At 36.6% G+C, this 144,179-nt stretch overlaps 5 protein-coding genes and 7 pseudogenes across 5 annotated transcripts; 2 read left to right on the top strand and 10 right to left on the bottom strand.

Moving 5' to 3' along the window:
- Positions 1-4,186: 4,186 nt before the first annotated feature.
- Positions 4,187-7,133, bottom strand: LOC110151787 (olfactory receptor 4A47-like; annotated as a pseudogene).
- A 14,059-nt stretch (positions 7,134-21,192) lies between these two features.
- Positions 21,193-22,130, bottom strand: LOC139033682 (olfactory receptor 4C12-like; annotated as a pseudogene).
- Positions 22,131-36,509: 14,379 nt separating this feature from the next.
- Positions 36,510-37,451, bottom strand: LOC110151785 (olfactory receptor 4A47-like). Its single transcript, XM_020915194.2, has one exon. It carries the CDS (start codon positions 37,449-37,451, stop codon positions 36,510-36,512), a length of 942 nt encoding a protein of 313 aa, XP_020770853.2.
- Positions 37,452-44,736, bottom strand: LOC110151784 (olfactory receptor 4A47-like; annotated as a pseudogene).
- A 15,633-nt stretch (positions 44,737-60,369) lies between these two features.
- Positions 60,370-61,282, bottom strand: LOC139033680 (olfactory receptor 4A47-like; annotated as a pseudogene).
- Positions 61,283-80,781: 19,499 nt separating this feature from the next.
- LOC110151782 (olfactory receptor 4A47-like) lies at positions 80,782-81,699 on the bottom strand. The gene has a single exon (XM_020915192.2). It carries the CDS (start codon positions 81,697-81,699, stop codon positions 80,782-80,784), a length of 918 nt encoding a protein of 305 aa, XP_020770851.2.
- Positions 81,700-84,020: 2,321 nt separating this feature from the next.
- Positions 84,021-84,492, top strand: LOC110151780 (histone deacetylase complex subunit SAP18 pseudogene; annotated as a pseudogene).
- A 3,724-nt stretch (positions 84,493-88,216) lies between these two features.
- LOC110151781 (olfactory receptor 4A47-like) lies at positions 88,217-89,133 on the bottom strand (annotated as a pseudogene).
- Positions 89,134-93,978: 4,845 nt separating this feature from the next.
- On the top strand, positions 93,979-96,221 carry LOC139033679 (UDP-GalNAc:beta-1,3-N-acetylgalactosaminyltransferase 1). The gene has a single exon (XM_070463130.1). It carries the CDS (start codon positions 94,563-94,565, stop codon positions 95,556-95,558), a length of 996 nt encoding a protein of 331 aa, XP_070319231.1. The 5' UTR covers positions 93,979-94,562; the 3' UTR covers positions 95,559-96,221.
- A 1,195-nt stretch (positions 96,222-97,416) lies between these two features.
- LOC139033683 (olfactory receptor 4A47-like) lies at positions 97,417-99,079 on the bottom strand (annotated as a pseudogene).
- A 15,170-nt stretch (positions 99,080-114,249) lies between these two features.
- Positions 114,250-115,164, bottom strand: LOC110122462 (olfactory receptor 4C11-like). Its single transcript, XM_070463136.1, has one exon. The coding sequence runs from the start codon at positions 115,162-115,164 to the stop codon at positions 114,250-114,252; it is 915 nt and encodes a 304-aa protein (XP_070319237.1).
- An 11,259-nt stretch (positions 115,165-126,423) lies between these two features.
- LOC110122464 (olfactory receptor 4C15-like) lies at positions 126,424-127,357 on the bottom strand. Its single transcript, XM_070463132.1, is given in 2 exon segments — positions 126,424-127,251; positions 127,253-127,357. Coding segments are annotated over 2 exon segments (933 nt in total).
- Between the last annotated feature and the right edge of the window lie 16,822 nt (positions 127,358-144,179).

Here is a 144,179-nt window from a genome sequence, read left to right on the forward strand (position 1 = left end):
AGAGTAGAGTGTCTCATGAAAAGAGACATATAGACCAACGAGCAGCATAGAAAGCTCAGAAATAGCCCCACTCATATACAATCAACTTATCCTTCAAAACAGGACCAAGAATACACTATGGAGAAAGGATGCATTGCATTGGGAAAACTGGATATCCATATGCAAAAGAATGAAATTGCATCTAAGCTGTAGTTTGAATATTTGTGTTCCCAAATTCACAACTTGAACTCCAATTGTTCAATATGGTAATTTTAGGAAGTGGAGCATTCGCGGAATGATTAGATCATTAGGGCTCTGCCTTAAATAATAAAATTAATGTTCTTATAAAAGAGGAATGTCAGTAAGCATGTGCAACATTTGGACCCTTTGTACACTGAAGGTGGGAATATAAATTGATGCAACCACTATGACAACAAAGCAGTCAATCATAAAGGAAATCAGTTCTGAATATTCATTGAAAGGACTGGTGCTGAAGCTGAAGCTCCAATACTTTGGCCACCTGCTGTGAAGAACTGACTCATTAGAAAAGACTCTGATGCTGGGAAAGATTGAAAGCAGGAGGAGAAGGGGATGATAGAGGGTGAGATGGATGAATGGCATTGCCTACTTGATAGACATGAGTTTGAGCAAGCTCCAAGAGTTGGTGATGGACAGGGAAGTCTGGTGTGCTGCAGTCTGGGATCACAAAGAGTCGGGAATGACTGAGTGACTGATGCAGCTGAACTGACTATGAAAACATATGCAAGTTCCTATAATAAAATAGAACTGCTGTATGATCCAGCAATTTCCCTTCTGTGTATACATCCATAGGAAATTAGTAAATATCTTGAATAGATATTGGTACTCCCATGTTAATTGAAATGCTATTCACAATAGCCAAAATATGAAAAATTCTAAATGCCTGTCGACAAATAAATAAAGAAGATGTACATAAATAGTGAATGATTATTAAGCCATAGAAAAGAAGAAAATGATGTCTTTGAGAATATGGATGAACCTGGAGGATATTATGAGAAATAAACAAAATACAAAAAAGACCCATACTTTATTATCTCACCTGTGTGTGGAATTTAAAAGTCAAATTCATGGAAGCAGAAAATAGAGTGTAGATTTTCAGGGGCTGAAGAGTGGGATAAATGGTAAAATGCTGTCCAAATGCTACAAACATCCAATTATGAGATGACTAAGTTCTGGAGATATAACTTACATGGTGAAATTGTTAGTCACTCAGCCATGTCTGACTCTTTGTGACCTCATGGACTGTAGCCTACCAGATTCCTCTGTCCATGGAATTCTCCAGGCAAGAATATTGGAGTGGGTTGCCATTCTCTTCTCCAGGGGGGGACTTCCAGACTCAGGGATTAAGCCCACATCTCCTGCATTGCAGGCAAGTTCTTTACCATCTGAGCCTCCAGGGAAGCCCAATATATATGGCAGCAATAGTTAATAATATAGTACTGTGTTCTTGAAATATACTGAATTTAGATTTTAGGATTCTTTTTTTAATACATTCATTTATTTTAATTGGAGGCTAATTACTTTGCAGTACTGTAGTGGATTTTGCCATACATTGACATGAATCTACCATGGGTATATTTGTATTCCCTCTTTTATTTTTCTTTCTTTCTTTCTTTTTTTGTTAAGAATTCTAAAATCAGGATGGGAAACAAAACATTTTAGGATTCTTAACAAAAAAAGAAAGAAAGAAAACAACAAAAACAAGAAAACTAATTTTTTGAGATGATGAATGTATTAATTAGGTTATCTGTGGTAATCATTTCACAATATATACATATATTAATTCATCCTATTGTACATCTTAAACATTTATCATTTTGTCAACTATATATATTTCAAAATACATTATGGTTGGAAATTTGGTTGGAAAAAAGAAACCAAAGAACATTCTAGAAAAATACAAAACTATAGGAATAGGAATGGATCAGTGTTTGCCAGGACCTGGGTGTGAAGTGAGGAGATGAATATAAAGGTATATGGAGAATTATTTTTGGTGATGAAACATTTTTCGTTTTGACTGTGATGGTGGTTACACAACTGTATGTATTTTGTCAATACTTGCAGAAATTGGATCAATAAAGATAAATAATATATTGTGAAGATTCTACATTATGTAAAAATGGAAAGCAAAAAAATTCCCTACACTGAAACAACAGACACTTGGAAAATAGAGGGTAGAACATTATTTTTAATCTTAGCATAAAAAGCAAACTAAAAAGGATAAAATTTGCAAGAAATACATGAAATCTATAAGAATGCAAAAGTAGAAATGTTAAGTGGACAGACTTACCCAGTTAGTGGATAAAAACCTTCAATTTTCTAAAGATATAAACTCTTTCTGAAGCAAATCTTATAGGAAACACTACCTAAACTTAGTTTTTACTAACTTGACTGAAATTTAATTTTAAAATATAAATATACAAGAATAGATACAGTTCCAACAGGAAATACCAATGAAAGAAACCTAGGCATATTAGATATCAATGAGTATTTTAAATCAAATCCAATTATATCATGTATTAAATGGTACATGGATAAAGAGATCAGTGGAACATCATAGAAGCCTGAATAAGATACAACCATATGTCATAATTCAGAGTACAATGTCCAGATAGCAAACAAAATCCTGAGGAAGCTATATACAGCTATAAAAATGGTCATCAAAAAATAATTAAAGTGTATTACCAACTTAAATCCTTACAACACAATATAGGTGGTTCAAAAGTTTAAATATAGAATATAAAACAATAGAAAATTTAAAAAAATAAATGTTGAAAGAATATGAAGATATTACGGTGATACTGAAATAGGGAAATTCTTTCTATTCGAGAAGTTAACTCCAAAGAAAATGTTGTTAGACTTGATTAGGTAGATGTTAAGTATTTCTACATAGCCAAAAATTTTTGCACAGTATAAAAAATTAAAAACAAATCACAAGTTGTAAAAATAATTCCACACAAATGGTCAATATGATAATATCTCTACTACCATCAAAATCAGAATGGAAAATAGAAACGTTTTAAATAAAGGGAATAGATACTCAAAGTTTCAATTAAAGTGTACAAATGAAACAATGCCTTTCTTCAGATTCTTAAGCATTATAAATATTTATGAAGCACTGGTTGTGTAAAATCTAATTAGACTGTTATTTTCCAGAATGAGGGGAGTGATGAATTTGGTACAAGCTCATGGATGGCATTTAGGCAATAACTGTGCAGATCACCATTTTAAATATATACACCAGTTGACTCATGATTCCACTGCTAGGGAATCATACTTTAAATATCACAAAAAGAGTTCACTGCAGAATTATTTATTATAGAAAAATTTGGGGAAATATAAAGAGGACTGGATATTTCATTGTTAGTGTATTGTCATAAAGTTAAGAGCATGAGACACCTGAGAATGAGCTAGATCTATATAGATTTATATGTAAAGATCTTGAGGAGACTGAGAAGTAAAATGCAAAATTTATATACAAAGGCATAAACACAAGACATATTTGAAATATACTTGTATTGGTAAAGATGATTGCTTAAACAATCTCAGATAGAGTATAGAGACTGCATTGGGAAGGACTGGGAGACACTGGTTTAAGATGGGGTGGAGGTTTATTTTGTACCACTCCATTTTATAACTTCTGCTTTTACTATTTTTTATTATTATTCAACACACCTTGAATATTTATCTAAGAAATTAAAATTTTACACAAAAATGTCATATGTAAGGTAAACAAATTGAATACAGAAGGATAATCAGAATATCACTAAATATTTTAAATAATACAATAAATGAATGAAGTTAAAGACAATATGATCTGAAATAAAATTATGAAAAAGTAGTAAAAGTAAATTCAGAAATTAGTTAATAATTACTGTAATAGTAAGAAAATGCTGATTGCTTCATTATGTATTACTTATTGACTCTCTACTGAAAAATATTCCATCTTTCCAGGTGCAATGATAAACCAAATATTATACAGTTTACATTCTTCCAGGGAAACTATTATAAGTCACATGAACATATAGTTTATTCTTCAATAATAATTACTGTAAATCCTTTTAAGACAGGAACAGTTTGCATCAGATTTATGAAGATATTGAACTTCGGGAATTTGGCCAAATGCTAATTTATTTTCTTCGTGATGGATAATGAACATATTCAATAGTTAATTTCCCTTTTTTTTTTTTCTCCAGAGCATCCTTTTCTTCATAGCATCCATCATCTCTGAGTTTCTCAGAGTGTAGTTTAATGGATTCAGCATGGGGGTTATGACTGTATAAAACACGCTCAATGATTTGTCAGTGGGAAAGATCTTAGCAGGTCTTGCATACATGAAAATACAGGGGACAAAGAAGCAGACAACCACAGTGATGTGGGAACCACAGGTCTGGAAGGGCTTTCCGCCTCCCTTCCTGACTCAGGTTCTTCAGAGAGTGCAGGATGACTCCATAGGAGATGAGTAAGAGCAGAAACACAATAGTGCAGATCAGTCCTCCATTGGCCACAACTAAGATGCCAATGACATAAGTGTCAGTACAGACAAGTTTCAATAAGGGGTACATGTCACACATAAAGTGATCAATGACATTGGGGCCACAGAATGGGAGCCCATAAACAGTGCTAAGTTGAATTACTGAGTGCAGAAATCCTCCAACACAGGACACCAGCAGAAGTACAACACACACGCTCTGTCTCATGATGACCAAGTAATGCTAGGGCTTACAGATGGCCACATGGTGGTCATAGGCCATGACCAACAAAATGGCAGTCTCTGATCCACCACAAAGAAATGCTATGTAAATAGCTGAGTCATGCAACAGTTAAAGGATATGATATTTCCCCCAAGGAATAGGTCTAAAATTAATCTGGGAGAAATGGAAGAGGAATAAGTGGCATCCATAAACGATAAGCTAGCAAGAAAAAAGTACATTGGTGACTTCAGGGTCTTACTGACAGTTATAGTCACAGTTTCCCACAACAGTCAAAATGTAGAAGAGCAAGAGTACAGCAGAAAGGACTTTCTGTTCCTTTGGATCCTGTGTCAGGCCCAGAAGGACAAAATATGTTACATTGTTCCTCGGTCCCACCTAGTCTGTACAGGAGCTGAGTTTACCTGTTTGAAGCAGTTCACCTACAAAACAAGGTGGAAAAAAAATAAATATATTGAAAGTTTCATCTTTTTTATTCATGCCATTTTAACCATGTGTATGGAGTACCTATTTGTGTCCAATGTGTCATGGACATTTTAATTACCAAGTCAAATAAGGTACAGTTTCCTTCTCTCGGTGCTATGATGCATAATGAAAGATCAGACAACGCCAGACCCATGTAATAAGTGCCATCATAAGAATATTCACAAAATGCAAATGTCATAGTATAAAAATATACCAATCAATCTGAAGTCAGGGAAGACTTCTTTGAGAAATCAGTGCTTTAGCTGAGTTTTAAAGAAAAAGAGAAAGAACAGGAAAATAGAAAAGGAATTACATGAAAAGATGTGCTATTATGTCACAAAGATGTAATATTGAGACCCATACAAGCTAATTTACACATTCAGTGAGTAGATCAAACTATGAATAGATGGTCACTGCACTGAATTGTCTCAGAACACACTGAGACTTCTTTCTGAGGACTTTTAGTTGGACATTCCTCCTTTTCCTGACCAGCAAATGTTGCATTAGTCAAATTTTTATCTTCAGCTATATCTCTACCTTAATTTTCAAACTTATATGAGCAACATCTCCAGTTTTTGACATCTGTAATTTGGTATCAATTTACTATTTATGTGAAGAGTTGACTCATTGGAAAAGACCCTGATGCTGGGAGGCATTGAGGGCAGGAGGAGAAGGGGATGATACAGGATGAGATGGCTGGATGGAATCACCTACTCGATGGACATGAGTTTGAGTAAACTCTGGGAGCTGGTGATGGACAGGGAGGCCTGGCGTGCTGTGATTCATGGAGTTGCAAAGAGTCGGACATGACTGAGCGACTGAACAATGAACTATTACTATTTATAAACCTACATTTAAACTTTCCATAATGAAAAAGTTATTTTCCCTTTTATACTGCTGATGAGAATGCAAATTATTTCAACCACTATGGAAAACAGTATGGTAGTTACTAAAAACATAAAAATAATGTAACCATATCATCTCACAATCCCATACCTGCACATTTATCTAGAAAAGATGAAAATTCTAATTTGAAAAGATACACACACTCCAATGTTCATAGCAGTGTTATCTACAGTAACTAAGATATGGATGCAACCTATGTGTCCACTGTCCTTCAACAGATCAGTGAATAAAGATATGGAGTGTGTGTGTGTGTGTGTGTGTGTGTGTGTGTGTGTATAAAGGCAGATAAAATAGGAGTATGGAATTAACAAATACACACCACAGTACATAAAACATATAAACAGAAAAGATTTACTGTATAGGGCCAAGAAGTAAAACATCTTATAATAACCTAAAGCAGAAAGTAATTAGGAAAAAAATATATATATGTATAACTAAATCACTTTGTTGTACACCTGAAACTAACACAATATTGTAAATCAGCTATATATTAAAAAAAAATCATTTTCTCATTTCATTTAGTGCTGTACTTAGTTGCTCAGTCATTTCCAACTCTTTGTGATCTCATGGACGGAAGCCCGCCAGGCTCCTCTGTCCATGGGGATTCTCCAGGCCAGAATTCTCGGGTGGGTTACCATGCCCTTCTCCAGGGCATTGAGTGTTACCATCTTCATTATAATTGCTCAGACAAAGAAATCTCACATTATTTTTCCATCACTTATTTCCCTCAAACTATTTATTGGTAATATTAACAATTTCTGCTTTCTCTACTTTCAAAATATATTACATATTTGATAATGCCCTGCCATACCCATCCTATTTCCTCCCTGGCCCACTGCTATAGACTCCTAAGAAGTCTCTCCACTTTTATTCTCCCCTTCAACAATTTATTCTCTTGAAACAGCGTGAATTATACTCTTTAAATCTTCTTACGATTATATATCTCAACTGTTGAAAACTCCCACAGTGGATTTCAGTCACATCCTCACAATCACCTTTAACATTTACTGTTGCAAGAACAGTGATCTCCATTTTTTATTTGAAATAATTGCAGCTGAGATCATCTCATTAATTTGCCCCAAAACACAGATTGTAATTAACAAAGGTAAAACGGTGATATAAATTTGATTTATTTCAAAATGATTTAATATCTTCAAGTCACACAATTGTGACCCTGATTATCACAATTTATTAACAACCTTACCTTGAGGAGGCTAGTTCACAATCTGTAGTAAGATTTCAAGTTACTCAAAATGACCTGTAATTCTCTCATCCAATATGAAAAAGGAGGGCAAAGACCACATATTGCTTCAGGAAATATTTTATTACCTTCAGCTGTCTGTCCATCTTCTCAGTGGAATATTCTGTTACTCAGAAAATAGTTTTTATTTGTATGAGAGATTGTTTAAAGAAATTCCATGGCAACCACGGAAAAAGCAAAAGCTTGCCATGTTAGGATAATTTGTCAAAAGGAACAGCAAATCCTATATTTACATAAGATGGTAAAGACCAATTTCCCAAGAAAATATATCTCAAATAACTTATCTTCCTACTAATTTCAAGATATTACAGTACCATTCACTTGTTTGGTTGTATTCTGTATGTTGGTGTGGCCAAACTAGCTAAGATTTTGAAAGACATTCTGTGTGAGTGTGTTTTATGCAGTTCTGTAGACTAACAAAAGGCTTCCAATAAAGTTTATACTAGTTTTTAAAAGAATATCATTTTCCTCCTGTGGGGGTAAAGAACACTGGACATTTTATCCCTTCTAACCTCATTATAACTGGATGTGTCCAAGACTAATTCTTGCTTAATTAAATTCACTGGGATTTTCCACTAAAATCTGAGTGCATATTTATGTAAAAATCTAATTAAACCACACCACAGAATTAGAATCAGAAAGATGTAGAAGGAGATAAAATATCTTTAGAACCATTTTGAGATTATTGACAGTCAAGAACAATATTCATTCTCAATCATTCTGTACCAATGCTGACCATTTTATCAAGTATTTCCTTACTTGCTGTAGCAAGTTTTTCTTTCCTTTGATTTAATAATCAATTAATTTTACCTTCATGTTTTGCTAAATATACAAAGATTATATCACTTATTTACATATGATAACTGATATCCACTATTTTTTTTTTAAATTTAAGGTACCTGTTTCATGCCATGTTTCATGCTATGAGTATGTGTCTGTGTGCTAAGTCGCTTCAGTTTGTGCCTGACTCTTTGTGACCCTGCAACCTATAGCCTGTCTGGCTCTTCAGTCCATAGGATTCTCCAGGCAAGAATACTGGAATGGGTTGCCATGCCCTTTCTTAGGGCATCTTCTGGACCCAGGGGTCAAATGCCTCTCATATGTTTCCTGCACTGCCAGGTGGGCTATTGAATGCTAACTCCACCTAGGAAGGCCATGCTGTGAGTAAGGACACAGCATTTAATAAAACAGAGGAATAATCTTTAAATGTTCCTCCTTGCATTTACTAATACTTATATTTCTAGAACAGAGTCAGATAACAAAGAATGAGATAATTAAAAAAAAAAAAAACTGGTTGTAGTCTTAAATGCTTCAAAGGCAACAAATAGGGTACTGTGACAGGAATATGAGGGATGATTCTACAATGGAGAATGTAACCAAGGACTTCCCCAAAATGTGGTGCTTTAGCTAAGGGAGAAAGAATAAAAAGTAGCTGACACTGGAAACACAGAGAGTAAAATTAGTTAAAAATTAGATCAGTACAATTAATTCAGTAAAATTTAAAAAATTGTATAGTTTATATACCATAGTATATATGTGTCAATTCCAATTGTCCACTTTATCCTTCCCTCAACTCTCCCCCCAATAACTATAAGTTTATTGTCTACATCTGTAACTCTATGTCTGTTCGTAGACAAGTTCATTTGTAGTCTTTTTTAAGATTCTGCATTTAAGCGATACACTGTATTTTTTTTTCTATTTTCCTTACTTCACACAGTTTGACAATCTCTAGGTCCATACATGTTGCCGTAATTGGTATTATTTTGTTCTTTTTGATGGATTAGTAATAGTTCATTGTATATATGTACCACTTCTTTATCCAATCCTCTGTTGAAGGATATTTAGGTAGCTTTCATATCCTGGATCTCGTAAATACTGCTGCAATGCCCATTGGGTTGCATGTATTTTTTCAAATTAATATTTTCTCTGGATATATGCCCAGGAGTGAGATTGCTGAATTGTATGATAATTCTATTTTTAATTTTTTAAGGAATCTCCATAATGATATACATATTGATTGACCAATTGGCATTGCCACCAGCAGAGCAGGATGGTTCCCTTTCCGGCACACCCTATCCTGCATTTATTGTTTGTAGAGTTTTTGATGACAGGCATTCTGATTGGTGTTAGGTGATACCCACTGCAGTGCTTCTCTAATAACTAGTGATGTTAAGCATATTTTCATGTGCTTTTTGGCCATTGGTCTGTCTTCTTTGGGTCAGTTTCTATTTAGACTTTTCACTCATTTGTTGAGACTCCCCGCTCAGCTCAAATCTGATGGTTTTGACTGTGTGGATCACACACACCAAAAAAAAAAATTTTGGAGAATTCTTCAAGAGATGGAAATACCAGACCACCTTAACTGCATCCAGAGAAATCTGTATGCAGGTCAAGAAACAATGGTTAGAACTGGACATGGAGCAACAGACTGGTTCCAAATAGGAAAAGGAGTACGTCAAGGCTGTGTATTGTCATCCTACTTATTTAACTCATATGCAGAGTACATCATGAGAAACACTGGGATGGATGAAGCACAAACTGAAGTCAAGATTGCCAGGAGAAATATCAATAACCACAGATACACAGGTGAGACCACACTTATGGCAGAAAGACAAGAAGAATTAAAGAGCCTCTTGATGAAAGTGAAAGAGGAGACTGAAAAAGATGGCTTAAAACCCATTCAAGAAACAAAGATCACGGCATTCAGTCCCATCTATTCATGGCGAATAGATGGGGAAACAATGGAAACAGTGACAGACTTTATATTGGGGGCTCCAAAATGACTGCAGATGGTGATTGTAGCCATCAAATTAAAAGATGCTTGCTCCTTGGAAGAAAAGCTATGCCCAACCTAGACAGCATATTAAAAATCAGAGACGTGACTTTGCTGACAAAGGTCTGTCTAGTCAAAGCTATTGTTTTCCCAGCAGTCATGTATGGATCTGAGAGCTGGACTATAAAGAAGGCTGGGCATCAAAGAATTGATGCTTTTGAACTATGGTGTTGGAGAAGACTCTTGAGAGTCCCTTGAACTGCAAGGAGATCCAACCAGTCCATTCTAAAGGAAATCTGTCCTGAATATTCATTGGAAGGACTAATGTTGAAGCTGAAACTCCAATACTTTGGCCACCTGATGCTAAGAGCTGACTCCTTGGAAAAGACCTTGATGCTGGGAAAGGTTGAAGGCAGGAGGAAAGAAGGGGACGACAGAGGATGAGATGGTTGGATGGTATCACTGACTTGATGGACATGAGTTTAAGCAAGGTCCAGCAGTTGGTGATGGACAGGGAGGCCTGGTGTGCTGCTGTCCATGGGGTTGGAGAGTCAGACAGGACTGAGTGACTGAATTGAACCCATTTGTTGACTGGGTTGTTTATTTATTTTGATATTGAACTATATGAGCTATTTGCTTATTTTGGAGATAGATTCCTTATTGATTCGTTAGTTTGCAAATATTTTCTCCCATTCTGAGAGCTGTCTTTGTTTTGTTTACAGTTTTCTTTTATGTGAAAAGGCTTTTTTGTTAACTAGATCCCGTTTTTAAATTCATGTTTTTATGTTCATTACTATACCTGGTGGCTCAAAAAGGTTTTCTTGCAAGAGTGTTCTGCCTATGTTTTCCAATTAGAGTTTTATCGTAACAAGGCCTGTGGAACTAGTTTATATAGACAGAGTTAAAGAAAGTTTAAAGTCAAAGGACTTCTCCCAGTCATAAACACTCAGACACTTTATTAACAAGTTAGTGCACAGTCTTCAGATGTGCTTTTGTGTGTAGATCTATGTACTATCACTTACAGGTTTTCCTCTGTATGGAAGCACATAAAACATTACAATATTCTTGAAATTTTGATTAAAGGTTGTGTGGTCACTTTTTGTCATAATTTATTAAGTTTTCTTCATTTTAATTGCTACCTATTATTCCCTTTTATGTTTACAACACAATTCCTTTAATCAGGGCATTTTTGCTCGAAATTTATTTTATTTCTAGTATTCTGCCTTACACATAATGCAACAATGGCCATTACTTACAGATATATTTTATTTATTTCTTTTGGAGAAATCTATGTCATCATCAAGAGAAATAAACAAAAAATATGCACATGTTTAAATTTGATAGATTCTGTAGCTTTGTTGTCAAAATTCTGAAGCATCTTTTATTCCCAAAAGTAATGTACTAAAGAGTAATTTTCCCACAGCCTAACCAATGTCATTATTATATACATAGTAACCAAATTGTAACGTAAAAAATCATCTTATTTTAATTTGCATCCATTCAATCCTTCATTCATAGAATTTTATTGATGGCATAAATCATAAAACTATGTTATTTGTCTCTAGATAGATGAGATGAATGTAATGTCTATATAGAGATACAAATCTATACATAAATCCAACATAAGCTATTAATAAATTGTTTAGTACACACTATGTATCCAACATTTTACTAATATTCTATACATGTTTTCTCATTTATTTTTAATTTAAATTTTACTTGAAGGATAATTGCTTTATAGACTCTTGCTATATGTCTCAGGGAACTCAAATGGAGCTCTGTATCAACCTAGAGGGGTGGGATGGGGAAGGAGATGGGAGGGAGTTTCAAGAGGAAGGGGACATTTGTACACCTATGGCTGATTCATGTTGATGTTTGACAGAAAACAATAATCTATTTTTTAATTGGAGGAAAAATGATTTGCAATGCTGTTTGTTTCCACCATACAGTAATATGAACCAGCCATAATTATGCATATATCCCTTCTCTCTGGAGCCTCCCTCCCCTCCCCGAATCTCACCCTGCTTTACACCATCATGGAGTGCCAGGCTGGTCTCCCTCTGTTATACAGCAGCTTCTCACCAGCCATCTATTTGTTTTCCCATTTAAACCTCACAATTAACTATGATGATACACGTTTTCTGGCCTAGTTATAGCAAAAAATTAATTTGCTTGTCACTCTAGAGTTGGCAATTGAAAAAGACTTGATTTGAATGCAAGACACCAATTTGTAGTTGATACACATTTCTTGTGACTGAATTTATCATGGAGCTAAATGATTTATTCAATAAAATCCTGAGTAACAGGAAGGTGACAGCAATGATTTGGATTATCATTTTTAAGGAGAAACAGCACTCTTTGTTCCTCAGAAAACCTGTGCCCCAAGCACAGGCATCATCAGTAGACACTGTCTCCATTGAAGGACTTTAAAAGGGTTATTGCTGATGGTAAGTCTTCCCAGTTCACTGTGTTTTCCTTGAAAGATGAGTGGAGATGGAATGATCTGCAGTATCACTCTGAAATGAAATTGCTACCTTTGTAGATACAAAAACTAATGCTTGTTTGGAATGCTTCCAGAAGGAAGGGCCTTAATCCTTGAATAGTCTTTCTTGATTTTACCACCCTCTCCCTGAGTAGACTATCAGCACCACTCCTGTGGGCAGAGCTGCTCACAAATAAATGTGTGATTACATACATGTGCATACTCCAACTTAACAGTTTCATTAAATAACTAGAATCATTAACTGGCCAAAATAGAAAAAAAAAAATAAAATAAAATAAAGTCTTCATCAAAGACTAGAAAAAGTAAATGTGTACAAGAGGAAAGTAGAAATACACATGTAACACATATACACAGACTCACAAGGAAATTTCATAAGTACAGGAAACTTAAAAGTTAACTAAAACTATCTTGTACATGGGGCTTCCCTCATGTGAGGCTGTCACGGCTAACGCCATGACAGGCAGCCTAGATTAGGAGTAGGCCTGGTTTCCCGGGGTAACATAATTATCAGGCCTCCTGGAGCTAGCCAATCAACATATGCCTAGCAAGAAAAAGGGAACCTATCAGGGGAAAGCTGAAAGCCCCACGTTGGGCCAACAAAAATTGCCTTGCAACTGTGTAACCAATCCGCTTGCGCCAACTACCCGCTGTGTAACCAATCCACTTGCGCCAACTACCTGCTGCTTTTTTGACCTAATAAATACCCGAGAGAACTGGGGCTCGGGGCCTTTTCGTCCTCACACCCTTGGTGAGGGTGGGAGGCCCTGGCTTGTGTCAGTAATAAATTCCCCTATTGCAAGTTGCATTGTTTCGAGGAGTCTTCTTTCCCGACCGGAAACTCGGACTACGGCAGAACACCTCATAGCTCAGTTGGTAAATCATCTGCTTGCAATGCAGGAGACCTGGGTTTGATTCCTGGGTTGGGAAGATCCCCTGGAGAAGGAAATGGCAACCCATTCCAGTATTCTTGCCTGGAGAATCCCATGGACAGAGGAGCCTGACAGACTACAGTCCATGGGATCTTAAGAGTTGGACACTACTCGACTAAATCACCACTAAACCACCATCCTATACATACCAACTACTCCTGTTTCATCTTTATCTAAGTCACATCTCAGAAATATAAACACACTCATTTGTTTGTTAATCTCTTGATCTGGATAGAGGCAGAAAGGTAGACACTTTTGATAGTTTTGATAACCTGCTGAAAGAGATTAAAGTAAATCAGCTTAAAAATTGATAGCTCGAGTCTCTTAATCCAGAAGCTGCAATCTGTTTATAGAAAAAACGGAGTGAACTATTCAAACATTTTAAAAGTAACTTAATCATGGCTGTGTATAACTGATTCAAGAATTTCCATGATTTCAAAATAGTAGCTCAAATTAACAAGACCATGTTTAATACTCAAATAAGTTGTTAAAATCACCTCAAAAACTCAAGCTCATGGCATTGTTGTGACCCCTAAGCCCAGCTCACTGTGGTCCCAGTCGGCAAAGGCTGAGACTGTGTAGGTAAACTCTCTAGGATCATATTGGGGTAACCAAAGGTTTGATCCCATCTAGGATGTACTTAGGATTCCCTGGTGGCTCAGACGGTAAAGCATCTGCCTGCAATGCAGAAGACCTGGTTCAGTCCCTGGGTTGGGAAGATCCCCTGGAGAAGGAAATGGCAACACACTCCAGTACTCTTGCCTGGAAAATTCCATGGGTGGAGGAGCCTGGTAGGCTACAGTCCATAGGATCGCGGAGTCTGACATGACTGAGTGACTTCCCTTTGTACTTTGTACTTTAGGATGTACTTGGGCTTCCCAGATGGTGCTAGTGGCAAAAAAATAAATAAATAAAGTTTGCCAATGCAGGAGACAAAAGAGGTGTAGGTTCAATCCCCAGGTTGGGAAGATGCCCTGGAGGAGGGCATGGCGACCCACTCCAGTATTCTCACCTGGAGACTCCCATGGACGGAGGAGCCTGATGGGCTGCAGTCCACAGGGTCGCAAAGAGTCGGACACAACTGAAGGGACTTAACAAGCAAGCACGCAGGATGTAATTACCAGAAGTTTTCTCTACAAAAAACTTTGCTGTGCTGTGGTAGGTCGCTTCAGTCGTGTCTGACTCTGTGTGACCCTATGGACCATAGCCTGCCAGGCTCCTCTGTCCATGGGATTCTCCAGGCAAGAATACTGGAGTGGATTGCCATGCCCTTCTCCAGAGGATCTTCCAGACCCAGGGATTGAAACTGCATCTCTTAAGTCTCCTGCAATGGCAGAAGGGTTCTTTAACACTAGTGCCATCTGGGAAGCCCACAAAAGACCTAGAAATCATGAAACGCTAGAATCTCAACTTAGCAAATCCCATCATTAATCAATGATGGAGAAGGAAATGGCAACCCACTCCAGTACTCTTGCCTGGAGAAACCCATGGACAGAAGAGCCTGGTAGGCTACATCCATGGGGTCACAAGGAGTCTGATACAACTGAGCGACTTCACTCACTCACTCATCATTAAACACGTAAATCAGGGCCACACTTGGAGCAAGTTATCCAGTCACTTAATGGGAGTTAATCTATAGGACCACAGTTTCTAATGATTTTAAAGAAAAATTTAAAACAGACGATCTATGTATGTACAAATTTATATGGAAAACACACTTGTGGATGGCAGAGGAATTCAAAGTTCATCTAATAGTAAAAACAGCCAGCTAAACTGTTTATAAAATGATGGAACCATGCCAATCACATAGCTATAACATTTGTAAACAGTTTCCAGGTCACACCTTAGAAGAAAATCATTCTTGATTCTTCTCTTTGGGTAACAGACTTGGGTTTAGAAGTCGAGTGTCGTTTTAAATGGCACAGGATTTCAAAATGTGTAGACATGGATCATTTCAACTGCATCCCTTTGAGGCTGTGTCTTTGCTGACTGGGGCACTAATTGGATGTATTCCCATCAAACCCTGCAATGATCCCCTTTTCTGAAAGGCAGAGCTCATTGGAGCCAGGCCAAGCTGATTCTCCACAAAGCCAGCTTATGATATTAACCATCCAATTAGCTTCTCCACAGCTAAGATCTCTTCCTCAGTAGAAGAATGGCCATGCAATGATTCATCTGCTTGACACTATAGATGAAGACAAGTCATATAGAACTTGTTACTGGCCACCTAGCTAGCAACTGGACTAAATTCTTATATCATCTAATCTGTTATTTTCTACATCTTTCAAGATTATTGTTAACACTGTGTCACATCTAAGTTCAGGACTTAGATTATAATGGATTTGAAAATTTGTCTCAGCCAGAGAAAATAAGAATTAAATTCTTTATCACTGCATAACAGTTAGTACTCTCAAATGGCATGCTTTCAATTTAGAAATGTTTGGGAATATAGTCAGCCTTCTTTTACTAGCTTCAGTGGTAGAAAGCCTTTCACAGATTATAACTGTTTCATTAATGCAGTTGTGTACAAAATCTAGGAAGTCTCCTGAGAAGAGGAGCCTCTTGATTTTACTAAATATGGTTGTCACAGGTGATGAGCCAGCTTCTGTGCTTGGATGACTGTTACTAACATTCTAGTTACTCCATGGTCTTACCTGACTATTTAGACATGATCTAGGCCAGTATTCATGAATCTTTTTTCACTGTTGCCCCTTAAAAGTGTTCCTTAGATATTGTGTTCCCTTAATTATCTGCCCCTCAAAAATAGTAATATCACATGGGGGTTTCCCAGGTGGCATTAGTGGTAAAGAACCTGACAGCCAATGTAGTAATACCACAAATATATTGCCTCTTTATTTGGGTTATGTGTATATCTCATATATAATACATCTCATATATAATAATATATAAAACTAGTAAGAAATATTTATTTCCCCTAGAGATAACCCAACCCCAATTTCAAACACACATTTTAAAATAATGTACTTATTTTTAAAAACAAAGGACATGATGTTATTTAAACTAGAACCAAAGTGAAATTCTACTTGTGCTACAAACAACTACACAGATTTCTATCCAATTCTTCTCTCTTGCATCAACTTCTAATAAAATGCTTTTCATCTTACCCATTATTAACAAAATTATATTTTTGCTTAGTTTTTTACTTGGTTATTATCCATCTATTCCCCACTGGAATTTAAGTTCCAGATAAAAACAACCTTTGTGTGTATTGTTCAGTGTTGAACACCAATACTTTAGCTGAGTTTCAAAGGAACATGTGAAAGAACAGGAAAGATGGGAAGGTAATTCCATGGAAAAATATAGCTTCCATAACTCTGTCCACCGTAGGCACTGAAACAGTGTATTTAAAAAAAAAATGTCAAAATTACTTAAACTGAATTCACCATGCACCCATTTTTTTTTAAATATGTGTTAACACTATGAAATACCAGCAAATAAAATCCTAAGTAAATAGCACCAATTTATCTCTTCAAGGTACTACCCTCATAGCCAAATAGAATATCAGTCTCTTCAATGATTGAGTTCCTCAGTTTTTCTCTAAACTTCTCTTTCACCCAGTGTCACCTCTTTTGAAATTTGACCATTTGACTTTTACTTTTGAGCCTATGGCATCCCACTTCTTATGATGCCCATGAAGGGAAACATACCTGCAGAAAAGACATCATCAGATCATGTTGCCTTGACACAAGAGGGATCAAGAGAGTGCAAGTAACCTGGGAAATGAAGATAAACAGAGAGATGAAGGGAAGAAAGTGACCTTCCCATCAAATAAGAGGAGAATGCCTCACTGATAATCTTCACGAAGTGGCCAATGATCTGATCTGTGTTTTGGTATTTTCACATCAGGAATCATGAAATGAGTCGAGTAGAGGAAGCAGAGTCTAAGAGACCTGATATGGTTGCTTAACTCACTAAGTCTCACTTTCTGCTTGTATAAATGGTATAAAAACCTCTCCAATAATACTTGTTGCTTCATGAATAGAGTTAAAGTATGTAAAGAACCTATCAAAATATACACCTCATCAGTCAGTTCAGTTCAGTCGCTCAGTCAGCTGTGACCCCATGAATCACAACACACCAGGCCTCCCTGTCTATCACAAACTCTGAGTTTACTCAAACTCATGTCCATTGAGTCATTGATGCCATCCAGCTTTGTCATCCTCTGTTGTCCCCTTCTCCTCTTGCTCCCAATCCCTCCCAGCATCAGGGTCTTTCCAATGAGTAAACTCTTCACATCAAAGTATTGGAGTTTCAGCTTGAGCATCAGTCCTTCCAATGAACACCCAGGACTGATCTCATTTAGGATGGACTGGTTGCATCTCCTTGCAGTCCAAGGGACTCTCAAGAGTCTCTCCAACAGCACAGTTCAAAAGTATCCATTTTTCAGCACTCAGTTTTCTTCACAGTCCAACTCTCACATCCATACATGACCACTGGACAAACCATAGCCTTGACTAGATGGACCTTTGTTGGCAAAGTAATGTCTCTGCTTTTTAATATGCTGTCTAACTTGGTCATAACTTTCCTTCCAGGAGTAAGCGTCTTTTAATTTCATGGCTGCAGTCACCATCTGCAGTGATTTTGGAGCCCCAAAAAATAAAGTCTGACACTGCTTCCACTGTTTCCCCATCTATTTCCTATGAAGTGATGGGACCAGATGCCATGATCTTAGTTTTCTGAATGCTGAGCTTTAAGCCAACTTTTTCACTCTCCTTTTAATTGCCTCTAATAATAGAGCTATTTTATTAATAAAATAAGAGCTTGTTTCCCTTAGTTAAAACCTAATATTTTTATAGCATTAAAATCCAAATTAAACCAAAATATTCCTACACAATAGAATGAAACATTATTTATGTTATTAATTCTTAGGAGAAACATATTTACTTCCCCATATATGTATATTTTTTAAGAATCTGAGATAATCAGGTGGTGGTTGGCCATTGGGAGAGATTCTTGATGATGAGTGCAAAGGAACATCTAAATGAGTTGTAAAATCCCTCCCAAACCAGAAAGACTCTGTCCACTGAAAATGCCAGGCTGCCTTGCCTTTCTTCTGTTCTTACATCTTTCAAGTTTGCAATTGAAAATTTATCAGATCTGCCTCATTAATGTCACTCCTCTACTGAGCCTATGGTATAGCCCCTAAGACATAAGCATTGGCCCATTTCTCTTTTCAGATCCTCTGTTCAGTCTTAGAGTAGAAATTACAGTTACTCAATAATTTCCCTATCCTTATCTCTGGATTACCCTCCCCTCTTCTCTAATAAGGTAAAATGAATCATGTATCATTTGGTCTAGATTCTGTTGAAATGTTTCATTCTCACTAGCAATTGCTAACTTGATCATTTTAATAGAATAAGGGCTAATTATACAATCTTTCAGACCTAGACTTTATGAGAAAATGTTCTGTGCATGAATATGAGACAGTCATGCACAACTTAGTAAGCACTGTCACCCCAATAGCATGCTCAGGCATTACTGTATGTTCAAATTATGGTAGAAATAGCTACAGCTGATGGCTTCCCAGGCAGCTCAGTGGTGAAGAATCCACCTCCAAGCAGGAGATGTGGGTTTAATCCTGAGATCGGGAAGATCCCCTGGAGAAGGAAATGACAACCCACTCCAGCATTCTTGCCTGGGAAAACCCATGGACAGAGGAGCCTGGTGGGCTATAGTCCATGCCATCACAAAAGAGTCAGACATGACTTGGCAACTAAACAGCAGCAGCAGGAGCAGTTCCAGTTGATCACTGAGTTTAAAAAAGTGTTATTTGAGTTGGAGTGTCATAGTCAGAGGAGTTTGGGTTTATGAGTTATGTAGTAATGTAGTATTGGTATTCTCCACATGGGTAGAGGAAAACTGCAGGTATCCACTACTTTATAAAAGTTCACTTTAATCATTCTTATTTTATGAGAAGCTACATTAGTACTTGTTTTCACTAATGAGAAAAAACCTTAGAGGGATTTTTACTTTTACCGCAAAAAAAGAAAAAAATCTAACTCCATACTATCAATTTATGTGAAATAAGGCTACAACAAATTTAACACCATCTTCCTGAAGGACAAAGTGAATTATTAAAATTGTAGATAATTTTCTTCTCTATACACCTAAACTTACTACAGACAATTGTGTTTCATCTGAAAGAAAGGCTGATTTTTTTTTTTTTTTTAAGGCCTGGATTTTTGCAGCTGCAACATTTGAATGGAAGGTACTTTCAATGTAATGATTCCTGACACCCTTTATGGAAGAAGTATGGATGTGAGAGTTGGACTATAAAGAAAGCTGAGCACTGAAGAACTGATGTTTTTGAACTGTGGTGTTGGAGAAGACTTGAGAGTCTGTTGGACTGCAAAGAAATTCATCCAGTCCATCCTAAAGGAAATCAGTCCTGAATATTCACTGGAAGGACTGATGTTGAATCTGAAACTCCAGTACTTTGGCCATCTGATGTGAAGAACTGACTCATTAGAAAAGACCCTGATGCTGGGAAAGATTGAAGGCAGGAGGAAAAGAGTATAACAGAGGACGAGATAGTTGGATGGCATCAAAGATGAGATGGACATGAGTTTGAGTAAACTCTGGGAGCTGGTGATGGACAGGGAAGCCTGGTGTGCTGCAGTCCATGAGGTCACAAAGAGTCGGACATGACTGAGCAACTGAACTGAACTGAAGTTGATGTAAGTTCAGTAAGTTAATAAAACACTTGCGGCTTCAATTTGCTTCTCTATAAAATGGGAATAATGATAATGAAAACACCGGTTTAGTACATGGATAAATCAACTAAAATGAATGTGTCTGATAGATAATAAATGATTCATGTAATGCAAATATATGTATCAGACCTATAGAACAATAGCTTTGGGCTCTAACCATATGACTTTCTTTTGAAATTTGATAAGATATTTATGAAAATTAGTATAAATAAGGAGTAATTTCAAAGATTCTGGCTTAATTTTTGTGTCACAAAAAGAATTAGACATTGATCATAAGTTATTCCCTTCTCTGTGAGTTTCTCACTTTATGCATTGCATAAAATTGTAGGGCGAAAAAAGAAAAAGAAAATTTTGGATACTTCTGCTCTATTGTTCTTTCTCAACATTTCTAACTAAGAATTTCTATCCCTGATTTGTTTAAGCACAGGCTAAGCAAAAATAAAATAAGTTCTAAAATTAGGGTACTATGGAAAAGCCTATTTCATACAAGTAACAATATGAAGAATTGAATAGAGAAACAGTAACACTCTAGAGAAAAAATTTACTCTGCAATCATTAAGTAGAGTATAATTGTTATCCTTTCCATTGTCTATTCTGAACCCATAGATATGAACATTGAAACCTTGGTAAAGTAGACTGAAGTTATCAAAATGCGTGATAAATGCCCTGATGTTGTTCAGTCACCTCGTCGTATCCGACTCTTAGTAACCCAATTGACTGCAGTTCGCCAGTCTTCCCTGTCCCTCACCTAAATGTGTAGTCATTATTAAATATTCAAAAAATGTTAATTCTTAGGACATTGTTTTCTTCTGTCAGTGATCTGCAAAATTTTTAAACTTTCTTTCACAATTTACAAGAGGAACAATTTTCCCTATGTGTGTAAGCGATTACTTACTTGACATCTTGTAAAAATGAAGTTACTCTTCTCTTCAACAAAAGCCTAACAGCATTTTTCACTTCCGTGTTTCTCACTATGTAAGTGATAGGATCTAACATAGGAATGAAGATTGTAAAGAACACAGCTACCAACTCGTTCCGAGGGTAACTGGTCACAAGAATTGTGTAGCAGAATATACAAGGGACAAAATAGAGCATCATTACTGGAGAGAGGGAGCCACATGTAGAGAGGGCTTTGCATCTTCCTTTAGAATTTCAGGGAGCTCAGAATGACTATGTAGGAGATGAGGAGCAGGAAAAAAATGAGCAAGCACATGGTCTCACTGTTGGTTGCCACCACCATTCCAATCTTGTAAGTGTCACTGCAGGCAATTTCCAAGAGTGAGAAGAAATCACAGGTAAAGTAATCAATGACATCGAAACCACAGAAAGTCAAGTCAACCGTGAAGAGAATTTACACAGTGGCAGGTAGGATTCTTGGAGTCCAAGCCACCACCACCAAGAGTTGGCAGAGCCCCTTTTGCATGATGGTCATGTAGTGCAGAGGCTTATAGATGCCCACATAATGGTCATAGGCCATGACAGTGAGGACTATGATGTCTGAGCCTCCTAGGAAGTGGGCCAAAAAGATCTGCTTCAAGGAGTCACTCCAGGGGGCGATTCTTCTTTGATACAACAGATGAATGATCACTTTGGGTGTAATGACGGATGTGTAAAAAGCATCTGTTAAGGCCAAGTAAGTGAGAAAGAAGTATATGTGAGCAGAGAGTTCAGGGCTGAGGGAGATGGTGATGACAATGAGCAGACTTGCCAGTACAGTGAATAGGAAAATGAACAGAAAGACAAGGAAGAGATTTCTGCAGGTGTGGATTCTGTGTGAGTCCCAAGAGAGCAAATTTAGACCCATTGTTGGGATGCCTGAGGAGATCCATTTAGGAAGTAACATCTTCCAGGGGCCTGAATTGCCTACAAAGGATTAAAGACTAATACTTGTTAATCATGAAAGGATTGTAGTCTGAATTTCTTAGCACAAAACTGGAGCAGTCACTGTAACTGTGGACCATGTCCTTGACATTAGTGCCCCAAGACTTGTTTCCAGAATTTCTTACTTCTTCCGTGATGACTTTTATCTCTTCAGACACCTACTAGCTGTCATCTGTAAAGCAACTCTGGGAGATCATTTGATATGCAGTTTATTGAGAAAATACAGTGTTATGTATATGAGATCTGGATTCTCTTTCTTGTCCCATCTTCATCTGATTTTACTACATTATCTCATTGTCCCAAGTTTCCAAACCCTCCTCTGTGTCTGTGAGGATACAAATTGTAGCTATGAGATGTACCTTGTAGACTGAGAGGTCCTGTAAGCAGGTAACAGTTATTCTTTTTTCCATGAGAATTTAAATTTGAACCTTCACTTCTAACTGTGGAAAGAAAAACATTTTCAATAACTTACTTTCTAAGCAGGCAGTTAGTTAAGGGAAATATATAAATCCTTGGCAACACACCCTACCTGGTAACTCTTGGTACTTATGTACAAGAACACATACGCTATTCAGGTGTGTTTCCTCACAGTGCCTGGCATGGTGTCTACAGGGCCTGAAACCCATCAGGTGATGAGGCATTCTTGGTGAATTGCCATGTTCCATGTGAACTTTCTTTTCAAAGTGAAAAGATTTGTCCTGCTTCCCCAGATCATAAACTTACCAGGAATTCAAGTGCTGATGCCCTCTAGCTCTGTTTATCATAAATCTCTATGAGAAATATAAATTGTATATAAATTATATATCAACTAACAAACAACAAGCACATAAAATCTATTACTTGCACTAGGTACCTATTACTAGTTCATTCAGTCAACAAATATCTTTTGGACAGTTACTAGGCTTATTAGTAGGTGTATTGTGTGCTTGTTTTCACAAAATCATAGCGTGTCCCTGTTAAATGCCTTTAAATTCCTGAGATTTTATTACTAAACAGCATAAATTCATCCATCCATGATATGAATGAATCTTCCCAATCCTTTATGTTTCTGCTACATGCATTCTCACACCTTCTTCTCTCATCTTTCCATAACATCTATCATCCATCATTCCTGGTTACAGGGTGTTTCTGTCATTCAGTCACTAAGTCATTCCTGACTTTTTGTAACCCCGGGGACTATAGCCTTCCAGGCTCCTCTGTCCATAGTTTTTCCCAGGAAAGAATACTGGGGTGAGTTACCATTTCCTCCTCCAGGGGATCTTCCTGACTCAGGGATCAAACTCTTTACTTTGACATTGGTCAGTGGGCTTTTAAACTAATGAGCCACCAGGGGAGCCCAGTTATAGGATACTGCATTACTAATAGAATGAGACATTTGGCGACATAATGCCCTTCCCCCCAAATAAAAGAGGACACATAAATATAGTAAAATACATTCTGTGGAAATTATCTTTTCTTTAAAAGATAAAAATATTTACTTTTTAAATTGTTTTTAATTAATTTATTTTTATTGAAGCATAATTGCTTTTCAGAATTTTGTTGTTTTCTGTCAAATCTCAACATGAATCAGCCATAGGTATACATTATTCAAAGTGAAAACTGCAGGCTTGTGTGGAAACAAAGTACAGTAGCTTCATTGCACTCCTTATGCTGAGTTGAGAACCAACCAACAGGTAAGATAAAGGTATAGCGTATATAAGTTAAGAATGAGATATGATTAATAAGTTATTTAGAAACAATTATAAAGATATAAAAATCAGTTTTTCTACCTCTTAGATAGACAGTATTTTTTTCTAGGAAAAAACAGTAAAGGAAAATATATTTTAAAGAGAAAAATTATTATTTATATCTCTGTTCAACACCATTATTCAGAGCTGTGGAAAATTTAGAAGCTACATGCAATGTTCAATATTAGAAATAGATAAGTAAAATATAATGCATGTATTTTATTAATGTGTAGCAGTTTTTAATTTTCTTAAAATTAATGCAGAATCATAGGAAAATTCTTATGCTGTATTATTAACTTGGGGAAATTTTGGACATGAACTTGAATTATAAAAGTATTCTAATTTAATTATAATTGTTTTATTGTTATAATTTATATATATATCATTTAAAAGACAAAATATTTTTGCTTATACATTGGTAGTATTGCACTTGAGTCTACCTAGAAGTTTTGCATGCTGAAAGAAGCAGTTTAAATCTAACATTGGTGTGAATGAGCACTGGTTATATAATTTTCAAGATCAATTTAAACCTGAGAATCTATGATTATGATTTCCTGGAAAAAAAATATCTCACCTATGCTCATTTCTGACAAAGATTTACAGTCAGGGCCCCAGGAAGCTATTAGTTCACCAAGAGAGAAGTAAAGTTGTAAGCTTAGAAATGTCAACCAGCTCATCTACAATAACTGTCATTGTTGATTTATAGATGGCACCTTTGCATAGGAACTTTCTCTGGAACATTAAATGTTCTACCACATCTCCTGTTTGTAGGCAAATTCTGTGAAGTTTTTCAACTATGATTAATTGGATCCCAGGGGTATTCGCCATTATTAGCAAATTTTCTCAACAAATCAGTTATTTCAGGTAACTTAACTGAAGGCTTCCCTGGAGGTTCAGAAGGTAAAGCATCCTCCTACATTGTGGGAAACCTGGATTCGATCACTGGGTTGGGAAGATCCGCTGGAGGAGGGCATGGCAACCCACTCCAGTAGTCTTTCCTGGAGAATCCCATAGACAGAGGAGCCTGGTGGCCCCAGTCCATGAAATCATAAAGAGTCAAAGATGGCTGAGTGACTAAGCACACAGTCCACAGCTGAACTTCAGAGGACAACTTTTATAGCACTCATCTTTAATTTTGATCTACCCCTTAGGTGTACATGAAGACAAAACACTATGATGAGAACAAAATCCACTAATCATTTATGAATGTTGGTATTTGATAACAAACAAGCTTAATATGGAGCCTAGATATTATCTATTGTAAAAGTTAATCATTTAGGTGGGTAACTATTAGATTTAAATTCTCATTATTATATTTTGTTTTTTAATTGATCTATCATTCACTCAAATTATAACTTGTAGATATCATTTTCACATGTACATTAAGTGATTATATAACCCCTATCATAATATTTGCACTTCACACAAGGTAAAGGGTGCAGTACTTTTTCAAATTGGTTATATTTGCATCATTTCTGGAATTAGATTAACATGGTTGAAAATAATTCTATTCTTCAAGCATATTCAGAAATACTAGAGTGCTTTTATTTCAGTCATTTAAATTTAATATTATAATATCTTTATGAAATAGAAAACATAAGCATTGGCGGACACAATTATTAACAAGGAAACATAAGACAAGGAATCATAATGTCATTTGCAAACTCAAAATAAAAAGCCAGGATACTTATCTTTAAATTACTCTTTTACAACTAAAGCATCATGACAAGTTTAGGTTGCCATCTAATATGAGGTCTATTATAATTATCTACTAAAGTCAATATATACCTATATTTGAAATTATATTGAAAATAAATTTAACTGAATTTCAATTCAGATGTATTCTTACATAAAACCACACTTGCTCACCATGTTCAAGTATGCTTGCATTAATAAGAAGAAAAATGAGTTACACATATCTCTGGATTGGCTCCAGAGAATGTGGTCACCATGAGCAGCATGTCAGTGAAGGAAATAGTTTAAGAAAACTGGTGTGTGTGTGTGTGTGTGTGTGTGTGTGTGTCTGTCTGTGTGTTACTTTGTTGTGTATGACTCTGTAACACCATGGACCAGAACTCTCCAGGCTCCTCTGTCCATGTAATTCTCTAGGCAAGAATACTGGAGCGGGTAGCCATTCCTTTCTCCAGTGGATCATCTTGACCCAGGGATCAAATCTGGGTCCCCTGAATTGCAGGCTTATCTTTACCATATGAGCCACCAGGGAAGCCCATATGTATATAATGTAGAATGAGTTAATCATATTCAGTAAAAATTTTCACTTCAATAAATTAAGAATTAAAGTAATTGACAAAGTCTATAGAGTAAAATTGGTATTCTCTACATTGTGCAATAAACTGAGTGCACAAAGACAGTTATGTAACTTTTCTCTGACTTCAGGGAGATTACAGACCAAGAAGCATAGATCATTAGCCAAAAGTTTATCTCATTGCTTTGAAAAACTACATAAATTTGAAACCTATCTAAGTTACCCAGTCATTTCCAAAGGGCCCACCTCCAAATATTACCACATTAAAAAAGAATTAAGTTATGAACTTTCAGTCTATAGAAACATCTACAACAGAGGAATAAATGCTCAAATACTTGGTATTATTTGATAAGTAGTATCATGTTTGAGAAGCCTTTGAGATAATATAAGAAATCCCCACATAATAGGAATTAAAATCAAGATATGAGTTTTTTCATACAGTGTGATTTGCTAGCAAAAAGCACCCACCACCTCACAACTTGAACTGCTCATGAATCCAGACTGAATAAAGCAGGCAACATAACGTTTTATTTTAAGCCTCATTCAAAGAGAGAGAGGTTTGTATGAATGATGTCTCTGTGAAATAAAGCAATATGTTCTGGCCTCTTTGTTTCCTAGTACTTATTAACAAGAGAGATAAGAATGATATATATTGTCAGCATCTTTCTTAAAAATTCCATCACCCAAAATATCTGCTATTAAACTCTGCAGTTCATGGCTGAAGCTCATGGATTATGGTTTATGCTTAATTTACACATGAAAGGCAGAGCCTAGGTCTCTATGGAAGGCTGTGAAACACTATACACAAACACAGAGATGGGAATATTGAAAAATATCAGTTATTACCAGATATTCTCAACTATCTGGGAAGATTACTGGATGATCTTTATGAAAATGTAACTCCAAACAAACCTGATCCATTTGAGGAGATAATTCAATTGGGAAAATAAGTAAGAGTTGGTTAATTTACATCATTTACAACATATTCATTAAGTTACTTTGATAACTTTTGCCTCCTTAAGATTATCATTTACAATTCTGAAACACCATTCTTTTTTGACATTTAAATGCTAAGCAAAATAATCAAAATAATATTTGCAAAGCATCTTGCAGGTACAAAAATAAGACACATACATAGTTCAATTCAGTTGCTCAGTCGTGTCTGACATTTTGTGACCCATGAACCGCAGCACACCAGTCCTCCCTGTCCATCACCAACTCCTGGAGTCTACCGAAACCTATGTCCATTGATTCAGCGATGCCATCCAACCATCTTACCCCTGTCATCCCCTTCTCCTCCTGCCCTCAATCTTTCCCAGCATCAGAGTCTTTTCAAATGAGTCAGCTCTTCGCATCAGGTGGCCAAAGTATTGGAGTTTCAGCTTCAACATCAATCCTTCCAGTGAACACCCAGGACTGATCTCCTTTAGGATGGACTGGTTGGATCTGCTCGCAATCCAAGAGACTCTCAAGAGTCTTCTCCAACACCACAGTTCAAAAGCATCAATCTTTGGTGCTCAGCTTTCTTTATAGTCCAACTCTCACATCCATACATGACTACTGGAAAAACCATAGCCTTGACTAGACGGACCTTTGTTGCTAGTAAAGTAATGCTCAAAATTCTCCAAGCCAAGCTTCAGCAATACGTGAACTGTGAACTTCCAGACGTTCAAGTTGGTCTTAGAAAAGGCAGAGGAACAAGAGATCAAATAGTCAACATCCACTGGATCATCAAAAAAGCAAGAGAGTTCCAGAAAAACATGTATTCTTCTTAATTGACTATGCCAAAGCCTTTGACTGTGTGGATCACAATAAACTGTGGAAAATTCTGAAGGAGACACACACATAAGACAGCCAAATATTAATATGGCCTATCTGTGTGTGGAGAACAGTTAACACTTTGATGACATATTAATAAGATGATTCTTTAAAATTCATAATCAGTTCTATTAATTCTTAAAATATTACATTATGAGAGAGAAAATGTCCCACTACCTAAAATAAATCCATAGTATTAAATATAGTTTAACTCATTATATAGAACACGAATTTATAGCATTAATATTGACATTTTATATCGAAAACTATGTGTTTTCATAAGAAAATGCAGCGGTCTTAAAAATGTATTTCAAACAGAATATATACTTTGCACTAGAAAAATCATGAAAATCTTGTAGGTATGGATGCATTTTTTTCATGTGAGAGGGTAACAGGCAGGAAGGCCAGGGATCTCCAAACGGAGGAAAAAACAAACCAGCTATACATTTTTTTCTTCTCTATACAAATTTAAAAGGAGGTTTCTCTTAAAATGCTGTGTTGCCATGACACCTGGTTTCACCTGAAGCTAACTACTCTCAAACCTTGAGTTAACCAATACATTTCTTTTTCTTATGGAAATGTTGTCTTAAGCTATGTTAATGTACCCCAGACTCTATCTTCAAGTTGGTTCTGCCAAATGGCCTAACCTACTTACTCAGATATTGTTCCCTAATCTATGTAAATGAAACTATTTGTTGGTAATCTGCCCTTCTACAAGATTCAAGTCAATCGTTTTATGGCCAGGGATGAATTATCTGGTGCCATTCTAAATTCTAAGACATTCCTTTCTTTTCATTAACAGACTGTGAGTGACTATATAACTTACAGCTAAAGACTAGGAGGGGGGTACTCTTTCTGCCCCCTTCTGATGCCTATGTCAGAAGCTTTCTCTATCTCCTTTATACTTTAATAAAACTTTATTACACAAAAGCTCTGAGCGATGTAGCCTCGTCTCTGGCCCCAGATTAAATTCATCTCCTCCAGGCAAAAGCAAAATGTCAGTCCAATCATTTTGTTTCATGAAAGATTAGCTTATTATGTGTTTTACATTCTTTTTATTTACAACTTCATTCTGCCTTGTCACATGGTCAAATATATAAACATATCATTAATTCAGATATAAAAAGCTAATTATTAAAAATAATGAAAGGGGAAAACCTACAATCCAAAACAAACTACTAGACAAGGCTTTATTCAGATTTGAATGAGAAATCAAGTTTAACAGGCAAAGTAAGGTTCAGAAAGCTCAGCACCATGGAACTAGATTTATAAGAAATAGTAAAGGGACTTCTATAAACAAAACAATTTTTTTAAAAAAGGCCACAACTAGCCATGTAAAAATCATAAACAGAAAAATCTCATTGGAAAATTCAAGTGTAGATTAAAGGCAGAGAAGTAGTAGACCAACCACTTATGAAGATAGTAAGAAGTTTACTAGGAAAATTAGAAAATTCATCTATATGTTCATAAGTAGTTAAGGGATATGCAAAACAAAAAGATATAAAAATTCATGATAGTTAAAATACAGTTGAACTTAACAAGTTAAACTATACACAAAATTATTTAATAAATAATTAAATTATTTAATAGATTGTTCTTTGTGACCCCATAAAACATACAGCTCATGGAATTCTCCAGGCCAGAATACTGGAATGGGTTGCCTTTCCCTTCTCCAGGGGATTTTCCCAACCCAGGGATCAAAACCAGGTTTCCTGCATTGCAGGTGGATTCTTTACCAACTGAACTATCAGGGAAGTCCATTTAATAAATACACATAGACAAATGAAGCAACAATCCAAACATAGAAATAAAGGTAGTCATCAAATCACAAAGGCAGATAAGCTAAAAATGAGCTACAAAGACAAGTCAAATACAATTAACAAAATGAAAGAGCTTACATACTTATCAATCATTACTCTAAATATATCTGGTCTAAATGCTCCAAAGACACAGAATAACTGAATGAACACAAAAAGACCTATATATAAGTGGTTTATAAAAGACTCATTAGACATGAAAACACAATATAGAATGAAAGAGTGAGGAAGGAAAAAGATATCCCAAGAAAAGAGAAACAAAAAGAAGGCCAAGGTAGCAATATTTGTAGCAAACAAAATAGACTTTAAGACAAAAGGTAGAGGAAGAGATTACAAAGGATAACCCATAATGAGAAGGAGATCAATATACTGGCCCTGTGAACTAATGTTTCTCATCTGATGAGAATGTGCACTATTCCTGGCCCAGTGTGAGCACCAACCACTCTTATCTCTAATTCATCTGGGTAATTCTTTCCCCAGCTTTAGATAGTTCCCTCATATTCTACCACTGAAGCTGAGGGGAATCCTCTGCAGGTTTCCAGAATTCCTTCCCTCACTCTTTCTCTTTCTCTCTCTCTCTCTCCCACCCCCAGGTCTATAGGTCTATCCTCTGCAGTATTCTACTCTCAGTATTCTAGCTGCCTTTGTATTCTCAGACCCTCAACTTCACTTCTGAACTCAAGCAGTCTACCAGGATCCTCTGACATAACACTTCTTATACCACAACTTGAAAACTGTTAAAGGTGGTAAACTGGAAAAAGCCTACAGATAAACTTGCTTTTTCTACATCTCTGAGTGATCATTGTAAATTGTTCCTGATAGCTAGTATCTTGAAAGTAGTTATTTCACATTTTCTTCTGATTTTTTTAATAACTATACATGACTACTTTTTGAAGATTTATGCATGATTTCAAATTGCTAAAAATAACCAAAATATGTCTTACTTAAGAAAAGGATAAATGAACTGGGATACATCCATAAAATGGAATAATATATACCAGTCAAATAAATGGACTATTGATAGTCCCATTCATACACATAAACCTCAAATACATGATACTAAGAGCAAGAAGTCATATTTAAAGACTGCATGGTAGACATGATATTACATATAGAAAATGCCAAAAAAAAAACTGCACCTAATAAAAGAAATTCAAGAAAATTGTAGGATAAAAATCAACTGACATCAATTAGTTTTGATTGCATGTAGAAACAATGAACTATACAAAAGAAAGAAAAAATAATCTCATTTACAATGGCATCAGAAAGAATAAATTATTAGGAATAAATTTAACAAAGAAGGTAAGCAATTTGTACACTGAAAAAATATGGCATAAGTGAAAGAAATTAAAAAGGTGCAAATAACTGGAAAGATACCACATGTTCATAAATTGGAAGAAAAAATATTGTTAAAATGGACACAGCAGACAAATCATAGACTCAATACAATCCTTATCAAAAGTCCAATGGGTTTTTGTTTGAAATTATTTAATTGAAGTATAATTGATACCAATGCAATTTTTACTAGAAATATAAAAATAATCATAAAATTCATAAGAGCCTGGGCTTCCCTGGTGGCTCAGTGGTAAAGAATCCACCTACCAATGCAGAAGACACAGTTCCATCCCTGAGCCTGGAAGATCCCACATGCCATGGAGCAACCAAGCCCATGTGCCACAGTACTGAGCCTGTGCTTTTGAGACTGGGAGCTGCAAATACTGAGCCCGTGTGCCACAGCTACTGAAGCCTGTACGCCCTAGAGCCCATGTCCTGCAACAAGAGATGTGACAGCAAAGAGAAGCCAGCACTTCATCTAGAGAGTAGCCCCAACTCACCACAAAAGAAAAGCCCATGCAGCAATGAAGACCAAGTACAGCAAAATTAAATAAGTAAATAAAATTATACTAAAGAAAGAGATAGAGATGTTAGACTTGTTCAGTTTCATCAAATGATTGCTACCCAGAGGGATCGGGTGGAGAGGGAGGTGGGAGGGGGGACTCGGATGGGGAATACATGTAAATCCATGGCTAATTCATTTCAATGTATGACAAAAACTACTGTAATGATGTAAAGTAATTAGCCTCCAACTAATAAAAATAAATGGAGAAAAAATATATTAATAAATAAATAAATAAATAAATAAATAAAAATTCTTAAGATCCTACTCAGGAGAAAGCAGAATGAAGCTAGAGACATCACAATTCCTTATTCCAAGATACATTCCAAAACTTTACTAGTCAAAATAGTAAGGGGCTGACACAAAAACACACACAAATTAGTGAACAGAATAAAAAGATCAGAAATAAACCCATCCATATATAGCTAACTTACTTTAAAATATGGGTCCAAGAATAGAGTATGGGGAAAGGAAATTCTCTTCAATGTTTTGGGAAAACTGAATATATGCAGAAGAACAAACTCAGGAACTGTGATTTATCTAAACACCCATATTATTTGAAGCATTATTCACAAACCAAGATAGAAAAAACCTAAGAACATGGACAAAGAAATAGAGTATATATAAACAATGCAGAGACATTACTTTGCCAACCAAAGTCCATCTAGTCAAGGTTATGGTTTTCCAGTAGTCACGTATGGATGTGAGAGTTGGACCATAAAGAAAGCTGAGCACCAAAGAATCAATGCTTTTGAACTGTGGTGTTGGAGAAGACTCTTGAGAATCCCTTGGACTGCAAGGAGATCCAACCAGTCAATCCTAAAGGAAATCAGTCCTGAATATTCATTGGAAGGACTGATGCTGAAACTGAAACTCCAATACTTTGGCCACCTTTTCTGAAGAATAGAATCATTTGAAAAAACCCTGATGCTGATGAAGATTGAAGGTGGGAAGAAAAGAAAACAACAGAGGATGAGATGGTTGGATGGCATCACAAACTCAATGGACATGAGTTTGAGTAAACTCTGGGAGTTGGTGATAAACAGGGAAGCCTGGTGTGCTGCAGTCCATGGGGTCACAAAGAGTGAGACATTGACTGAGTGACTGATCTGACTGACTGAAACAATGGAATATTACTGACTCATTAAAGAGGAAGAAATTCAGTCTTTGGAGGTATGAGTGAACCTGGAGGACATAAAAATAAATAAATAAATAAACCAGATACAGAAAGGAAACTACTGTATTATCACACATGTGTAATCTAAAAAAGTCAAATGATGGAAGCAGAAAGTATGCCAGGGCTGAAGGGTGGTATAAATGTGAAGATGTTTCTGAAAGGTTATAAAATTGCAGTTACAAGATGAATAAGACCTAGGATTAATATATAGCACATTGGCTATACTTAATAATATAATAATGTATACTTGGTGCTTCCCAAGTGGCACAGAAGTAAAGGAATCTATTTGCTAGTGCAGGAGACCTGAGATGTCAATCAGATCCTTAGGTCAGGAAGATCTCCTGGAGTAGGAAATGTCAACCCACTCCAGTATTCTTGCCTGGAAGGAAAATCCTATGGATAGAGAATCCTGATGGGCTACAGACCATAGGATAGCAAAGAGTTGGACATGACTGAACAAGTGAAGACAGTATATACTTGAAATTCACTGACAGTAGATTTTATGGGGTCTCACCAAAAGAAAAACAAAAATGATGATTATTTGAGATGATAGCTCTGTTAAGTAAGGTTTATTGTAGTAATTTCACAATGTATATCAAATCATCAATTGTATATATTCTATATAATATTTTAATTTACCAATTATACTTCACTGAGGCAAGAAGGAAAATTTTAAAATATATAATATGTGACTCTATTTATAAAACATTCTGAATGAGATAAAAATATAACTATAGAGATGGATCATTGTCTGCCAGAAACTAGAAGTGAAGGGAGGAAGTGACTCCAAAAGTGAATGAGGAAATATTTACTGTGATGAAATGTTTTGTTTATTAATTATGGTGATTACACAGCTGTACATATTTTTTCACTTGCACAACATAGACTGAAAAGAATGAATGATGCATTGGGAAGATTATGTATATTATGTAAAATGGAAAACAAAACATTTCCTGAACTGAAGCAACAAACACTTGGAAAACACAGTTAATCAAAGAAAATTACTAGATTGCAGTCAGTTCAGTTCAATCGATCAGCCATGTCTGACTCTTTGTGACCCCATGAACTGCAGCATGCCAGGACTGCCTGTCCAACACCAACTCTCGGAGCCTACCCAAACTCATGTCCACTGAGTCAGTGATGCTATCCAACCATCTCATCCTCTGTCATCCCCTTCTCCTTCTGCCCTCAATCTTTCCCAGCATCAGGGGCTTTTCAAATGAGTCAGCTCTTTGCATTAGGTGACCAAAGTATTGGAGTGTCAGCTTCAGCATCAGTCCTTTCAATGAATATTCAGGACTGATTTCCTTTAGGATTGACTGGTTGGATCTCCTTGCAGTCCAAGGGACTCTCAAGAGTCTTCTCCAACACCACAGTTCAAAAGCATCAATTCTTTGGTGCTCAACTTTCTTTATAGTCCAATTCTCACATCCATACATGACTACTGGAAAAACCATAGCTTTGACTAGACGGACCTTTGTTGGCAAAGTAATGTCTCTGCTTTTTAATTTCTGTCTAAGTTGGTCATAGCTTTTCTTCCAAAGAGCAAGTGTCTTTTAATTTCATGGCTGCAGTCACCATCTGCAGTGATTTTGGAGCCCTAGAAAATAAAGTCTCTCACTGTTTCCACTGTTTGCCCATTTATTTGCCATGAAGTGATGCATCCAGGTTCCATGATCTTAGATTTTTGAATGCTGAGTTTTAAGCCAACATTTTCACTCCTCTTTCACTTTCTTCAAGAGGCTCTTTAGTTTTTCTTCACTTTCTGCCATAAGGGTAGTGTCATCTGCATATCTGAGGTTATTGATATTTCTCCGGGCAATCTTGATTCCAGCTTGTGCTTCATCCAGCCTGACATTTTGGATGATTTACTTTTCATAAAATTTAAATAAGCAGTGACAATATACACCCTTGATATACTCCTGTCTTGATTTGGAACCAGTCCGTTGTTGTTAATTTCCTTAGTATATAATTAAATCATTAAGATCAATTTGGAAAATATCAGCAATGGAAATAAAGTGTGATATTCATTAATAAGCTGTACATGAAAATGAATACAAACCACTTTAAACATGTGAATAGATGTCCAAATTCAATTACATATATTTTTATAACTAAAATATGTAAATGAAACACAATTTATTTAATCCGATTTTCAAATACCACAAATGTTTTCTAAGCAGTGTTTTTTAAAATGTGGTCAAAAATTTTTTCAGAATTAGAGCAATGAGTGTGATAAAAGTTCATGGATAGCATTTTAGCAGTAACTACCAACATAAATGATGGTGCTAGTGGTAAAGAACCTGCCTGCCAATGCTGGAGACATAAGAGACACAGGTTCCACCCCTTGGTCAGGAAGATACCCTGGAGAAGTGAGTGGCCACCCACTCTGTATTCTTGCTTGTCTTGCTCCTCCAGGCCCATGTATAGAGGAGCCTGGAGGACTACAGTCCTTAGAGTCTCAAAGATTCAGACATGACTGAACCAACTTATCCTGCATGCAGGAACATAAATTTTGCAGACATATATACCAGGTAAATAAACAATTCCACTTGTAGGATTCACATTTACAAAATATCGAAAAGACTGTATTGCAAAACCTGAAAACGACTTAATACCTAAATTTTAGTGTTTCTTTAAAAAGAAGTTGGACTTCCCTGGTGGCTTAGGTGGTAAAGAATTTGCCTGCAATGTGGGAGACCTGGGTTCAGTCCCTGGGTTAGGAAGATCCCCTGGAGAAGGGAATGGCTACCCAGCCCAGTATTCTGGCTCAGAGAATTTCATGAACCATATAGTCCAGAGGATCACAAAGAGTCAGACACGATCCAGTAAAAAGAAGTTAAGCAGGATTGTGAAACTAGAATGACTTAGATCTATATAGACTGGCATGTCTATATAGAATATATTCCAGAGGCTAAGAAGATAAATACAAAATTTATAGAGCTAAGTGAACACATTCATATATGAAAATATACATTTATTTGCAAAATTATTATTTGAAGAATCTCAGAAACAGTGTACAGTGACTGAAACTGGGGGGACTGAGAGACATTGGGTGTGGAATTGGTAAGAGGTATATTCTACACTATTACAGTGTGCTTGGCTTCTATTTTTAATACTTCTTAAAATACTCATCATATTTAAGTTATTTAAAACTTAAATTATCATATTTAGTTATATGTGTAAACTAAATCAAATTGAATAGATGATGATCTATACAGAATTAAATATTTTAACAAGTACAATAAAGATAATATACAAAATTCTGATGTGAAATAAAATGAACAATGAGAAAGCAATAAAAGCAAAATTTGAAATCAATTTAAAGTTAGAATAACCCTGTAAAAATTTAATTAACTCATTTGCTACATAATTTTAACTGCTCTCTATTGTAAATGGAAACAACTTTCTATTGTAAATGACCCACCTATTTAAACACAGTGGTACACAAAGTGTTACACAGTTTACATATGAGCAAAGAAATTGTCAATGAAAGCATGAATGTATAGTTCATTCCTTATTTATAATTAACTTAATTCCTTGTGAGAGGAGGAAAAATTTAATCAGATTTATGAAGACTTTGATTTTCTGGAAGATTGGTCCTCTTGCTAAGTTACTGAAATCATTATGGTTTATGAACTAATTTGATTTGATCTGCTTTTTTTCTCCAGAGTTTCTTCATAGCATTAGTCATCTCATAATTTCTTAGACTGTAGATTAATGGGTTCAGCATGGGGGTTATGACTGTATAAAACACACTCAATGATTTGTCAATTGGGAAGGTTGTAGCTGGTCTTAAATATGTGAAAATACAGGGAACAAAGAAGCAGACAACCACAGTGATGTGGGAACCACAGGTCTGGAGGGCTTTCTGCCTCCCTTCCTGACTCAGGTTCTTCAGAGAGTGTAGGATGACTCCATAGGAGATGAGTAAGAGCAGAAAGATGATAAAGCAGATCAGTCCTCCATTGGCCAGCACTAAGATGCCAATGACATAAGTGTCAGTACAGACGAGTTTCAGTAAGGGGTACATGTCACATGTAAAGTGATCAATGACATTGGGGCCACAGAATGGGAGCCCATAAACAGTGCTAAGTTGAATTACTGAGTGCAGAAAACCTCCAACCCAGGACACCACCAGCAGCACAACACACACCCTCTGCCTCATGATCACCAAATAATGCAAGGGCTTACAGATGGCCACATAGCGGTCATAGGCCATCACCAGCAGAAGGAAGACCTCTGATCCACCAAAAAAGTGCTCTGTAAACAGCTGAGTCATACAAGATTCAAAAGTTATGATATTTACCCCAAAGAGCAAGTCTGAAATCAGTCTGGGGGTTATAGAAGAAGAATAAGCAGCATCCATAAATGATAAGCTGGCAAGAAAAAAATACAGTGGTGAGTTCAGGGTCTTACTGACAGTTATTGTCACAATAATGAGCAGGTTGCCCACCACTGTCAAAATGTAGAAAAGCAAGAACATAACAAAAAGAATTTTTTGCTCCTTTGGATTCTGTGTGAGGCCCAGGAGGACAAAGTAAGTTACATTACTTCTTGGTCCCATCTATTCTGGACAGGAGCTGACTTCAAGTATTAGAAGCAGCTTACCTACAAAACAAAGGGGGAAGGTTTTAAATGTACTAAAATCCTGTCTTCTATTTATCCTTTCAATTAAAAATGTGTTTACAGAATCTGCTTGTGTCCAGTGGATCATAGACATTGTGATGCCCAGGTTGAATCACTCATAATTTCTTAGACTCAGTGATGTGACACAGAATGAGGAATCAGAAAATTGCAGACACACATAATAGGTGCCATGATGAAGATACTCTCATAATGCTAAATATCACAGAGTAGAAATACATCAATCAGACTAAAATCAGCGATGTCTTCCCAGAAGAAGCAGTGACTTAGCTGGGGTTTAAAGGGAAAGTAAAATAACGAAAAAAGATGGGAAAGGAATTCCAGGAAAAGTATATCATTTATAAAGACACAAAAGTATAACACTAGAAACACACTTAAGCTAACATATTCCTTGTGAGTTGATCAACTATGAATATAAAGTCACTATCTAGAATTGTCTCAAAACTACCTGAGACTTCTTTCTTAGAGTTTCTAGCTAGATATTCCTCCTAAACAAGGAATACTGAGGCAGTCCAATTTTGTGTCTCCAGCTCCTATCTCTATCCTCATTTTAACATAAGCAGCACTTTCAATTTTGAATATTTATGGTTAGACATCAATTTAGTACATATAACGCAAAATTTTCTACAATATAAAAGATGTCCCCCATCTTGCTAAAAGTGATCACCCTTCAGTGTGATTGTTCAGGCAAAGCTTTGCACAGTGTTATCATTCTCTTTTGCTCTCATATTATTTACTGATAACTATATCAAATATAGTTGATTATACTTTCAAAATATATCACATATGTGATCATTCCCTTCCCCTCATTTTTCCTGGTCCAGAACAGTAACCTCCTGCCACTTTTTTCCATTTTTTTTGTAGGGGAGGGGTGATAGGGAGGGTTGTCCACCAATCTGTTCTCTTGAGGCAACTCAAATTATATTCTTTAAATCTTGCTCCAGTTATATCACTCAACTGCTCAAAATTCTTATTCTATTAAATTTATGTATAACAATTAATACTTACAGTAACAAATCCATAATCACATTTTCCCAGTTGATGAAGCTAAGGCTAAGAATACTCCTTTAATTTTCCTAAGGGGACACATTTCTACGTGATAAAACAAGAATTGGAAACTGAGTTTGATATGTTTCAAAACAGCTTAAATTCTTGCATAATAAAGTCCATAATTGTGAATCACGTTTCCCAACACTTACTGTTATTCTTACCTTGCTGGAGAGTATTGAAAACCAGAAGAAAAAGTTTTTAAATCATTCCTAAAGACCTTGATCTTTTTCTTTAATCCAATATGACAAAAGAGGACAAAAGGTTGCAATATTACCTGAGGATATGTTTGATTGCATTCAGCTGTCTGTTCATTTCTTCCATGGATTCTTCTATTTATTCAGAAGAATGTTTTTATTTGCACTTTAGATTGTTTAAAAGAAATTCCACAGTACCCAAAAAATAAAAGTTTACCATGTTAAGATAATTTGTCAGAAAGCTATGCAAATTCTAGGTTTATATAGAAAGAACAGCAAGGTATTTCCAGGAAAATTTATTTCTAATAAATTTTTTCTTAACTTCAAGATAGAAAAATTTCAGTGAACTGCTTAACACTTCTCACTCTGTCACACTGGTACAGCCAAACTATTTGACTTAAGATTTTGAGAAAAAATTCTTCTGCTGTCCTCCATATATTTTAGTGCAATGTTTTAAGCCTAAAAAAGGACCTCCTGAAACTTTTACATCAATTCCTGAAAGAACATCATCTATTTTCCCAAAAGAGACAAAGATCACTTTTATCCCTTCTAACCACATTTAACATAATGTCTTAGAACTGGAATGTATCCAATATTGTTTATTTTTTAATTAAATTCACTGGGACTTTCCATTAAATTTTAAAAGTACATCTGTATGTAAAGATGCATGCTGTGCAGTTGTGTCTGGCTTCTTTGTGACCCAATGGACTCCTCCTTCCATGGGGATTCTCTGGCAAGAATACTGGAGTGGGTTGGCATGCCCTCCTCCAGGGGATCTTCCCACCAAGGATCGAACCCAGATCTCCCGCATTGCAAGCAGATTCTTTACCATCTGAGCCACCAGGGGAGCCCCTATACAAAGATACTACTAAACAAAAGACAGATATTTAGGGTGGAGTAGCAAAGGTGGTACAATAGAAAGACCCTGGATTCATGTCCTCCCATGGGAACATTGAAATTCCGACTATTTACAGAGTGACCATTTTTGAGAATGACCTGATGAGTGGCAGAAAATTTCCACTATTAATAAAGATGTAAAAGGGTCATTGCAGGTTAGGTAGGAGTGGCAAATATAGTGTATAGGCAACTCCCATATCTTGGGTAGACAATACAAAAATGAGAGTATAATCCAGTTGAAGAGGCTCCCCAAAGGAGCAAAGAGGTCTGAGCCCCATATTAAGCTACTCATACCAGAGGTCCTGCACTAAGAAGATGAGCCCAAAACATTTGACATTGAAAGCCAGTGGGGTTAACTTTGGTGAGAACCAGAGGCCTTGGGAAATAGAGACTCCAGATTTAAAGGTCACACAGAGACGAGACCTCTTTCAGAAATAGCTATTTTGAATGGAGACTGAGTCAGGTGTACTTGAAGACCTTCCCAGAGGGCTAAGAGGAATTTGGGATTCATATTGGGGGTATAGATGTTGGCAGCACCAATTTGGGAGAGGTAGCCCATCAAAAGAACACTGCTAATGGTAAACACCATATGGAGAGCCTCCCTCTGTCTTTTTAGTGGTGGACGCCAGGCCCAGCCAGCAGTCAGGCAAAACAAACCTTAGGAAGCTCCAGGCCAAGCAGCCGGCTGGGCAAGAACATAGCTATGAGCCAACAGGCTGGCTATCAGAGGACTCCTTGAACCCCTAGCTGAGATGAGACCCAAGAACAGACACCAGTTAGCGAGCACCAGGACCATCCTCATCCACCAGGGTACCAACCTGGGACAATGTGGGCTCCTCTCTGTCCATCTGTGAGTCAAAACCAGATGAGGACCCCTAGGCCCAGATAGATTGTCTAGGACACTGCTCCACTCACCAATGATTTGGTGACAGCCACAGAAGGCAATGTGTCATGTCCATGAATGTAGGGTATATTCATGATGATGAAAAATTCTGCATATTGATAAATGATGGTGATTACACAACTGTCTGTATTTTGTTAAAACCTTCAGGATGTAGACTAAAATTATGGATGATGTACTGTGAAAAATATGTACTATGTAAAGATGAAAAACAAAAATATGCCTTATATTGAAATAACAGACACTTAGCATAATTAAAGTCGATACTATTTATAATATCATCTAAAAATAAAAATGACTACATTTACAATGAAACAAACTAGATCTATATGAACATAAAAGAAGGCTTAAGTGAAAAGACAGATCCAGTACGTCAGTAAGAATTCTCAATTCTTCAAAGACAAAAAAATTTGTAAAGCAATTCTCATAGAAAACACTAACTAAATTTAGTTTTCCTTAGATTGGCTTATTGAAATTCAATTTTAAAATATAAACATGCAAGAGTAGACATAGTTTTGTTAAAGAATAGCAATGAGAAGTCTTAAGCTAATTTGGTATCAAAGTATATTTTAAATCAAATCAATTACATCATGTTAAATAGCACATGAATAAAGAGATTAATGGATAATAATAGTAAGTTGAATTGGATCCAAACACATATTCAATTTTAGACTGTAAAGTTGGGATATCAAAGACATGGGGAAAATACTTATGCATTAATAAATATAGCCATCCTCAAAAATAATTAAAATTTGGTCACTATTTAACTCCTTATATAAAATTAATGTGTAGATGATTCAAAAATTGAAATGAAAAACATAGAACAACAAAAAGACTTCACAAATTGTGTTGAAAACTGTGGAACAATATTTTGGTAACATTGAAACAGGAACACTATTTCTAAGCAATGCATAAAATCCAAAGAAAATATTGATAGATTTGACTATGCAAATGTGAAAATATTTCTAGAGGACCAAAATATCCTGCACAGTATAAATGCATTAAGAATAATCACAAGATAGAAATGCAATAATTACAAATACATGGTAAAATATATAATTTCTTTAATATATAATTAAATTGTAAAAATCAGTATGGAAAATATCAGCAGTCAAATAAAATATATAATATTCATTAATAAGCAATTGATGAAAAAAAGAAATAACTTTAAACAGTTAAAGAGATGCCAAAATTCAATTATATTTACATATTTATGATTAAAATATACAAGTGAAACATACTCCTTTAATCAGATGTGAGTATTTGCATGTATGCTCAGTCATGTCCTACTCTTTGCAACCCCATGGATTGCAGCCCTCCAGGCTCCTCTGTTCCTGGTATTTTTCCAGGCTAGAGTACTGGAGTGGGTTGCCATTTCCTCCTCCAGGGGATCTCCCCAGCCCAAGAAGCAAACCTATGTCTCCTGTATCTTCTGCTTTGAAAGGCAGATCCTTTATCACTGAGCCACTTGGGAACCCAATCAGATGTCAGATACACACAAGTTTATGAAGCCCTGGTTGTTCAGAGTGTGGTAAAATGTATTTTGTAGAATTAGAGGAGTGGTGGGTTTGGTATAACCATGTGGGTGACATTTTGGCAATAACTATGAGCATCAGTGTTTTGAATACATATGCCAAATGAACTAGCAATTCCACTTCTAGGATGCATACTTACAAAATCTCAAAAAGATTACATTGTAGAGTTATACATCACAGAAAAAGATGGAAAAAACCTGAAGATTACTAGATACCTAGATTTCAGTGTTTTTTTTATGAAGAAGTTAAGCAGTACAATGAAAGTAGAGTGAGCTAGCTCTGCATCATCTGCTATGTAAAGATCTTCAGGAGGGTCAGAAGTAAAATAGGCAATTTATACACAGAGACATGAACACACACACATATGAAATCATGTTTGCATTTGTACTATTATTTGTTGAAGAATCTCAGGAGTGACTAGAGTAGTATAGTTACTAGATCTGAAAGACTTTGGTGTGGCAAGTATAGGATTTTATTTTGCACTATTCCATTTTCATGAATTCTAAAGTTTCTCATTATACATCATACTTTAAATTTTATTTTAAAACTTAATATATGACATTAAAATTTCATCAGTAAAGCAAATGAAATTGAATACAGAGAGCAGCTTACATATAAATATTTTAATCAGAATAATAAGAAAAGATACAAGATTTTGACATAAAATCAAACTAAGAATATGAAAGTAAATACAAAAATTGCTTTAAAAATTAGTGTAATTCCATAAAATTTTATTATCTAATTAATTATAAGTTCTTTACTGACTACCTACTATGATTTTCTAGGTTCAGTGATAAACCATTCATCATATAGTTTACATTCTAGTAGGGAAACTGTCACAGAGGGCATGAACATATAGTTCATTCTTTAATTATAATTAACTTAATTGTTTGAGAAAAAAAAGAAAATTTGCATCAGATTCATGAAGACTTACATTCTGAGGACTGGCTGTAATGTTAATTTTTCATGATGAATAATACATTTATTTAATACTTGATCTACCTTTTTTTCTCCAAAGCTTCTTCATATCATTTGTCATCTCAGAATCTCTTAGACTGTAGATTAATGGATTCAGCATAGGGGTTATGATTGTATAAGACACACTTAGTGATTTGTCAATAGAGAAGGTGGTAGAGTGTCTTGCATATATGAAAATATAGAGAACAAAGAAGCAGACAACCACAGCGATGTGGGAGCCACAGGTCTGGAGGGCTTTCTGCCTCCCTTCCTGACTCAGGTTCTTCAGAGAGTGCAGGATGACTCCATAGGAGACGAGTAAGAGCAGAAACACAACAGTGCAGATCAGTCCTCCACTGGCCACACTAAGATGCCAATGACAAAGGTGTCAGTACAGACGAGTTTCAATAAATGGTACATGTCACACACAAAGTGATTGATGACATTGGGGCTGAGAGGGTAACAGGCAGGAAGGCCAGGGGTCTCCAAACAGAGGAAATAGGCTGCAAGTGCCAGACATTTTTATCTCTCTTAAGCGGCAGGAGGAAACAAACCAAGATTTTTTTTTTTTCCTTCTCTATACAAATTTAAAAGGAGGTTTCTCTTAAAATGCTGTGTTGCCATGACACCTGGTTTCACCTGAAGCTAACTATTCTCAAACCTTGAGTTAACCAATACATTTTTTCTTATGGAAATGTTTGTCTTAAGCTATGTTAATGTACCCCAGACTCTGTCTTCAAGTTGGTTCCACCAAATGGCTCAAACTACTTGACAAACCAGTATGTTATACTCAGATATTGTTCCCCTAATCTATGTAAACAAAACTATTTGTGTGGTAATCTGCCCTTCTACAAGATTCAAGTCAATCGTTTTATGGCCTGGGATGAATTATCTGGTGCCATTCTGAATTTTAAGACATTCCTTTCTTTTCATTAACAGACTGTGAGTGACTATATAACATCCAGCTGAAGACTAGCAGGGGGGTACTCTTTCTGCCCCCTTCTGATGCCTATGTCAGAAGCTTTCTCTATCTCCTTTATACTTTAATAAAACTTTATTACACAAAAGCTCTGAGTGATCCAGCCTCATCTCTGGCCCTGGATTGAATTTGTCTCCTCCAGAGGCCAAGAATCCCAGCATCTTATCATTCAGCAACAACCTTTCAGGGCCACAGAATGGGAGCCTGTAAATAGTGCTATAGTAAAATGAATTACTGAGTGCAGAAAACCTCCAGTGCAGGACAGCACCAACAGAACAGTACACACCCTCTGCCTCATGATCACCAGATAATGCAACAGCATACAGATGGCCACATAGCGGTCATAGGCCATTGCTAAAAGAAGAAAGACCTCTAATCCACCAGAAATGTATTGTATAAACAGCTGAATCATGCAGTATTCAAAGGATATGATATTTTCCCCAAAGAAAAAGTCTGATCTGGGTGTAATACAAGAGGAATAAGTGACATCCATAAATGATAAGCAAGCAAGAAAAAAAATACATTGGTGAGTTCAGGGTCTTACTGAAAGTTATAGTCACAATAATGAGCAAGTTGCCCACCACCATCAAAATGTAGAAGAGCAAGAACATAATAAAAAGGACTTTTTGCTCCTTTAGATCCTGTGTGAGGCCCAGAAGAACAAAGCAAGTTACGTTGATCCTTGGTTCCATCTATTCTGGACAGCAGATGACCTCACATATTATGAAGCAGTTTACCTAGAAATCAAGGGGGGAAGCTTTTAAAACTGACTTAAAATTTGCTTTCTATTTATACATTCAAATGAAAGAAAGTGTATGGAATATCTATTTGTGTACAGTAGGTCATACACAACATTGTGATACCCTAGTTGATTAAGTCATAATTCCCTACACTCAATGATAAGTATAAGAAAATTCCAGGTAAGTTTCTAAAGTGCTATGAGAATACTGACACAATGCTAAGTATCACAGTGTAAAAATATCACAATTAAACTGGAACCAGAGAATTCTTTCCAGGAATAGCAGTGCTTTATTGAGTTTTAAAGGAAAAGCTAAAGGACAGGAAAAGATTGGAAGAGAATTGTATGTAAATTTTTAAAATACCATTTATAAAGTCAATATGGATAATACTTGAGACTAGTTAAACTGATATACATATTCCCTGTGGATAGATGAGTCTATGAAGAGAGGGTCACTGTCCTGGATTGTGTTAGGATTTACTGAGAAGTCTTTCTGTGTGTCTATATTTTGATGTCTCCAGTTTCCTGCTCTATATATGCTGATGTCATCCAATGTTGTGTCTCCAGCCCCTCCCTCCACCCTTTTGTTGACATTTGTATGAGCAATATCTCCAACTTTGGATATCTGGATCTGGATATCTATTTGTATACATTACAAAACTTTTTGAAGATTTTCCTCATTATTGGTACCTCCTTCAAAAAATCTCACAGTGCTCATCACTCCCTTTTTGCACTCATATTAGAACTTTTTTCCTTTAACAAATCCTGTTGTTTCTACTTTCACATTGTATCACAAATTTGATCATTTCCTATCTCCCCATTTCCTTTCTAGGCCACAGCACTAGCTTCCTGCCAAATGGCTTCCTGCCACTTTTATTCTGCCCTCTAACAACTTGTTTTCCTGAAACAGCTCAAATTACACTCTTTACGTCTTGTTCTGATTGTATCACTCAACTGCTCAAAATAGTTTTAGTGTATTCAAATCATGTTCTTACAATTTAATGTATCATAATTAGTATTTATAATAACAAGTAATATAATTACTTATTACCTTTCCATAACTGATGAAAATGAGGTTCATAATATTTCATTAATTTTCTCAAGAGCACACATTTTTGAGTGATAAAACTAGAATCAGAACCTAAGTTTGATATATTTCAAAGTGATTTAGTTCCTTACATAGTAAAGAAAGTCACACAATTGTGAACCCTGGTTCCCACTATTCACTACTAATCTTACCTTGTGGAAGCTGTTTCATAATCTGAAGAAAGACTTTTTAAGTTACTCATAGAATCCTGGAATTCTTGCAACCAGTATGGCAACATAGATTGAAAGCCTGCATTATTACATGAAGAATATTTTATTTTTATTCATCTGGTCACTTATTCCATGGAGTTTTCAGATTATTTGAAATAGTTTTATTTTCATTAGAAATAGTTTAAAAGATATTTCACAGTTCACATGAAATAACAAAAGTTTACCTTATTAGGAAAATTGATCCAAAAGACAAGCAAACCCTAGGTTTACATAGAAAGATGGAAGCTATCCATTTCCAGCGAAATTTGTCATAAGTAACTACTTTTCCTATTAACTTCAAAATTAAAAAAAGGTACCACTCAATTCTTTAGCCCCATGTGATTCTATCATGTTAGTGGAGCCAGACTAGTTGACTTGCAATTTTGAGACACTTCCTTGTGTCACTGCCACTGTTGTTGTTTTTATGTATTGCTTTAAGTCTATAAAGGATCCTCCTGAGATATTTATATCAGTTCTTAAAAGACTATCGACTTTTTTTCCTCAATACAATCAAAGAACACTGGACTTTTTATCCCTTCTAGCCATTCATTTATCGTTGTCTTAGATTTGGAATGTGTCCAAGACTGATTCTTGCTTAATTAAATTCAGCTGGGATTTTCCACTAAACTTTAATAATGCATTTGTATGTAAAGATACTATTGGACCACATCACAGAATTAATTAGTGTCAGAAACATGAAACATGGAGAAAACAGAAAAGTTTGAGAACCATATTAAGACTATTGTCAGTCAAGAACAAAATATAGACCCAATCATTTTGTTTCAGTGAAGATTAATTCATCATGTATTTCCCCTCTTGCTACAGATAAATTTTCTCTCTTTTTATTGAGAGCTCAATTTATACTGCCTTGATGTTTGATCAAATATATAAAAATTTTATCACCAAATCAGGTATAATAACTAATTTTACCCCATTATTAACTTACTTTTAATATAGAATACCTACATTTTACACAAACTATGCTATGGGTAAAGACACAGCAATTAATAAAACAGGAGAAAATAGCATGTAAAATTTCCTTCCTGCATGGATCCTATATTCTTAAGATGGAGTACCGTAATAGAAACAAGAGGGAGGATTCTACTGTGGGTAGTATAATCAACAAAGACCTCTCCTAAAAGGTGATGTTGAAACTGAGATTGAAAGGATAGGAACTGGCTGCCATCAGAAGCACTGTTAAAGACAGCAAAATAAAGTAAAATTATCTAACTTCAGAGATGACCTGGTCTACAAGTAGAAAAATGTAAAATATTAACAAGAATATTTATTTCAATGTTAGGTTACAAAGGGAGTGATTTCTCATGTCATTCAATGGGTAAAGATTCTGTCTGCAACACAAGAGACATAGGAGATATGGGTTCAATCCCTGGGTCAGGAAGATCCCCTGGAGAAGAAATGCAACCCTCTCCAATATTTCTTGCCTGAAAAATCCCCTGGAAAGAGGAGCCTATTGGGCTATAGTCTGAAAGGTCAAAAAAGATTGGACAGGACTTAGCTAACATAGCTAAGCTCATGTTACAAAGTAGTGGTGAGAATGTGCACTCATGTCTTGACCCAGATTTTAAAGAAAAAGTTTTTAATCTTTTATTGTGATCTGAGTTGTGGATATGTCATACACCACTTTTATTACATTCAGGTATATTCCTACCATTTTTGAGAGTTTCTTTTTACTATGAAAAGATGTTGATTTTTTATGCAATCAATGAGCAACATAAAAAGGAAATTAAGAATAAAATTCCCCTTGAAATAGCATGAAAAAGAATAACATATTTGAGTAAACTTAGGCAAGGAAGCAAAAAGTCTCATACACTGAAAAGTACAAAACACTGCTGAAAGATATTCGAGAAGAAATACATAAATGGCAAGATATTCATGAGCTAGAATATTTAATATTATTAAGATGTCAATAATACCTAAAATAGGTTTTCCCAGGTGGTGATAGTGGTAAAGAAACCACCTGCCAATGTAGGAGGCATAAGGGACATGGTTCGATCCCTGGGTCTGGAAGATTCCCTGGGAGAGGGCATGGCAACCCACTCCAGTATTCTTGCCTGGAGAATCCCCATGGACAGAGGAGCCTAGTGGGCTAGAGTCAGTGGGGTTGCAAAGAGTCGGACACACTGAAATGACTTAGCACACATGCACATTACTTAAAATAAGCTACAAAAAATAATAGTAATAATCTACATATTCAGTGAAATCTGTATCAAAATCTGAAAGAAAAAAAAAAAAACATTTTTTGCAAGCATAGAAAATTCCAACTAAAAATTTATATGGAATTTCAAGTGATTCCAAACATGTAAAACTCTTATACTTCCTGTTTCTAAAACACAATTTAAAGCTATGGTAATCAAAAAAATGTGCTACTGGAGTATAAAGGCATAGGCAGGCTACAGCCCATGGGGTTGCAGAGTCAGACACAACTGAGTGACTGTTCTCACACACCTACACATTTGTGTATAGACAACCATAAAGAGAGACAAGGTGGCATGGCCAAGATAGTATTGTAGAAAGACTGTGAGCTCATGTCTTCACATGAGAACACCAAAATTACAACCATTTACAGAACAGCTTTTGATGAGAATGACCTGAAGACCAACAGAAAAGACCCTCTATTACTAAAAATATAAGGAAGAAACCACAACAAACAGGGAGGAATCGCTTATACAGGGTATAGTCTGGTCCCATACTATGGGTAGGCAACAATCAAACAAGAGGATCATCCAGTTACAGAGGTTCTTCCAAAGGAGCAATGGGATGTGAGCTTCACATCAAGCTACGGTGACCAGGGGTCCTGCACTAAGAATATGAGGCCCGCAAATGTTTGGCTTTTAAAGTCAGTGGGATATCTCTTGGGATGAGTCAGAGGCCTTGAGAAATAAAGGCTCTAGTTCTAAATGTCACACACAGTAAAACCCATGATAGAAGAGTCATTTGAAAGAAGACTGAGTCAGACACACCTGTTGATCTTGGAGAGCATGCCAGAGAGTTAAGAAGAAATTGGGACTCTCCTTGGGGACATAGATGCAAGGCATCAGCCATTTCAGACAGCTGTCGAAAGGCAAGGACCCTGATGCTGGCAAGGACCATATTGGAATCCTCCCTCTAGCTTTTCAGTAGTGGGATTCAGCACTACACAAGACAAGGTAGCACAAATCTTGAGAAACCCCAAGTCAAACAGCTAACTGGGAAAGGCACAGCCCCATCCACAATCAGGCTGGCTGCAGTAGATCCCTTTAGCATCCACCTGACCTATGACTCAGGCCTCTCCATCAGTTGGTCAGCACTAACCCCAGGACCAGGCTCCCACTCCAAGAACAGTAGTGGTACCAGTCCCAAGGCAACTTGGACCTAGTCTCCACGCACCTTTGCACCAACATTAGCAACAGGACCCAGTTCCATCCACTAATGGGTTGGCACTAGCCCCAGGACCCGTTGGTTCCTAGCCCTGAACATTGCCACATGGACACCAGTCCTAGGACCAGAGTGGCCTATCAGCTGGTTATGTCCCAATGCAGCCACTCACCGGTGAGACAGCATCAGCCCCAGGATCCCCTGAGCACTGTCTGGGAGCTGACACCAGCTCTGGATCCCTGTTCTAAAGCTAGAGACCCCAGACGTGGTTCAGCTCAGCAGTGGGCTGGTAGCAACCTTGGGGCCTGGCCTGAGTAGGCCTTGGGTTTCATCCACTGGGCCACAGCCCTATTAAATAACAGCCGACACTTGCTTCAGGAGCACCATGATTCTACAGCCAGCCTTTTTAAGACCCAGTCTACCCTCCAGCATACCAGTACCACACCAGTACAACTTGGTTCCAGTATGATACAGGGTCCAGTCCAACACACACTGAGGCCCTGAGCCAGCCTACCTGGAACTGGACTCTGCCCAGAAGTCGGCAAGAACAAACCTGAGGCTCCGTGGCCAGTTTCCTTCCAACCCACACTACACACCATGGGCCTGAACTAAGACTGGGATTGCTTGGTTAAGCAACCAACAGTGCCAGTACCTGGTTCATCCACCAGCAGTGGAGAAACACTGGACAAGGCATGTCTATTCAAACAGTGGGAACTGGGACCACCCATGGTGTTCCCTCAATAGTGAGCCCACAACAAGACTGGATCGTGAAGCACATAATGGACATTGCTGGAGCATATACCTCTGGTGACCAGAGGGGAGTGGGCTTATGGAACATTTTCTACATAAGGAACGTTTTCTACATAAGAGGAAGAAGTTGAAAGTTTTCATAGAATTGGCTGATATAAAGATTAACCAAACAGAGATGAATACAATAATTGAAATACACACACACACACACACACACACACACACTACAAAGAATCAACAGTAGATCATATGATACGGAGGAGTGGATCAGTGAGCTGAAACACAGAGTAACTCGAATCAATAATGTTGAATATAAAAAAATAAGACCCAGAGGAATTTAGTGGAAGAGGGAGGTGGGAGGGGGGATCAGGATGGGGAATACATGTAACTCCATGGCTGATTCATGTCAATGTATGACAAAACCCACTACAATATTGTAAAGTAATTAGCCTCCAACTAATAAAAATAAATGAGAAAAGAAAAATAAATGAATAAATAAAATGAGGACTGTTTAAGAGACCTCTAGGCGGCATCAAGTATTATAATATTCACATTATAGAGGTCCCACAAGGAAGAGAGAGAGAGTAAAGGGCAGAGAACATAGTTGAAGACATAGAAGCTAATCTTTTCCCTAACCTGGGAAAAGAGAAAGACAAGAATATCTAGATAGCATAGAGAGCCCCAGGTAGGATTAAATCGAAGATGATGCTAAGAAGTTTTGTGATTATAGTGAAGAAATTTAAAGGTAAAGTTAGAATACTTAATAAAGCATGAGAAAATGAACAAGTGAGAGCAAAAGTTTCATAAACAAAGAAAAGCTCAAGATGTTCAGCACAGCATAACTGGCTTTACAAAAATAAATAAATAAATAAATAAATAAAATAAAGGAACTTCTACAACCAAAAAAGGAAAGATCATAACTAGAAATATAAACATCATGAACAGAAAGATATTATTGGAAGAGGAAAAATAGGTTATAGGTAGTAGTTAAAAAAAAAACATAAAACTAGTAAGAAAGTTAGCAGAAGAAAGTAGCAAAACTATCTAGCAATATATACACAGTAAGTAGTTAACCATACCACCCGACCTGCCTCTTGAGAAATCTGTATGCAGGTCATGAAGCAACAGTTAGAACCAGACATGGAACAGACTAGTTCCTAATAGGGAAAGGAGTATGTCAAGGCTGTATATTGTCACTTTGCTTATTTAACTTATATGCAGAGTACATCATGAGAAACTCTGGGCAGGATGAAGCACAAGCTGGAATCAAGATTGCTGAGAGAAATATCAATAACTTCAGATATGCAGATTACACCACCCTTATGGCAGACTGTTAAGAAGAACTAGAGAACCTCTTGATGAAAGTGAAAGAGGAGAGTGAAAAAGTTGGCTTAAAGCTCAACATTCAGAAAAATAAGATCATGGCATCCAGTCCCATCACTTCATGGCATACAGATAGGGAAAAAGTGGAAACAGTGGCTGACTTTATATTTTGGGGGTTCAAAGTCACTGCAGATGGTGATTGGAGCCATGATATTAAAAGATGCTTACTCCTTGGGAGGAAAGCTGTGACCAACCTAATCAGCATATTAAAAAGCAGAGACATTACTTTGCCAACAAAGGTCTGTCTAGTCAAGGTTATGGTTTTTCCAGTGGTCATGTATGAATGATAGGAAAGATTGAAGGTGGGAGAAGGGGATGACAATGAGTTGATTGGATCACATCACCAACTGAATGGACATGAGTTTGTATAAATTCCAGGATTGGTGATGGACAGGGAGGCCAGGCCTGCTGCAGTCCATGGGGTCGTATGGAGTCAGACATGACTGAGTGACTGAAATGAACTGAATTGAAGTAGTTAAAGGATGTTGTTGTTCAGTTCCTAAGTCAGGTCTGACTCTTTGTTAACCCATGAACTGTAGCACTCCAGGCCTCTCCGTCCTTCACTATATCCCCGAATTTGCTCAGTCTCATTTCCATTGAGTCAGTGGTGCCATCCAACCATCTTATCCTCTGTCATCCCCTTCTCCTCCTGCCCTCAACCCTTCCCAGCATCAGGGTCTTTTCCAATGAATCGGTTCTTCACATCAGGTGGACAAAGTATTGGAGCTTCAGTTTCAGCATCAGTCTTTCCAGTGAATATTCAGGGTTGATTTCCTTTACTGTTTTGGTCTCATTTCTGTCCAAGGGACTCTCAAGAGTCTTCTCCAACACCACAATTCAAAAGCATCAATTCTTGGGTGCTCAGCCTTCTTTAAGGGCCAACTCTCACTCCATACATGACTACTGGAAAAACCATAGCTTTGACTCTTAAGAATATTTGTTAGAAAAGTGATGGCTCTGCTTTTTCATACACTCTCTAGCTTTGTCATAGCTTTCCTTCCAATGAGCAAGCTTCTTCTAGTTTCATGGCTGCAGTCACCATCTGCAGTGATCTTAGAGCCCAAGAATGAATGAAATGAAATGAAATCTGTCATGCTTTCACTTTTCCCCTTTCTGTTTGCAATGAAGTGATGGGACTAGATGCCATGATCTGAGTTTTGTTTTTTGTTTGTTTGTTTGTTTTGTTTTTAATGTTGAAATTAAAGCAAGGGTTTTCATTCTCTTATTTCACCCTTATCAAAAGGCTCCTTAGTTGAAGGATATGCAAAATAATGATACAAATATGAAATCAAAAGAAAAAGTAAAATGGTGAAGGAGGATGAAAAATTTAGGCTTATTAAAATGTGTTTCAACTTAAAAGATCAGCAATTTAAAGTAATCAGGCATACATACATTACCACATGTAAACTTCATGGTAATCACAAAAAAAAGTCTCAACAGCTACACACGCTCATAAAAGAAAAGACAAAGTAACCCAAAGAGATAGTCATCAGGGACTTCCTTGGTGGTCCAGTGGTTAAGAATCTGCCTTGTAATGTAAGGGACATGGTTTTTTACCCCTGGTCTGGAAACTAAGATCTCACCTGCCAAGGAGCAAATGAGCCACAACTAGAAGAGCTGTGCACCTCACAATAGAAGATCTTGCATGAGGTGACAGAGATCCTGTGTACCACAACTAAGACCCAACACAATCAAATAAATCAATAATTTCTTAAAAAAAAAAAGACAGCCATCAAATCATAAGGGAAGAAAGTAAACAAAGAATAAAGGAACAAGATGAACTACATAGATTAAATAATATCTACAAGTTTCTCATTCAGTGTGTTCCTATTTAAAATCCAAAACTTCCTCAGAGAGAGCAGAGCATAGTGTCAAATAATGGTTGCTCCAGAGCTGCACTGTCTGTGTTGGAATCCCAACATCACCACTTGCGATCTAGGGGACCTTGGGCAATTAAATACATTTCTCAGTTTCTTCATTATTGAAATGGGGAAGCCAATAGTGCCTGCCTCTTAGGGTTATTTCTGTATTTTGCAAGTAAATTACCTAAAATTCTCATTGGCATTTCCTAAAGGTCAATAAATAGTGGTGATTATCAATGTTTGGGAATGCTTCACATGAACACTGCAACAAATTTCGTCAATTTGATAATTGTTATAAATCCAGTCAAGGATACGAAAGAATATTATGCCTATAACTCATGGGTCTCTATTTGAGCATAAGGTAAGATTGTCTGCCTTAGGAATTATTTTATTATACATGAGTATAATATTTATATGTGATATAATGTATTTTGACCTACAGCAAGCAGAGTGAAAGATTTAAAAAGTACAAAATGAAAGAAAAGAAGGAAAACAGAGTACATTTTAATAAAGCAAAGAAAACAAAATTCAGAAAGAAAAAAAAAAGATGACAATTGTTTCTTCAGAGATCCTTTGTCTGATGGTAAGAATGATGCTAAACAAAAGGAAATAGTCATACTGTGATAGATACGGACCCAAAATTTCAAATCATTCACTGCTGGGAATCACAGAATCATTAAACCTCACATGTAGCCAGGATGATTCTATCCACATAATTTTGGTGAGAGATGGGAGTTGGAAAAACAGGTACCAGAAAATTTGCACTTTTTTGAAGCCAGATGTAATGAACATTCTGCATACTGTATTCACATTATTGCTACTGTTTGATGAAAGATCCAATCACTGTTGAAGCTATAGATTGATAAGGCCCATCTGTCAAAGGCCATGAGGGCATTAGGTAGTCTGTATCCAGCTACTGGAGATGGCAAGAGCAAACATCTCAGAAGGAGGGGAGGGTGACAGAGGATGAGATAGTTGGAGGGTATCACCAATTCAATGGACATGAACTTGAGTAAACTTCAGGAGATGGTGAGGGGCAGGGAGTCCTGGTGTGCTGTAGAGAGTCAGACGTGGTTTGGCAACTGAACAACAAGAGCAACAACAACAACCAAGTACTTTATTCACACCTTATTTTCTGCAAGATCCACTCAATAATTATCAATGTTGGATTATACCAGAATAAATCACCTACTAGTTGAATATTTTACATTTAAAAATTAGGTACATAAACTATTCTCTAACTTTTAAGGCATCAAAATCTTGATACTATAAAAGTTGAAACATCATACAGCTAGATTTTCAACTTAATCCAGTCAGCTAACATTTCCTTATTAAAAATATACATAATTTAAGTGTTACTTATGTGCATGTGCTCAGTCCCTTCAGTAGTATCTGACTATGTGCGACCCTAGGGGACTGTAGCCATCCAGGCTCCTCGGTTCATGGGATTCCCCAGGAAAGAATACCAGAGTGGATCGCCATGCCCTCCTCCTGTGCATCTTCTCAACTCAGGGATTGAATCCACCTCCTGCATTTCAAGTGGGCTATTTACTGTGTGAGGCACCAGGGAAGCCCCACTTAAGAAAATGAGATTTTCCAGGCAAGAATCCTGGAATGAGTTGCCATTTCTTTCTCCAAGGGATCTTCCTGACTCAAGGATTGAACCCAGGTCTCCTGCATTGCAGGTAGACTCTTTACCATCTGAACCATCAAGGTCGCAATTACACTTTTATGGTAAGCAAGGTATGTTCTTGAATATGGGTTTCTTAATGCATAGGTGCAAACATGGCTGTTGTCATAATTTTAAAAGAGCCACATACAAAGGCTCATATCAAGTTATCAGAACAGAATAGGTATATATTTCTATTTTAACAAACTTAGTATGATACATAAATTTAAATTATCTAATTTAAAGATCACAAAGTGATTGTAAAAATTAACATATACATTAAAATATAATAGTCCACTAACCAAGATTACCAGTCCATTAGTTTATTTGTAATATATTACATGTTTTTCCTTTTTATTTGGCAAACTGGGCAATGAACATCTTTCAAGTTTTAATCATAAGCCAAATATATTTTGTATATTTTAGTAAGTTGCTGTGTTTTGTTAGTTTAATTTTATCAATTCATACTTACTTCAATGAAAATGTATGTTCTTTTAGACCTTAACTATGTTTAAATATACCACATGAATTTTAAATGAGTATCCCTTGTTGATTGTCTCAAGAACTTATCTGTTGGGGTTGTTCCTTTGTCTTTAAAAAGCATTGGTTCTTTCAATGAGGGTAAATGAAGCAGTGACAGACTTTACTTTCTTGGGCTCAAAATCACTGTGGACAGTGACTGCAGCCATGAAATTAAAAGACACTTGCTCCTTGGAAGGAAAGCTATGACAAAACTAGACAGCATATTAAAAAGCAGAGACATCACTTTGCTGACAAAAGTCATATAGTCAAAGCTATGGTTTTTCCAGTAGTCATGTACAGATGTGAGAGCTGGACCATAAAGAAAACTGAGCACCAAAGAATTGATGCTTTCGAATTGTGGTGCTAGAGAAGACTCTTGAGAGTCACTTGGACATAAAGAGATCAAGTCAATCTTAGAGGAAATCAACCCCAAATATTCATTGGAAGCACTGATGCTGAAACTGAAGCTCCAGTACATCGACTACCTTATGTGAAGAGCCAACTCATTGGAAAACACCCTGAAGCTGGGAAAGATGAAGGCAAAGGAGACCAGGGCAGCAGAGGATGAAATCTTTAGATATCACTGACTCAATGGGCATGAAGTTGGGTAAACTCCTCTGGGATATAGTGAGGGATAGGGAAGCATGGTGGGCTGCAGTCCATGGATTCACAAAGAGTAGGACATGACTTTGTGACTAAACAACAATAACAACTGTGGATACTTCAAGAATCTATGTGTGACCACAGAATACATAATAAAATATGGCTGAGCAGTAAATCTAGAAATAGTTTCAAGTGGCCAAATTTTCTGTATTTCCTTACAGGCTATCCATCACCTCAGTCTTTCACATAAATGGAAGTATCTGACATGGATGGCTAGAATTTGAAGACTTAAATGCAACATAAATATTTCCTTGCAAAAAAAATAGCTGAATATTATCATCCACTGTAAACTTAATTTTGAGCTGACATGCTCTTCCATTTCACATGGGGAGATAAATGGCCTAAGTTATGGGTTTACACTGACTCATGGACAGTGAAAACAGGTTTGACAAACTATTGAAGGAAAGGGAAAATTGGAAGAATGGATGAAAGAGCAATCTAGAGAAGCTGTATGCGGATGGGTCACACAGAATGGGCCAAAAGCAAAGGTGTCTATTTATCATATACAGTTTCTTTCAGAGAGAATCCACCCAAGAGAAAATGCTCAAAAATCTGGTTGACAAGATGACCTGTCATATATTTGTTAGTCTTTTTACCCACTTTTGTGGTCCTTGTGGGAGAGATGAATGTTCTACATAGGCCCAGTGTGCAATAGGATTTACCTTTCACCAATCTAGATCTGATACTATCTCTGCTGAATGTCCAAAATTCCATTAATAAAGTCCATCACTGACCCCTTAATAGGGCACAGTTCTCTAGAGAAATCAGTCAAAATTCTGTGGCAGCTTACTCTTTTGAAACTCCTCAACTTGGAGAAGAAGCATCCTGTCATCATATACTTGCAGTAAATATGCATCTTTTCTACCTGTAATGCATCAGTTGACTTTGTTATTCATGGAATAGGATCTGTGGTCCTTTATCACGGTACTTCTCTCATCATCATCTCTAACCAGAATAAAGGTTTTTATGGTAAATAAATAAAGCAAATCACTCACCCTCATAGAATTCACTGATGTGATCATGTTATCCATCACTTAAAAGCATTAGCTGAATAGAATAGTGGTGTTGCCTACTGAAAACTAATTTACAGTGCATCTGGGAGACTCTACCTGGAAAGTTTGGAAGGTTTTTTTGTTTGTTTGTTTGTTTTTATGTTTAGCATATATTATGTGCTCAGTAAACTTTACTTATCTTATATGTTATATCATGCATATTCATGAGAAAATATGCAATATATGTTTTATTCAGAAGAGAAAAACAAGATCTTGAAACATCATTCTCATCAAGATAAATATGTGGAATCACAACATTCTAAATATATTTTTATGAGAAGCATTAAATTTTGACAAAGGATGCTAAAATTTATATTTAAATGGAAATATCTAGGAACTACAAAAAGTTTCTGAAGAAGGTGAATAATTAGGAGACACTACCCTTGCCAGGAATAAATATACCTTAAAAGTCCTTGACTCCTGGAATATGTCAGTGCTAGGGGAATCCAACACAGAAGGGGGAAAGAGAGGAGGAGAAAAAAAGAAGTAGAAAGATAAGGAGAAATGACACCAAAATTGAACCTTTTGGCTGGTGTGAAACCTGACATACTAAATATACATTTTTCAAATTACTATTGAATTAAATAAATTATGTTGGTGTGTGCATGTGTGCTCACTTGCTTCAGTCATGTCTGACACTTTGCAACCCCATGAACTGTAGCCCATGAGCTCCTTCTGTCCATGGGATTTTCAAGGCAAGAATATTGGAGTGGGTTGCCATTTCCTTCTCCAATAATGTTGGTAGATTGTTTTGTCTGTTTAAGGAAAATATGCTTAGATATTTCCTCATTACAAGCAAGAATAAATTCTAGATGGATTAAAAAATTAAATATTTTGACAACATATTTTTTAAAATTAGGTTAAAATTTAGAAAGTCAGTGAAAGGAAATAAAAATATCCAAGTAATCAAAGGGTAAGAAAATATTAAATTATGACATATTTATTTAAAGCACAAGAAATTGTAATAACAAAATGAATCTTTGTAGCCCATGTCAAAGAAGAGTTAATATTTGTAGCAAATACATATAAATATATATATATCAATTAAACTTTATCAATAACAATTCTCACCCTGATAGATCATAAATTCAAGGATACTTATAACTGGCAAAGTTTATGTGTGGACATTACATCCCATACATATTTCAAAAAACAGAAAATACAAACACAAGTAATGTTCCCTCAGTTCACAGAGCTTGTTGATCAGTGAACATAGACAATTAACAAAGATTCTGATCTCATCATTTGAAATAAATACACAGATTTGAAAATTAACTTCTGCTTTTACAGAATAACATGAAATGGGTAGTCTAAACAACAAATATTTATTTTTCACAGTTTCGGAGGCCCAGATCCAAGCTTAAGCTGCAGCAGACTTGATATCTGGTGAGGTCCCCTTCTTGGCTCATAGGCAGCCATCTTTGCTCTGCCCTCACATGACAGAAGGGTCTCATGAGCTCACTGGGGTTGGTCTCTTTTTCAACAACTTTAATCTCATGCACGATAGCTTCACCTTCATGACCTACTCATTTCCCACAGGGCCTATTTCCAAATAATCACTACATTGTAAAGGATTTAAAGTAGGAATCTGGAGAAAGAAAAAACATTCAACTCTATAGGAACATTCCAAAGAGGGAGAATGAATTTCATATTCAGATCAACTCAAATGTTTGACATTGCTTGATGAATGGTGTTACACTGGGGAAGACATAAAGATAGCAACAACAAAAAGTTCCATGTAATGACAGTAAGGATAAACATAAGAATATAAAGTTTGCATATAGCACAATTTCCTATGAAAAGCCTCAATTGCCTCATAGCTTTACCCGCATGAATCCAGACTAAACAAGAGAGACAGAAACAAATTAATTTCTTTAACTACATGCTTCCAACATATTATAGGCAGATAATGTTTAGTTTCAAGCCTGATCCAGAAAGACTGAGAGGATATCATGCGTGATGTCTCTGTCAAATAAAACACTTTATTCTGAACTATTACTTCCTAATGATTTGTATTTCATTAATAAAAGACATAAAAGTGGCTTGTATTGTCAGTATCTGTCTTGCCAATGATATCACCCAAATTCTGTTGTCAAATTCTGTACTGCATATTTGAAGCTCATAGATTATGGATTATGCTAACTTTACCTGTAAAGGGCAGAGTCTGGGTCTTTAAAAAAATGAAACACAATAAGCAAAGTTGGAGATGTGAATAATGAAAAATAGCAGAAGTATGATAAGATATTCTGAACTATCTGGAAAGTGAATGCATCACATTTATGAAAATATAACACCAAATGAAGCTGTTCCACTTGAGAAGATGCTATGATTTCCCAACCAGAAAAATTAGTATGATTCAATTATTTTTCTGTGTATATATCTCATTCATTCAGATTATTTTTATATATTCATCCTCTTTATAATTAGCATTGTAACTCTGAAACATTCTTCTTCTCCAACATTAACATGCTAAACATATGGACAAAAAAAATAAGTGTCTGCAGATAAAAAATGAGACATATACCTCAAATATTAATATGAATGGTCTTTATGTGGGGAAGAGTATTCCAAGGTTTTGTCTTATTTTATTTTTCTCAAATTTGCATTGAGTCCTACAATTCTGAAAGAATTCATTATTGGAGAGAAAAACATAAGAATATCTTCCACTAAAAAATTAAATTTACACTTTTGATTACAATTTAACTCATCATAAAAACATAAGCCTATACTCTCAATAGAGAGATTTTACACCAAAAACTAAAAACATTTCCTAAGAAATTTAACAATCATAAAAATATATTTTAAACAAAATAGTATGAACCAGGAAATTATGAAAATCTTAAAAGTGTCATTTGATCGTTGGAAACATTAACAGAATAAACACTTTCATCATGTCCAATATATTAGAATTGTGGAGAAATTTACTACAGTTAAATAGTCACACATGACTTTCCTGGAAAGAGCAAATCTTCCGGGAAAATAGGTAATATGTTTCCCTGCTGCCTGCCTTATTTTCATTTTCTGATCCAGAGCTTTTTCATGGCATTTTGCATCTCTCCATTTCTCAGAGTATAGATCAGAGGGTTCAACATAGGGGTGACGATGGTGTAAAACACAGCCAAAGATTTGTCAATTGGTAAGGTGGAAGGAGGTCTCACATACATAAAAGTACAGGGCACAAAAAAGAGGAGCACCACAGTGACGTGGGAGCCACAGGTGGATAAGGCTTTGCGTCTCCCTTCCTGGCTAAGATTCTTCAGAGAGTGCAGAATGACCCCATAGGAGATAAGTAAGAAAGTAAAGATGACCACACAGATTGCTCCATCATTGAAAACCACAATAAGGCCAATAATGTAGGTGTCAGTGCAGGCAAGTTTTAACAAAGGGTACATGTCACACATAAAGTGGTCAATGATATTGGGGCCACAGAAGGGAAGGTTGTAAGCTAAGAGTAGTTGAATTACAGCATGTAAAAACCCACCAATCCAGGCCAACAGCAGCAGCAGAACACACACCGCTGATTCATGATTGTCACATAATGCAAGGGTTTGCAGATGGCCACATAGCGATCATAGGCCATGACCACCAGGAGTAAAATCTCAGCACCACCAAATAAATGCTCTGTAAAAAGCTGGGTCATGCAAGCTTGGAATGAAATGGTTTTCTTCTCACAGAATAAGTCTATAATCATATTTGGGGTGATGTAGTAGAATAAACAGCATCCATAAATGATAAGTAGCCAAGAAAGAAGTACATAGGGGCATCCAGGGTTGGACTGATCACCACAGTCAGGACAATGAGTAGGTTGCCCACCATTGTTACAATATAGATGAGCAAGAACACCACAAACAATACTTTCTGACCCTGGGGGCTCTGAGTGAGTCCTACAAGGATAAACTCAGTTACATTGCTCCTTTGTTCCATAGATTCTTCTCTATATTTTATTTCAGAGTTCAGGACAGAATTACTTGTAAATATAATTATTACTAGCAACTTCTTGAAATCTTAAGATAATTTGTTTATTCATTCAAGCAATTGTTATCATGCTCCAGTACTTTAACACATCATAAGATGAGCCTGATTAAAAAATCATCCATAACCTCAAGAATCTTTTACAGTAATGGAGAGGCAAGTCATTAAGAGACATACGTGGGAAAAGAACACATAATTAAATAAATTAATTGCCACAACTACCTTCCCATCTTGAAGCTAATAAAATTGTATGTATAATTAATACCTTACTTAAAAGCAAAAATTGATAAAAATCTAATAAGAAAATTAAGGCACAATTTATTCCATGTTTACATTCTGGTTAATAAAGGAAATGACTTTCTACATCCCCAGGATGGAGGATGCTGCTTAAGCAATCATTGAAATCCCAAATAGATAGATTTGAGAATTTCAAAAATTTTTATGGATTTGGGAAGATACCATTATGTAGACAGATGAAGGCAGTTTGTGGAAATGATTTATATTTTAGAGTATATACACAGAGGTAATACCTAAAACAGACCAATATCTCTAATCAATTAATAAATAAAATATATAAATAAAATATTAAAGAAAAATATAAACAGTTGGAGAGGAATACATTTAAATGGCTAACAAATATATGATAGGATGCTGAAACTCACCTGTGAACAGAAAAAATGAGAATTGAAGTAACACTGTGCTTACTACAATATTATCTTGATGTTGTGAAGACCACTCAAGGTATAAAGATGCTACATCATCCTCTAATTTTTCAGAGATCAATAAATAATGCCTAGAGGACATATCAGTTAAACCTATCATGAGATTCAGAAATAACTGCCCATTAAAATATCCCCAGATAGATACACTCAAAATGAATTTATAAGAATATTTGATGTCAGAGAAGGTAAATTTATTCTGAATCTTTATGATATGGAAATATCCAAATGAGTTTTACTGTAATAAATCAATCTCCACATATTTTAGTAGTCACGAAGGATCCCTAAAATATCTGATTAAGACAAACACATAGAAAACATTTTAAATGACTGAATTCTCACATCACCAGCGAACTCTTGCAAAGTGTAAAGCCTAATTAAGAGACTAGTGCATAAATACACTTCCTGGGTTACCTGCATGAGATCTTCCTTTGAAGATCTGTTCTCTGATGCTTTCTCTCTTGTCCTTCAGGCACTGATTCTATCACCAAGAACAAAGAAAGTATGGTAAATGCAGCATCGCTGGACATTGATTGTTTCCATTAGGCAAACTTGTTCAATGCTTGTAGGAAATCCAATTCAATTCAGTCATTCAGAAAAATATTGCCTTTCAAATTGTTGCAAATTTGAAAATGAATATGTATACTGTATTACATAAGGAACTCTGAATCTTGACTGTGAACAGAAAACCAAAATACTTATTGTTCACAGGATTTGTCCTGATAACAAACGAAAGTTAAATCAACATTTTGGTTTTAGAGAAACCTCCAAATTGTGTATGACTGTTTAAATTAAAATGTTGCTGTTCATGTTTTATACAATTAAAATTGAAATAGTGAAATTGACTTTACAACACTTTGATTTTCAATCAGTTATTCTGTCCTATCTTCATATAGTATTATTAACTTATGGCTTTCCTGAAAGATAAAGAACAATTTTACATACATATTTTATTATATGTTGAGTCCATCATTTCAATCTGTGAAGAAGTCTGTCATGTGATTAATGGTAGAGGCAAATAACCTCTGAGTAAGAGCAAAGGCCTGCAAATATTTTATCTACATTTAATAGCAGCACATATTATTGAGTCATTCATTTGGTCCATCTCCAAGGGTGATTCTTGTCTGATTAAATTTTTGGAACCTTCATCATAATTTAGAGAGTAAGGTATCTCCAGAGATGCCACCAGGATAGTCACCATGCAGAACGGGACTTACAGAACCTGGTTCTCTGGAGGAAAATCCCTGAAGAATAACTTGACGTAAAGTAACCAAAAGGGAAAAGTTCAAACTAGACAGAAATGAAATACACAAAAACTTTCTTATTTAAATCATGACCTTCAAAATAGGCAAATCTGTTTAAGTTTACCTCTGGTCTGATTTCCAGAAGATGATGAACGTTCAATTCAGAATAAGTCATTTAAAACTTGTTTCTAATACAGAAAAAAAATTGTCACATATTTTCAGACAGGCATGTTGATAGAATCTGTGTCAGTATGGTGATGTGGAAAGAGAAAATATTTGTGTGACTAATATTCCACTCATCTCTAAATGTTCATGCAACATTCACCAAAAGAAACAATACCTTAGGCTATGACACAATTGCAGTGCATTTCAAAGGACTTAAATCATACAGGATATGCATACTATATATACATATATCCTGTATGATTATATATATAAATGCATGTGTGTATATAATGTAATTAAATAAATTGATGGCAAAGATACAAAATTTTCTAATTATTTACAAATTAAACAACACAAGCCTAAATTACCTGTGAACATTTTGAAAAAAAATTTTTCAATAGAAAGATAATGGTACACATATATATAAAAGATATCTGAAAGATATATAAGTGAGTATACATAATATATATATATAGTATACAGATAATGTATACATAGTAGACATAGTTTACATATACAATGCATATTACATATAATATATTGGTACATGCATGCATGCCTGCTTGCTCAGTCACTTCAGTCATTTTCAACTCTTTACAGACCTATGAACTGTACCCTGCCAGGTGCCTCTGTCCATGGGATTCTCAGGCAACAAGACTAGAGTCATTTGCCAAGCCCTCCTCCAAGAATCTTTCCAACCCAGGGATCAAACTCATGTCTCCTACATTGTAGGCAGATTCTTCACTGCTGAGCCGCTGGAGAAGCCCCGCATATAAGTATAAATATGCATAAAGTACCTGGATACAGCTAAAGGAGTGCTAAAACATACATTTATCTTGTTAAATGCAAGTTTTAGAAGACAAGATATTTTATAAGGAATGAACTATCATCTTGAGCTACTATCTCAAGAACCAAGAAGAAGGAAAGGAAAATAAACCCTGACATCATTGTAGAATGAAAATGATAAATAGAAGACAGAAATCACAGAAGTAAAAGTAAGTGAAAAATTGAGAAAATACATACTACCAAGACTTAGTTCTTTAAAAGTTTAATAAAATTGATAACATCTAGAAAAACAGAAAAATTAAGAGAAAATAAAAATTTAAAATTAAGAATTAATTTTTAATTAAGAACATTAAGAAATTTTAATAAATAAAATTACAAATTAAGACAAATTAAGAGAAAGAGCAAACTCTCAGTACCAAAAATGAAGATGGGAGACTTCCCTGGTGATACAGTGGTTAAGACTTCACCGTCCAGTGCAAGCAGTACAGGTTCAGTCCGTGGTCAGAGGGTTGAGACCCCACATGCCTCTAGGCCAAAAGAACAAAGCAAAACAGAAACAATATTGCAATAAACTCAATAAAAACTTTAAAATGGTGCTCAAAAAGGGTCTTTAAAAAAGGAAAATAAGATCATCACTGCAGAGTTGACAGATCTTAAAAAACAAAAAAAAGGATATTACATATTAAATTGTGGCAATGCACTTGTAAACTAAAAGAAAATGGAAAACTGCTACAGGGAACATAATAGTCTAAACACACACAAAAATTCATTAAAAACTGGAATAATCTAATACTTAAGTAAAGTTTTTAGAATCCTTCCCTTTTCAAAAGAAAACTTAATTCTCATATAGTTTTATCAATAACTCTATATAACAATGAATCAAAAAAAAATAGAACCAATCTTAAACACCTTGAGAGATGAAAAATAATTAATATTAATTTATAAATCATTTTATACATCCAGCATGACCTTCATAAAAGACAAAGCAAGGGCATCACAAGGAAAGGAATCAGATTAATCTCACAAATTAACAAAGACACAGAATTCTGAACACAATATTTACTTTGGTTCTTTTGGATACCTTCTCTTCTGTCTCCTGCATTGGCAGGTGGGTTCTTTACCACTAGTGCCACCTGGGAAGCTAGCAAAAAAAATTGAATTTTTGAAATTTTTGCTGAAAGAGTTTATGTCCATGTCTTGAAAGTGCTCAGTCTAGGGATAATCATGTCCCACTACTGAAGCAAAATATTCTTCAATATTGAACTCAATGCACTGGACCCTTGAAATCTGAGGGTTTTCACTAAGATAGACACTATTTCTGGCCCAGTGGGTAAGCACTAAGCATTCTTCTCTCTAATTCGTCTGGCTATGTCTTTGTCCAGGCTCAGGAACTTACCTCAGATGCATGCACCAGTCAGTACACTGATAAGTAGTTGAAGGGAGCCCTTGGCATTTCTCCAGCATTTCTTCCCTCAGTCTCTCATTTTCTCTCTCCCTCTGCTTCTGCATCTCCATTTCCCTATGCCCTCACCACAGTCTTGCCACCCAGGTTTGTAGGTGTATCTCCTGCAGTACTGTACTCTGAGTATTCTGGCTGTCTTAATGATCTCAGACCCTCAACTGCGCCTACACAACTCAGGAAGTCTACCAGGATTATTTGAGGGGTCCCTCTCTGAATCACAGATGGAAACTTTTAGAGGTAATAAATGTGAAAAATCCTAGGGCTCAGCCTCTCTGTGTCCCGTCTGTCACTGATCACTGTTGTTTCTGACATCTAGTATCTTAAAAATAGCTATTTCATATTTTTCTGCTTTGCTTGTTTTTTCAATAACTTTATGTGGATATCCACAGCAGCTTATTCATAATTTCAAATAACTGGAAACAGTGAAAACATCTCTTAATTAAGAGAAGAATAAATGAACTGTGATACACCCCTAAAACGCACTATTGTGTGTCTGTGCTACTTCAGTCGTGTCTGACTGCATGTGACCCAATGAACTGTAGTCTGCCAGGCTCCTCTGTCCATGGGATTCCTCAGAAGAACATTGGAGTGGTTTTCCATTTCCCACTCCAGGAGATCTTCTTGACATAGGGCTTAAACCTGCCTCTCATGTCTCCTGCGTTGGCAAATGGATTCTTTACCACTAGTGCCACCTGGGAGGCCCAAAATGGACTACTACTCAGAAATAAAATTAACAGGCCTCTGATAGACACAATATTATGCATAAATCTCAAATGCATAATACTAAAAGCAAAAAGTCATATATAAAGACTGCATAATAGACATGCTCTTACATACAGAAAATACTAAATATTGAGACTAAAACTGCTAGAACTAATTAAAAAATTTAACAAAGTTGCAGGATACAAAATCAATACACACAAATAGCTGAATTTACATATACTAACAATGTGTTATCCAAAATAGAAATTAAGAAATTAATTTCATATACAATAGCATCAAAAAGGATAAAACACTTAGGAATAAATTTAACCAAGAATATTTGCACACTAAAATTAGCTCTTTAATGAAAGAACTGAATAAACATGAGTGGTAAGATATCTATGTTCATTAATTGTAAGAATAAGTATTGTTAAAATGAACACAATAGGAAAATCACTTCATGGTTTCAACACACACCCAATGACATTTTTAACAGAAATAAAAAAATCATCATAAAATTCATGACTCTAATAGTCAAAGAAATTTGAGAAAGTAGCATAAAGCTGAAGACATCTCACTTTCTAATTTCAAAATATATTACAAAATACACTAATTAAAACAGTATGGTACTGACATAAAAACAGACACGTAGACCAATGAACAGAATAGAAAGTCTGGGGAAAAAAATGCATATATCATTAACTTACTTTTGAAAAGGGAGCCAAGAGTAAAATATATGGAAAAGAAAATATCTTCATTGAGTTGGTAAAACTGGATACCTGTTTGACAAAGTATGAAATTAGAACTTTGTTGTGTTTTGAATATTTGTGTCGTGTAAAAATATTGAGAAGCCTTTGGGAAATGACCAGATAATAAGGGCAGAGTCTGAATGAGTGAATTTCATGGACTTATGAAAAAGGAATTTTGGTAAGGATGGTGAACATTTTTGGAAACCTATACACTATTTTAGGGAATATAAATTGGTGCAGTTCAGTTCAGTTCAGTGGCTCAGTTGTGTCCGACTCTTTGCAATCCCATGAGCTGCAGCACGCCAGGACTCCCTGTCCAACACAACTCCTGAAGCCCACCCAAACTCGTGTCCATTGAGTCGATGATGCCAACCAGCAATCTTATCCTCTACTGCCCCCTTCTCTTCCTGCCCTCAATCTTTCCCAGCATCAGGGTCCTTTCAAAATGAGTCAGCTCTTCGCATAAGGTGGCCGAAGTATTGGAATTTCAGTTTCAAAATCAGTCCTACCAATGAACACCCAAGACTGATCTCCTTTAGGATGGACTGATTGGATTTCCTCACAGTCCAAGGGACTCTCAAGAGTCTTCTCCAACACCAAAGTTCAAAAGCATCAATTCTTTGGTGCTCAGCTTTCTTTATAGTCCAACTCTATTTCTCCCAAGCGTGTCAAAGGACACTGGAGTTTTTATCCTTTCTAGTCACATTTATCATTGTCTTAGAATTGGAATGTGCCCAAGGCTGATTCTTGCTTAATTAAATTCACTGTGATTTTCCAGTAAATTTTAATAGTGTTTCTATATGTAAAGATACTATTAGATCACATCTCAGAATTAGGGACAGGAAGATGAAACATGAAACATGGGGCAAAAAGACAGCTTGAGAACCATGTTGAGACTATTGGCAGTCAAGAACAAAATATTAGCCCAATCATTTTGTTTCAGTGAACATTAATCTATCATATATTTCCCCTCTTGCCACAGCAAGTTTATCCTCTCTTTTTATTTATAGTTTACTTTATATTGCCTACATGTTGACATCATATACAAAAATTTTATCATCAAATCATATACAATGATTAATTTTATCCAATTATTAGCTTTCTTTTAATTTAAAATACCTATTTTATTATACAAGAGCTTCCCTGGTGGCTCAGTGGTAAAGAGTCTGCCTGCCAATACAGGAGACATGGATTTGATCTCTGGGTTGGGAAGATCCCATTGGAGAAGGCAATAGTATTCTAGTACTCTAGTATTCTTGCCTGGGAGATCCCATAGACAAAGGAACTTAGCGGGCTAAAGTCCATGGGGCACAAAGAGTCAGAAACAGCTGAACAGGCTTGCAATGCACAGCATTTTATTACACAAACTATGCTATGGGTTCAGTTCAGTTCAGTTCAGTCGCTCAGTCGTGTCTGACTCTTTGTGTCCCATGAACCGCAACATGCCAGGCCTCCCTGTCCATCACCATCTCTCGGAGCCTACCCAAACTCATATCCATTGAGTGGGTGATGCCATCCAACCATCTCATCCTCTGTTGTCTCCTTCTCTTCCTGCCCTTAATCTTTCCCAGCATCAGGGTCTTTTCAAATGAGTCAGCTCTTCCCATCAGGTGGCCAAAGTATTGGAGTTTCAGCTTCAACATCAGTCCTTCCAATGAATATTCAGGACTTATTTTCTTTAGGACTGAGTGGTTTGATTTCCTTGCAGTCCAAGGGACAGTCAAGAGTCTTTTCCAATGCCACAGTTCAAAAGGATCAATTCTTTGGCGCTCGGCTTTCTTTATAGTCCAACTCTCACATCCACACATAACTACTGGAAAAATCATAGCCTTGAAGATGGATCTTCGTTGGCAAAGTTTGTCTCTGCTTTTTAATATGCTGTCTAGGTTGGTCATAATTTTCCTTCCAAGTAGTAAGCGTCTTTTAATTTAAGGGTTGCAATCACCATCTGCAGTGATTTTGGAGCCCAGAAAAATAAAGTCTGACACTGTTTCCACTGTTTCCCCATCTATTTGCCATGAAGTGATGGGACTGGGTGCCACAATCTTAGTTTTCTGAATGTTGAGCTTTAAGCCAACTTTTTCACTCTCCTCTTTCACTTTCATCAAGAGGCTCTTTAGTTCCTTCTTCACTTTCTGCCATGAGGGTGGTGTTATCTGCATATCTGAGGTTATTGATACTTCTCCTGGCAATCTTGATTCCAGCTTGTGCTTCTTCCAGCCCAGCATTTCTCATGATGTACTCTGCATATAAGTTAAATAAGCAGGGTGACAATATACAGCCTTGACATATTCCGTGTCCTATTTGGAACGAATCTGTTGTTCCATGTCCAGTTATAACTGTTGGTTCCTGACCTGCTTATAGGTTTCTCAAGAGGGAGGTCAGGTAGTCTGGTATTCCCATCTCTTTCAGAATTTTCTACAGTTTATTGTGATCCACACGGTTAAATGCTGTGGCATAGTCAATAAAGCGGAAATAGATGGTTTTCTTGGAACTCTCTTGCTTTTTAATGATCCAGTGGATGTTGGCAATCTGAACTCTGGTTCCTTTGCCTTTTCTAAAACCAGCTTGAACATCTGGAAGTTCATAGTTCACGTTTTGCTGAAGCCTGGCTTGGAGAATTTTGACATTACTTTACTATTGTGTGAGAAGAGTGCAACTGTGTGGTAGTTTGAGCATTCTTTGAGATTGCCTTTCTTTCGGATTGAATGAAAACTGACCTTTTCCAGCCCCGTGGACACTGCTATGCTATGGCCACAGACTATGCTATGGGTAGAGACACAGCAATTAATAAAACAGGGGTCTTTTTCCAGTCCTGTGACCTCTGCTATGCTATGGCCACAAACTAAGCTTGGTTAGAGACACAGCAATTAATAAAACAGGGGAATGTACTATGTAAAACTCCTTTCCACAGAGATCTTACATTCTCATAATGGAGTCAGACAATATAAAAGGTAACAATTTAATACTTAAGCTGTAATCCTATTTAGCACTTGTAAAACAAAAAATAGAGTACTGTGACAGAAATAAGAGGGAGAATTCTACTATGAATAACATAATCATCTCTGGTATTTCCTAAAAGATGATGTTGAATCTGATATACAAAAGATAAGAAGTGACTGCCATCAGCACAGTTACCGACAGTAAAATTATGTAAACATTTACTAAGTAAAATAATCTTACTTCAGACATCTCTTGTCTTGATCTAAGTTTTAATGGAAATGTTTTCAATCTTTCAATGTTAAGTATAATGTGACATGTGAACTCATCATATGCCACATTTATTATGCTCAGGTACATTCCTTCAATACACTATTTATTGAGAGGTTTTTTTTTTTTTTATGAAAGGATGTTGAATTTTGATATCATCATTGACCAGCACAAAAAAGCAATTAAGACTACATTTCCCATATGGATTCCTTTTATTTGTCTTTTCTTTTCTGAATGCCATGGCTAGTAATTTCAAAACAATATTGTTGAATAATAGTGGCAAAAAGTGGGCACCCTTGACTTGTTCCTGATCTCAGAGGAAATGCTTTTACTTTTTCCATTTAATTTTACCATTGAGAATAATGTTTGCTGTCTGTTTATCCTTTATGGCCTTTATTATGTTGAGATAGGTTCCTTCTATGTCCACTTTGTGAAGAGATTTTTTTTTTTTAATCATAAGTGAGTGTTGAATTTTGTCTAAAGCTTTTTCTGCATCTATTGAGATGATCATGCAGTTTTTATCTTTCAATTTGTTAATATGGTATATCACATTGATTGATTTGCATATATTGAAGAATCCTTGGATCCATGAGATAAACCCCACTTGATCATGGTGTATATTCATTTCAATGTATTGTTTGATTCTGTTTGCTAGTATTTTGTTGCAGAGCTTTTGCATCTATATTCATCAGTGATATTGGCCTATAGTTTTTGTTTATTTGTTTGTTTGTTATGATATCTTTGTCTGGTGTTGGTATCAGGGCGATTGTGGCCTTGTAGAATGCATTTGGGAGTATCCCTCCCTCTGCAGTTTTTTGAAAGAGAAGGATAGGTGTTAGGTCTTCTTTAAGCATTTGACAGAGTCTGTCTATGAAGCAATCTAGCTCTGGGCTTTTGTTTGTTGGAAGAATTTTATCATGGTTTCAATTTCACTGTTTGGGACTGGTATATTTATATTTTCTATTTCTTCCTAATTCAGTCTTGAATGTTCTACATTTCTAAGAATTTGTCCATTTCTTCAAGATTGTCCATTTTATTGGCATATAGTTGCTCTTAAAAGTCTTTTATGATCCTATATATTTCTGCAGTGTCTGTTGTAACTTCTTTCTGCATATAATTTTATTGATTTGGGTTTTCTCCCTTCTTTTCTTGATGAGTCTGGCAACTGGCTTATCAATTTTGTTTATTTTCTTGAAGAACCATCTTTTAGTTTTATTGATCTTTGCTGTTTGCTTCATTTCTTTTTCATTTATTTTTGCTCTGATTTTCATTATTTCTTCTCTTCTACTAACTTTGAGTTTTTTTAAACTGTAATTGTTTGCAGATGACATGATCCTCTACATAGAAAACTTGATAGTTGCCACCAGAAAGCTACTAGAGCTAATCATTGAACTTGGTAAAGCCATAGAATACAAAATTAATACACAATAATCACTTATATTCCTATATACTAACAATGGAAAATCAGGGACAGAAATTAAGGAAACAATACTCTCACTACTGCAACAACAACAAAAATAAAATACAATGAAACATCTAGGAATAAATTACCTAAAGAGACAAAAGACCTGTATGCAGAAAACTATAAGATGCTGATGAAAGAAATCAAAGATGACACAAACAGATGGAGAGATATATCATGTTCTTGTGAAAATAACTATACTACCCAAAGAAATCTTCAGATTCAGTACAATCCCTGTGAAATGACAAATGACATTTTCCACAGAACTATAATAAAAAATAATGTGCAATATGAATGCAAACACAAAAAATCACAAATAGCCAAAGCAATCTTGAGAAAGAAAGACAGACAGAGCTGGAGGAATCAGGTTACCTGAATTTAGGCTATACTATAAAGCTACAGTAATCAAGACAGTATGGTATTTGTCTAAAAACAGAAATACAATTCAGTGGAACAGATTGAAAATCCAGAGATAAACCCACATATCTAAAGACACCTTATCTTTGACAAAGGAAGTAAGAATATAGAAAGGGGAAAAGGCAGCCTCTTCAATAAGTGGTGCTGGGAAAACTGGACAGCTACATATTAAAGAATGAAATTAAAATACTTCCTAACACCACACACACACACACACACACACATACATACACACACACACACAAAGAATCAAAGACCTAAATATAATGCCAGACACTATAAAACTCATAGAGGAAAACATAAGCAGAACAGTCTTTGACATAAATCGCAGTGAGATTCTCTTTGACCCACCTCCTAGAGGTGGTCAAAAAACAAATGAATGGGACCTAAGTAAACTCAAAAGCTTTTATACAGCAAAAGCAAACTATAAATAAGATGAAAAGACAAACCTCAGAATGGGAGAAAATAATTGCAAGTGAGGCAACTGACAAAGGATTAATCTCTAAAATATACAAGCAGTTCATATAGCTCAGTATCAGAAAAACAACCAACCTAATAAAAAAAATGGGTAAAAGACCTAAACAGATATTTCTGCAAAGAAGAAATACAGATGGCCAACAAACACTTGTAAAGGTGCTCAACATCACTCGTTATTCCGTTCAATTCAGTCGCTCAGTCGTGTCTGACTCTTTGTGACCCTATGAATTGCAGCACACCAGGCCTCCCTGTCCATCACCAACTCCCAGAGACTACTCAAACTCATGTCCATCAAGTCAGTGATGCCATCCAGCCATCTCATCCTCTGTCGTCCCCTTCTCCTCCTGCCCCCAATTCCTCTTAGCATCAAGGTCTTTTCCAATGAGTCAACTCTTCGCATGAGGTGGCCAAAGGATTGGAGTTTCAGCTTCAACATCAGTTCCTCCAATGAACACCCAGGACTGATCTCCTTTAGGATGGACTGGTTGGATCTCTTTGCAGTCCCAAGGACTCTCAAGAGTCTTCTCCAAGGCAGACATACAAATCAAAATTACAATGAGGTATTGCCTCACACTGGTCAGAGTGGCCGTCACTATAAATCTATTCATGTGGGATAAGGATTCACTGTGCCAGAACAACTAAAGCAGCATGGTATCTGGGAAAACATCCTAGAGAGAACAATGCTTCACTGAGTTTCAAAGGAGAAATGAGAAAACAAGAGAAGATAAAAAATTATTCCATAAAAAACATGCCCATGTATAGTCACAAAAGTGCAATATCTGATTGAATAATCATTTCAGTTAATTTATCTGTTCAAAGCAAGGGTAACAATTTTTTAATTCATCTGTATTCAGCTTTTTTTTTTTTTTTTTTGGTATTAGTTCCAAAAGGTCTTGAAGATCTTCATAGAACCATTTGATTTCAGCTTCTTCAGCATTAGTGGTTGGGGCATAGACTTGGTTTATTGTAATGTTGAATGATTTGCTTTGGAAACTAATAGAGATCATCTGCGGTTTTTGAGATTGAACCCAAGTACTGTCTTTCAGACTCTTTTGTTGACTATGAAGGTTACTCCATTTCTTCTAAGGGATTCTTGCCTACAGTAGTAGGTGTAGTGAAGTCGCTCAGTCATGTCTAACTCTTTGTGACACCATGGGCTATAGCATCCCTGTCTCCTCCATCCATGGGATTTCCCAGGCAAGGGTACTGGAGTGGGTTGCCATTTACTTCTCCAGAGGATCTTCCTGACCCAGGGATCAAACCTGAGCCTCCCATATTGCAGGCAGATGCTTCACTGTCTGAGCCACCAGGGAAGTGGCCATCTAAATTAAATTTGCCCACTCCATCCATCTGAGTTCATTGATTCCTCAGACATTGATGCTCACTCTTTGCATCACCTGTTTAACCATGCTACCTAATTCATATCTCCAAATATTTATCAATTTAACATTTATTAAAATTATTTTTAAAATTTCACAAATAACATTATTCCTTCCTAGATGTTCTCCATCTCAATATATGGTATAAAAGTGTTTAATGAAAGAAAATATTGTCATTGCAAGAAGAGCACCTATCATTTATTATGCAAAATTGTATGCAGAAACTGTATCCATATAACATTAATTATATATATATATATATATGCATTTTTAGATATACATCCATACACACACACATATATATAATCACATTTAGTGTATAACATTCTTTACAGTAACAAGTATTATGATCCTTATGAAGAGACAACTAAGAATATTTATTTTTTCTCAAATCACACATTTCTGAGGGACTAATTAAAAACTATTTGACTTCAGAACTCCTGTGATTCCAGAAGTTTGTCAGCTTTTATAAACTTGAGTTTAAAATAATTTCCTACATGATGAAGCAACTTACACATTTGAAAAACTTGTCTTCTGTTATTAACTATAATAGATTTACATTTCAGAGACTTGTAAATAGTCAGCAAAAATGTCTCTTCAATCTGAATGCGACCATCAAAGACAGAAATCTGCATTGTTTCTTAAAGACATATTTGATGTCAGATGAATATGTCTGTCCACTACAAAGCATTTTAAATATTTTTTTAAACTGTTATTATTATCATGGTAGCTCTGACTTTAAAGGAATTCTATGATTTAAACAGGAAAAAAAAATCCACATTAGAGTAATCCATCAAAAAGGCAAAGCTATATCACATAAGAGGTTAGTAACTATTTAAAAGGAGAATTATTCCCTGCAATTAACTTATTTTGTAGTAACTTCAAAAAGGAAAATTTTCCACTTTTTTTCTGTGTATCTCATTATTCTTGGAAAATATGGCAAAACTAACTGTACTGAGCTTTTGAGAGGCATACTTGAAACAGCTATTGCACCTTCTGAAAAAGTTATGACAGTTCTGAAGAGTATACCATATTTTCCCTGAGAGAAACAAAGATCATGGGACATTTTATATCTTCCAACCAGATATGTCATCAAGTCACACAATCAGAGTCCACCCAAGGCAGATTCTTGCTTCATTATATTTAATGTGATTTTCCACCAAATTTAAGAATGACATCTGCATGTAATGATACTATTAGACTAATCATATAGTTAGGGACAGAAAGATGTAACAAAGGGAAAAAAAACAAAGCTTCAGAAACATTATGAAACATTTGCTGACAGAGAATAAACTATTAGTCCTGTCATTTTGTTCCAAGGTAAATGAACTTACTGCTTATTTCCCCCACTTAAGTATAAAAATATTTTCCTCCCTTTTCTCTAATCCTTAATTGTTTCTGCCTATAACTCTGGGTTAAACTATTTTTAGTTAAAAAAAGCAACCATTTCATAAATATCTCAAAATTAAGGTGTGTGTGTGTGTGTGTGTGTGTGTGTGTTAGTCACTCAGTCATATCTGACTCTTTGTGACTGCATGAACTGGAGCCCACCCTGTTTCTTCTGTCTATGGAATTCTTCAAGCAAGAATACTGGAGTGGGTTGCCATTCCCTTCTCCAGGAGATCTTCCCAACCCAGGGACTGAACCCTGGTCTCCTGCATTGCAGGCAGACTCTTTACCATCTGAGCCACCAGGGAAGATGATACCACATCATACGAGGTAATATCTCAAAATTAGTTCCTTGAGAAATACTATCAAATCACGTGCTACAAGATGGTAGTGCCAGGACATAAAGGATTCTTCTGTCCATTTATGTTTCTATGCCAGCAATAAACACAAGTACCACACAGCAGGTATTCAGTAAAAATAATGACTATATGAGTAACCATTTATGGTATCTATAATTTTCCTCTCTTGAAACTCCACACGGTTCCTTATTTCTACTTCTCTTACTGTGTGTAAGGTAGAAATATGGACATTCTGAAATTTTCTAGGAATGAAGTGCTATCTCTGAGACAAATGAATCACATTTTATGAGCCCAATCCCCAACTTCCCAGTGGTCACATACAGTTGTGAGAGCTGGACCATAAAGAAGGCAGAAGGCCAAAGAATTGATGCCTTTAAACTGTGGTGCTGGAGAAGACTCCTGAAAGTCCCTTGGACTGCAAGGGAATCAAACCAGTCAATCTTAAGGGATATAAACCCTGAATATTCACTGGAAGGACTGATGCTGAAGCTGAAGCTCCAGTATTTTGGTCATCTGATGTGAACAAATGACTCATTCGAAAAGTCCCTGATGCTGGAAAAGACTGGAAGCAGAAGGAGAAGCGGACCCAGAGGATAAGATGGTGTGATGGCATCACTGATGTAATGAGCAAGAACTTTGGCAAACACCAGGAGATGGTGAGGGACAGCAAGTCCTGGCATGCCACAGTCTATGAGATCACAGAGTTGGACAGGACTTGATGACTGAATAACAAAAACATCCCCAACTGTAGTGAACACTGGAAGTGCATGACTACCCAAAACTCTCTTCAACACACCTTGCATAAGCTATTAGTCTCCAAACTTTAAATCTACTTTCCTAATCTAAAATCTAAAGAGCTATGTTTCCCTACTACCCTGTGAATTGGATGAAGATATGTGATTTGAGTTTTGACAACCAGGAACTTGTGCAAGTCTTTGAGCAGATATTGCCTTCTCCAACTGTGGTGTTGGAGAAGACTCCTAAGAGTCCCTTGGACTGCAAGGAGATCCAACCAGTCCACCCTAAAGGAAATCAGTCCTGAATATTCATTGGAAGCTCCAATACTTTGGCCACCTGATGAGAAGAACTGACTCATTGGAAAAGACCCTGATCCTGGGAAAGATTGAAGGCAGAACGAGAAGGGGATTGTAGAGGGTAAGATGGCTGGATGGCATTGCCTACTTGATGGACATGAGTTTGAGTAAACTCCAGGAGTTGGTGATGGACAGGGAGGTCTGGCGTGCTGCAGTCCATGGGGTCACAAAGAGTCGGACATGACTGAGTGACTGAACTGAACTGAACTTGAGTGGATATTAGATATCTTAAGCTAAGTAATTCTGAGATCAGAGTGGTTCTGAGAGTGCTCAAAAATAGGACCTCAGTACCCAAATTCCAAAATCCAGCACATTTAAGGGAAAAATCCAAACTTGGTGTGGGAAAGCATGTAATGTGTCATTTTCTATATGTCTCAACCTGCTCATTGGAAAAAAGAGGATAGAATTAGGCAGATTCAGAATCCTTTCAAGTCTATCTATGATACTTTTTGTGCATGCTTGCATTTTTTTATAATTAAATAACAGTTTTCAAGCATATCACTGCTACTTGGAAAACATCATGCAGTGGTAAGAGGATTGGATAATTACAGGGACCAAATTATCACCACAAGTTTCTCAGTCAGTGTGCTCCTATTTAAGATTCAAAACATCCTTGGAGAGAGAGCAGAGCACAGTGGTCGATAATGTTTGCTCTGGAAATTGACTGTCTGTATTCAATTCCAACATCACCACTTATTATCTAGGTGGCCTTGGTCAACTTAAGAAATATCTCTGTGCCTCAGTTTCATTATTATCAGGATGGGGATACTAATAGTTGCTTTGGGCTTCCCAGGTGGTGCAGTTGTAAAGAATATGGCTTCCAATGCAGGAGACCCAGGAGATGTGAGTTCAATCCCTGGGTCAAGAAGATTCCCTGGAGTAGGAAATGGCAATCCACTCTAGTATTCTTGCCTGGAAAATCCCATGGGTGGAGTAATCTGGTGGGATACATTCCATGTGGTCACAAAGGTTCGAAAATGACTGAGCAACTGAGCACACACAGATGCACTGATAGTGTCTGTCTCTTAGGACTGCTGTTTTATTGCAAACAAAATATTTAAAATTTCTTTGACATCTCATAAAGGTTGATAAGCAATGTTGATAATTAACTTTTTGGAGTGTTTCACTATGAAACAGAATGTTCAGATTTTGCTAATTTAATAAATAGTATTATTAAATATTAATAGCAAAGCTAGTGAAGGTAATTCCAGTTGAGCTATTTCAAATTCTCAAAGATGACGCTCTGAAAGTGCTGCACTCAATAGGCCAGCAAATTTTGAAAATGCAGCAGTGGGCACAGGACTGGAAAATGCCAGTCTTCATTCCAATCCCAAAGAAAGGCAATGCCAAAGAATTTTCAAACTACTGCAGAATTGCACTCATCTCACACGTTAGCAAAGTAATGCTCAAAATTCTCCAAGCCAGGCTTGAACAATACATGAACTGTGAGCTTCCAGATGTTCAAGCTGGTTTTAGAGAAAGCAGAGGAACCAGAGATCAAATTGCCTACATCTGTTGGATTACTGAAAAAGCAAGAGAGTTCTAGAAAAACATTTATTTCTGCTTTATTGACTATGCCAAAGCCTTTGTCTATGTGGATCAACACAAACTGGAAAATTCTGACGGAGATGGGAATACCAGACCACCTGACCTGCCTCTTGAGAAACCTGTATGTAAGTCAGGAAGCAACAGTTAGAACTGAACATGGAACTACAGACTGGTTCCAAATAGGAAAAGGAGTATGTCAAGGCTGTATATTGTCACCCAGCTTACTAAACTTATATGCAGAGTACATCATGAGAAATGCTTGGCTGGAAGAAGCACTAGCTGGAATCAAGATTGCTGGGAGAAATATCAATAACCCCAGATACGCAGATCACACCACACTTATGGCAGAAAGTGAAGAACTAAAGAACCTCTTGATGAAAGTGAAAGAGAAGAGTGAAAAAGCTGGCTTAAAGCGCACATTCAGAAAACAAAGATCATGGCATCTGGTCCCATCACTTCATGGGGAATAGATGGGGAAACAGTGGAAACAGTGGCAGACTATTTTTTTTGGCCTCCAAAATCACTGCAGATGGTGACTGCAGCCATGAAATTAAAAGACGCTTGTTCCTTGGAAGAAAAGTTATGACCAACCTAGATAACATATTAAAAAGCAGAGACATTACTTTGCCAACAAAGGTTCGTCTAGTCAAGGCTATGATTTTTCCAGTGGTCATATATGGATGTGAGAGTTGGACTATAAAGAAAGCTGAGTGCCGAAGAATCAATGCTTTTGAACCGGTGTTGGAGAAGACTCTGGAGAGTCCCTTGGACTGCAAGGAGATCCAACCAGTCCATCCTAAAGGAAATCAGTCCTGAATATTTATTGGAAGGACTGATGTTGAAGTTGAAACTCCAATACTTTGGCCACCTGATGTGAAGAACTGACTCATTGGAAAAGACCCTGATGCTGGGAAAGATTGAAGGCAGGAGGAGAAGGGGATGCCAGAGGATGAGATGGTTGATGGCATCACCAACTCGATGGACATGAGTTTGAGTAAACTCCAGGAGTTGGTGATGGACAGGGAGATCTGGTGTGTTGCAATCCATGGGGTCACAAATAGTTGGACATGACTGAGCAACTGACCTGAACTGAACTGAACTGCATTAGTATGCACGATGTCAAGGATAGAAGAGAATATTACATTTACAACTCACAAATCGCTATTTGGGCATAGGATAAGATTGTCTGCCTTAAGAATGATTTTATTATACACGAGTATAACATTTACCCGTGGGAGAATGTTTTGACCTATAGCAAGCAGAAAAGGAGATTAAAAAGTACAAAATGAAAGAAAAGAATGAAAACACAGAACACATTATAGTAAAGCAAAGCCAAGAAAATTCAAAAAGAAAACAAAGCATTGATTCCTCAGAGAGCCCTCATCTGGTGTTAAGGATAAAGTGAAAGAAGAGAAAAGAATCATACTATGACAGAACCAAACTTTCAAGTGTTAATAATTCATTTCCTGGGAAATTATAGAGTCATTAGATGGACTTTTGTTAGCAAAGAAATGTCTCTGCTTTTTAATATGTTCTCTAGGTTGGTCATGGCTTTTCTTCAAAGGAGCAAACATGTTTTAATTATATGGCTACAGTCATCTTCTGCAGTGATTTTGGAGACCCCCAAAAGAAAGTCTCTCACTGTTTCCATTGTTTCCCCATATTTGCCATGAAGTGATGAGAATGGATGCTATGATCTTAGTTTTTTTAATATTACAACTCTGACCTTTTTCAATATTAACAAGCTAAGCAATATGGGCAAAATAATATAAGCATCTTGCAGATAAAAAACAAGACATACACTTTAAATGTTAACTTGAGTCATCCATGAGTGAGGAGGAGTAAACCAAGATTTTATGTCTTATTTCTTGTTTTAGTTTTCTGAAATGTTTATTGAGTACTAAATTCTGAAAGATTACATTAATTGAGAGAGAATCATGAGTATCTTTCACTAAAAAAATAAATGTAACAATTTACTAGTAGCTTAACTCAACATTTAGAATGTAAATCTATAGTCTCAATAGAGATATTTTACACCAAAAACTAAATATATTCTCCTAAGAAATTGTGACAAGTTTGAAAATATACCTCAAACAAAATACAGCATAGGAAATTAGGAAAATCTTAAAAATATACTTGGATCATTGAAAGTATTCACATAATAAATGTTTTTTTTATCATGCCTAAGGTATTAATTCTGAGGAGAAATTTAATACACTTACATAATTAAACATGACTTTCCTTGAAAGAGCCATTCTTCATTAAAAATGGATCATACATTTCCATGCTGCCTCATTTTCTTTTTCTGATCCAGAGCTTTTTCATGGCAGTTTGCATCTCTCCATTTCTCAGAGTGTAGATTAGAGGGTTCAACATAGGGGTCATAATGGTGGAAAACACGGCCAAGGATTTATCAATTGGTAAGGTGGAAGGAGGTCTCACATACATAAAAATGCAGGGCACAAAAAAGAGGAAAACCACAGTGACGTGGGAGCCACAGGTGGATAAGGCTTTGCGTCTCCCTTCCTGGCTAAGATTCTTCAGGGAGCGCAGAATGACCCCATAGGAGATGAATAAGAGCACAAAAATGACCACACAGATTGCCCCATCATTGAAAACCACAATGAGGCCAATAATGTAGGTGTCAGTGCAGGCCAGTTTTAACAAAGGGTACATGTCACAGATGAAGTGGTCAATGACATTGGGGCCACAGAAGGGAAGGTTGTAAGCTAAGAGTAGTTGAACTACAGCATGCAAAAACCCACCAACCCAGGCCAACAGCAGCAGCAGAACACACAGCCACTGATTCATGATTGTCAGATAATGCAAGGGTTTGCAGATGGCCACGTAGCGGTCATAGGCCATGACCACCAGGAGTAAAATTTCAGCACCACCAAATAAGTGCTCTATAAAAAGCTGAGCCATGCAAGCTTCAAAAGAAATGGTTTTCTTCTCACACAATAAGTCTATAATCATATTAGGAGTGATCGTAGTAGAATAAACAGCATCCATAAATGATAAGTAGCCAAGAAAGAAGTACATAGGGGCATCCAGGGTTGGGCTGAACACAACAGTCATGACAATGAGTAGGTTGCCCACCATCGTCACAATGTAGATGAGCAAGAACACAACAAATAATATTTTCTGACCCTCAGTGCTCTGAGTGAGTCCTATGAGGACAAACTCAGTTACATTGTTCCTTCGTTCCATAGGTTCTTCTTCATTTTATTTCAGACTTTAGGACAGAATTGTAAATATAATCATTATTAGTGACTTCCTGAAGCCTTAAGTTAATTTGTTTATTTGTTCAAGTAATAAGTAGTATGGTTTATTATGCTCCAGTACTTTCAGACATCATAAGATGAGGCTGATTAAAACATCATTCATAACTTCAACAATCTTGTACACTAATAGAGAGGCAAGTCATTAAGAGACATATATGGGAAAAGAGCACATAATTAAGTAAACGAGTTGCCACAACTACCTTCCCATCTGGAAGCTAATAAAATTGCATGTGTAATTAATAACTTATATAAAGACAAAAATTCATAAAAGTTTAATAAGAAAATTAAAGCAAAATATGTTGCATATTTGCATTCTGGTCAATAAAGCTAATGACTTTCTATATTCTCATGATGAAGGATGATTCTTAACCAATCACTGATACCCCAAATAGATATATTTTGACAATTTCAAATTTTTTCAAGGATTTAGGAAGATACCATGATGTCACTAGGTGAAAGTAGTTTGTGGAAATCATTTATATTTTAGAGGATATATGCAGAGTTAATATCTAAAATAGACAAATATCACTAATAAATTAATAAATAAAAGACAAATATTTAAGAAAAATGTAAACAAATAATTAAAGAAAAACATATTTAAGTAGCCAACAAACACATGATAGGATGCTGAAACTCACTTGTGAATAGAAAAATATGAATTGAAGTAATAACTTGCTTACTACAGTATTATCTTGAGGTCGTGAAAGCCACTCAATCAAGTTCTACAGATGTTATGTCATCCTCTAATTTTCAAAGGATTAGTAAATAATGCTTAGAGAACATATCATTTAAACCTAACATGAGACAAGAAATATCTGTTCATTAAAATATCCTCAGACAGACAATTTCTTAGAATACTTGATGTTAGAGCTATGAGGGAAGCCCTGATGTTAGAGAGGGTAAATTTATTATGAATCTTTATAATATGAAAATATCCAGATGAGCACTACAGTATTGAATCAATCTCCACACATTTTAGTAGTCACAAAGGATCCCTAAAATTGTTCATTAAGAGAATCACGTAGAAGAAATTTTGAATGTCTTGAATTCATGCACCACCAGTGAACACATGAAAAGTGTAAAGCTTAATTCAGAAACAAGTATATAAATGCACTTTCTGGATTACCTGCATGAAACCTTCATTTAATCCATGTTCTTTTCTGTGATTCCTTCCCTCTTGTTCTTCAGGCACTGGTTATATCTCCAAGAACAAAGAAAGCCAGTTATATGCAGCATCATTGGACACTGAACTTTCTCCATTAGACAAGCTCTTTTGATACTTGCAGGAAGTTCACTGTCTCTCAGTCATTCAGAAAAATATTACTTTTCAAATTGAATTGAATTTTCAAAATGAATATGAATACTTTATTATACAAAGAACTATGAATCTTAATTGTGAATAGAAAATAAAAATATTCATTATTGGCAGGTTTTGTCCTGATGACAAACAAAAGTTAAATCAGCATTTTGGTTGTAGAAAAAATTCCAAATTGTATATGAATACTTACATTTAAATTTTTCTAAATTTCATGCATTTTGAAATAGTGAAATAGCCTTTACAACATTTCGACTTTCAATCAGTTATACTGTCCTATCTTCATATGGTATTGTTGACTTCTGGGTTTCCTGCAGGGTAAATAATAATTTCATAAACATTTCATTATATTATTGAATCCATTATTTCAATCTGTGAAGAAGTCTGCCATGTGATTACAGGTACAGACAAGTAACCTCTGAGTAAAGGCAAAGGTGTACAAACCCTTTATCTACATCTAACTGCATCACATATTACTGAGTTATTCAGTTGGTCCATCTCCAAGGTTGATTCTTCTGTAATTAAATCTTTGGATACTTCCTCATAATTTTGAGAGTTGACTCTTTACCTCCAGAGATGCCACGAGGATAATCACCACATAGGACATGACTTTCAGATTCCTATCCTCTGGGGGAACTATAATCTTGAGCTACCATCTCAAGAAGCTAGAAGAAGAAAAGCAAAATAAATCCAGAGACCCTTGTAGAATGGAAATAATAAACAGAAAACAGAAGTCACAGAAGTAAATGTAATTGAAAAACTGAGAAAGTACATAAGACCAATAATTAGTTATTTTTAAAATTTAATAAAATTGATTACATCCTAGCAAAACAGACCAAGAAAAACTAAGAACAAATTCCCAGTATCAAAAATAAAGACGGTGGGGTTCTGGTGCTCGCTACCGGGGTGGGAGGCCAGAGCGAGCCTCTCGCGGCCGGAGAAGCAAGATGGCAGCGGAGTCGTGCGTTACGCAGGAGGGAATTAAGAAGGAGCCAGAGGCGTCGATCCAAAGAAGACCTGCCCGCTGCTCCTGCGCGGCTTCACCACCAGCAATGGCCGCCACCACCACACGGATGAGTTCTCCCGCAGAAATGTGCCTTCTGCGAGCTGCAGATCTACACTTGGGTGGATGCAACCTTGAAAGAATTGACTAGTTTGGTAAAAGAAGTATATCCAGAAGCCAGATGAAAAGGCACACGCTTCAATTTTGCAGTTGTCTTTACACATCTTAAAAGTCCTGGCTATCGAGAAAAGGAGATTGGCAGCACCATGTCTGGGGGAAAGCGGACTGATGACTCCCTGACCCTGCAGCTGCAGAAGTTCCAAATGGGAGACTATCTGGACATGGCGATCACCCGTGCACGCCGGGCACCGCCTCCTTCAGAGCACATGAGGTCCCATTAAATTGTACTTACTCTTCCCAGTCAATTCTGTAAAGTAAACTTTCACTTCCTCCCCTCCTTATTGCCATTAAGCCTTTAAACTCTATGAACAAATTGTAATGCATCTATTTAGAAATTAGATTTGGCTTTGCTATGGTATGAATATTAATAGAAAGTCCATATGTTTCAAGTTCTTCTGTAAAATATGAAAAGTGCTCTTAGCATTCTATGTAAAACTGTAGTGTTAAATATATCTTGCAATCACCCTGAGTGTAAAAGTTAATGGGGCCTGGGTTCCAGGTTTAATATAGTACTGGTTGTTTAGGCTGAAGAATGGAGTTGGTATGTTTCGGCCCAAATGAGGAAGAACAAGAAAGCCATATTATATTAAATGGAACAGGGATTTGTCACCTAGACGCTTTATGGACTTGGGAAGAGGACCTGTGGGAATGAGGGGGTGCAGCTTCCCTGTTTTGGAACAGTCTGAGATGACGCAAGTTGAAGAAGTTGGCTGTGTTTAAAGAGAGTGGCCTGCCTGAATCAAGGTGTGATGACAAGTTAGAAAAAAAGTGCCACAGTGAAGACTTTGTATACTTTGAAAATGGGGAGAATAGAGCATTTTGAGGGCAGGGAGCAGGATAGAGGAACAAGGATTAGAACTCAGGGAAAGGATAGAAAGATTTACCTTGAAGACCTGACCATGAAGGGAGAAGGAAAGAGGAACCTTAAGAGCAAGGGAAAAGGTTGGGGATGAGGTCAAGTTGAGTAAGCAGAGATATTCATACACAATCTTCAGTGCTAGGGCTGATTCATGTCTGATTTGAGGCAGTATACAGAGTGGTTAAAACCAAGTGGGCTGAACATTTAAATCCTGATTATACTAGGAGCACCTTGGACAAGTTACCTGAATCTAGTTTTGTTTAAAATTTGTAAAATAGAAGTGACAGCCTACAGGACTGTGAAGACTAATGACAAAGTTAGACATAAAGTAGGACTTTTAGAAAACATAAACTGTATGGGTGCCATCTTTTCTCTTCCACAGAACAGTTACAGTCTCAGTGTGCAGTATGTGATTAAGGCCTATTACCTTCAGTCTGTTGCATGGAAAACTTTAAAAGTGTATATCCCCAAATTGTGACTGTTGATTGTGACAATCACTACAGAACTGAATGCATTTGGTCAAAAATTGCAGAAAGTAGACTCAAAGGACAAACAATGCACTGTGAAATTTATATGATACTACTCTGTAAAATGGAAAACAAAAAAGTTTCTGTATTGAAATAACAGACACTCCAAAAATATCATTAAAGATGCTATTTATAATATCAGCAAGAAAACCTAAATTTACAAGGAAACATACTAGATCTGTATGAACATAATAGAAAACAAGTAGAAAGACATATCCAGTTTGTGGATAAGAACTCTGTTTTCCAAGAAAAGATATAAATTTTCTAAAGCAAATCTCATGGACAATACTAACTAAATTTAGTTTTTCTAAGATTAGCTTATTGAATTTTAATTTTAAAATATAAATATGCAAGAGTAGACATCACTTTGATAAGGAATAATAATGAAGGGGCCTATCAGGTATCAAAGTGTATTTTAAATTAAATGCAATTACATCATATGATACATGCCACAAGAATAAAGAGATCAATGGATGATGATAGAGGCCTAAATTGGATTCAACTACAAGCTATCTTTTGGAATATAAAACTAGAATATCAAAGCCATGGAGAAAAATAATTATGTGTGTACACAACTGGTCATCTCGAAAAAAAAATAGTTAAAATATAATACATGTATATGTATGGCTGAGTATCTTGGCTATTCAGCTGAAACAATCACAACATTATTAATTGGCTGTAACCCAATACAAAATAAAAGATTCAAAAGAAGCAAAAAAAAAACAAAAGTAGTACCCACCCAGTGGGCTTACCAGGTGGCTCACTGTTAAAGAGTCCACCTGTCAATGCAGGAGACACAGAAGATACAGGTTTAAGTTTGACCTCTGGTCTGGGAAGATCCCCTGGAGTAGGACATGGCAATCCACTCTAGTATTCTTGCCTGGAAAATTCCATGGACAGAGGATCCTGGCTAGATATTGTAAAATATCTGAAATGAAAAGTGCTCAGTGAACGACTGAGCACACATTCAATGCCTACTTTACTTCTTACAACAAAATATAGATGATTTTAAAAGATATGAAACAACAAAAAGACAAAGAATTAAACGTTGAAAAATAAGAAACAATATTTTATCATCATCAAAATAGGAAAATTCTAAGCAAGGTGTAAAATCCAAAGGAAATACTTATAGATTTAACTATGTAAATGTAAAAGTATTTTTACATGACCAAATACTCTGCACTGAACAAGTACATCAAAAACAAATCATAATCTGGAAATTCAATAATTCCACATAGATGATAAATGGGATAATTTCTATAATATGTAATCAAGTCATAAAAATCAATATGGAAAACATCAGCAATCAAACAAAATATGAAAAATTTACTAATAAAAAATTCATGTAAAAGGAATACAGATCAATTTAAACACCTAAATAGATACCCAAATTCAATTAACTTGAATATTTATAAATAAAATAGATAAGTGAAATATAACTTCTTTACTCAGATGTCAGATACCACAAATATTTATCAAATGCTGATTGTTCAGAATGTATTCGAATGTATTTTTCAGAATTAGGAGAGTGTGGATTTGGTACAAGCTCATGGATAGCATTTTGGCAATAACTATGAGCATCAACATTTAAATAAATACATGTACCAAATGAATAAAATATTCAATTTCTTAGACTGACCTAAAAAATTTCAAAAAGACTTCATTGTAGAATTATACATCATAAAAACGATGGGAAAAACTTTAAGAGGCCTGGATACCTAAATTTCAGTCTTTGTAAAAGTTATGCAATATGATGAATCTAGAATGAGTTATATCTTTTTAGGTTGGTATATAAAGATCTTCAGGAGGCTAAGTAAAATTGAAACTTCTATACAGAGACATACACACACACATATGAAAACATGCTTATATTTTAAATATTATTTCTCAAAGATATTCAAGAAAAGAATATAGTGACAACATCTGAAAAGACTGGAAGGCTGTGGTATGAGATATATAAGAGCCTTATTCTGCATTATTCTATTTTGCATAGGCTCAACTTTCATATTACTTATTATATATCATACTTCAAATTTTTATTTTAAAATTAAAATATTACTTTAAAATTTCATAACTAAGGTAAACAAAATTTTTAAAAAAGAATAGATTAATATATATATTATATATAAATATTATATTATGTATAATATAATTGTGGCCTTCAACATTTTAAATTAAGCAATAAGAAGAACAAAGAGTAAAGACAGGATTCTGACTTAAAACAACAATAAGAAAATAAAAGTAAACATGGAAACTATTTAAAAATCAGCTTTACTCTATAAAACATATTATTTAGTCATTACATATTATTTATTGATTCCATACTGTCAATACATTCCACCATTCTAGGTGCAGTGATGAACCACCCATCATACGGTTTACATTCTAATGGGGAGACTGTCAAATGGTAGAATGAACATGCAGTTCATTCTTTAATTATATTTATCTTAATTGCTTGAAATTGAAAGAAAATTTGCATCAGATTTATGAAGATCTTTATATTGTGGAAGATTGGTCCTAGTGCTAAATTACTACTTTCCTGATGAATAATGCACTTATTTAATACTTAATCTGACATTTTTTTCTCCAGAGCTGATTCATAGCATTAGTCATCTCAGAATTCCTTAAGATTCATGGTTTTAACATGGGGATTTTGATTGTATAAAACACAGTCAATGATTTGTCAGTATGGAAGGTTGTGCCAGGTCTTACATATATGAAAATACAGGGAACAAAGAAGCAGGCAACCACAGTGATGTGGGAACCACAGGTCTAGAGGGTTTTCCACCTCCCTTTCTAACTCAGGTTCTTCAGAGAGTGCAGGATGACTCCATAGGAGACGAGTAAGAGCAGAAACACAGCAGTCCTCCATTGGCCACAACTAAGATGCCAGTGACAAAGGTGTCAGTACAGATGAGTTTCAGTAAGGGGTACCTACCACACGTAAAGTGATCAATGATATTGGGGCAGCAGAATGGGAGCCCAGAAACAGTGCTAATTTGAATAACTGAGTGCAAAAATTCTCCAACACAGGACACCACCAGAACCACATATATTCTGCCATGAATTCTGCCTCATGATAACCAAGTATGCAAGGGCTTACAGATGGCCACATAGCAGTCATAGGCCATGACCAGCAGAAGGAAGACCTCTGATCCACCAAAAAAGTGCTCTGTGAATAGCTGGGTCATGCATGATTCAAAGGATATGATATTTTCCCCAAATAACAAGTCTGAAATTAATCTGGGCATAATAGAAGAGGAATAATATGCATCCATAATTGATAAGAAAGTAAGGAAAAAGTACATCACTGAATTCAGTTTCCTACTGAACATCATATCAAAATAATGAGCAGGTTGCCCACCACAGTCAAAATGTAGAAGAGCAAGAATATAACAGAAAAGGACTTTTTGCTCCTTTGGGTTCTATGTGAGTCCTGGGAGGACAAAATAAGTTACACTGTTCCTTGGCTCCATCTAGTCTGGAAAGTAGCTGACATCGCATATTAGATGCAGCTTACCTAGAAAACAAGAGGGACACGTTTAAATTCACCATAAGTTTTCTATTTGTCCATTCAATTGAAAAATGTGCATGCAGAATCAATTTTTGTCCAGTAGTTCATAGAAATATACCGAAGTTGCAAAAGTCATAGTTCCTTTCCCTCAGTGATATGACACAAAATGAAGGATCAGAAAATTCCAGACCTAATAACTAATAAGTGCCACGAGAAGGATATTCACATAATGCTAAATATCACAGAGTCAGAATATATTAATCAGACTGGAATCAGAGAAGGCTTCCCAGAAGAAGCAATAATTTAGCTTAACTTTAAAGAAAAAATGAAAGTACAGGAAAAGATATGATGGAAATTCCAGGAAAATGCATATCATTTGTAATGTCATAAAAGTGTAACACTTTAGATCCACTTAAACTAACATACTCCCTGTCAGTAAATCAAACTATGAATAGAAGGTCACTGCCCTGTATTGTCTCAGAACAACCTGGAATTTCTTTCTTAGAGTGTCAAGGAAAAGATTCCTCCTTCTCCTGATCAATGAATAGTGAGTCAGTTCAATTTTGTCAACTTTATCTCTACACTCACTTTAACATAAGCAACACTTCAACTTTTAGACATCTATAGTTGGATATCAATTTAGTACATATAACAAAAAAATTAAAATTTTCCACATGTATAAAAGGTGTTCCCCATATCATTAAATAGCACCATCTTCAATGTAATTGCTCACAAAAAAAAAAGAAAGAAAAATCACATCTTGTTATTCATTCCCTTTTTGCTATCATATTATTTCCTGATAACAATGGAATATTGGCCTTCCCCAGTTGGCTCAACAGTAAAAAACTCATCTTCAGTGCAGAACGCAGGATATGGAGGTTGAATCCCTGGGTCAGGAAGATCCCCCGGAGGAGAGTATGGCAACCCACCTCAGTATTCTTGCTTGGAGAATCCTATGGACAGAAGAGCCTGGCAGGCTACAGTCCATAGGGCTGCAAAGAGTCAGACATGACTCAAATGATTAAGCATTCATGCACTTGTATGGCATACTGTTGTCTCTACTTTCAAAATATATAACATATTTTTGATCATTTTCTTCCTGTCCCAGGGAAGTAGTTTCCTGCCAATCTCTCACTTTCTTTTGAACTCCAACAATTTATTCTCCAGAAACAGCTCAAATTATACTCTTCAAATCTTGTTCTGATTACCACGGAACAGCTCAAAACTCTTATTCCAATCATGCTATCATAATTTAATACATAACAATTAATATTTATAGTAACAAGTACTGTAATCACCTTCACCTTTTTCCAGTTGAAGAAGCTATACCTAAGAATTGCTCATAATTTTCCAAGGGCACACATTTTTTAAGTGATAGTAATAGAATTGGAACCTAAATTTAACATGTTTCAAAATGATTTAATTTACTGCAAAATAAAGTCCACTATTGTGACTCATGATTCCCACCATTTAATATTAGTCTTTCATTGGGCGAACATGTTCACAATAAGAAGGAAAAATTTTTTAATTACTTACAAATACCTGATTTTTTTTCCCTTTAATCCAATAAGATGATGGAGGCCAAAAGGTTGCAATATTATCTGAAGGTATATTTGATTTAATTTATCTGTCTCTTCATTTCTTTCATGTATTCTTCTATTTATTTTGAACAATGTGATTTGCACCATAGATTGTTTAAAAGAAATCCCATCATGTACATTTAGCAGAAATTAACATGGATTTTACTTATATATATATATATATAAAGATAGCAACAAGGTATTTTCCAGGAAATTTTGTCTCTGGTAATTTCTTTTTAATTTCAAAATAGAAAAATACTATTGAATTCACTAGTCCTTCTCACTTTGTAACATCAGTACAGCCAGACTAGTTGACTTTGGATTTTGAGAAAAATTCTGTTTTCCTTGTTGTTTTTTTAATGCAATGCTTTCAGCCTGACAAAGGATATCCTGAAACGTTTATATCAGCTCTTAAAAGAAAATAATCTATTTTTTTCAACAGATGCAAAGACAACTTTTATGATTTCAAACCCCATTTATCACTGAGATTTAGAAAGTGTGTCAAAGGTTGACTTTATGCTTAATTAAATTCACTTGGACTTCCCACTAAATTTTGCAAGTACATCTGTATGTGAAAAGTGAAAGTGTTAGTCACTCAATTGTGTCTGACTCTTTGTGACCCCCTGGACTATAGCCTGCCAGGCTCCTCTGTCCATGATATTCTCCAGGCAAGCGTACTGGAGTGGGTTGCCATTCACTTCTCCAGGGGATCCTCTTGACCCAGGGATTGAAACCAGGTCTCCTGCATTGCAGGTGAATTTCCTGAGCCACTAAAGAGTCCCCCCATGTGGTCACACAGATTCACATGAGGTTGGACACAGATCTGAGTGTGTGGTGGGACACAAACTTATGTATTGTGGCGTACAGACCTATGCACATTTGCATAGAGACATATACTTGTGGCTTTGAGAACTAAGCTGTAAAATAAGCCAGCAGAAGACACCGAACACTTTCTGAGCAGCTCATACAAAGTGTGAATCAAAAGAAAATAAGAGAATCTTATCTTTCTATAAGAAGACAAAAAGCGAGGTTTATGTACACTCTATAGAGATAATGACAAATCTTTATTGAGTCATCAATCAGTTCTTCTCAATGTTTATCTTTTCCTAGATTGGAAAATAAGATATTAAAACATGCCATCTTCTTCAAAGTAAATATGTGAACGACATTCTAAATGTACTTTCATTGTTTCTAGGAACAGAGAACGCACATACAATTAATTCCCCTGATTTCATGGAGCTTATAAAACAATGAACATAGACAATTAACAAAGTATCTTATCTCATGACTTGAAAAATACTCTAATAATTTTATAATTAACTAAATTTCTGCCTTGCTCTGTTTGGGCTGCTATTACAGAGTTCTAAGGATAGTGGTGTGGCTTAAAAATTAGGGTTTATTTTTCACAGTTATAGATATTCAAAAGTCCAAGACAGAGTGGTCTGCAGATCCATGTATGATGAGGGTCTGTTTTATAGTTGATGGTCTTCACATGGCAGAAGCATCAATTGACTATAGGATGTCTTTCATAAGATCATTAATCCCATCCTTGAGGGCTCTAACTTCTTGGACTAATTACATCCTGAAGGACCCACTCCAAATAACAACATACTATAAAGGGTTAACTTGAAATTTTGGAAGGAGATTCAAACTTTCAGTTTATAACAACAACCAAAAGTTGAGAAGTTAATTATGTAAATTTTGATAAATGCAAATATTTGATGTTATTTGGTGAGTAGTATTGTGCTTGAGAAGACTTTGAGATGATGGCAGAAAGCGAAGAGGAACTAAACCACCTCTTGATAAAGGTGAAAGAGGAGAATGAAAAAGTTGGCTTAAAACTCAACATTCAAAAAACTAAGATCATGGCATCTGGTCCCATCACTTCAAGGCAAATAGATGGGGAAACAATGGAAACAGTGATAGTTTATTTTCTTTTCTATTTTTTTAGGTTTTATTTATTTATTTATTTTTACTAGTTGGAGGGTAATTACTTTACAATATTGTAGTGGTTTTTGCCATATATTGGCCGTTGTCTCTGACTGCAGCCCTGAAAGATGCTTGCTGCTTGGAAGGAAAGCTATGACAAACATTGACAGCATATTAAAAAGCAGAAATATCACTTTGCTGACAAACTCATTATAGTGAAAGCTCTGCTTTTTCCAGTAGTAACATATGGATGTAATAGTTAGACCATAAAGAAGGCTGAACACTGAAGAATTTATGCTTTCGAATTGTGTTGCTGGAGAAAACTCTTGAGAGTGGAATCAAGATTGCCTGGAGAAATATCAATAATCTCAGATATGCAGATGACACCACCCTTATGGCAGAAAGCAAAGAAGAACTAAAGAGCCTCTTAATGAAAGTGAAAGATGAGAGTGAAAAATTGGCTTAAAAGTTAACATTCAAAAACCTAAGATCATGGCTTCTGGTCCCATCAATTCATGGCAAATACTTGGGGAAACAATGGAAACAGTCAGACTTTTTTTGGTGGGGTCCGCAAATGGTGACTGCAACCATGAAATTAAAAGATGCTTACTCCTTGGAAGAAAAGTTATGACCAATCTATACAGCGTATTAAAAAGCAGAGACATCACTTTGCCAACAAAGGTCCATCTAGTCAAAGCTATGGTTTTTCCAGTAGTCATGTATAGATATGAGAGTTGGACTATAAAGAAAGCTGAGCACCGAAGAACTGATGCTTTTGAACTGTGGTGTTAGAGAAGACTCTTGAGAGTCCCTTGGACTGCAAACAGATCCAACCAGTCCATCCTAAAGGAAAGTAACTCTGAATATTCATTGAAGGATTGATGCTGAAACTGAGGCAACAATACTTTGGCTACCTGATGCAAAGAGCCAACTCATTGGAAAAGACCCTGATGTTGGGAAAGATTGAGGGCAGAAGAAGAAGGGGGTGACAGAATATGAGATGTTTGGTTGGCATCAGTGGTTCAACAGACATGAGGTTGAGCAAACTCTGGGAAATAGTAAAGGACAGAGAAGTTTAGAGTGCTGAAGTCCATGGGGTTGCAAAGAGTCAGACACAATTTTGCACCTGAACAACAAGAAATCTTGAGGTATTAAATAGGGATAAAATTTCATACAGTGTGATTTACTATTTAAAAAAATCCGCACTACATTGACTCACCCTGGCTAGGCTCAACTGTAAATTGCCTACCTAGCACCGCGGTGCGTGACATGCAAACTGATGGCGAGGATCCAGAGCGCGCGCCCGGACCAGCGCTGAGGGCTGGGGGCAGATGCCCGCCGCCCTCCAGCTGGATTCGGGGCCCGCGCGTGCGTACGAGCGAGCTGGCGAGGGGCTCCCGGGCGCGGCGCGTGGTCTGCGCGCGCCCGGCCGTGCGTGTGGCTGCGGGAGGCTGCGTGTGCGCGCGGGGAGGGACAGTCCGCCGCCCGCTCGCCTCGGAGCAGGGTGCGCGCCCTGCGCGGGAGTAGTTCATGGCAAATCTTGTAATTAAGCATGGGATATGGAAAACAAAACACTTCAGCTGGTACTTTAATCTCATGTGAAATTCTACAGAAATTGCAAGCATTATTTTGACTGCTACTTGCTATCAAATGCTCAGTTGGTGAAATTGAAGGTCTTTCACTCAGAAGAGAAAAACCAGGAAAGAAGTGCAGACATGAAGAAACTGAGGCTTCCAGAGAGAAATAACATGCCCCGAGCTTGCCCTGGTTGGTAAAGAACAGAGTTGGATTTGGACTCTAGTCTTCACCTTTGGAGCCACCTGTGTTGTTTCTCTGGGAACTGGCTGGAACCCGAGGCTTGCATGCTTCTGAGCTTCTGTGAATGGCCCCGGCACTCCTGACCACTCTTCCGGCTAGGATGTCGCTCAGATCCCTGAAATGGAGCCTCCTCCTGCTGTCGCTGCTGAGTTTCCTGGTGATGTGGTACCTCAGTCTGCCGCACTACAATGTGATAGAACGTGTGAACTGGATGTACTTCTACGAGTATGAGCCCATTTACAGACAAGACTTCCGCTTCACGCTTCGAGAGCATTCAAATTGCTCTCATCAGAACCCATTTCTTGTCATCCTGGTGACCTCACACCCCTCAGACGTGAAAGCCAGGCAGGCCATTAGGGTTACCTGGGGTGAAAAGAAGTCTTGGTGGGGCTATGAAGTTCTTACGTTTTTCTTATTAGGCCAACAGGCTGAAAAGGAAGACAAAGGGTTAGCTTTATCCTTAGAGGATGAACACCTCCTTTATGGGGACATAATACGACAGGATTTTTTAGACACATACAATAATCTGACCTTGAAAACCATAATGGCATTTAGGTGGGTAACTGAGTTTTGCCCCAACGCCAGGTATATCATGAAGACAGACACTGATGTTTTCGTCAATACTGGCAATTTAGTGAAGTATCTTTTAAATTTAAACCACTCAGAGAAGTTTTTCACAGGTTATCCTCTAATTGATAATTATTCCTATAGAGGATTTTACCAAAAAACCCATATTTCATACCAGGAATATCCCTTCAAGGTGTTCCCGCCTTACTGCAGTGGGTTGGGTTATATAATGTCCAGAGATTTGGTGCCGAGAATCTATGAAATGATGAGTCACGTAAAACCCATCAAGTTTGAAGATGTTTATGTTGGGATCTGTTTGAATTTATTAAAAGTGGACATTCATATTCCAGAAGACACCAACCTTTTCTTTTTATATAGGATCCACTTGGATGTCTGTCAGCTCAGACGTGTGATTGCAGCCCATGGCTTTTCTTCCAAGGAAATCATCACATTTTGGCAGGTTATGCTAAGGAACACCACGTGTCACTATTAATTTGACATTCTACCCAAGCCTAGAGAAGGGAGGGATACTTTGTAGAAAGTGTTAACGTTAGACTATGAAATCGCCAATGAAAAACCCATGAGATGGTCACTGTGTGGCTTACACAAAGCTGAAACTCGTGTAGAGCCTATAGACTGGAGACTCTAGGGTTGCACTTGGCCTGTGGTTTATTATGACAACAATCAAGTCAAGCCTTTTAAAAGTGATATTCAGAGGAATTAAAATCTTATAAAGGAATGGGAAGTTTTTTTTTTAATAAAACTAATAGGGCCAAACAGTTTGAACATGTCATTCTATAGACTAGAGCTTCTTAAATGGGTTTCATTGAATTATAAGCTCATTTATCCATAACAACAAAACAGTGTGCAGTATTATTCATGCGGCATCTAGTCAGTTCAGGGTTTTGTGTATCTCTTCATGGATTACTAGTTTTTTTTAAATATACAGTTCTGTGTAAAAGAAACTGAAGTTATTTCTGAACAAAGTTTAATCTGTTTTTGGTCATTTGGAAGATATTTCAAGATGCTGCAGTATTAAAGAGTTATTAATTATTATTTAATAATACTTAGAGTTTTACACTTTATGGATGTTTGAATGTTTTGGTTTCAATACTGCATAAACAGAATAAACTTTTTTTCCAGTTAAAAAAAAAAATCCATTGTCACATAGCCTTATGCCCCTCATGAATCCAACTAAATAAGGGGCGCAAAATAATGTTTCTTTGACCACATGTTTCCAACCACATTAGAGCAGATAATAGTTAGTTTCAAGCCTAATTCAGACACAGAGACAGAGAGAGGATGCTATGAATGATGTCTCTGCCCAATAAAACAATATATTCTGGTTTGTTATTACTTAATAATCTGTATTTTACCAATAAGAGCGATCAGAATGGCATACATGCAGTATCTTTTTTTAACAAGGATAATGTTTAAGTTCTGCAGTACATATTTGAAATGCATGGATTATGGATTACACTAAATTTACTTATGGAAGGCAGAGACTGATCTCTATAGAAGGCTATAAACACCGTAAATGAACAAGAGTAGGGGGATATTGAAAAATAACAGAGGTCCAATCAGATATTCTAAACTACCTGGAAGAGGAAGTGATTATCTTTAGGAAAATATAAGACTAACAAAGCTGGAAAACTTAAGATAATATGAATTCCCATTTGGGAAAATAAATACAGTTTAGTTATTTTCTGCATGTCTACCTTGTTCATGCATATTATTTTCACATAGTATCCTTATGATTAATACTGTAACTCTGAAAAATCACTCTTCTTCTACATTAATATGCTAAACAATATGAACAAAATAATTGTTAGTAAAGTATTATGGATACAAAAATAAGCTACATACTTCAAATATTAATATGGGCTGTCTTTGTTTAAAGAGGAGTGAATCAATTTTCTACTTATTTCATATTTCCTTTTTCTGAAATCTATAATGAGTCATATTAACTCTGAAAAAATGAATTATTTAAGATAGAAACATGAGAAACCCTGCACTTTCACAGTATTAACTATAGGATAACTCATTACATAGAACATATGAATATAGTGTAACAGAGATAATTTTAATTTTACACTTAAAAGCTCTGCATATTTTCCTAAGAAATTGCAAAAGATATATATATATATATATATATATATATATATATATATATATATAATATGAAAAGCTTAAAGTATATTTTGGTCACTGAAAGTATTCATATAATAAATGTTTTTAATCTGCCAACTTTATTAAATCTGAGGGAAATTTACTACAGTTAAATAAGCATACATGTCTTATGTGAAAACAGCAGTATTTCACTGAAAACAGGTGATACATATTCCGTTGCCTCATTTTCTTTTTCTGATCCACAGCTTTCTCATGGCATTTTTTATCTCTCCATTCCTCAGCGTATATATTAGAGGGTTCAGCATAGAACTGATAATAGTGTAAAACACAGTCAAGGATTCATCAATGGGTGAATTGGAAAGAGGTCTCACATACAGAAAAATACAGGGCACAAAGAAGAGGTGATGTGGGAGCCACAGGTAGACAAGGCTTTGCACCTCCCTTCCTGACTAATATTCTTCAGGGAGTGCAGAATGGCCCCGTAGGAGATGAGTAAGAGTGTGAAGATGACCACACGGATGGCCCCATCAATGGCCAGCACTGTGAGGCCAATAACATAGGTGTCAGTGCAGGCAAGTTTGAACAAGAGGTACCTGTCACAGATGAAGTGATCAGTGACATTGGGGCCACAGAAGGGAAGGCTGTAAACAAGAGAAGTTGAACTACAGCATGTAAAAACCCACCAACCCAGGCCAACAGCAGCAGCAGAACACACACTCACTGATTCATGATTGTCAAATAATGCAAGGGTTTGCAGATGGCCACGTAGGCCATGACCACCAGGAGCAAAACTTGCATACCAGCAAATAAGTGCTCTATAAAAAACTGGGTCTTGCAAGCTTGGAAGGAGAAGGTTTTTTTCTCATAAAGTAAGTTTATAATCATTTTTGGGGTGACAGCAGTAGAATAAACAGCATCCAGAAATGATAAGTAACCTAGAAAGAAGCACATAGGGGAATTCAGAGTTGAACTGAACACCACAGTCAGGACAAAGAGTAGGTTGTCCACCGTGGTCACAACGTAGATGAGCAAGAAGATGACAAATAATATTTTCTGACCCTAGACACTCTCAGTCATCCCCAAGAGGACACATTCTGTTACATTGTTCCTTGGTTTCACCAAGTCTGTATAAGAGCTCAGTTCATATATTAGAAGTTTACCTACAACACAAAGGGGAAATTTTTAAATTCAGTCTAAGTCGTATCTCTTATGTATCCATTCACTTAAAATCAGTAGTATGGAGTATATGTATGATCCCAATGTATCCTAGACATTGTGTTAATCGAGTTGAATACAGGGTAAATGATCAAACAATTCCACATCAATGTGTGTATGTGCTCAGTCATGTCTGACTGTTTGCATCCCCATGGACTGCAACCTGCCAGGCTCCCCTGTTCATGGTATTTTTCCAGGCAAGAATATTGGAGTGGGGTGCTATTTCCTACTCCAGGGGATCTTCCTGCCCCAGGAATTGAATTCATGTCTCTTGAATCTCCTGAATTGGCAGGTGAATTCTTTACCACTAATGTCACCTGGGAAGCCCACACAAATGTAAAAAGTGACGTTATAAGCATATTGACAGAATCCTAAGGGAAGATGAGAAGGGAATTCCATGAATACGTAAACCATGTATAAACTTACAAAGGTGTAATACTTGAGACAAATTTAACCTAATGTCCATATTCAGTAAGGGTAAATGGAGCTATGAATATAAGTTCCCCTGGGCTGTCTCAGAACTCACTGAGGCTTCTTTCTGAGGGTCTTATTTGGATATTCCACATTTTCCTGTCAAATGAATATTGAAGCAGTTCCAATTTTGTCTCAGGACCCTATTCCTACTCTAATTTTAATGTTTGTATATGCAATACCTCCAGTTTTGTACATTTGAATATGGATAACAATTTAGTATTTATAAAACAAAATTAAGAATTTTTCACAATATAAAAGTTGTTCTCCATCTCATTCCAAAATACCACCTTCAATGCCATTGCTCAGACAATAAAGCTTACAGTCTTCACTCCTCTACTGGTCTTCTAAGACTTATTCATACCTTTAAGAAATTCTGCTGTCTCTATTTTCAAAATGTATTACAAATTTAATCATCCCTACTCTGTTTCCTACCAGACCACTGCAGCAGCCTTCTGCCAGCTATGTCCACTTCTATTCTGGCCTGTAACAACTTGTTATTAACCCATATGATTCACTTTCATCCTGTTCTGATTATATTCCTTCACTGCTCAGAACTCCCACAGTGGATTCCGATCACGTAACCACAGTTTAATGGATCACATCTAATATTTATGGTAACAAGAACAGGAATCTTCATATTATGTTTTAAGATACTAAAGCTGAGACCATTTCATTCATTTCTGCAAGATCATGCATTTTTAGTTTCAGTGGTAAAACTAGAACTGGAATGTAATTTTGAGTTATTTCAATATGATTTAATGTCTTACATAATAAAGAATGTCACACAATTGTGAAACCTGGTTCCCACTATTTACTATTAGTCTTACTTTATGGAGGCTGTTTAGAATCTGAAGGAAGAAATTTTAAGTTATTCACAAAGACTTGGAATTCTTATTTCATCCAGTATGACAACAGAAGGTGAAATCTGCATTATTGTTTGAGAAAATTGTTTTTCATTCAGCTGCCTGTACATTTTCTCCTTAGAGTCTTCTCCTTATTCAGGTGACTGTTTTTATTTGTATTATAAAGTTTTAAAATAAACTCCAAAGTGCACACAAAAAAATGAAGTTTACCAGATTAGGATAATTTATCAAAAAGACAAGCAGATTTTTATGTTTACATAGGAATATAGCAACTAAACTTTTCCTAGGGGAATTTATCTAATGTAACCTTTTTTTTTTTTAACCAACTTCAAATAGAAAAATACCATTGAGTTATTTAGCCCTTCTCATTTTGTTATGTCTGTATGGCCAGACCAGTTGACTTGAGATTTTGCAAGACATTCTTGTGTTTTGTTTTGTTTTGTTTTTCCTTTTCAGGCACCACTTTAACAAATAACCTCCCCAAAATTTTAAACCAGTTATTAAAGTGATATCATCTTTTTATTCCTATAGGGATAATATATAACTTCACTACCTCTGTAAATATGTCAGTCTCAGCCAATGGAAAGTAATGCTGTTAAATAGGAATCTTGACTACCCTCTGCACCTGATGCTCCCAGAAAAGCCCAGTAGAGCTCTTTCCAGTCAGAACCAACGCTGTGAGTAGGTGGACTCTTGTAGTTCGTATTATGAATGCAAGATGCATCTCAGCAGCAACCAGCAGGGAAGTCTGAAAGAACAAGGTTTATTACTCAGGGATCATGAAGACTATGCAGCATGCCTGGGACCACACAGGGAAATAATGAGACACAGACCGATAGAGATGAGAAAGAGAGAGATGTTGAGGAGAGAAAAAGAGAATCTGAGATTCTGCCTTCACTGGACTCAGGGATGGGGTGCCTATATTTCCTAGGGTTCACTTTTTATTGGTGGATTTAAAACATAAGAGTGCGGCTAAATCACAGGAGGGAAAATTTGGGGTCCTGTGAATGGTCAGGTATAGATCACCCAGGGCTTTGTAAAAGGTGAACTACATGGATGGAGAGGTCTGGCTCCTTATCTGGTTGTGTAACTGTTGATGCTGAAGATGGATGTCTTTGAAACGGTTGCCTGGACAACCAAAAGCTTAATGTTAGCCACTTACATTACACTCCAAAAAATTGATTGTTGGGCACTTACACCACAAGACTATTGCTAGATAAATTCACCTTCTGAGCCACTGGGGATTAGAACCGCACCACATTTTTTTCTTGGGAGACACAATACAAAACAAAACTACATCAAATTTCAAACGGGGGTGAGTGCCTCATGTCCAAAAGCTCTTCATTCTACAGACAGGTTTTTAAGCGTAGTTTTCTTTTTTTAGTTAAATGAAACATAAGGCAAACATATTTAAAACCAATACAACTTTATTTAAGGAATTTCACATGTTGTGATTTCTTCCACTGGACATCAAGGTTATTTTAGTTCCCCTAAAGTAAGGTAGCGCTTTTAAAAAGATCCTAGGCTTTTTTTTAAATTGAACTATATTAGACATGTAATGCTGTGGAAGTTTAAGGTATACAACCTGTTGATTTGATGCATTTATAGACTATAGTAGGGCTTCCTTAGTGGCTCAGATGGTAAAGAATCTTCCAACAATGTGGAAAACCCAGGTTTGATCCTTGGTTCAGGAAGACCTGGAGAAGGACTTGGCAAGCCACTCCAGTAAATCTTGTCTGCAGAATTCCACAGACAGAGGAGCCTGAGAGGCTACAGTCCATGGGGTCGCAAAGAGTCGAACATGACTGACTGACTAACACTTCACTTAACTTCACAGAGTATATTATGATTATCTTCACAAGAATATACAACAGAGAAAAGACAACCTCTTTAACAAGTGGTGCCGAGAAAACTGGTCAACCACCTGTAAAAGAATGATGCTAGAACACTTTCTAACACCATATATAAAAAAAATAAACTCAAAATGGATTAAATATCTAAATGTAAGACCAGGAACTATAAAACAAAGGCAAAACACTCTCTGACATAAATCACAGCAGGATTCTCTATGACCCATTTCCCAGAGTAATGGAAATAAAAGCAAAAATAAACAAATGGGACCTAATTAAACTTAAAGCTTTTGCACAATGAAGGAAACTATAAGCAAGGTGAAAAGACAGCCTTCAGAATGGGAGAAAATGATAGCAAATGAAGCAACTGACAAATAATTAATCTCAAAAATATATAAGCAGCTCACACAGCTCAATACCAGAAAAATAAATGACCCAATCAAAAAATGGGCCAAAGAACTAAACAGACATTTCTCCAAGGAAGACATACAGATGGCAAAGAAAACACATGAAAAGATGCTCAACATCACTCATTATCATAGAAATGCAAATCAAAACCACAATGAGGTACCATTACACGCCAGTCAGGATGGCTGCTATCCAAAAGTCTACAAGCAATAAATGCTGGAGAGGGTGTGGAGAAAAGGGAACCCTCTTACACTGTTGGTGGGAATGCAAATTAGTACAGCCACTATGGAAAACAGTGTGGAGATTTCTTAAAAAGCTGGAAATAGAACTGCCATATGACCCAGCAATCCCACTTCTGGGCATACACACCAAGGAAACCAGATCTGAAAGAGACATGTGCACCCCAGTGTTCATCGCAGCACTGTTTATAATAGCCAGGACATGGAAGCAACCTAGATGCCCATTAGCAGACAAATGGATGAGGAAGCTGTGGTACATATACACCATGGAATATTACTCAGCCATTAAAAAGAATTCATTTGAATCAGTTCTAATGAGATGGATGAAACTGGAGCCCATTATACAGAGCGAAGTAAGCCAGAAAGATAAAGACCATTACAGTATACTAACACAAAAATATGGAATTTAGAAAGATGGTAACGATAACCCTATATGCAAAACAGAAAAAGAGACTCAGATGTATAGAACAGACTTGTGGACTCTGTGGGAGAAGGCGAAGGTGGGATGTTTCAAGAGAACAGCATCGAAACATGTATATTATCTAGGGTGAAACAGATCACCAGCCCAGGTTGGATGCATGAGACAAGTGCTTGGGCCTGGTGCACTGGGAAGACACAGAGGGATCGGGTGGAGAGGGAAGCGGGAGGGGGGACCGGGATGGGGAATACATGTAAATCCATGGCTAATTCATTTCAATTATATGACAAAAACCACTGCAATGTTTTAAGATAATTAGCCTCCAACTAATAAAGAAAAAAATAAATTAAAAAAAAAATGGGCCAAAGAACTAAACAGACATTTCTCCAAAGAAAACATACAGATGGCTAACAAACACATGAAAAGATGCTCAACATCACTCATTATCAGAGAAATGCAAATCAAAACCACAATGGGGTACCAGCTCACGACGATCAGAATGGCTGCTATCAAAAAGTCTGCAAACAATAAATACTGGAGAGGGTGTGGAGAAAAGGGAACTTTCTTACACTGTTGGTGGGAATGCAGACTAGTACAACCACTATACAACCACTATGGAGAACAGTGTGGTGACTCCTTAAAAAAATTAAATCGAACTGTCATACGACCCAGCAATCCACTGCTGGGCATACATAGCAAGGAAACCAGAATTGAAAGAGACACGTATACCACAATGTTCATCACAGCACTGTTTACAATGGCTAGTACATGGAAGCAACTTAGATGTTCATTAGCAGGCGAATGGTTAAGAAATCTGTGTTACATATACACAATGGTATATTACTCTGCTACTAAGAAGAACACATTTGAATCAGCTCCAATGAGGTGGATGAAACTGGAGCCTATTTTATACAGTGAAATAAGTCTGAAAAAAAACAATGCAATATATTAACACATATATATGAAATTTAGAAAGATGGTCACCATGACCCTATATGCAAGACAGCAAAAGAGACACAGACATAAAGAACAGATTTTTGGACTCTGTGGGAAAAGGTGAGGGTGGGATGACTTGAGAGAATAGCACTGAAACATGTATATTACCATATGTGAAATAGATGACCAGTCCAAGTTTGATGCATGAAACAGGGCACTCAAAGCCGGTGCACTGGGACAACCCTGAGGGATGGGATGGGGAGGGAGGTGGGAGGGGGGTTCAGGATGGGGACACATGGCTGATTCATGTCACTGTATGGCAAAAACTACTACAATATTGTAAAGTCATTAGCCTCCAATTAAAATAAACTAGTTAATTAAAATGATTGCCATCAATAAAAAGAAAAGAAACTTACAAGTTGTGTTGGAAGTTACATTTATTCTGAAACGCAGGTGGAGCAGGGTTTAAAAGCACTCGTAATAAAGATATTTTTGTAAACATTAAAAAAAAATTCTCAATTGTCATATCAGTCAGCTCACAATTCTTTTAATTGGACTCTTTTATATACACTGAACATGGACATACTAGTATCATGCTTCCCAAATCCCCCTCCCGGAAACTTTGGGATCTAAGTCCTCTAAATATTAAGTTCAAATTATTTTCACTCCTAAGCTACAATGCCCCAGAATAACAGAATTTGTTAAGACATTGTCACTACCTACAATCAAAGACAAAGTGGACTATTCAATCTTCCACATGTTAGCATCTATGTCTTGTCGTTCTTTGTCACAGATCTAATAGTTGGTTCTGTAAGTAAAGCAAAATACATAGTTACTCTATGAGGCATTTTCAATGATGTGAGTCTACATTAAAACCCTTTATTGTTTGGACTTTCCTGTGACTTGGCCCTGGTTAGCTGTTTGGAAGCAGTAAGGGATAAAGGAGGAAGTTCATGAGAAGAATAAATATCTTTACACGACAGTGCTTTTTTTTTTTTTTCAAATGAGTCAGTAATGTAGTGTGTAGGCTAGAAAAGACTGCTCTTTCCTCTCTTTCAAGAAAGAGGAAACTACTTATGTGAATATTTGTACACTCACAGTTCTTACTGATCTTCATATAAATGTGTCTGTTCTAGATGTCAGAGTCCCACTCTTTACCAGAGCACTGGTAAACAAACATTCCTCATGAGGTTGCACATTCAGATTTCTATAAGGTTCTACAATGTTTATCATAAAACCCTGGACAGGAATTAGATCTTATTCTCTGTCTGCAAGAGATGTGGTGACAATGGTCAAAGGAACTCTATATTCAAAGCATGTTCAGAAGGCGTACTAGATAGAGTATATTTGAGGAAGTACCTAAATTAGACACAGTATGCAGCCTTTTTCAAAGGAAAATAATATTCCTTTTCCTGAAGTAGAAGCCTTCAATTAAAACTCTGCCACCTGCCTGGAATTTACTACTGTAAAAATCTCATAGGAACAGAATCCAACTGTAGCAGCTATGATTTACTTTTACTTAAGGTAAATCACTTAAAATGATTAGCCTTAAATTTAACCAAAGCTAAAAAACAAAACTATATATATATATATATATATATATATATATATAGTTCACATATCCCCATTTTCAAATGGAGAAATAGATAATATTTTCCTTGAGCCAAAGCAATTCCAAAGTTCTTGGTAAAATAAAATTATTACAAATTTAGTAATTATATATGCTTTAGTAATTTATAAATAGAAAAAGAAGTTCCAAATAAACAAAAATAGTCATACTGAATTTCTTACATAGATAAAAATACAAATAAGAAAGAAAATCAAAATCAGAAAGACTCTTCATGACCATTTAATCAGACTGCAATATTGGTAAATGATGACAAAAGGTGATATACATCTCTACTGCATAAATATAATTTTCATCCGAATATCTCCGTGTTTCTTAAGCTACTCTCTTTTCTTAATTCTATCAAAACTCACTAAAATAATTCATACTTGTGGTGTAACTACTTGTCTTTCAAATCCTAAAACTCTCCTCTGGCTTATAACATTCTTTTTTACTTAATTATTATTTTTAAACTCCCTATTGTCAAGTACATGTACTCTTTTCTTCTAGCTCACATAAATTCATCTACCTCAGTTTGGGCCATCTATGCTACAATCATAACACAGTATTATAAACAAATTATTGTAATTGGTGTGGTCCAAGAGAAAATTTAATACTCTCCCTCAAAAAGGAAAGGATTACTTTAGGAGATGGAGAAGGAAATGGCAACCCACACCAATATTCTTGCCTGGAGAATCCCATGGACAGAGGCGCCTGGTGGGCTATAGTTCATGGGCTTGTAAGAGTTGGACACAACTAACCAACTAAACCAACACCACTTTAGGAGAAGAATTTTTTATGGAAAGAATATTAATATGAGGTCAACCCCAATAGTCAGAACCTTCCTAAGAAAAAAGATTCCTACCAAAGTGTGATATTCTCAATGTAAGTAAACATATGATAAGACTTTGAAGTATAACCAATAAAAAGAAGAGAGGTTTCCTAGATTACATATATTATTCCTTAAAACATAAAGAGCTTATGATTATTTGAATCTGACTTTTTCGTTGAGTCAGGAAGAACAATCATGTTGAAGGTCTGTGATCAGACGTGAGACCACAGTGTCTAATAAATAAACTGTTTGGGAGGAAACTCTACCAGACTGTGGATGTACACACAGAAATGCAGCTATAGACAGAGAACACCAGATGGCAACACAAAGGGCAGGGAAAACAGTAGAACAAAACCAGTGATATTAGGCAGGCAAGACAGGCAGAGACACAGCAGGGGAATGTCTAAGGCCATGTGTCTGATATGACTGCGTGAACCCGGTGCTGTCTCTTCTACCTAAAATTGACTTACCACTATCTCATATGGGGTTCACATTACTCATTTTCATTACGGAACTAATTTTTATATCTCAAGTTAGAATTAAGAGTCTCAAATAAGCTTATAAGTAGACTTTTCTACAGCACTTTTCAAATACAATTATTTGTGGATTTAGCATGATTCTAATTAATTTTGCTGAATGAATATGCAGTTAAGAGATATGGCTTCATTTCATTAACTTTATTACTTTTATATTTTCAAAAAATCTATGGGTCTATGCTTGAATGTTGTATGAGTTGGCATTTTGGATTTATTTGACTGCCATTGGTGATTTAAAATTATAGCCCACTCACACCCTATAAATAATATTTTCTTTATAGACATATTTATACTATACATTTGCTATACTTATTTTAACAAATGTATATTTTTATAAATATAGAAGATGCCCCACTTTACTGCACACTCACTTCCAGATATTACAGTTTGAAAAGAGGGAGAGGATGCACGTATAATCTCTAAATAAAGCACCATTTCCTTTAAGTACTTTTATGATATCTAATTGGCTTCCCAGGTGGCACTAGTGGTAAAGAACCCTCCTGCCAATGCAGGAGATCTAAGAGATGCAGGTTTGATCCCTGGGTTGGAAGATCCCCTGGAGGAGGGCATGGCAACCCACACCAGTATCTTGCCTGGAGAATCCCATGGACCCAAGAGTCTGGAGGGCTACAGTCCATAGAGTCACAAAGAGTTGGATGTGACTGAAGTGATGGAGCACGTACACATGCGTGATATCTACTATTTGACACACACTAATGTAGAAAAATGGATGTATTTTGATAACTGGTAATGTTTCACATATTCCCATTTCTATTTTTTTCTTTTTTTTAAATTTCAGAATAGCCTCTTAAAGGATGCAAATTTCCTGATGTTACATATAAATAACAATAGGATATTGTCACTCAATAGTTCAAGTTTACACAATTCAAGTGTTCTGCTTAAGCATTTAAAATCTGAGGTGGTTTGTCTCCACGATCTGAAGTAAAATATATTATACTTGGAACAGTACCACACAACCACATTAAATTGTGGGACTCTAACATCCATAAGAACAATTATCTTGAATATTTGATGCTTTATACTTTCTAGATTCATCTCCATTGTATCACTATTTCAAAATGTGTTTATATCCATGGCTAATTCATTTCAATGTATGACAAAAACTACTGTAATGATGTAAAGTAATTAGCCTTCAACTAATAAAAATAAATGGAAAAAATGTGTTTATACATTATTCAAAGAAATTTGACTACTATAAACAGTTTTTGTTGTTTAGTCACTCAGTAGTGTCCAACTCAGTTGTGTCCAACTCTTTTCAGCCCTATGCCTTGTAACCCACCTTATCTGTTCATGGAATTTTCCAGGCAAGAATACTGAAGTGGGTTGCCATTTCCTACTCCAGGGGATCTTCCCAACTCAGAGATCAAACCTGGGTCTTTTAGGACTCCTTAATTGTCAGGGGGTATGTGGAAAATGTGTTTATTACCCTACTTCTGTGAACATAGAATTTATCTTAAAAAATAACAACTTTAATAAATATAATCCAGTACGATTTATTTGCTGATGTAGAGCAGAGAAGGCCATGGCACCCCACTCCAGTACCCTTGCCTGGAAAATCCCATGGACAGAGGACCCTGGTGGGCTGCAGTCCATGGGGTCTCGAATAGTTGGACACGACTGAGAGACTTCATTTTCACTTTTCACTTTCATGCACTGGAGAAGGAAATGGCAATCCACTCCAGTGTTCCTGCCTGGAGAATCCCAGGGACGGGGGAGCCTGGTGGGCTGCCGTCTACAGGGTCGCAGAATCGGACACGACTGAAGAGACTTAGCGGTGGCAGCAGCAGCTGATGTAGAGACTTCTACATGCAAATGCCCAGTATTTCTCTAGGGTATAATTCTTGGGGTCATGAACTACATTGAGGCAATGATTATAGCCTGTTCGTTAGAGCAGCCTCACTTAGAGATGCCTTGGCACTCTAGTCCCTGCCTTTCACTCAGGAATCAGGGAAGGAAAAGTGCCTTCCCTGAGGTGAATGGTGAACTCTGGTCACTACCTTCTTCCAACCTAGTCTCAGTCTCCACGGCTGACACAATGCTTTAATTATTCAGAATACTTGGTGCCAAAGCCAAATGCACACTAACAGGTGCTTTGGTTTATCAATTCTCCAGTGAAAATTTCTTTGAGCAACCAGTGGTTACTTGGCAGGACCTACAGTGCTGATCCTACCATGGAGCTCCTAAAAATGGCTCCTACTGCTGCTGATGCTGCTAAGTCGCTTCAGTCATGTCCAACTCTGTGCGACCAGGCTCCCCTGTACCCCGGGATTCTCCAGACAAGAACACTGGAGTGGGTTGCCATGTCCTTCTCCAATGCATGAAAGTGAAAAGTGAAAGTGAAGTTCCTCAGTCGTGTCCGACTCTTTGAGACCCCATGGATTGCAGCCCACCAGGCTCCTCTGTCCACGGGATTTTCCAGGCAAGAGTACTGGAGTGGCGTTGCCATTGCCTTCTCCATGACTCCTATTAGCAGGCCTCAATTCCCCCAACATAATAAAAGATTCTCTGAAGACTGCGTCACACCATCGTGAATGGTGTCTGTCTCCAATCCCTGCCCAGTCAAAAGAAACTAAGGCCCCTTTCCTTTCCCTCCATTGCAACTCCCTGCTTCCCCCCAGAATGTCTTCCTAAGCTCACTCTTCTCCCCCTTCCTGTAAGAGAATGGGCACAGAACCATCTTCACATTCAGGGCTTTGTGTCCCTTTGAAGTTTCCATTGTTCATGTATCAATACGTGGCATCTAATGATACCTTTTTAATGTGCAGCCAATTATTTCCCAAATTTGAGTATCTTGCACAAGACATTTAAATAAGGATGATCTGAAGTTTAGCTTCAGCCTTGGTCTCATCTGAAATCAGTTATCAGTTTGGACTTCAGGATTTGCAAGTTGAATATCTACACTACTATCATCCTCTGCCCTTCAGGGATATGACTGCATTTGTTACTGCTGTGTATTGATGCAATCTCCATAATGGTGCTATCACAAATCAATGAGAAGACATAGATTTATTTTTAACATATACATACTTGCTCTCAAATATTGGTGAAAATTTGGTATCCCAAATTTTTTCCAGAATGATCTCTCTGATTGTTTCACACCAGGGCATTCTACAACAGAAATTGGCCTAAGGATCCCAGCTACTGGAGGATGACTGAAGAACCAACAAATGCCAATATTCCTATTCCTGAGGAGTAGTGTCAGAGAAGGATGCTAACACACCTGGGTATGTAGGGAGGTCATAGTATCGGTGGTGCCTGATAAAGCTAACTCATTGTGGGTGAGCATCTCGATCAGCTCTGTGGGAACATTGTAGGGACCTCCGCTTCACTGGCAGCTCAGCTAGTTAAGAATCCACCTGTGATGCAGGAGACCCTGGTTTGATTCCTGGGTCAGGAAGATTCTCTGGATAAGGGCTAGGCTACCTACTCCAGGATTCTTGGACTTCCCTCATGGCTCAGCTGGTAAAGAATCTGCCTGCAGAGACCTGCACTGGGAAGATCACCTGGAGTTGGGAAGATCCAATCCCTGGGTTTGGAAGATCCAATCCCTGGGTTGGGAAGATCACCTGGAGAAGGGAATGCCACCTACTCCAGAATTGACCTGGAGAATTCTATGGACTGTATAGTCCATGGGGTCCCAAAGAATCGGACATGACGGAACAGCTTTCACTTTCAGGCTTCTAGGAACATGTGATTAGAGTCCCTTCCTCCATTTAGGTGGAAAAGGAAATGGCAACCCAGTCCAGTATTCTTGCCTGGAGAATCCCAGGGACAGAGGAGCCTGGTGGGCTGCTGTCCATGGGGTCTCACAGAGTCGGACACGATTGAAGCAACTTAGCAGCAGCTGCAGCCTCCATCTAGGTCATAGAAATCCGTAATGAAAACCGTGCTCGCAGATTGGAGTGGACTTTGATTATATCCGGAACCTTCATCTGGGACTTCCCTTGTGGCTCAGATGGTAAAGAATCTCTCATTCGCTTATTACTAAAGAGTTGACAATACATTCTTTTAACCTGGGAATTTGTCACAAATGCGAAAAAATAAGCTAAGCCAATGCTATGATATATCCTTAAAGACCAATTCCAAGGACAATTTTTTTTCCATTTATTTTTATTAGTTGGAAGCTAATTACTTTACAACATTGCAGTGGTTTTTGTCATACATTGAAATGAATTAGCCATGGATTTACATGTATTCCCCACCCCGGTCCCCCCTCCCACCTCCCTCTCCACCCCATCCCTCTGGGTCTTCCCAGTGCACCAGGCCCGAGCACTTGTCTCATGCATCCAACCTGGGCTGGTGATCTGTTTCACCCTAGATATACATGTTTTGATGCTGTTCTCTTGAAACATCCCACCCTCGCCTTCTCCCACAGAGTCCACAAGTCTGTTCTATACATCTGAGTCTCTTTTTCTTTTTTTGCATATAGGGTTATCGTTACCATCTTTCTAAATTCCATATATATGTATTAGTATACTGTAATGGTCTTTATCTTTCTGGCTTACTTCGCTCTGTATAATGGGCTCCAGTTTCACCCATCTCATTAGAACTGATTCAAATGAATTCTTTTTAATGGCTGAGTAATATTCCATGGTGTATATGTACCACAGCTTCCTCATCCATTCGTCTGCTGATGGGCATCTAGGTTGCTTCCATGTCCTGGCTATTATAAACAGTGCTGCGATGAACACTGGGGTGCACGTGTCTCTTTCAGATCTGGTTTCCTCGGTGTGTATGCCCAGAAGTGGGATTGCTGGGTCATATGGCAGATCTATTTCCAGCTTTTTAAGAAATCTCCACACTGTTTTCATAGTGGCTGTACTAATTTGCATTCCCACCAACAGTGTAAGAGGGTTCCCTTTTCTCCACACCCTCTCCAGCATTTATTGCTTGTAGACTTCTGGATAGCAGCCATCCTGACTGGCATGTAATGGTACCTAATTGTGGTTTTGATTTGCATTTCTCTGATAATTAGTGATGTTGAGTATCTTTTCATGTGTTTTTTTGCCATCCGTATGTCTTCCTTGGAGAAATGTCTGTTTAGTTCTTTGGCCCATTTTTTGATTGGGTCATTTATTTTTCTGGAGTTGAGCTGCAGGAGTTGCTTGTATATTTTTGAGATTAATCCTTTGTCTGTTGCTTCATTTGCTATTATTTTCTCCCAATCTGAGGGCTGTCTTTTCACCTTGCTTATAGGACAATTTTTTAAGCAGATAAGGAAACAAACCACACAAGCATTTCCCTGCACGGACAGATTAGGGCAACCTGGTTGGTGATTATTTCTTTAGATTCTACCTTTTGGTTAATTCGGCCCTTATGCTGTCTTCCCACAAGATGGCGCTCAAGTTGAATAGTATTTTATCCAACTTTCAAATTTCACCTAGTTCTAAAGGAATATGTTGTTGTTCAGTCCTTAAGTCGTGTATCTGACTCTTTGTGACCCCACGGCTTGTACCACGGACAGTGTGAAAAGGCAAAACGGAATTTGAAACTCAGCTTTATTTAGGTATGATTGGTAACACAAAAACTACACTTAATTAATGCTTACAATTTGATTAATTTGGATATATTATGTGAATCAAGGTAATACAGACATCTATCCATCACATTAAAGAGAAAAAAAATGTTTACTCTTTTGAGAAAAAATAAACATAAAGGAATTTGTAGATCGACCTGTCTTCAAGGAATGTTAATTGTTGTGTGTATTTTTAACTAAGTTGTGCTTTATCCCATGAGTGTGCTTTAGGCCTGCACTAAGCGGTCTCACTTTTTTTTTTTTTTCATACTGTGTAGCACTGAAACATGCCCCATGCAGCGGAAGCATGGAGTCTTAAGCACTGGACTGCCAGGGAAGTCCCTAACCAGTCTCACTTTAAACACCTGAACTGGATCTCAAGTGAGCCTTTTCTGCTGCAATCCCAGCATCCATCTATCCTCTCACTGTTCTCAAGTGGATAAAAGTCTCTTAGGGCAATTAGTGACGGAGGGCTAGAGTTATATTTTCACCTTTCCCATTATCTTTAAAATCCCAATACCTTCTCTTCTTTCTTCAGTCCCAACCAATGACTTGACTTTCTACTTAAGAGAATACCTGAAAAACTTAGAAAAGTGTTTCTACAAACTCACATCACCCCTTCTTCCCACCCCCAACATCCATGCCCACTTAATCAGCCTCCCTCTCTGTTATAGAATTCTATCCCCTGTAGATTATCAGCTCTACCATCACAGGGCTTCCCTGGTGACTTAATGGTAACGAATCTGCCTGCCTATGCAGGAGACAGGGATTCCATCCCTGGGTTGGTAAGATCCCCTGGAAAAGAAAATGGCAACCCACTCCAGTATTCTTGCCTGGGAGATCCCATGGACAGAAGGAGCCTGACAGGCTAAAGTCCATAGGGTCACAAAAGAGTCAGACATGACTTAGTTGCTAAACAACAACAGTAACCACTATTCCAAGCCAACATGTCCACTTGTGTACCAGACAGATCCCATTTCCTCCTTCTACATAAGAGCAATGATCTGATAATCGCTCCCTTGCCCCCTTTTGCTCTCTTCAGGATCATTCCCATCATCATGAAACATGCTGTTGTTTCCTTCACCCTAAAATATCACTTTTTCAACACTAATCTGTTGCCAGAAACTTATCCCATTAATTTCTTTCCCTTCATAGCAAAATATGTTGGAAAAAGCTTTCATTCTTAACATATTTTGTTCTGTGTTTCCAAGCTGGGAGTCTCACTTCTGTGGACATCTTCTGTTTTTAGCTCTGTTTTATATGTCAGTTGTTGCCTTTTTTGTGTGTATGGTCTCATCAATAACGTGTTATATAATTCTAACAGTTTTATAAAATTATCACTGATTACCAAATATCTGGGAATTGTCCAAAGATTTAAATTACAAAAACATTAATAAGTATGTAAAATTAAATAATATAAAATAATGATTAACATGTTGAGCAAAAATATTAAAGTATATAAAAATTATGGATCAATACAGAGAATATTTTTGTTATAAATATAATTGCATAGTCTGAATAGAAGGTTAGTTATTTCCCTGTACACTGTAGGCAAAGGAAAGGCCAATTTTTAAGGGTGTTTCAAGAGGGAGACAAGCATAAAATAGGAGCTTAACTATTTGCTATTTATGCTTCTTGAAGAGAATAAGTTTCTGGGAGTGACTTGATGTGACTGACTCTTGAGCCAGAAAAGATATGATACACAGTAGTGCCAGCACTGGTTTAACAACAAAATAAATTACAGAAATCAAGGACACAGGATAAAACTTGAATAAGAAACATGAAAAAGAAAAACAAACCAAAACAGTGTTCAAAATAAGAAAATAAAGCTACAGAAACAACAGAATCTGGCTTTCAAGCCTCAAAAGAGTAGAAGTATCAAAGCAGATGGTAGAAGTGAGGAATGGTCTTGTGCTCCCACAATTTCGATTGCACTTCATGTTCTGTCTCTCCATGAGACATTGGTTAAAATAATACAAAAATGTGCTCTATAGATTCTGCCTATAGTCACACAGGTCCCACTGGAAGAGAACTATGTTGTCCACACTGGGATGAGAACATTTTTCCTTTTCTATGAATCCAGTTTATCTATTCTGTTGCAGAATTAACAATTGGCATCTTCTGCCCTTTGCCATCTCGAGTCAGAGTTTGTTGCACCATAGCTTTCTCATGGCCTGTTTGACTTCTGCATTCCTCAGAGTGTAAATCAGGGGGTTGAGCAAAGGTGCCCCAATAGTGTAAAACACAGCCACCATCTTGTCCACTGGAAATGCAGTTACAGGGTGAATGTATGTGTATATACATGGTACAAAGAATAATACAATAACAATAATGTGGGAGGTGCAAGTAGATAGGGCTTTCTTTCTTCCTTGTGCACTATGATTACTCAGAGAACGTAAGATGAAAACATAGGAGATTAGCAGTAGTGTGAAACTCACCATGCATATGGCCCCACTGTTAAACACTATGAGGAGATTGATGACATTAGTATCAATGTAGGCAAGTTTCAACAATGGTTGCGTATCACAGAAATAGTGATCAATAACATTGGGGCCACAGAAGGGTAATCTCAAAACCAAGAGAATCTGTGCTAAAGAATGGATACAGGCCCCCACCCAGGCCAGTTTCACCAGTGAGCCACAGACACACTGGCTCATGATGGCTGTGAACTGCAGGAGCTTGCAAATGGCCACATAGTGATCAAAGGACATGAGGACAAGTACCAAGATCCCCATGCCCCCAAAGAAGTGAAATGCAAAGATCTGGGTCATGCATCCATTGAAGGAGATGACTTTCTTCTCAGATATAGAATCTACAATCAACCTAGGGGCAGTGGTTGTTGAAAAACAGGCATCAGCAAAGGATAAGTAGAAAAGGAAGAAGTACATTGGGCTCCCAAGTGTCTGGCTATTTCGTATGGTCATCACAATTAGGATGTTTACCAACAGAGTTGCAAGGTATAGAAGCAAGAGGATCACAAATACTACTTTGTCCTTTAGTAGATTCTGTGTTAACCCAAGCAGAATGAACTTGTTCACACTGCTGTTCACCTCCATGGTTATGATGAATGTAAAACAGGCATAGCTGAGAAGCAGTTCATCTGCAAAGGAAGTGGGGGAAATGGTGACTTGGCAATAATAGAAATGTATTTGGACTTGAAATTAGAACTTTTAGAGTTATAATTCATCAAAACATATAACTCACTATTTCTCAAAGATTTTGTGCATTGCAATAAATTATGAAATAATGTCTCTTACGCTGGTTTTCATGCTTTAACCAGTTCTTTCAATAGGGAATAAGATTTTGTGCAAGGGAATTCTCAATGACTGTGCTCTTTGCCAAAGTCTAAGAGTTAATGACTTTTTTGTATGATATTGATCAGATCACTTTAATGTCTTGATTTTTTTTTAAATGACAAGTAGAGGTTCCAATAGATATATGTGTATATGATATATATGCTCATATAATGGGTATACATATCAACTACTGAATTTTATATATACAATTCATTTATATATAATTTTTTATATCCTATATAATTTTGTAATAATACTTTTGGAGGTTCTTTCTTGAAAAAACACATTTCTTGATTTGGAAACCAGGTTGCACCCATTATTTCTGATCTCTTCAAAATCATATTTGAATTAAGCTTTAAGAAAAAGATTGTTTTTCCAACTTTTAAGCTAGTTGCAATCATACTATTACTTTCACTGCCAATTAGGGCACATGAGATATTTGAGTAAATCATTGAAACTGGCATTTTGAGAAAAAATTACTATATGTTTGAAATAATCCATTACCCATGCTATTAAGAAATGTATCAAATTAATCTTCACACCCTATAGATCCAATATGAAGCACCATTTCTTATATTTCTAAAACTCATACAATGTCCTGTCCCATATTTGATTCTCCTACTACTGTTTTCCAGAGGTTTGTACTCTTCCAATTTTTATCTAAGATATGATTTTTAAGTGTATTTCAGGATTTAAACATATTAATATCTCCCATTGTTCTATTTTATTATTTTTATAAGCATACACATATGTAACATTTCAATCATCTTATAATACTTTTATACTTTCTGATTTTCATTTTTGATTACTAAAAGCCTTTCACATTTTGTTAAAGAGTATCCATACTGTAATTATTAATTTAGCAACTATAAATCAATGTATCAAAATCTCATAATATAAATTCTATCATTTATCTTGACTTAAGTTGTTTACAAATTTTCATCCTAATGAAAAACTTTTGAATAAACTCCTCTTATACAACCTTTAGTTGCTTTAATAATTTCATCAAAATATGCCCCAGGGATTATTTACATAAATATGCATATTTCATAATTATTAACAACTATTAAATAATCTTTCCATTTGGATACTTCAATATACTTTAGAAAAAATAGAATGAATATATTTGCATAATAAAACTCCAAAGTTTACGGTAGATTACAGACTGTGAAAAGTACCCTTCAAAAATTCATAATTAACCAATTTCACTCACTGGATGAAAATGTTAGTTCCTTACATATTCTGTGAGTGTTTTCAGGATCATGTGTGTGTATTTATATAGTTAAATATTTCTTCTTATGCACCAATTGTATTTTTCCATTATTTATGTTGGAAATTTATATTTATATTTATTATATATATAATTATATATATATTTATAATTATTTATATTTATATTGCTATAGTTATAACAATAGGGCCTGAATTTCTAATAAAACTCTAACATATGGCACTTATATTTCTTGATTATCTGAATTAAAATTACATGCATTTTGATTAGCAACAGTGTATAATATTTTGTATACTTACTTATATTTCATCCATTTTGAATTATGTAAATCTTTTGTCAATAAAATTTTAATACCTTTAAGCTCTGAGCATTTTTCAATTTTATACACTAAAATCTATCAAATTTACTCTCCTTTTCATTTTATTCTATTACTTCAATTTGAGAGATTTCACCTTCATTCTTTCTTATAATATTTCTGTCCTTTTTCACTTTAATGTCAAATGATCTATTAATTTGCTTTAATATGAGTTTTGAGACACTTTTCCTCTTTCTGATTAATTATCAATCCTTCAATGCATCAATAACAGCATCAACTCAGTCATCAAACATGTACTAAGAAGCTACTCATATCTAGAGTCAACTAACAGGGAATGGAAAGATGTCCTCTACCTCTTCACAACATTCCTCTATGTAAGATGAATAATTGCATAAAATTGCACACAAATCTATGTGATAATGCAAGTGAATTTTAATACCAAAAGTAGAAAGATCCCTGGAGAATAAATTGATTAGACTGTTCAAATATGAGAAAGAAATTGAGCTTTGGCTTTTGATATGTTAAGCTGAGGTTTCCAACAAGTCTCTGAAACCCAAGTATTCAGTAAGCTTATACTGGGTTTCCTTGAATAGAATAAATATTTCCATATCAGTAAGTCACGTGGTCCACTTACCTCTAATAAATTTACACATCTAACTAAAACTTTAGGCTTCCTTGTAGTCTAGCTAAAATAATATTAAAAAGATTTAGAAATGTTATAATAACTGTAATCTCAAAATGGCTTCCCTGATTGCTCAGTTGGCGATAATCTGCCTGCAATGCAGGAGACCCTGGTTTGATTCCTGGGTCAGAAGATCCACTGAAGAAGGGATAGGCTACCCACTCCAGTATTCTTGGGCTTCCCTTGTGGCTCAGCTGGTAAAGAATCTACCCTCAATGCGGAAGACCTGGATGTGATATCTGGGTTGGGAAGAACCCATGGAGAAGGGAAAGGCTACCTACTACAGTACTCTGGCCTGGAGAGTTCCATGGACTGTATAGTACATGGGGTCTCAAAGAGTTGAACACAACTCAGCAACTTTCACTCACTCCAAATGACAGTTCCAGTAATCTCTGATGAGTATTTAAAAAGAGAACAAGTTAATGATTATTCAATTTCAGTGCATTAGGTTTCCAATAGGAGATGAAGACAAGAGTCAGGGGGCCCTTCTCTATGAAGAGAGGAGCAGTTTGAAAGAATGATTAAATATTATTAGAAGAAGAACAGCATGAATTGCTTTAGGAAAAATATATCTTCTCTCCATAAAGACTGCACTCTCATTAAATCAGAAAGCTGTAAAAGAAAATCTGTGGGCAGATAATAGACCACCGTGAAAACCAGTTCATGTCATTTTATTTTATTTTGCTTTAAGTAAGCAAAGAAAATATTTGGGGACATAAAGACTTAATGTATGCATTAGGTTGGATCAATACCCCCTCAGAGCTTTATGACAGAATTCAGTATTTATTTCCAAACATCCCTGGATCATCCCACCACTTCACCAACTTGGTTGTGAAGAGGCTAAGGACACTTTTCTATGCTCTATCTGTTGACTCTGGATAATGAATAGGCTCTTAGTACATATCTGATGACTGACTTGTTGGTGTCTCTGATGTCATGAAGGATTGGTGATTAATCAGAAAGAGAAAAAGTATCTGAAAACTCATATTAAAATAAATTGATAAGTCATTCAAAACTAATATGAAAATGCACAGAAATACTATAAGAAAGAATAAAGATGGTATCTCCCAAATTCAAGTAATAGAATGATACTAGTAGTACTAGTGGTAGAGGAAACTATTTTTGCTTCCTTCATCCTTAAATTTTTACTTTCACTTGTTGAAATTTTAACCAGTTCAATTATATTTGGGGCCAAAAGTCTGTTTTTGTTTTTTTTTTTTTTTTTCTCCAGGTAAATAGACATGTGTCTATATCTTCTCTGCTTCTATATTGCTATGTGGGTTTCCATACACATGTGATTGAATAAGGCAATACTGAATTAAATGTTAGTTTTATTATCTAACCTTATCATTCAAACAAGCTTTCCCTTGTCTTATTTCATCTGAGTTCCATAATTTTTTGCAAGGCAACTGTGGCCATTTGTTTGTCCTTTTCTAGTTACAAAGTTTGACCTGTGATACAGAGTATTTTAACTAAGGCAACTAGGGTATATCTAGACAAGGATGTACCTAGATAGCCTAGCACTCACCCACATGTCATATAAAATATCAAATCCCAATCATCACATAGATTACATCTTAGAAAAGAAATTCTGAGCCATCAGAGAAGGATGTCAAATTGATACCTTAAATTTCTGTCCTGACTCCAAAATCAAGTTCATTAAACTGCATATTGAGGCTAATATCAAAGCGTAAAACTAAATGAACCTAAATGGATTATAGAGAAGAGGAAGAAAGAAGCAGACTAATGAAGTTAGAGCAGGAGAGAGGAAAGAGAGTGAGCAGAAACCAGGGAAAGAAGAGTCAGGGATAGGATACAGAAATACAGAGCGGGAAGGTGAGCAAAAATATTAGAGGGGGTAGTTTGAGCCAAAATTTCATCACAGTTCAGCTTCTTTCTTTCTGACTGACCACACAGTCACTCTCCTCTAAACCAAAAAAGGGAGTCTGATTATGAGCAAAGGTTGTCAGGGGACTTGAAGATTCAACTGTGTAGAAAGCACAGTTCTATTTTATATTCTGTCCTAGAAACATCAGCAATGACCTACATTTTCAACAAGAAGCTCCCCAAGACAGAAATTTCTACCAAACTGGCCTCAATCCAGTTCATTGTGCCCTCTGTGAGCAGAGATGCTTTTAAGAGGTAGTACAGCTATGTGCCAGCTCCAAGAAAAGCCTAGGAACCCTGGATCAACATAACCCTTCGTTAGTGTGAACACTGCCCAGGACCTCCATCATCGTTAGCAGACTCACTGACTAAAGATTCCAAGAGCTCGGTCTTTAGGAGGCAATTAGAAGAAAATATTTCAGAGAGAATGAAAAAACTTACCTCTTATGAACAAACAGGTGACTTCCAATAAAATATTTGCACATCTTCAACTTTACTTAGAAGTTAAATTATATGAAACCTGAATAAAACACAAAAGCTATACTTCATTAAGATTTATCTTGGGATTTATCTCAAGAGATCATGGGATGTAAGGAGTTTATGGAGAAAGGGAACTCTGCATGTGGCGAAAATTCACAAGCTCTTCCTCAGAAACACTTTTTTTAGACAGAACAAGGTTTCTTGTTGAAGCAGAGAGGAGTCTTGTGAAAAATGGGGTCAATTTCTTAATTTGGTTCTTGGAGACTTTGTGGAGAAAACTATTTCTGCATTCTGAATGAGAAACACCTCTGAAGTCAGCTCTCTTTCCACGATATATCTTTTGGAAAATCATGAGTTTAAGTGCTTTCTTTTCATTGCATCGGATGTTTATAGTAACTCCCACAAAAGTCTGCAAACACCTAAGACAGGCCTTCAGCCTCAGGAAAGTATTTCTCCCAGACCAATCCCAAAGGTTATGCAACAATCTACCTAGTTCAGACAGTCCAAGAGCAAAAGCTAACCTGGGGGCCAGTTAGCTACACTTCAGTGTATGTGACTTGATGTGAGGAAATTCTCTTTCCTTCTCCATAAGGTTTCTTTAAGCCCATCTCTTTTAGAGGCATGAGGACATCTGAAACCCATGAAAGGCTCAGAGATGAAATGTGTACTGTAAACTTGAGTCCTGGCCTTTCCATTTAGCTTTTATGTGAATTTAAGCAAATTTCTCAATCTCTTGAATTTCCTATACTTCATTTTTAACAGGCAATTACTAATAATCAATACTTGGGGTGATAAAAATGGCTCAGTGGTAAAGAATCGGTCTGCCAGTCCTGGAGATGTGAGTTCAATTTCTGCCTCCGGAGATCTCCTGGAGAAGGAAATGGCAACTCACTCTAGTATTCTTGCCTGGGAATCCCATGGAAAGAGGAGTCTGGCAGAGTCAGAAAAGTCACAAAAGAGTCAGACTTAGGGACTGAACAACAACAATAATCAATATTTATTTAATTTAACATTATTGATGTTCAAACCTTCCATTCTAATCCTATTCATGTTTTTAAAATCAATTTTTAGAGGGAGACAGGAAAGAAGTAAAAGAGAAAGAAACTTGAATACTTGTCTCATGTATTTTCTTTATCAAGATAGATGCTCTTCCTCTTATGCCGGGGTCCAGCCTCGGCAGGATCCAGGGGGTACCCTCAGGATGAATGGCGTCGGTGAGAGAAGACACGTGAGACCAGCCTTGATAGGGCCAAGTCTGCGAGGGAGAGGGAGAGAGAGAGAGAGAGAGACCAGACCGGGGGGGTGGGGGGTGCAGCAGAGTCTGGCAATGCTTTATTTTTTGCCGTAGCTTTTATAGTCTAAGTTAGTAGATTTTTAAGGGGAAGATAGTTTAACATTACATCAGCTTGTCCTACACATGAAACCAGGGTGTTTTCTGCATACTTCTTTGTGAGAGTCTTGTACATTATCTTCTGGCCTTGGGGCCTATTGACATTTTATGACCTAGGTGAATGCAAAGCTGTTTTCCGTAATCTATTCTTTAATGAACACAAAGGTCAGTCCTTTTGCAGAAGTTATCAGTTAAATTTATCTAAAAGGTTTACCACACAAAGACTCTGCAGCTCCAGGGAGGCAGCCCCTGTTTAGCATTCCTGGTTAAAATGAACAATTCTAAACTCTTATTTTTTCTAAATCTTTAACTATAACCACTTTTAGAATAAATTTTTATGTTCTCTAATAGGGCTTCCTCACCCCCGAAGGGCTCTGTGCCTATTAGGGCCTTTTGTGTGATCAGGTTCTTTATGCTGTTTATGATTAAGGTGTTGTGAGCAGTCATGTGCATTAGTATGCATTTGCCAAGCAGGCTAGAATGCCAGCAAAGGGGTCTAAATTGAAACATTCCTTTCATCCTGGATAATCTTATAGGATACCACCATCCGGGGGACATATTGATTAAAGTTCTAAGTTGATTCTGTTTGGAAAGAGATCAGGGAAGGCCTTCTACCTGTGTCACAGAAATTAGGAAGTAGTCTAATATAGCAAGCATCAGAAAGACAGATATCATCTTTAAGGTGAGCGCTGGGGCAGCTTTTCGAAATCCCTGAAGTCCTGATCTGCCTTGCTTGTCAGGTCTTCTCATGACCTTGTCATGGGTGGGATCTTGTGTGCTGGCTCCCGGCACTCTTAAAAGAAACAAGATTAGCTCTTTGCTTTTGAAGGGTTGTGAGATATGAAAGGGTCTTCACTGGTAGCTCAGCTGGTAAAGAATCTGCCTGGTATGCAGGAGACCCTAGTGCAATTCCTGAGTTGGGAAGACCCCCTGGAGAAGGGCTAGGCCAACCACTCCTGTATTCTTGGGCTTTCCTGGTGGCTCATGTGGTAAAGAATCTGCCTATAATGCGGGAGATCTGGGTTGGGAATATCCCCTGGAAGAGGGCCGTGGCAACTCACTCCAGCATTCTTGCCTAGAGAATCCTATGAACAGAGGAGCTTGGAGGACTACAGTCCATGGGGTTTCAGAGAGCCGAACATGACTGAGTGACTAAGCACAACACAGCACAAGGTATTGAAGACAGGATAGATTACATCAAAAAGTTACTTTCCTACCTGGGAGACCATATTACAACCAGCACTGTGCTCTGAGAATTACCTGTAAGGTATGACACTGCCTGCTAGGTATCTTCGATAAGTATGAAGTGAGAGGCCAAGGATATGTATAGGTGAAAGCAGACAGCAGCTGAGGTGAGAGAATGCCATGAATAGATTGCACCAAGATTTGCACTTTTGCTAAAGGGTCTAGTCGCAACCAGCAAGTCCAAGCAGCTCAGAGAAACTGTAGGGAAAAATCACATTCCAACACATGGCCTTTGTTGTTGTTGTTGTTGTTTTAAACAAATGGACTAGAAGAATCCTGAGGAAGATGTTTGATGTGTTCCTTAAAGTCTTTGGGCTCCCCTGGTGACTCAGATGGTAAAGAACCTGCCTGCAACACAGGACCCTGGTTCCATCCCTGGGTCAGGAAGATCCCATAGATAGATAGATAGATAGATAGATAGATAGATAGATATAGATAGATAGATAGATAGATAGATAGATAGATAGATAGATTTCATTAATCTACCCTAAACAAAAGAATTCTGAGCCAGAGAAGTGAAATAAATCACCAAGTTCACACAGTTAGTTAGTAACAGAACAGAGTAGAATACAAATCTCTCAAGGATGAATCCAAATTGCTTTAATTTTAATACAATATATATATAGTAATGTCATAAGTTTTCTTGGCCTAAAAAAAGAATAAATAAATAACAAATGACTTAGTCCATGCATTGAATTGCCTGGTCATAGTCCTAAATTAACTCCCTACCTTTGAGAGAATGGTTAAACTTTCCAGTTCTGGTGGGAAATTTTTACAAGGGCAGTTTCAAAGGAGAGTACTGAATGGGCCAAAGTCAAGAAGTTGAATCAACAATCTCTGGAAGTTCCTTCAATCTCTGAGTGAGCTGAGCCTGAGTGAATTGAATTGCATTGTAGTCTGAGTGATCAGATTACCCAACTGAAATCCTGGTCTGTTACATCAAGGCACGGGCTTACTGAATTCGGTTGACTACGGCCATTTGATTGTGGGAGTTGATGATAGCTGAGTTTTGAACTACATTAAGTACATTTTTGTCCTTCTCTGTCCCACGTGTACTCTTAACACAAATTAGAGTCTTAATTTAAACTCTGTTCATTTAAATTTATATCTCATTAAGGTAAACTTTCCAGTGAATAATTTGGAAACTCTGGATAGATTAAACTCATTAATATAATTTAAATTTATGGCTCTAAGTGATTTTATTTGGATCAGAAATGCTTAAAGAATAGAAGTCAGATTTAATTGAGTGAGAAATGGAAAAAGGAATGACGAATAAAGAATGAGAAAAAGAGTAGACAGCAATGGTTTTATTTATTTTTTCTTTACTTAGTCTTTAATTGCAGGCAAATGGTAATATTGTGTTGGTTTCTGCTGTTCAAAAATGCAATTCAGCCATAATTACACGTACACCACCTTTGTCTTGAGCCTCTCTTTCCTCTCCCCATCCTACCCTTCTAGGTCATCACAGGGCCCCAGTTTGGGCTCCCTGTGTTTTATAGCAACTTCTCACCAGCTAGATATCTTACACACATGACTGTATGTATGTCAGTGCTGTTTATGTATTCGTCCCACTCTCTTCTTCCCCAACTGTGTCCACCAGTTCGTTCTCTGTATCTGCAACTTCATTCCTTCCCTGCAAACAGATTCATCAATACAATTTTTCAGATTCTGTATATATGAGTTAATATACAATATTTGTTTTTTTCTCTTTCTGACTTACTTCACTCTCTATAACAGGCTCTAGGTTCATCCACCTCACTAGAACTGACTCAAATTCATTCTTTTTATGGCTGAATAATATTCCATTGTATATATGTACTACAACTTCTTTATCCATTCATCTGTCAATGGATATCTAGATTGCTTCCATGTCCTAGCTATTGTAAATAGTGCTATTAACATTGGGGTAAATGTGTCTTTTTCAATTATGATTTCCCCACAGTATATGCCCACTAGTGGGATTGCTGGGCCATATGGTAGCTTTATTCCTAGTCTTTTAAGGAATACTATTCTCCACAGTGACTGTATCAATTTACTATTTCACTGTATATATACTATATCTAGACTTAGATGTGAGAATTAGCTAGAATGTAGAATTTATTTTAAATACTGTCTTTGTGTTATATCAAAGCATGAATTACAGTTATAATCAATTAAAAGTGAAAGTTTAAAGTGAAGTTGCTCAGTCGTGTCTGACTCTTTGAGATCCCATGGACTGTAGCCTACCAGGCCCCTCCATCCATGAAATTTCCCAGGCAAGAGTACTGGAGTGGGTTGCCATTTCCTTCTCCAGACAATCTCCTCAACTCGGGATCGAACCCAGGCCTCCTTCACTGCAGGCAGACGCCTTACCATCTGAGCCACCAGGGAAGCCCTATCATCAGTATCTAAGGGCTAATGTCAGCAATAATTAATCACACGCCTTTGCCAAAACTCACATGTTAGTGTGTTAATGTTATATATGAGTCTCAATTTGAATATGAAAAGACATTTCTTTTATTCAACAGAGCTTCTACATAGGCTTTCCTGGATGCTGACAGCACACCAATGAACAAAAGAAAAAAAAAAAATCCCTGAAGCACACCTTATAGTCTAAGATAAAAAGCAGACAAAATAACAATAATATTGATTACATAAAAAACAGTAAAAGTAATTTATATGATATATCAGAAATTTATGAGTTCTATAAGAGTAAAATAGTAGATAGGGAAAGGATCCTTGAAATCCAGGTTGGGATTTGCTATTTATAAACCTGTGCCACAGGAACCCCTACAATGGAAGTTTTGTGATTGTTCTGGTCTCTTCTATTCCTGTGTCCTGATTTTCATCAGTCTCTAAAATAGCATCCTAAGTATAAACTTCTTTTCATCTGGGATAGCTTGTGTAAGCTCCTGTAATATCCTGTAAGATATTTTCTTTCTTCCCGCCATAAGAATTTTATAAACCATCAAATGAGTAGCAAGTGAACTGATCAGTAATGACTCTCTTAAAAAAAAAATAGAATCCAATATGCATAAAATTCAATTATTTTTAATTTACATATAAGGAAAGAGAGCTGCCATGTTAGAGTTCGTAAGTGATCTGAGAGAAAGCATTATTTCCCAGGCCCCGTGTTAATGGTCTTTTATTGGATGACCTGTCTCCCATATTCCTGGCATACTGTTTACCAGCTGAGCCACCAGCGAAGCCCAAGAATACTGGAGTGGGCAGCCTATCCCTTCTCCAGTGGATCTTCCTGACTCAGGAATCGAACCTGGTTCTCTGGCTTGCAGGTGGATTCTTTACCAGCTGAACTACCAGGGAAGCACTGGATGACTTACTACCTGTCAAGTAAGGTTGACACAAAGTTTTTGTCTAAGAAAGCTTGACAACCTTTACACTTACTGTATTTTTTTTTCAACGTATTTAGGAATTCTTTAATTAGAAAAATAAAGGCAATGGGATTATCTATCAGGTTCTAAAAGTACCCATGAATGAAATCACTCACATCCCCTCTGAAAAAAACACAACAAAACCCGCGCATGGCTGTTGCAGAGTGAAGCTGTAGTGCAGAATGCGTAAATTCTGCACCCAGGAAGTCTGAGACAAAGCAGGTGCTGGATGGGGTGTTTCCCCTACTCCATGAGCTGTGTTCATTCTATCTTTGGTAGGCCTTATGCTTGAATAAACCAGATGTCTAAATTATTTTCATGCTCAGAATTTCAGGATTTTGTACCTAGTGTAGGTTGGTCTTATTTCTTACTGTAAGAAAACTTATACTTACTTTAAAATTTTCTAACTTCAACATTTTATTTTTCATTAGAAATCACTGTTATTCTGGTCCACACTTTCCTCATGGCACTTTTCACTTCCTTATTTCTGAACATATAAATCAAAGGATTGAGCAAGGGAGTTAAGATGGTGTAAAATATGGCTACCATTTTGTCAAAGGAGAAAGCAGATGGAGGTCGTGCATGCACAAATATGCATGGGATGAAGAATAAAACCACAGCAGCAATGTGAGATCCGCAGGTGGAGAGGGCTTTCTGCTGCCCTTCAGAGCTATGGGTTCTCAGAGACAGCAGGATGACCCCATAGGAGACAAGCAACAAGGAGATTAGGATGCAGATAAACCCACTGTTGGTGACTACCAAAAGGCCAAAGACGTGAGTGTTAGTGCAGGCAGGCTCCAACAATGGGTACAAGTCACACATAAAGTGATCAGTGATGTTGGGGCCACAGAAAGGCAGCTGGAAAATGAAGAGAATCTGTATCATGGAATGAACAAAGCCCCTTGTCCAGGCTACCACCATCAGAAGGACACAGAGTCTGTGGTTCATGATAGAAGAATAGTGCAAGGGTTTGCAGTTGGCCACATAGAAGTCATAGGCCATGGTGCTGAGGACAATCACCCCCACCCCAGCAAAGAAGTGTTCAGCAAAGAGCTGGGTCATGCAGCCTTCGAAGGAAATGGTTTTCCTTTCATGGAGAGAGTCCACAATCATCCTTTGGGCAATGACAGAGGAGAAGCATGCATCCAGGAAGGACAGAAAATCCAGGAAGTAGTACATGGGGGAGTCCCAGAGTGCTGGGCTGTTACTGATGATCACCACAATTAGCAAGTTCCCCCTGGTTAATTGCAATGTAAATTAACAAGATTACAACAAATATTGTTTTCTGCACATCTGGACTCTGTGAGACCCCCAAAAGTACAAACCCAATTACAAAGCTGTGGTTTTGCATGATTTCCAAGGAAAAGATGAGAGCCAGCACAGTGAATATGTAACATCTACAATGATGAGAAAGAAAAATTTGTCTCAGACCAGCTTGTACTACTATCATGATCGCTGACAAGTTGGTGCATGTATATGAAAAATTATCTTACATGCTAATGATCTTCATGTCAGTGAGAACACAAAATTAGAAATTTGTTGAATGTGGTATTGGATGCCAGGAAGAATTGTGTTACATATTAATTATTAAATAATTTAAGATGTCAGAGCTTCGATATAGGGGAAGGGAAAGGATCCAGTTGTGGTGGAGATGAGAAACCTTTTTTATCTCAACTGCCAACTCTAATCCCATAGTAGTATTCTCCCGGCATCAATTGTTAGAAAGATTCTGAAGCCACATCAAAGTTCTGAGGAAAGGAGGAGGGCAGTTTATTAGTCATGCTTGCCACATCCCTGATCAAGTAACTTCCTTATCTACAGATAGAAGAAGAAATGTGACAAAGCTTAAAGAGGAACATGAAAATCATGACTATTCTGTTCCATTGATCTATATTTCTGTCTTTGTGCCAGTACCATACTGTCTTGATGACTGTGGCTTTGTAGTATAGTCTGAAGTCAGGCAGGTTGATTCCTCCAGTTCCATTCTTCTTTCTCAAGATTACTTTGGCTATTCGAGGCGTTTTGTATTTCCATACAAATTGTAAAATTATTTGCTCTAGTTCTGTGAAAAATACCGTTGGTAGTTTGATAGGGATTGCATTGAATCTATAGATTGCTTTGGGTAGTAAAGCCATTTTGGCAATATTGATTCTTCCAATCCATGAACACGGTATATTTCTCCATCTGTTTGTGTCCTCTTTGATTTATTTCATCAGTGTTTTATAGTTTTCTATGTATAGGTCTTTTGCTTCTCTAGGTAGATGTACTCCTAAATATTTTATTCTTTTTGTTGCAATGGTGAATGGTATTGTTTCCTTAATTTCTCTTTCTGTTTTCTCATTGTTAGTGTATAGGAATGCAATAGATTTCTCTGTGTTAATTTTATATCCTGCAACTTTACTGTATTCGTTGATTAGCTCTAGTAATTTTCTGGTAGAGTCTTTAGGGTTTTCTGTGTAGAGGATCATGTCATCTGCAAACAGAGAGAGTTTCACTTCTTCTTTTCCTATCTGGATTCCTTTTACTTCTTTTTCTGCCCTGATTGCTGTGGCCAACACTTCCAAAACTATGTTGAATAGTAATGGTGAGAGTGGGCACCCTTGTCTTGTTCCTGATTTCAGGGGAAAAGCTCTCAATTTTTCACCATTGAGGGTGATGCTTGCTGTGGGTTTGTCATATATAGCTTTTATTATGTTGAGGTATGTTCCTTCTATTCCTGCTTTCTGGAGAGTTTTAATGATAAATGGATGTTGAATTTTGTCAAAGGCTTTTTCTGCATCTATTGAGATAATCATATGGTTTTTATCTTTCAATTTGTTAATGTGGTGTATTACACTGATTGATTTGAGGATATTAAAGAATCCTTGCATTCCTGGGATAAAGCCCACTTGGTCATGATGTATGATTTTTTTAATATGTTGTTAGATTCTGTTTGCTAGAATTTTGTTAAGGATTTTTGCATCTATGTTCATCAGTGATATTGGCCTGTAGTTTTCTTTTTTTGTGGCATCTTTTTCTGGTTTTGGAATTACGGTGATGGTGGCCTCATAGAATGATAAATATAGATCAATGGAACAGAAGAGAAAGGCCAGAGATAAATCCATGAACCTATGGTCACCTTATCTTCGACAAAGGAGGCAAGGATATACAATGGGAAAAAGACAACCTCTTTAACAAGTGGTGCTGGGAAAATTGGTCAACCACCTGTAAAAGAATGAAACTAGAACACTTTCTAACACCATACACAAAAATAAACTCAAAATGGATTAAAGATCTACATGTAAGACCAGAAACTATAAAAGTCCTAGAGGAGAACATAGGCAAAACACTCTCCGACATAAATCACAGAAGGATCCTCTATGACCCACATCCCAGAATTTTAGAAACAAAAGCAAAAATAAACAAATGGGACCTAATGAAACTTAAAAGCTTTTGCACAACAAAGGAAACTATAAGCAAGGTGAAAAGACAGCCCTCAGATTGGGAGAAAATAATAGCAAACAAAGCAACAGACAAAGGATTAATCTCAAAAATATACAAGCAACTCCTCCAGCTCAACTCCAGAAAAATAAATAACCCAATCAAAAAATGGGCCAAAGAACTAAACAGACATTTCTCCAGGAAAGACATACAGATGGCACAAAAACACATGAAAAGATGCTCAACATCACTCATTATCAGAGAAATGCAAATCAAAACCACAATGAGGTACCATTACACGCCAGTCAGGATGGCTGCTATCCAAAAGTCTACAAGCAATAAATGATGGAGAGGGTGTGGAGAAAAGGGAACCCTCTTACACTGTTGGTGGGAATGCAAATTAGTACAGCCACTATGGAAAACAGTGTGGAGATTTCTTAAAAAGCTGGAAATAGAACTGCCATATGACCCAGCAATCCGACTTCTGGGCATACACACCTAGGAAACCAGATCTGAAAGAGACACATGCACCCCAATGTTCATCACAGCACTGTTTATAATAGCCAGGACATGGAAGCAACCTAGATGCCCATCAGCAGACAAATGGATGAGGAAGCTGTGGTACATATACACCATGGAATATTACTCAGCCATTAAAAAGAATCCATTTCAATCAGTTCTAATGAGATGGATGAAACTGGAGCCCATTATACAGAGCAAAGTAAGCCAGAAAGATAAAGACCATTACAATATACTAACGCATATATATGGAATTTAGAAAGATGGTAAGATAACCCTATATGCAAAACAGAAAAAGAGACTCAGATGTATAGAACAGACTTGTGGACTCTGGGAGAAGGTGAGGGTGGGATGATTCAAGAGAACAGCATCGAAACATGTATATTACCTAGGATGAAACAGATCACCAGCCCAGGTTGGGTGCATGAGACAAGTGCTCGGGCCTGGTGCACTGGGAAGACCCAGAGGGATCGGGTGGAGAGGGAGGTGGGAGAGGGGACTGGAATGGGGAATACATGTAAATCCATGGCTAATTCATTTCAATGTGTAACAAAAACCACTGTAATGATGTAAAGTAATTAGCCTCCAACTAATAAAAATAAATGGATAAAGTAAATAAATAAATAAAATTATATAAAAATACAGTTAAAAAGAAAATCATGACTAATACCTGAATTATGTCTTTAAAAATCTGAACTCAATTGAGCCTTTAAGATTAATTCAACCATCCTTTATTAAAAAAAAAAAAACTCATTGGGAAAGCACCTTGCTGCAAACTAAACATTCATAAGCATGTGTGTGTTGAATTGGTATTTTCCTAATTCATCATTTAAAAACAAGAACAGAAGTTTATACATAGAATAATATCTACCAATGAGTATGCTATAATGACTAAGTTAAATCATGCAAGGGAGCAACTCTTCAGGGTCTAGTGGGTAGAAAATAACTCAGTTTAGATCTTCTTACCCTATCTTACTGGTAGGAAATTCACGCTTAAGGAGATAAAAATATAACAAATAGCAGATGGTGGGTCTGGAATTTTAACCCCAAATTTCTGACTTTAACACTCAAGTCCATCCCACTGGCGCTATAGGGAAAAAAGCAAAAATTTTCTAGCAAGAACTTGAAAGCAGGGGCCTTTCTAAAGTCTCCATTCATTGTAGAGTATAAAACTTTCTGATTCCCCTGTTTATGTTTGAATGATGACTCTTGAATAAGGATGCAGGGCAAATGAGGTATTAATAGAATCAGAAGGTAATGGCCCGGTTACTTACAGATAGGTAAGGGATAGAAACAGGATGCTGAATATAGCAGAATCTGAATGCTTTATTTTTTACTAATGATTTATATAATGTGGCCCAATCTGATCAGGATCCAAGGATATCTGTTTCAAATTTATATGACTTTATTGTATCCCCCTGGAGTAGGAAATGGCAACACACTACAGTATTCTTGCCTGGAAAATTCCATGGACAGAGGAGCCTAGTAGGCCCAGTCCCTGGGGTTGCAAAGGGTTGGACACCACTGAAGGACGACTATGCACTCATGTACATTGTAATATAGGGATGATCATATCTAACCTCCCTACTCATTTCACAGGATTATAATGAGGGTCAAATTGGAAAATGTGAAAATGTTGCTTATGGTAAAACACCCTTACCAATTTTAGTTTCTATTCTCTCATTTAAAAAGCCAGACAACTTACCCACAGAAAGATTTCATGAGCCATTCAGATTATTACTACACATTTTGACTTCATTTTCCATAGCAACATGCATTTGTGAAGGATTGTGACCTCACCTGTACATATAACAGAAATTTATCAGTCAAATGGCATGTGAGTGTGTGTGTGTGTGTGTGTGTGTGTGTGTGTGTGTGTTAAAGAGGAGAATAAAGCAAAAAATTAAACTTACCATGAGAAATAAAAATAAGCTGATTTTTGTGACTGTCACAGCTAACAAAAACAATTCATAATATTAGAAAGACTAGCATATACACAGTTTTATGTTATCTAACATTTGTCTTTTAACTTACTTTGAAATGTATTTCCATTGTGTTTCCAGAGTAATAGACACTCCAAAAGTGTCTACACTGTGAACGTCATACCCAGTTACAAGTCGTCACCATGAATAGAAAAGTATAAAGCAAACCATGTAACATCATCAGATCAGTCAATGACAATTTATTAAAATTTGTATCCTACTTTTGTGTGAAAACTGCACAAATTAAACTATGTTGGAGCTTGTCTTGAATTGGTTCAAAGTTCTTTTCAGGTCTACCTATATCCTTCTACTTTTCTTTCTATTCATTCTATTAATTTTTGAGAGTTTGATATTAAAACTCCAATTTATCTACTTAAAAATAATTGTAATATATAGTGGAACTATATGTAACTTTGTTCTGTATTTTCCAAGTCTCCTGTAAATGTGTTATCATACCTTCATAATTTAAAAAAGAAAAAGTTAAAAAATAATTTAAAAAAAATCTAGGATTATGGCCTTAAAAAAGAGAGAGAGAGAAACATATAGTCAACATATGATTTAGTAGTTATCAGCTTATCCTTGGAGAAAGACAAGAGACACAATGAAATGAAATGAAGCAGAATATCAACTCCAGATTCATACTGAACTAGGCTTCTCTACTTAGTTGTGATGGGGAAAAACAACTTAAAAATCTAAGGCTTGGATGCTATGTCTACAACTGAATATAGTTAAAACAGCTATTGATAAGGTTCTTGTGAGGATCTGGTCAGACAATACTGATAAAAATGTTTGCACAGTTAAAAACACAGAAGAAAATCACAGTTAATGGAAAGAACAAGTCCTCAGAGCCACTGGCTGAAGTAGAAATGATCGTTTTTACTCCTAATTCCTGTTTCATCATGCTCAAGGCTGGGAAGTACTTTTACCCATCCTTTTACTTCTTCACAAATATAAAATATTTTATTGGTTATAGTGCAGATATGTTTAAATGCTTAAACTTTTAATAAAGAAAGAAAATTCATTCATTTATCCATTCATTCATCTTTACAATAAATTTACAGAGTACTTATTATGTGTTATGCACTATTTCAGATATTGGAGTACACTTATAAATATTCATAATACTCTCTGAACAAAGTATTGTGACTTTCAGATCCACATATCTCTATTTCTTTTTCAGATAGCATCACTATACAAAAAAAAAAAAAAAATCAAATAATGTAAAGGGTGAGGGGGAAGAACAAGGCTCTATATTAATATAATGATTAAATAATTCTTAGGCTGTTAATCTCACTTATCTGGGGAGTTTTAAGATAAATATAATTTTAAAATTAAAGTGTTCACTAAATATAAACAATTCACCACCAACTTTTTTTCAGATAAGAGGAATTTCCACAAATAGAGTTAAAACATTGACAATGGAGAATGCAGTTTTCTCATAGTTTTTGATCGCGAGATGTATGATTTGATGTCATATAAAAGGCAATTGTCCTAAATGCAATGGGTTGGCCTGGATTGAATTCTAGAACGGAAAAGAGACAGCAGTGGAAAAATTAGTGAACTATGAAAAAATATGGTGTTAATAGTAATTATTAATACTCATTTCACTGTTTTGAGAAATATACTTAATAATTATTATGAAAACAAATAGCAAATATTTTCAGAATCATAAATGTTTTTGTATTCATTATACTGATAACCCCAACACTGAAATTTATTCTAAAAGTGAAATGAGATGCTGTAAGTTTTACAATGGAAGATGATGTCATGTCATTTATAATAGCGAAAATTCAGAAATATCTGAAATGCTCAATAATAAGATGTTTATGTACATCTACAACCTAATAACACAACATTCTATAACTAAAATACTAGTCAATAATATAGATGACTAAGCATTTTACAATATGTTAAATGAGAAAGACAAAAACAAAAATTGTAGTGACTTCCGATTTGTATACACATCTCAATATAATTTTAAAATCAAGAAGGGAACATTTGAAAATGGTAGAGAATTTATTCTCAATACCCATTTATTGAGTATATATTTCTTGATATAATAAGTATATAAGTATATATACTTCTTGATGTAAGAAGTTTTGACAATAAAAATCAAGTTTAAAACCCCTAATACCATCTTCTCCATCACCAAAAGAGTTCAGAAAAAGATGGGGTTTGAGGGTAATTTTACTATCTGTTCAGTATAACTAATTTTCATAGGTGGAATGAATATGCTAAACACTTTAGCTACTCTAAACCATCTGCGCTGTCATGGGTCCAGCCTTCCCCATCCTCTGTACTCACTGTGATATCAACTTTAATTTCATATAATTCTTTAGGAAGCAGTTTATTCTTTTTACATTTCTCCTAGAAGAGTTCATGACCCTTCTTGATAGCCATATCCTTTAGATTTTGCGACTGCTCCAGAAACTGCACAGGGCCCCTCGAAGCACGAGCTAGTGACTCTGGGCCATGCCTGGGGCTCGTGCTCACGCTTAGTTGCTCAGTTGTGTCCAACTCTTAGTGAGCCCATGGTCTGCAAGCCATCAGGCTCCCCTGTCCATGGGATTCTCCAGGCAAGAATAGTGTAGTGGGCTGCCATTTCCTCTCCCAGGGCTGACCCAGAGATCAAACAAGCATCTTCTTTTTTTTTATTTCATTTATTTTTATTTGTTTGAGGCTAATTACTTTACAATATTGTAGTGGTTTTTGCCATGCATTGACATGAGTCAGCCATGGATTTACATGTGTTCCCCTTCCCAATTCCCCTTCCTGCCTCCCTGTCCATCCCATCCCTTTGGGTCTTCCCAGTGCACCAGCCCTGAGCACCCGTCTCATGCATCCAACCTGGGCTGGTGATCTGTTTCACCCTTGATAATAAACTTGTTTCAATGCTGTTTTCTCTGAACATCCCACCTTGCCTTCTCCCACAGTCTAAAAGTCTGTTCTGTACATCTGTCTCTTTTTCTGTTTTGCATGCAGGGTTATAGTTACCATCTTTCTAAATTCCATATATATGTGTTAGTATACTGTATTGGTCTTTATCTTTCTGGGTTACTTCACTCTATATAATGGGCTCCAGTTTCATCCATCTCATTAGAACTGATTCAGATGAATTCTTTTTAATGGCTGAGTAATATTCCATAGTGTATATGTACCACAGCTTCCTTATCCATTCATCTGCTGATGGACATCTAGGTTGCTTCCGTGTCCTGGCTATTATAAACAGTGTTGCGATGAACATTGGGGTGCACGTGTCTCTTTCAGATCTGGTTTCCTTGGTGTGTATGTCCAGGAGGTGGGATTGCTGGGTCGTATGACAGTTCTATTTCCTGTTTTTTTAAGGAACCTCCACACTGTTCTCCATAGTGGCTGTACCAGTTTACATTCCCACCAACAGTGTATGAGGGTTCCCTTTTCTCCATACTCTCTCCAGCATTTATTGCTCAAGCAAGCATCTTCTGTAGATCTTTTACTTCTGATCCATCCAGGAATGGTGCCTCCCCACTATTCCTACTTCCTTCTATTACTTTCCATTCATTTTGGCAATAATACTATTCCAATATCATTCTGAAACTAATGTGAATTCCTGTTTCAACTTTGTAATATATACAATATTCAAAGCTATATGAGATACTAGAAGTAAGCTGGTCATTATAAATTGTGCTTTAAAGGAAATCAACCCTGCATATTCATTGGAAGAATTGATGCTAAAAATGAAGCTCCAACACTTTGGCTGCCTGATGTGAAGAACAAACTCATTGGAAAAGACCGTGATCCTGGGAAAGATTGAAGGCAACAAAGGAGAAGGGGTGGCAGAGGATAAGATGGTTAGATAGCATCACTGACTCAATGGACACGAATTTGAGCAAACTCCAGGAGATAGTGAAGGATAGGGGAGCCTGGAGTGCTGCAGTCTATGGGGTCACAAAGAGTCACAACCTAGCAACTAAATGACATCAATTATATTTCAAGCTTAAATTAAGATACTACCCCATTCTAATTAACTTCCCATTACATTCATGAAAATTCCTGTCTTTTTGGTCCAGGATTATTCTTCATTTCAACTAGGAAAGATTTATTCTTTCCCTATCTAGTTAAGCATATTCCTTCCCTTGACAATCTGAGAAATGTGTTCTTTGTAGATGTCATATCCTTTTCTCGCCTCTCAATATTGCTCTGCTGATTTTCCTAAATGTATCAACTATTTCTGGAATTGCAAGTAACCTTTCAATGTTATGTGTGTCCTTCCTAATGGATACCTGAGGCTTCTTTCCTCTGTTGTCTTAGTAATTTAGTTCATTTTAAGAAAGAGACAAAGCCACAATAACTAGCACTAGGGCAGCTCAGAACTTCATCCATTTAAATGCTTGAGCAATTCTGGGAGAAATACAGTTCTATTTGACATCAAGTGCACTGAGAAAAATTAAGTGAACAAATTTAAGATCAGAAGACTCTGCCCTGTGATTTAAGACACACTTTCTTGCCCTTCTTGCCCTTCCTTGAGCCATTCATTAGCATTTTTTGTAAGAATATTAAGTACTACATTATTAACAACAACAATGTACATGTAAATCCATGGATAATTCATTTCAATGTATGACAAAAACCACTGCAATGTTGTAAAGTAATTAGCCTCCAACTAATAAAAATAAATGGGAAAAAAATTTACAAAATGTGTATCTCCAAAGATAGATGGCTCAATTTTGGGCCATTTCTTCTATTCTTTAGAATTCTTCTTAACTGGGCACACACTCAAAAATAAATTACAAAAAAAGCTTTATGATATGCCTGTAGTCTGGTAAGTCTAGTCCCCTATCTCTGTTCTTTTCATATTGTTTTATCATCAAGGCTTTGCAAATCCAGGCATTAGTTCAGTTCAGTTCAGTCCCTCAGTCGTGTCCGACTCTTTGCGACCCCATGAATCTCAGCACGCCAGGCCTCCCTGTCCATCACCAACTCCCGGAGTTTACTCAAACTCATGTCCATCGAGTCGGTGATGCCATCCAGCCATCTCATCCTCTGTTGCCCCCTTCTCCTCCTGCCCCCAATCCCTCCCAGCATCAGGGTCTTTTCCAATGAGTCAACTCTTCACATGAGGTGGCCAAAGTATTGGAGTTTCAGCTTCAGCATCAGTCCTTCCAATGAACACCCATGACTGATCTCCTTGAGGATGGACTGGTTGGATCTCCTTGCAGTCCAAGGGACTCTCAAGAGTCTTATCCAACACCACAGTTCAAAAACATCAATTTTTCAGCGCTCAGCTTTCTTCACAGTCCAACTCTTACATCCATACATGACCACTGGAAAAACCATAGCCTTGACTAGAAAGACATTTGTTGACAAAGTCAAGTCTCTGCTTTTTAATATGCTATCTAGGTTGGTTATAACTTTGCTTCCAAGCGGTAAGTGTCTTTTAATTTCATGGCTGCAATCACCATCTGCACTGATTTTGAGCCCAAAAGTAAAGTCTGACACTGTTTCCACTGTTTCCCCATCTATTTCCTATGAAGTGATGGGACCAGATGCCATGATCTTAGTTTTCTGAATGTTGAGCTTTAAGCCAACTTTTTCACTCTCCTCTTTCACTTTCATCAAGAGGCTGTTTAGTTCCTCTTCACTTTTTGCCATAAGGGTGGTGTCATCTGCATATCTGAGGTTATTGATACTTCTCCCAGCAATCTTGATTCCAGCTTGTGCTTCTTCCAGCCCAGCGTTTCTAATGATGTACTCTGCATATAGGTTAAATAAGCAGGGTTACAATATACAGTCTTGACGTACTCCTTTTCCTATTTGGAACCAGTATGTTGTTCCCTTATAAATATTAGAACTGGATTATCAATTTCCATGAAAATATACTTTGTCATTTAGGGATGTGCTGTTAGTTCATCACAGAACAGTAGTCTCTTAAATCAGGGTCTCTCTTGGGGTGTACAGAACAAGCCATATAATTTGTAAAGGACTCCACTATAATAATATGACTAAAATACATTACAAAATTAATGGGTGTGTGAGATATAGTGATTTAGTGCTGGGAACTTAGAATCACAGTTAAAGAGGATGTACTTATGTATTTGTTTTTTATCCAATAAGAGCACAGAAAGAAACTTCCTGATATCCAAGCATCTCTTCTTGTTCAGTCCTAAAACCCACTTCCTCCTGTTCTCTTTAGAACCCTTGTATTTTGGAATAATGCCTCTGAATTCCTTTTTACCATATATTTATTATGCTTTATGTCATTACTATAAGCTGCATTGTTTATTGGACTGTCCACAGTTATTAATGGCCAGTTATTTTCTCAACAATATTTCCTTATTAATGAGCACAAACACAAATTTTGAGGACTGGAGCCTGATGTAAAATGTGAACACTAATTCATTTTCTGGTCATACTAGGAATTGCATACCAGAAGTAAAGAATTACTCAACTTCCAACCATGTCATCCCTTAAATTCCTTAGGCTATAATCACTGCATCCCTAGAAGGTGATTTTTTCAACACTGACCACAGCCTGCCTTTCAGTCACCACCACCAGTAGGCACAATAGGTGAAAGACCTGACTTCAGACAAAGAAAAGTGGCCCCATTCATGCTAGTTATATTCCTCACCACTCATGGTTTATCACCAGCACAGGAGAGCACAGTGCCACCACATCCATGGAAGCAAGAGAGAACCAGCTCCACAATATAAAACAATGTAAAGCCCTTGCAGGATTTAAGCACAGCTCCCTCTGAGCAACAGGCAGATGCAAAGCATGGAGCCTACAGAAGGACTGGGATGACCTTCTTGGGTGTCAGTAGGAAAAATGAACAGGATATAGGATGTGTGCCTATACCACTGTATATGGTGGTACTGCAGTCAGCCATGGACAGGTGACAGCCGAGAAGGGCCAGGCATCTGGCCCAAGTCAAGGGTCAGAAAGGGACCACATATAGTTTAGATACTTAATGGGTCTTGTGTCCCCCAATTCAGCAATGTGAACACCATCTTAGTAATCAATTGAATACAATATCATAAGAAAAAAAAACCAGCTAGTGGAAGCTATTTGCTTGATAAACTGCCCTTCTGGCCACGGGGCCATATATAGCTTCATTGCCAAAGAATACAGAGCCTTGGAGAATATCTGGTGGACCCCATGGGTGGGATAGAGCATCAGAGAGCACACAAAAGGGGAAAGACAGATATGAGAACCCTGCAGTCTAACCCTAGCTGGAATATCCCACTAGAAGGTATTTCCTAGTCCCAGAGACCGGAAGAGAGTTTAGAAAAATTCTCAGAAGACCTTCAACATGTAGAGAGAATAGTGGCCCTGCTTGCCTGGGTTCAAGGGCAGTACTAACTAAAATACTGGCTCTTCCCATTTATAAATATAAAGTGAATTAGCTATGCTGATGGACAAATTATACCATGCAGGGAGAAATATACAATGCAGAGCCCATGTAAAGACTCTAGAGCAAGAACCCACTGGCCATTATGAGGGACAGACTGGTGCCAGTAAGGGGTCACTTATAAGAGTCGGGTTCAGAGAGATAGCAAGGCAGCCAGTTAGAGCTACCTGAATTTACTAATTATAAGAATTTTAGCTTTTACCCTGAGTGACACGGAGAGCACTTGTAAAGTGTGATACAATCTGACTTGCTAGTTTAATGGATAATAGTGAGTGTTGCGCTGAGGATAGAGTACTAGAACAGATGATGCCAAAATAAAAACAGGAAGAGTAGGAATGAAGTGAAAGATGAGAGTGAAAAAACTGGCTTAAAACTCAACATTTAAAAAACTAAGATCATAGCATCTGGTCCCATCAATTCATGGCAAATAGATGTGGGGAAACGGTAGAAACGGTGACAGACTTATCTTCTTGGGCTCCAGAATCACTGCAGAGAGTGACTGTAGCAAGAAATTAAAAGATGCTTGCTTCTTGGAAGAAAAGTGATAAACCTAGACAGCACATTAAAGAGCAGAAAGATTACTTTGCCAACAAAGGTCCGTCTAGTCAAAGTTATGGTTTTACCAGTAGTCATATATGCTTGTGAGCTGGACCATAAAAAAGGCTGAACATTGAAGAATTAATGCTTTTGAACTGTGGTGTTGGAGAAGACTCTTGAAAGTCTGTTGGACTGCAAGGAGATCGAAATAGTCCATCCTAAAGGAAATCAACACTGCATATTCAATGAAAGGACTGTTGTTGAAACTGAAGCTCCAATACTTTGGCCACCTGATGCAAAGAGCAAACTCATTAGAAAAACCCTGATTCTGGGAAAGATTGAAGGCAGGAGGACAAGGGGATGACAGAGGATGAGATGGTTGGATGGCATTAACGACTTGATGGGCATGAATTTGAGCAAGCTCCAGGAGATGATGAAGGACAGGGAAGGATGATGTGCTGCAGTCCATGGGGTCAAATAGTCAGACACAACCAAGTGACTGAACAACAACAAAAAGGTTTGAGGCATTTCAATAATTCAGGTGAAAATGATAGCAGTTTAATACTAGGTAACAGGTCTACAGGCTTTCCATGTGGCTCAGTAGAAAAGAATCTGCCTGCAATAAAGGAGATGTGGGTTTGATCCCTGGATTAGGAAGATGCCCTGGAGGAGAGCATGGCAACCCACTCCAGTATTCTTGCCAGGAAAATTCCATGGACAAAGGAGCCTGGTGGGCCACAGTCCCTGGGGTTGTAAAAGCTGGACATGATTTGGCGACTAAACCATGACTACCACCAGTGAAGTTTGAGCCAAAAAGATTTTCTGATGGATGTGGGGTGAAAATCAGAGACCAGATATGCCACCGGGTGAGACAGAGAATGTTGTAACTGAAGTAGGTTTGGGGATGAAGAAAGAATGAGGGCACAGCTTTAGCCTTATTCAGTTTAAGAAATCTGTTAGTCTCAGGAGGAATACTATGAAGAAAATTGGATTTCCAGGTTTCAACCTCAGGAAAGCCATCTGACCTGGAGTTAATCTGGGAATTGTGGTCTTTTAAAGAGAGTGTGCCAAAGAAGACTGGAAGAAATGTTGCTGATGGATTTTGTAATATGAGAAGCAAGTGATGAGTGTTATATCTAGTGGCATAGAGATCACAGATGACATTGAAAAGAGCATTTCCAGTGTTAATATAATAACTGAAGTGTGAATGAATATGGTTAAAGAGAATAGAAGGAGAGAAATTGGAGTCGGGTATTACAGAATCCTCTGATTTTTGTTACAAAGCAAAGAGAATGAAATGAAGTCATAGATGATAAAGGAAATGGGATTAAGATATTTTATTTTTAAGGATGAGCTAGATAATATATTAGTTCTTTGCTGACATACAATGATTCAGAAAAAGGGAAATGCAGATGAATTAATAGAGATAGAAGATATTTTTTATCAATGTCTTCATGTGAAGTATAAGACGAAGTCCAATGCGTATGATGTTGGTTGCCTTCGGATTGAATAGAAAATGCATTTAGAAGAATCAAGAGGTTATCATATAACTGAATGTTAGCCACTCAGTTGTGTCTGACTCTTTGCAACCCTATGTACTGTAGCCTGCCAGGCTCTTCTGTCCATGGAATTCTTCAGGCAAGAATACTAGAGTGGATAGCCATTCCCTTCTCCAGGGGATCTTCCCTGCCCAGGGACTGAACCCAGGTCTCCTGCATTGAAATCAGATTCTTTACCATCTGAATCACCATGGAAGCCTGTATATAACTGAATGGGTACTGGAAAATGAGTATATAAAGTGGTAAGAGTCTGGAGAAATTTCTTTGGATGGCTTACATTTTCTAACTGAAATAGGAAATAAGTTCATCTAATGTTTCCCAGTAAGTTTGATGCTTGCAGCAGTTTTTTTTTTTTTTTTTTTTTTTTTTTTTACCAATACGCTACTTCAAATTAAAGCACCATTTCATTCCTACACTTTGATATTTTTGTATCATGAGTAGTATTTAATTTTTCAACTCTGACATAGATAACGTATAGTTTACAGTCTAATATTAGCAACAGCAAGTTTCTATAAAAATAACCAGTAAGACCAAGGTTTATTTCAAAAGATAAAAAAATTTCATCCATTGAGCTGCTAAATAAATGTTTATTGAATAAAGCTATTTTGTGTGAAATAATTAGGGGGACATATAGAACAGATTGTTGAAGCTGAAAATCCAATACTTTGGCCACCTTATTCGAAGAGCTGACTCATTGGAAAAGACCCTGATGCTGGGAAAGATTGAGGGCAGGAGGAGAAGGGGATGACAGAGGATGAGATGGTTGGATGGCATCATCGACTCAATGGACATGGGTTTGGGTGGACTCTGGGAGTTGGTGATGGGATAGGGAGGCCTGGCGTGCTGTGGTTCATGGGGTCACAAAGAGTCAGACACGACTGAGCAACTGAACTGAACTGAACTGATAGAACAGATTAGAGGAAAATATTGTGGCATCTAAATGACAGGAAATAATTTCTGCATGAATCACCAGAAGAGCTCTTACTTAAGTAATATAAGAGATAAATTATATATCTACACCTGATGCTGAAAAATTACCAAAATATCACAAATATCTAAGGTTAGGGCCCTCATTGTGATCTTCCCTATCTTGAATTCAACAATTAAAACAGAAAAAAAAAAAGACCCTCAAATGTTCTTACACAGTTCAAGGTTATTACAGTGCCATGAATTTTTTCTACTTGTTCTTTGACATGAAACAGGGAAAAGAGTTGTAAAGTGAATCTAGAAATTCAAATTTTAGATATTGTAAGCAGGCAGTAAATATTACACTCCACTATTGATGTGGCAAAATTTAAATGGAAGTTCTGTGCAAAGATGTTTTACAGCAATTTTCTATGTCATCTATAAGCTCATGAAGGGTTTGACTTTTAATTATTATTCTAATAGAATTATTTTGAAGTCCATGCTCTTTTTGAATCTGAGATTTAGAAAATAGTAGAATTTTTTTATCATAGCTCTGCCTATTTTTTATATTTCACCTTCTACCAGGCTCTCTCCTGTCCTCTGTATATAGATTACCTTGATCTTCACTTCTGGGTGGTTCCTATCTTAGTGTGTACCCCCAAACTTTTCTCTTGCCTTGAATGTTATTGCCACTGATGTGCTTAAGGATGGTCCTATCTCATCATTCAGACCTCAGTTTTGAAGTGCACTCTAAGAAAAGCCCCCTTTGTTCACCTAACTAGAGCCATCCAATCACACATGTGCCACTTCATTAAAATTTTCTGAGTATCAGTTATCAACTTATGACCTTATTTTCATTTTAATATCTTGTCTTCTTTAGTATCTTTAGTATTCTTGACTTCTGGAGGAAGTCAACGCCAGGACAAAAGTCAAATGTATTGCCTTAGTCATTACTAAACTCCCCAATCCGATAAGAGTATCTGATGCTTCATACAAACTTGGCAAAGATTCTTCAAAAAGTATATGTACTTCATAGTTATTGGAAAGAGTTCACAATTAATGTGAAATGCCTTTGCACACACACATGCTGTGTTTAAAGATAAAATACTGTTTTATATGTTTTGCTTGTATGAAATACTAAACTGATACTGTAATTATTATCATCATATACATCATATATTTTTAAAAAGTAAGAAAACCATAACAGAACACTAAGTTAGACTAAAACCTTAGTCTTCCCATATACCTATTTAAGCAATGCAATTTTGAAAAGCATCAATGTGTCTCTAGTGACAACCAAAGCAAGATCTGGAAGAAAATAACATCTTTTGGATTTAGAAACTAAGCTCTCAGATCTAACAGCAAGGGTAGTTCTTCCCATAGTTAAAGAAAAAATTATGTCTATATAGTTGCTCTCTTCTCATAAAGCATTATATAACTTCAAGATATAGACAACAGATTCTGAATTATGCTGACATGGCTATTTCTTATTCAGCTCCTCTAAAGGAAGAAAAAAAGTAGTATAGAACGTTTGTAGTGGTGTCTTCCATATTAAACAATAAACTACTAACTTGAAATTATACTTCCTTCTAGAACTTCCAAAAAGGACATTTGGTAGCATGAAAACTGTAGAAAGATTCTATCTTCCAAAAAAGATAGGAAGATTCTATCACCTAAAGAGTTAATATTTATGTATTCTCCCTTAATTTTTACCCAATTTCCAAATATTTAAAAATCTATTTCTTTTAGACTTATATTCATTTAATAATATTTGTTGAGCACCTAGTAAGTGGCTGGCAGTGTTCTACACGAAACATGAATGAATAAATATGATGCCTGCCCTTACAGAGATTATAATCTTAG

The sequence above is a fragment of the Odocoileus virginianus genome, unplaced genomic scaffold, assembly GCF_023699985.2.
Source record: "Odocoileus virginianus isolate 20LAN1187 ecotype Illinois unplaced genomic scaffold, Ovbor_1.2 Unplaced_Scaffold_32, whole genome shotgun sequence".
Classification (NCBI taxonomy): Eukaryota; Metazoa; Chordata; class Mammalia; order Artiodactyla; family Cervidae; genus Odocoileus; species Odocoileus virginianus.

Excerpts from the sequence above, each read along its gene's own strand:
- LOC110122462 (XM_070463136.1), bottom strand. The coding sequence starts at position 115,164 with ATGGAGGTGAACAGCAGTGTGAACAAGTTCATTCTGCTTGGGTTAACA.
- LOC110151782 (XM_020915192.2), bottom strand. The coding sequence starts at position 81,699 with ATGGAACGAAGGAACAATGTAACTGAGTTTGTCCTCATAGGACTCACT.
- LOC110151785 (XM_020915194.2), bottom strand. The coding sequence starts at position 37,451 with ATGGGACCAAGAAGTAATGTAACTTACTTTGTCCTCCTGGGCCTCACA.
- LOC139033679 (XM_070463130.1), top strand. The coding sequence starts at position 94,563 with ATGGCCCCGGCACTCCTGACCACTCTTCCGGCTAGGATGTCGCTCAGA.